The 138,672-nt window shown below is 37.0% G+C and overlaps 4 protein-coding genes and 2 long non-coding RNA genes across 9 annotated transcripts; 5 read left to right on the plus strand and 1 right to left on the minus strand.

Annotated features, from left to right (window-relative positions):
- Positions 1–31,309: 31,309 nt before the first annotated feature.
- On the plus strand, positions 31,310–36,964 carry LOC129263557 (uncharacterized). Its single transcript, XM_064100526.1, has 4 exons — positions 31,310–31,723; positions 33,118–33,884; positions 34,684–34,845; positions 35,257–36,964. Exons 2-4 carry the CDS (start codon positions 33,121–33,123, stop codon positions 35,327–35,329), a joined length of 999 nt encoding a protein of 332 aa, XP_063956596.1. The 5' UTR covers positions 31,310–31,723; positions 33,118–33,120; the 3' UTR covers positions 35,330–36,964.
- A 6,580-nt stretch (positions 36,965–43,544) lies between these two features.
- Positions 43,545–52,804, plus strand: LOC129263909 (uncharacterized). Of its 2 annotated transcripts, none has more exons than XM_054901825.2 (4): positions 43,545–43,686; positions 45,153–45,470; positions 47,403–47,510; positions 49,919–52,804. In XM_054901825.2, the coding sequence occupies exons 2-4, from the start codon at positions 45,156–45,158 to the stop codon at positions 50,324–50,326; spliced, it is 831 nt and encodes a 276-aa protein (XP_054757800.2). In that variant the 5' UTR covers positions 43,545–43,686; positions 45,153–45,155; the 3' UTR covers positions 50,327–52,804. The 2 variants fall into 2 exon arrangements, with proteins under 2 accessions (XP_054757800.2, XP_063956779.1); XM_064100709.1 differs by having other exon boundaries at positions 43,565–43,692; positions 49,919–51,365.
- A 9,883-nt stretch (positions 52,805–62,687) lies between these two features.
- On the plus strand, positions 62,688–79,971 carry LOC129269419 (uncharacterized). 2 transcript variants are annotated; one of them, XM_064100706.1, is made up of 17 exons: positions 62,688–62,994; positions 64,851–64,889; positions 66,557–66,616; positions 67,686–67,727; positions 68,722–68,757; positions 69,477–69,566; positions 70,309–70,368; positions 70,868–70,972; positions 71,276–71,552; positions 71,898–72,174; positions 72,361–72,597; positions 72,829–72,905; positions 73,202–73,309; positions 73,588–73,796; positions 75,028–75,096; positions 76,112–76,207; positions 77,573–79,971. In XM_064100706.1, exons 1-17 carry the CDS (start codon positions 62,798–62,800, stop codon positions 77,820–77,822), a joined length of 2,229 nt encoding a protein of 742 aa, XP_063956776.1. In that variant the 5' UTR covers positions 62,688–62,797; the 3' UTR covers positions 77,823–79,971. The 2 variants fall into 2 exon arrangements, with proteins under 2 accessions (XP_063956776.1, XP_054762892.2); XM_054906917.2 differs by lacking the exon at positions 62,688–62,994 and adding an exon at positions 63,945–64,003.
- Positions 77,152–83,237, minus strand: LOC129269420 (uncharacterized). 2 transcript variants are annotated; one of them, XM_054906918.2, is made up of 5 exons: positions 83,092–83,237; positions 81,166–81,495; positions 79,702–79,941; positions 78,159–78,426; positions 77,152–77,792 (listed from the first exon to the last, which is right to left on the minus strand). In XM_054906918.2, coding segments are annotated over exons 1-5 (912 nt in total). In that variant the 5' UTR covers positions 83,164–83,237; the 3' UTR covers positions 77,152–77,790. The 2 variants fall into 2 exon arrangements, with proteins under 2 accessions (XP_054762893.2, XP_063956777.1); XM_064100707.1 differs by lacking the exon at positions 77,152–77,792 and having other exon boundaries at positions 78,105–78,426.
- A 6,290-nt stretch (positions 83,238–89,527) lies between these two features.
- LOC129262778 (uncharacterized) lies at positions 89,528–93,778 on the plus strand. The gene is made up of 5 exons (XR_010293849.1): positions 89,528–89,679; positions 90,249–90,424; positions 91,103–91,202; positions 91,620–91,734; positions 93,427–93,778. It is a non-coding gene; the product is annotated as an uncharacterized LOC129262778 (long non-coding RNA).
- Positions 93,779–109,892: 16,114 nt separating this feature from the next.
- Positions 109,893–119,904, plus strand: LOC135154497 (uncharacterized). Its single transcript, XR_010293850.1, has 3 exons — positions 109,893–110,111; positions 113,767–113,828; positions 116,242–119,904. It is a non-coding gene; the product is annotated as an uncharacterized LOC135154497 (long non-coding RNA).
- Positions 119,905–138,672: the final 18,768 nt, after the last annotated feature.

Consider the following 138,672-nt stretch of genomic DNA (forward strand, 5'->3'; position numbering starts at 1 on the left):
GACAGTTTAATGGACGTTTGTAATAAAGAACACGATTATATCCAGCAAAAGATTATTGCAAATCGAAGCGGGAGTTCTTTTGACGTTTAGAACTGAAAACGGGACATTCTATTCACCTATTTAATCATGAAAAGTATGGGGTTTTGCTACAGAAATGATGCGAGCGCGAAGCGCGAGCTGAAAATTTTTATATTCCAATCTGAGAAGCGGATAATTTAAGCACGATTTTGAATAAAGACCGAGTTGTGTAGCTCAATCTCAATATACGACTGGTTGCGTAAATATACACTCCCGGTACTAGCAACGGGTTTTAGCAAAGTTTTGGGCTAAAATATCGAATCATCTTCATAAAACACTATAGTAGCTGTCTTAAACTAAAAGGCCATAGAGGTGGCACAATGGGGAATGTGTAAAGAAGAAAAGTGACTGACCTTCTTTTTATTAAAGCATTGAAAAATAAGATCAAAATTAAAGGATTTGTTCTACGCTTTTGTATGATTCTGGGATTTTTTTAATAAATCAAAGATTTCATGACATCTGTCATTCTGTGGGCAACTGCCCCGCCCCAGTCCACTCTGTAAGGGAATGCGATAAGCTTTGTTATCACCATTCAACAATAAAATGTATAACCAGGTGCCGCTGATCATTCTTGACCGGCGCCGATCTAGATTTGGTTGGCAATTTTTTTTTTTTTTTTTTGAATAATATTTTTTTTTCTTCCTCTTTCAAATCAATAAGTTTACAATCACAATTCATATAAATAAAGATTCTTTGTATGTATACAATCAATAAACAATCAAACAAATAAATATATCAATATCAATGAGATTACGAATATTTTTAAAATGATTACAAATGAAATTAAACTGCCAAATTTCTCTTCTATAACAATGTGAAAGCAGAGGGGAAAAACCCGTATCAATCGACAAAATAAAAAAAAACGTACTTTGTAAAAAAATGACTTTTTCCCTGAATAGAATAGAAATAATCTCTTTTGCACATATTAATTGTACAAGAAAATAAAAAAAAAGATAAAATATTATTTTAAAGGTTAATTAGAGGAAGGTTATCCTAAAACGTCCCTACACACTCACCTTACCCCCATACCCCCTCCCCCCTCATCTCTCTCCCCAGACACTCACACAAGCTCACTTCAACTCACCACTACTCACAGCTCCCCCCCCCCCTCTTCCCCGTCACAAAACTCACACATCCATCTACACACGTACACCCACACACAATGCATACTGCTCTGGTACAACTATCTGTATTTGAACAAATAAACAAAACAGAAACAAAATGAAGCAACCAATACATCCATAGTATTAAGAAAGGTATGCATTGATTTGTTCCCATTTCCTTAAGTGCACCCCCAGCTTCCCCTTTTTAAACGCTATTTGATATTCCGTATCTCTATACTCTTTAACCAAATGTGTCACTCTTTAACCAAATGTGGCAATAGGCCCTTCTTCATTATTCTACCGCCGCCTATTTATTGGAACCAGGGGACGCCGATTATTCTTGACCGGCGCCGATTTAGAACAAGTAGTGCTGATTATTTTTACCGACGTCACGTAAGATTCAGGCAGCGGCAATTCATAATTGACTGGCACCGATTTAGAACCAGGAGGCGCAGATTATTCTTGACTTGCGCCACTTTTTAACCAGGTGGTGCTGATTATTCTTGTCCGGCGCCGATTTAAATTTAGGTGGAGCTGATTATTCTTGATCAGCGCCGGTTAAGACTCAGGCAGCGCCGATTTATAACCAGATGGCGCCGTTTATTCTTGTCCGGCGCCGATTTAGATTTAGGTGGAGCTGATTATCCTTGATCGGCGCCGGTTAAGACTCGGGCAGTGCCGATTTATAACCAGATGGCGCTGATTATTCTTGTCCAGCGCCGATTTAGATTTAGGTGGCGCTGATTATCCTTGATCGGCGCCGGTTAAGACTCTGGCAGTGCCGATTTTTCTCGACTGGCGCCGATATATAACCAAATGGCACTGATTATTCTTGTCCAGCGCCGATTTAGATTAAGGTGGCGCTGATTATTCTTGATTGGCGCCAATTATATGCAGGCAGCGCACTGCTGATTATTTTTAACCGGCGAAGTTGTTGGGAAAAGGGTAGTTAAAAGAAAAGATAAGGAAGATGATATGATTGTGCTTTGCTGGGGGATAGTCTTTCCTTACTGTTGCTAATATTATATCAGTGTATAATTTTTTTAAGCGGCGCCTTTTCTTTTCTTTTCTTTTCTTTTCTTTTCTTTCCTTTGTTTTTATTTTTTCAAGCAGCGCCTTTTCTTTCTTTTACTTTTCTTTAATCTTTTTTGAGCGGCGCCTTCGCCGCTCAAATATTAGGGGGGGGGGGGCGCGCGCCACCCCCTGGATCCGCCACTATATATATATATATATATATATATACATAATCAACAAAATTAACGAAGAATAGCCGAAGAATATTGCACTTTTACTACTTTCTTTTAATCTTTCTGAAGATTAAAGAAAAATAGTGGAATATTCTTCGTTTATTTTGTTGATTATTGTTATCTTTGATGGTGAGCATATTTTCTTTCTTCATATATATGTATATATATATATATATACATTGGCGGATAGGGTATTTTTCTTTTCCAAGAAGGGGCTCTGGTCCGTAACTGAACATTCAAGAACTAATTCCACTGGAAGTACATGTAGTCTGTTTGCGTCAGTAAATGTCAATTCGTCTACTTTTCCAATTACTTGTGGCGTTCCGCAGGGTAGCGTATTCCGACCTCATTAAAAAAAAATATATATTTATGTATAATTTCATTTTCCACTTACGATTCATATATTTTGAGATCAAATTATCCAGAACAAATATACCACTCGTACTCGTATAGTTTCTGATGGTTTAAACTCTATCTATCCTTCTATTTTTTTTCGGATTTTCATTTTTTTTTCTAACTAAAAGTTGTGAGAGTTGTGTTCCCCCCTTCCGTTTAACTTTTCAAATAAGGTCATTTATTGAATTGTGTTTGTTTAGATCTATGATTGTGCTTCATGCTTCTATTTATGTTATTTCTAATTTATTTGACTGTGTTTTCTTATGTTTATCGCATTTCGTAAAAAAAATAAATGAAAAAGTAGAATCAACTGTTCTGTTGGTGTATCTTCACTCTGCCGTATCTAAATTGAATCCCAATATTTAAACATGAAATGATAAACGAGTATTTCATCAAAAGATTTGCTTCTCTAAAGCTTAGAGAATTTCCAAAAACGCTGAGACAGTTTTAAACAAAATCGAAAATTGTAATGTCCTTTTACGACAAATCTTGATGGTATTACAAAAAAGAGTGGCGCTATATGGGGATAAGAGTTGGCCATTCCCCTGACTACTAAGTAGCGAACAAACAGAAAGCGATAAGCGAAACAAGTTAGAGAGAAAGAAACAAAAAGAAAGAAAAGCTGAAAAGTCTACCAATTCGTCTTTGTGATGTCTTCGAGAGGTCACCCTTTGTAAAGCAAGATGTTCTTGCGGGATGCAGCAAGAAGTTATTATTTTTGAGCGAATAAATATCGCATGCGCCATAAAGTTACAATAGCCCCCTACCTCTTGTGATTTTTCTTCCATTTTGCAAGAAAGTTAACACGTCAACGTAAAGATAATATTGTCAGAATACATTTTATCTCAATACGTTATTTTGCGCACATAGATATATGCGCTGCTATAAACTTTATGCATCATAGCTCTTACGTCATACACGCTCAGTGAAAATTAAAAGAACATTTGCAAGAAAAGATACAAGAATTGTCAGAATACGGATTTATTGTAACTCTGAAGATACAAGAATATTTCTCTAAAGACAATTTTCAGAATACAGCCCCTGGGTCGTAAAACATTACATTGACCCTGGTATCAAATGAGAAAAGGTAAGGTCATTTAAGTCGTTTTGCCCCCCTTCCCCTAAGAATGCATTGGCGCTGCACGTATTTGCAACTAGCACACACACCCACATACTCTCACACACCCACACACACATCATAATGACAATTAATTCATTTTCATCCATTTATGTATTATGTCTCCAATGTAACAAATATGTTTTAAGCAAAGATTATCATTATCTAACGCATTGAATCAGATATCGATCTTTTTGTTAATTCTTGCAGGAAAAAAATGAATAAAATAGTGTAATAAGATACAAAACAAGACATAATGGTGCTCAAAAGTTAGTGGACCCCACAAAAAAATGAACATGTTGAAAGTGTCAATTTCTGCCATGTTTTACGATACTTAATTTGAAGTCAGGTGGTAAAATATTACATTCATTAAAGTTTTTTTTAAGTTAAATCTCAAGCTTATTTTCATTTTCATCATAATTATACATACACAATTCGTGTAAAAATAGTACAAATCTGATAAATTTTCAATCATCTACAGATGAATTATAAAAAAATATACAAAAGTAGTAACAAAATCTTGTATGGAATTGAGTCGAATCACTAGGCACTGCTAGTAGAGCGTGGGCCCCCTTTCATATACATGTACAATATGATAGAAAAATGAAAAAAAAAAGCATGTTGAGATGATAAAATGATAATAAAAAATAAAAGATGAGTGATGGCGAGAAATAATAAGAACATGACAGAAATACGGGATGATATTTTTAACACAAAAGCAACTTGACACATGCAGATGAAGAATCGAGGGGAGAGAGAGAAGAACAAAAAGGGGTACGGAGACACACACACACACACGGGCGCGATAAACATTGACGTGTTGTATACATTCAACAGCATTAATGACTTCAGTTGCGGTGGCGCTCACTAACTGCACGTGAGCACGCATAGTTTGCTAACCACGGACGCTTTCTACCGCCCTACACACAAATTGAGTTTTTAAAGGACAAGTCCACCTCAGCAAAAAGTTGATTTGAATAATAACAGAAAAATCCAACATGCATAACACCGAAAATGTCATCAAAATCGGTTGTAAAATAAGAAAGTTATGACATTTGTAAGTTTTGCTTAATTTCACAAAACAGTTATATGCACATCCTGGTCGGTATGCAAATGAGGAGACTGATGACATCACTCACTCACTATTTCTTTTGTATTTTATTATATGAAATATGAAATATTCTTATTTTCTCCTCGTTGTCCTGTGAGACAAAGTTTTATTCCTCCCTGATCATGCGGTATTACCGTTGTTATAACATCTTATGGTTCAGTCAAGTTGGTCCTTAATGTCAAATTGTTAAAAATTGAAATATTGTATAATTCAAACAATTAAAAACAAAAGAAATAGTGAGTGATGGACATCATCGTCTCTCTCATTTACATGTCACTGAGTTGTGCATATAACTGTTTGGTGAAAAATAAGCGAAACTTTAAAATGTCATAACTTTCTTATTTTACATCCGATTTTGATGAAATTTTCAGCATTGTGTTTGTTTGATTTTTCTCTGTTAATTCAAATCAACATTTTTCTGAAGTGGACTTGACCTTTAACGGTCAAACGAGGACTCTTCTCGATAAATCGTGATTTCACTATTGATTGGCATTGTTATCTTGTCCGGGGACGTCCGTCGTCCTCGAACGGTGTACCTTTTGGTATTTTATCTCATATTTTAACACCCACCATACAATGTGATAAGCTATTGATAATTTCGTATTGTAGGAAAGAAAACAAAATCACAAATGTGCTTCTCATTTAGTTTTTTTTTTGCCTTGTAAATGCCTGCCCCAAAACACCTCAGTCATTACAAACCCACACCCTTACACACTCACCATGCTCACACGATGACCCTTGGTGAGCAGCCGGCAGGATTTTTTACCCTATGGCCGGAGACCGGAAACTCATTAAGAACGTTTTCTCGCGCGCAATACGTCTTCAACGCACACACTCATTCACTTTTTATCACACCACGATCTTCCTCCAATTTTTATTTAAATGGTAGTATGTTCCTTTTATTGCCTTTTCTAGATTTCGTTGTGTAAGACGCATTACCTAACTGTCTTTTTCTTTGTTTGATTCCACTCAAGAAACTCCTCTATACTTCCCATCTTATTCCTATATACACTCAGCAAAAAAAGTTCTTGGACACTTAGAAAACTTAAAATATTTCATATAGATAGTTGATTAAATGCAAATTATTGTATGTCAACATGACCAGACAATATTCCTCTTCCAGTATGATATGACATTTTCATGTTAACAGTCATGCATAGGCGGTTAAATGCTTTAAACAATAGCAATGTCAGTAAAAGAAAATTGCAAGAAATGGATCAGTCAGTGCATGGCTGGTTACAGGCATTAAACAATAGCAATGTCAGTAAAAGAAAATGGCAATAAAACGATCAGTCATTCTTTCAGTTGTGAAAGTTTATGTGGCAAAAATATCCATTAATTGATAAAAGCAAACTTAAAGTCAAATACCACTCTAAAAGAGAAGAGAAAGTTATCCACCTTGGATGCATCACTATTCCACTGGAATTGTAAGTCAAAGTTAGTCGATGGAAAAAATGTCCAATTTCAGTATCTTGGCATAAGCAAAAGAAAATTCAATATCTCGTTTGTCCACCCTGGCTCTGAATGAGTGCAGCACATCGACGTCGCATGCTTGTCACAAGTCGGCGAATTTGCTCTGGTCTGATTTTGTCCCATTCTTCCAGGAGATAACGCCGGACATCTTGAAGAGTGTCTCCTGGTTGAATTCTTTGATTGACCGATTTTCCTAGCTGATCCAAAAAGTGTTCAATCGGGTTCATGTCTGGTGAACAAGCGGGCCATGGATCCAAGCGCTCAACATTGTGGTCATCCAGAAATCTTTGGACAATGTTCGCTCGATGGGGACAACCCCCTGTTGAAATTGTTGAATGTATGCCTACAGGATGGCCATGATCATTAGCTTTTGAATGGTCCATTTCTTGCAATTTTCTTTTACTGACATTTCTATTGTTTAAAGCATTTAACCGCCCATGCATGACTGTTAACATGAAAATGTCATGTCATACTGGAAGAGGAATATTGTCTGGTCATGTTGACATACAATAATTTGCATTTAATCAACTATCTATATGAAATATTTTAAGTTTTCTATGTGTCCAAGAACTTTTTTTGCCGAGTGTGTGTATATATATATATATATATATATATATATATAAGTATACAGTGCGTGCCACAAAAAACGAAACCGAGATTTATCGATGATTTATCATAACTTAATCACAAATACAATAGACAAATGACCTACCATTGTAAAGCTTAGAATCTCCCCTTTCATCTGAAATTACTTAGATTATTTCTCATTCACGCATGAGTAGGTAAAAACAATTTGAAGAGGGGATACCAAAAAAGTCATTTGGCGGGCTGTATCTTGGTTTCAAAGAGAAAACCACATTTCTAAAAAGTTCAATATCTGCTCTTTAATTTGATACCTCAATTACAGAAAATGGTCAAGGAATAACAAAGTTCTGGTTATTTAAGATAAGGCTTGAATTTCAATAATTTCATACAAAGAAAGAGGTTTTACAGGCTAGCGTTCAAACTCACTTGACACTCCGTTTTGTTGACGATCAGCCATGCATTAAGTCTTTTGTTAACCATGCGATAGCTTCTGTGGGAAACCGGTGAAAACACGTTTATTTAATGAAATTATGGAAATACAAGCATTGTTTCGAGGGAACATAACTTTTTTACTTCTCGACCATCTTTTGTGATTAAGGTATCAAATAAAAGAGCAGATATTGAACTTTTTAGGCATGTGATTTTCTTTTTGAAATTCAGATGCCCCCAGCCAAATGAGTTTTTGGTATCCTTTCTTCAAATTGTTTTTGCTCACTCATGCGTGAATGAGGAATAATCTTAGTAATATCAGATGAAAGAGGAGATTGTAAGCTTTACATTGGTAAGCCATTTGTCTATTGTATTTGTGATTAAGTTATGAAAGATCATCGCATAATCTCGGTTTCGTTTTTTTCTGGGACGCACTGTATATATACATATATGTGTGTGTGTGTTAGGGTACTCCTCGTCTGTCTCACTCTAATTTCGGTTCAATCTCATTGTGTGATTCTGTTTTTTTTTATTCGCCTATTTAAGCAGTATTTTTTGTTTATTTTATTTGTTTATTTTTGTTTATTAAATTATTATTATTATTATTATTTTTTTTTTTTTTGGGGGGGGTTCATGTAAAAAGAAACAATCGTCTCGGTAATTTAAACTTCAAAATGAAAGCAAAGATATCTCTCAGTTAATTGCCACTCTCTTTTATTTTTTAAATCGCATTTAGGTTTTCTCTTATCCACGGCAATAGATTGAGGGGTCCGTTTCATAAACTTGTTGGAAAAACAAAAATTACAATAACAGTTAAAAGCTACAGAAATCCTTCAATCTGATTGGTAGATAGCAGATATGTTATAGAAATTGTTATAATAGCAAGGTTTTAAGAACCAAATCCAAGTGTTGTCATTCGTTCAGTTGTCTTTGATATCATAGTATAAGGGCGCCACCTATCGGACGATTCGAGATTTTAATATCCATTTCAGTTGTCCTGACTATCTCTTAGCCTCAGAATTACAACGGATATTCCGTGCTGAAAATAACATGATTTTAACAGAGAAAGTAATATTAGACAAACAAACAAACAAAAAATCACAAAAATTAGACAAGCATTTAAAAAATTTATGACATTTTAAACCTTTGCATTACAAGGGTGAAAAAGTTCTAGGCATGTCTTCATAATAATAATAATAATAATAGGCATTTATATAGCGCCATCTATCTAGAAATATTCTATTCCGAGGCGCATTGTTATTATTATTACCCCGGCTTTAGCTCCAGCTGCCTTTCAGCGCTCATGCATTCAATAATTAATCCTGCCGGGTATCCATTCACCTCACCTGGGTCGAGTGCAGCACAATGTGGATAAATTTCTTGCTGAAGGAAATTACGCCATGGCTGGGATTCGAACCCACGACCCTCTGTTTCAAAGTCAGAAGACTTATCCACTGGGCCACAACGCTCCACATGAATATATAAATATATAAATGAATATGCAAAGGGAAGCTGATGATGTCAATTCCTCACAAATTGTTTGTATTTTATCATATGAAAGTTTGCCACCCCCCCCCCCCCTTCCTCCAAGGAATCAAGGAAATCTAACGAACCACTGGTTCCATATGTGAAATTGTCATTGCTGCAACTTTTTTTTAATTATTATTATCATTTAATGTTTCATTTTTGGTATCTACACATAATGTGTCGCTTGTTAAAAGGGACACACATTGTACACATATACGTGTATGAAACTATGAAAACCATGGTAAAGGGTATATGTTTGGATCATACCTGGTCCGCTGCTGACATGCCCAGGACACGGTTTAATTTTCGATAACTTCATTTAATAAAAACCACCACAAGATGTCTTTTGGTTACTTTCATCAGGTCTGATTCCTAGGAGATGCTGCCTATGGTAAATAATAAACGAAACACCCCCCCTCCCTTGAAAATCTTGGGGTGCTTCAGCATCCCCAGCATTTCCGCTTCACAGGGCAACATGCAACACAGAAATTTTAGTTTGTAAAGTTATTGCGTTTGGAGAATCTACTAACTTAGATATTAGAAACGTGTATGTTTATGCTGTAATTGTTGCCTTTTTCATGTTTAAAAAGTCCATGAAAAACGATTTAAAAAACATTAGAGAGAGAGAGAGAGAGAGAGAGAGAGAGAGAGAGAGAAAAAGAAAAGTGTCTATCGGTAAGCGTAATTTCTTTCTTCCTGTTTTGGTTCCTATGGGTAGCAACAAGCTCTTACGTAATACATTTCAGATAAGAACAAACTTGGCAAAACGAACTATTCCTGAATTTAATTAACTGGCAACTATGTTGCACCATACTGTATCAATATTAGGAAAGATTGTTTCGTCATTGCCATTTTATATCTTAAGAGTATTTTTAGATAGATCAAATTCATGATCATGTATATTCAAAATTATGTAAATATAAAATGTTACAGAAAAGCGCATATTAGATGAAACATACCACAGGAAAAAAAATATATACATTTGTTGATATTTTTCTGAAGAAACCTTCACATTGAATATATAAATATTAGTTTTACTATTCTTTCTTAGAATTAAATGTCTCAAACGGGCACTCTAGGTGGAGAATAATATGACTTGAACAGGTGAAGTAAAATAAGTCAAACAAAACACACAAAATCTAACAAGGAATAACAAAGGTATTCCCTTTTGTGTTTAATGTTTTGCATTACAATGTATTTCGGTGAAATGATTTTGAGCATGTCTTTATGAATATGCAATGAACAACCTGATGATATGATATCATTACACGTTTGATTTTTCTATTTTATTATATGAATTAATATTATTCGATTTGTGCCCACCAATAATAAAACAAAATAGTGTAAGATAATTATCGCTGCAACATATTCTGTCACAAGGGAGACATATCGTACACACCTGTATGGACTTATATTATTAGACTTATTATTAGTAGTATAAAAAGGAAATACCCGGCAGGAGTAATTCCTTGCATGCACTGAGTGCTGGTGATGGTAGCTCGAGTTAAAACAGGGGTAATAATAGCAGCACTTTGTATCCTGAGGCAAAAAGAGCTTTATAAATCCAGGTATTATTATAATAACAATAGTGGTGGATTCTTTGAAAGCGCTCACATCTGTCAGGCATGACGCTTATGTACAATCATAAATAGGACATAAATGCAAACTGTCTTACACTTTATAATTAAATACAAGCTTTCAAACGCAATGACACGGGGCTAAAAACTGGATGAAATTTTAAACAGATATAACTTAGTTTGATTAACAGAAACATTTCTTTTTTAATCAAATAATAAAAATAAGAGTGATTGATTAATATAACATATAAACTGATGTATGATTTGATTCATCCAGGAAAAATACAAATTACGAAAAGAAATATATCTGATCATCTGAACTTACTGGTTTGAAACGGAAACAGACAAACAGTTTCACGTCCGATCCGGGACGCTTCTTCAGCTCGCCTGAACTGTGGACAAAGAACCTAGATGGTTTGAGAGGGGAGTCCACGAAGCAGTCTACGTCAACGCGGAGAACCCCTCCCTCAACAAAGGAGGGGGATAACGACACAACCTCTCTCGGACTGTTCTCCCTTTCAAACCAGTAAGTCCAGATGATCAGATTTATTTCTATTCGTAATTAATATAACATATATATACATCTATATGATCTAGGCCGATTCAATTTATTGATTAGACTGACTTAAATGAATAAATGAGTAGTGCACGAGCACTACTCACAAACATAATATTTACATAGACTTGGACGAAAATTTGGGGCGCCCTCTCGGATGAAACACGCAATAAACCCACAAAATACATTTTTTCATTTTTAACAGAGCTCTAAAAAAGAATTAAAAAAATATAACACTAACCATGATCACACTCAGGGGCGGAAAGCTCTCCCAAATGGTAGGGGGGACGAGGGGCAGGAAAATTTGACAAGCAAAAAAAAAAAGGGTTTTCACCCCAAATTTAAGATCATTTCGACGAAAATAAATTTGACAAGCAAAAAAAAAAAAAAAAGGTTATCATCCCAAAAGTAAGGTCATTTCGTCCTAAAACACATGTTTTATTTCGATTTTGAATGATGTATTTCTTACCATCATAAAAGACCACAAATAGTAAGGGGGACATTTGATATTGTGTCCCCCCTACTTTTTTGAGTAGGGGGGACACGTCCCCCCTGACCCCCCTGGGATTTCCGCCCATGATCACACTACTTCAGGATCTTCCATTCACCGTGACCGTTATTCAACCCCATTATCTCCCTTATTTTTTTCTTTTTTTCCCCCATCTGTCAACTTGTTTATCTTTTTTGTTTTTGTTTTGTTATGTCATATTGTTGTATATGTTTGGGTTTTGTTTTCTTGTCATGTCTTGTTTCTGTAACGTTCTGATATGCTCCGTCTCTGTAATCGTTGTTTCGTGGTGTCCCGTTTGGTTTGAGTTATGCTAGCTCGTTGTTGTTTTCCTTTTGTTTGTTTCGTTTCGTCTTTTTATCCCCTTATATCATTTAGCCTCATTTTGGTTTCTCTGTTATTTTGGATAGACTAAACGATTCATAATTTTATGTAGCTTCATTTTACATGAAGTTACATATAAATCATTTGTATATTATATAGACCTTAAATTTTCGGTATTCATATTTTATGTCACTCATGTTATACATTATACATAATTATGTTTGTTATGTTTGTATTTTTGTTGTAGGGCCTCCAATGACAACAGTATGCCAATTACTCATGAAGCCACCCGACTAAAAAGGCTTATGAATAAATAAATAAATGAATAAATAGATAAATAAATAGGTAAAATAAATGAATAGAATAAATAAATCAGTAAATGAACAAATAAAACATGTATAAGGTTTTATTTGAGGGAACCTTCAATAATAAACAAGACAGGCTTTCTCAAAGGTTCCAATTCTTTTCCTATTATATTGGTAGAAAATAAGAGGAGATAACGCCATCATGTCTGCCCAATTCACAAGTTATTCAGAATGCTATTCATAGAAGTTTTTAAATGAGAAAGAAATGCAAATTTTGATGTGGCCTTCAGATAAAAACGATAAGTACCCATTAACCTATAACGGCAATCACGTAAATTTTATTTATTTATTTATTGGTTTGAATACGTTTATTGCTATATATATCTGTGCATTTAACAACAGGAAATTAATAATCACCATTTGTTGTCATTTGATACGTGGAGTCCGATGAAAGTCGACGCAATTGCAATTAAAATGAAATGAAACAAAATCCCTTATGAGATAGGTATTACCATTTTTTGTTATATATAGGTTTATAGAAAATACAGTGGTAATTGATATGTCCAGCAGCAAAAACCAGTATATTTCTATATTTCCTTTACCTAATATCGATATTATTTAATAGGTGAAAACTGAAAGCGGAAATATAGATCAAAATGCCACGTGGTTGTCAAGTAGCTTAGGGGTGTTGTTTTTCAGATGAATCTCAAGTTCTATGAAAAAATAGTCTAGATCTGGATGTTGGTAGTTATTTGCTCGGAAACCATACACCCACCCATTGCACATAGCATACAAAAAATACAAACCAATTCAGTACTAGCCCCTCAACTCCGACCTCTTTTCCTAGAACGAGAAGGTGAAAAGTCGGAGAACCTGTAAAGTATGTTGGCATGTGTGCATACTATTTGCAATGAGTGAGTGTATGGTTTTCGGAACAAATAACTATACCAACGTCAAGATCTAGTAATACCCCTTTCATAAACCCAATTATGCGGCTAATAGCAGCATAATTTGGTCGTAAAATCGGAGGAGGACCAGAGTTATCCGCATTATTTTGATGCTGCAATTATCCGCATAATAGCGGCATCGGGACCGGATTTTGACTTTATGAACGCATTTCCAAAGTAATGCGGATAATTGCCCTGGTGCGGTCACAAGGTCACCCTTTTCCAACACAACCGCATCGGAGGGGGTGTGTGCGGTTGCCATGACGATTATCCGCCTTTTTGAGGACGGGCGCTCGTAAAAATAGTGCGGATTATTTTCGGAGTTTGCGAACGCAATTTTTATTGAATTATCCGCATTACTCTTAGGCGGCTAATTGGAGGATGGGTTTATGAAAGCGGTAAGACAGGCGCGTAAATATTCATCTCTGAATGGTACGCTCCTTAAGACCGAAGATAATAATAACAACAACAACAGGGGGCAGACGTCCCGGATTTGAAGTGACAGTCTCGTATTCCGCCACTCTGTCCCGCATACCGTTTGAACCTTCCCGAGACACCGTTTTACCCCGTATTTCACGATTTCGAATAGATTTTTTGAGAATATTCAAGCATTAAATATTTTTTCCTTAATATGCACAATAGCAAATGGGAAAGGGCAAAATATGATATATTTCTTAGTAGTATGTAACAATCTACCACAAAAAAATGCTCGCTCGCTTCGATCGCTCGAGTTTTTTTCAGTTTTTAAATAATTACTGTACCCTCTACGCAACGTCAAGCCCTAAGAAAATGTTTAACTAGTTACACAACTGGAGGCTGTTTCATGACAGGACTTGTCGGACATTTTATTTAACAAATCCCTTTTTATCCGACCGTTACCATAGTAACAGTGCCTCTCAGTCAATAAAAAGCAAGGAAAGTAGTCAGATCTGACAATTTGTCGGACAAAAATATTGATGAAACGCTTCCCTGGTCGACCTGTTTACAGACATCCTACACTGCAAAAAACTCCGGTGTTGATTTAACATCAGCCTGTAATCTATTATGTCCACACCAGAGAAGTGTTAAACAACACCAGTTTCGTTTTATACAACACCAATTAGTATAAAAACAGCATCGGTTGATTCCAAACTGGTGTTGTTTCAATACTTCTCTGGTGTGGACATATAAATATTCCGGGCTGGTGTTAAATCAACACCGGAGTTTTCGCAGTGTACAGTCACAGCAAAGGACCGAAACAAACCGACCGATAGAATCTCATAGGAAAATACGTAACAGCTTTGATCGGTCTGGGGTAGACTTCTGCGTTATGACTGTGTTTGAGGCGTTTTCGTTATGGGAGAGTTTTCGCAACACTACACTGTAAAAACTGTGGTGTTAATAGAGGACCACACCCTCTGGTGTTAAGATTACACCCTAGAGATTGAATATAACACCAAAGAGTGTACATGTAACAACCAAAGGTGTTGCAATAACACATATAGGTGCTAAACTAAAACTGTCAATTAAACACCGGTGTAAAATCACTGGTGTGGTCCTCTATGTACACCGGTTAACACCGCAGTTTTTGCTGTGTACGCAAATGCTTTCTGGAACGTTGAGAATCTATTGCAAAAAGCCCTTAATGACAAAGAAGCCTTTGTCGAAAACAGCAGCGTCGACTTGGAGTCTGGACACATTTTCATTTTTTTTTTCGTCAGTTCAGAATTCTACAACGATCAGCTGTGCCACTTCATCAATTGTCGACAAATAACTCTACGCGGCTCTTCACTGGTATTTTCAATAAAGTCATGTTGCCGAATCCGTTCCCGTTGCAATAGCGAAAACTCGCTATTGTCCCATTTTCCTTCGTGCACATTGGAAAATCCTCTCCTGAACATAAAATTAAAAATAGCTCATGAGTAATATGTATACTTGTAAAGTGCATTAATCATATCACTAGTTTTGGTTTTGACAGAATCTAGTATTACCACTATAGGGACTTTTAAAGAAATAATGATTACGATGATTATGATTATTGATAAATTAATAAAAGCAATGCGACGAATATTCTTTCCATATACGGTGATTTAAAGGAGTTGTAATTGTTTTTTTTTAAATAATGTTGGAGAAGAAAAGACTGGAAAACTCAAAGAAAACAAAGTGACTGGGTTGATTTATCAGGAAAGAGGTTGCCGTTACAGTAGCCTTGTGACATAATACAATGAATACAAATCACGATTGAAGGACAAGTCCACCCCAACAAAAGTTGATTTGAATAAAACAAGATAAATCCAACGAGCATAACACTGAAAATATCATCAAAATTGGCTGTAAAATAAGAAAATTAAGACAATTTAAAATTTTGCTTATATTCACAAATTAGATTCACAGTTATATGCGCATCCTCGTGGATATGCAAATGAGGAGACTGATGACGTCATCCGCTCACTATTTATTTTGTATTCTATTATATGAAATAGGGAATATTCTATTATTCTTCTCATTGTCGAGTGAAACAACGATTAATTCCTCCCTGAACATGTGGAATGAGCATTGATTAATACTATATGATTCAGTCAAGTTGGTCCTTATTGTCAAATCTATAAAAAAAATGGAATATTGTGTAATTCAAAGAATAAAAAAAAGTAAGAGTGAGTGAGGGACATCATTGACTGTCTCATTTGAGTCGTACATATCACTGCTTTGTGAAAAATAAGCAAAAGTTTAAAATGTCATAACTTTCTTATTTTACATCCGATTTTGATGAAATTTCCAACGTTTTGCAAGTTTGATTTTTGTTTACTTATTCGAATCAACATTTTTCTGTGGTGGACTAGACCTTTAAGACAGAAATATCAATCTTTATGTAGAAAGACAAAAAAGTATAAATCTCTAATTGCAAAGTGGCTAATGCGGTCCCTATATACACTCCCGTCAGAGTGAGATGATGGAATGAGATTTCAATTTTTCAAGAGTGATTTGTTTTCCTTTTTTTTTAAGTGAAAGTGTGCAGCTTTTTTATAATTTCACACCAAAAAACGCTAACATTCTCTTTTGAAAGATTGGGCTGTGGGCGGTCTATCGACCCCTTTCCACATCACATAAATCCAGGTATTTGAAATATAATTATGTTTGGTTTTTCTTGTTTCATTTTGAACATTTTCATCGTATTTTCTTCAATTTGTCCACTTTGACTTTTTACTCGCCAAATATATTCATAATCAGTAGCTTGTTTCACGTTGACTGTGTTTTGGCGATGGTTTTCTTCTTCACTCCTTTGAGAGTTCGAATATATTGCATGTCCCGTATAACTTATGCCTCTCAAAACATATACCCCTTACGCCTCTTTATGTGTTTTTTATCTTGCATTATTTATACTGCCCTGATGTATAAAAAATAAGGCTATTGACGAATTTTTAGCACGTGTGAAACCAAACTAAAATCACGAACGCTAATCGCAATCATGAATTCAAATTCTACTCCGGGGGTGAATTCCGGTTAAGTTTCACTGAAATAGTACGGTACGAATTTTCCGTGTGAAAGGTCCGATGATTCTAAAAACGAACTGCAATCATCATTACGATGATTCACGTGTGAAAAGACACTTTGTCTCTCGGCTTGCATTGGCTAAGTCTACAGGCATGACTGGCATTTGGTCTACTTAAAAAGGAGATATAATACAAACGGGCTAAACCCATTTTGTCTATAAACTATAATAATAATCATTATAATAAAAACAACAACAATAACAATTATATAAAAATAAGTTTTATTCACCGAGGGTAGCCACTCTCAATTGTAAGATGTTCTTCCAGCGGGCCCTGCATAACATAACATGTGATTATTATCACCCTTCTCCATTCCCGTACGTCGAGCGTCTGACAAGAAGCCAGGGAGAAGGTCCCATTATTAAAGTCTGACTCGGCCAGGGATCGAACCCACGACCGTTCATGATGCGGGCGCTCTACCACTGAGCCATCATGCCTGGTTTCAAATTGGTTCAATTGTTATTGTAACTCTTGTTTGAATGCTCCCCAGGGAGTGGAAAAAGTGCATACATTGTGTGCGGGCATGCCAAGGTCCTCTGACGGGGTAATAATCATTACAATTTAAAGCACCAGGAACTTTACGGATAAGCGCTATATGCATGGAAATGTAACTATTGTGATCATTATTGTTATTATTAATTGATTGATTACTTTTACATTACGTGTCAAGTATGATATAATAGGTACAATGTTAACATAATGCATCAATATAAAATCTCTATGAATATGGTGCAGTAAAAATTGTCGCGGCCTGAAGTCTAAACTATGGAAGTAGAGCAGTTTTCTTCGAGGTCACCGGTCCCAACACGCCCAGTTGATACAATTATCATTTAATCTATTTTGTTAAAGGGCGATTTGTCCCATAAATACTTCAGCAATGAAAGAAATCGTTCTAGACTATAAAAGTGGATATTAGACAAATGCGTGTAGCCTAACTTGACGTAAGACAAAATGTTACATGGGCTTAAATGGCAATTATACAAAATGATCAGTATACCAACGGGTGGTGTTGGGATTAGCACATAATGGGATAAGACCCACAAAATTACAAGCAGTGAGTGTAGACCAATTGACACTTTACCTAGATTCAAGATTTACGCGTCGTGTGGTCCAGTGGTTTGAGCATTGGACTCATAATCGCAAGGTTGTGAGTTCGAATCCCCACTCTGCCATGGTCTCCACTTTGATAAAAAGACCCAAGAGTAATATCTCTCGTCTATATTAAGGTCAGCCACTATGACTGACTAACCTAGACGTAAAATGTTTCCTAGGTAATTGGTTATATACCAGCGTGGCATTTACCAGCAAAATGCTGTCCTGCCAAGTTCTTACTGGAGTTACCATGAAGAGAGGATAATTTTATTAGTCAATTCATGCGTACAAAGAAATTGAGTATACACAAAGATGAAAAATACAAAATATTATAACAATATTGAGAACTATAAATAAAAAAAAATTATTTATATCTTCCTGCAATTACTTGAATACCCCTAAAATTTATAAGGCATGTGGATGATTATAAAGGTCGGTATGCTGCTACTACACACCGCCTCCGATTTTAGTATATAAAGAGCTCACTTGCAAAAGGGGTTAGGTCCATTTTTCATCAAATTTGATTTTTTTTTTGTCTCAATGTATACATTATTAGTAGCTCCATAAGATGATACCAAAGAAAATTTGAAATTCCAATTGAAAAGTGATCTAAAATGGCAAAGAAAAATCACTTTTTTCAAAAGGGGTTAGGTCCATTTCAGTCTGGTTGCAAAAGGGGTTAGGTCCAGACAGATTTTTTTTTGGAAAATAATATATTGAAAAAAATATGAAGACAGGTAGATTTCTTTTATACCCAATTTCATGTTCTCATGATAGGATATCATGAAAATTTTGTTTCGCATAAGAATATTGCAATATGGAAGAATTTAAAAAATGATTTTCTTGGAGTGGACCTAACCCCTTTTGCAAACAAACTCTTCTGAAGTGCTCATTTGTCAAAAGGGGTTAGGGCCATAAATTCTATTGTTTTCTGTCTCAAAACCTCTAAATTTTTAGTCGCTCTGATGAAAACAAAGAAAAATTGAAATTCACATGAAAACGTGAATAAAAGTAGCAAAGAAAAATCATTTTTTTAATAAAAATAGATTGGATTCCTTTCAGTTTGCTTGCAAAAGGGGTTAGGTCCACAATGATAATTTTAAAAGAATACATAGAAAAAAATGTAAGACAGGTTGATTTCTTTTATACCCAATTTTATGTTCACATGATAGGTTAGTACGTCATGACAATTAAGTTTCTCATAAGAATATTTCAATAAGTGAGTCTCGGAATGGGCCAAAGTGGACCTAACCACTTTTGCAACTAAACTCTTGATATGCGGAATATATTCATCATTCGATTTCGAAAACAACATAAGAAGATATAGTATACATAATATAATATTTGTACAATGGTGAATGTAAGTTAGAAAGAAAGACAGAGAGAAACAGAGGAAGGGAAATAATAAGAAGAACATGAAGAAAAAGAAGAAGATAAAAAAGGAGTTATTGCATTTCCTATCTACCTTCTATATCATCCCTATCCAAGCTCACGCCTCTTTGTATCACATGAACATTGAAAGTGGCACCTAAGAGCGGAAACCGCAGAAAGGTTCATATTACGAACAACCTCTGAAATAGATATTAAAGTTACAAACTACTTCTTACTGAAAAATAAAACGAAACACACACACAAACTCCCACACATAAACTCCCCCAAAAAAGTTTGGAAATCTGATTTTGATCGATAATCCCTCCTTGGTTTGAGGAAAATTAATGTGTGATTGATATTAATGAATAGATCATTTAATTTTCTTTAAAATGATACCCTACATGATATGATTATGGTTCACATGGAGGTGCAGTGCCTTGAAATGTGGGGCAAGGTCAAAATTCAAATGTTGCTATACACATTATTGAAAGCCACTGTCCTTTTTTCATTGTAAAGAGTGAGTTTCTCAGCGGTTTCTTTTGTTTTCATGCACCTTTTCATCACCATTAACACGGAATCAAACACACTTCTGCACAAGCGAACACATAACAAACAAACAAACATGCATGGGTATTTAAAACCACAACTCAAACCATGTTATCTCACAGAACCATCTCTACATAAAACACACACAAAAAAGAAGATTCAAGGGCTTGATTTCAATGGATTTTCATCTCTATTGACACAGGCAAAAGAATCATGTTCTTTATTGACCCTCGATGACTGTTTCTGCTCGTTTTGCAGCTTTTCAATTCAGACCTCTTCCAACACTTTTGAATCCTGCTCTTTTCGTGATGGCATGACCATAACAAGCATGGTATAAATGAATTAATAAATAAAATTAAATAATGAATAATAATAACAAATATGCATTGTCTAACATTGGGAGTTGGGAAAAATTAATGGCAAAACTCAGATTTCCAAACTTTTTTGAGGGGTTTATATATCAGAAATGATGATTCAATCGATATGCTAATAATTGCAAGATTCGCTCCTCTTTGCCAGGCGTTTGAATTGTTGTTTTAGCTTATTCTTTCAGATACAATATTGTGCGATGTGCCTAGTTTTTTTTAGTTTTTTTTATTCACCTTAACTATATTTCATTATGTTGTAATATATCTCACCTTACTTTGTAACTATATTGAAATTCGAAATGAAATGATCAAGCAATCAATAAATCGAACTAAGTCTTGGGACTGTTGCTAATACATCAATTGATTAGAAATTCTAGTAATTGAAATTATACTGCAAAGGTTGAATTATATGATTATCGCAAATTTGCCGCCAAAACGAGATCCCGCCCAGAGAGCATGATGCTATAAAGCCTATTATGTCGTCATCGAGTCAAGTATGACATCACAATGCACAGGTATTATAGTTGCCAGACAGGACATATACTGTACTTGCGGTTGATTTTTGTGTTCATAACAAACCTGCGCGAGCGGAACTTCCCTCTTGTCTATCAGGTTTTGTAAATCTTTTTAATTTTCCAAAATACTTTTACTTTTCCCCATGCGGGCCTCACATCCTTGTCGTTATAAGGAACTTACCTGGTTAAATAAAAGTTATTTTCATAGGTGATATGTTGCAATAATTTATATTTATGAATGAAAGTTTTCTTTGCCAAAAACGGTACAGCCATTTTTTCAATAATCAATAACAAAATAATAAATTTTGGCAGTTCTTAAACGTATTAACATGTAATGCCATTTTATCCCCTCCCTTCCTCTCTTTATTTTATTTTTTTCATTTTACACCCCCTTGTATGTCTTTCTCCTTCATTAAAATTACTCTTCTGCTCCTCCCCATTATCATCTGGGTCTCTCCTTCACACACTCACCCTCCCACACACACACCCTCCCACACCCATATATCCTCTCCCCTCTCCGTCTCTCTACCTTACCTTATCTCTCGTTCTATCTTCTGTTATATCTTTCCCCTTTCCTCTCTTTCTCCCGCCTCATCGTCTCCTCCTCTTTCTTGGTGTCTCTCCTTCCTCTCCTTCACCCACATTCACACGCGCACACCCTCACACGTGTACCCACACACACAATCCTCTCTTTACATAGCCTCTCTCCCTCCACTTATTTTCTTTCTAATCCCGTCAATATAGCTTTCTCCTAATGCTCTTCACTCTCCCTTCCTTTCCACATCCCTATCCCTCTCCCATCGTCTGCTTGTCAGCCCCCCTCTCTCTATCTCACACACACACACACACACACACACACACACCCTCTCAACGTACCTTATGTACCTACGACTCGCTTGCTGTTTATTCTCTTCTATTTTATCTCATCCCCACATCTTGCCCACTCTCCCCCAACCTCTTTCTCTGCTTTATAAACACACCCACCATAACCCACACACACACTATTTATCGCATCTCCCTTGATATATTGTGTTCTATCTCACTACTTCTATCTCTTTCTCCTTCATCCTCTTTACACTGCCTCCTTCTTTTCACACTCATTCTACGTGTCTCTCTTTCCCAAATACACACACACACACACACACACCCTCATCACTCTCCCACAGCCTCTCTATCTTGCACACACATATGCACACACATACACACATATCCCCTCACTCTCACTCTCACCCCCCTCTCTCTCTCACACACACTCCACACACCCATACACACCATCACTATACCCTTAGCAGGACCTCCAAATGTAAACAGTTTCTGCTTTCTAAAATATATATCTCGCTTAGTCACTGTGCGCTTCCACTGGTTAGCCTATAAAGGGAAAGATTCGCATTTCTTCCTGTCCCTAATCAAACATGCGGAAATAGTTTGCGGTCAGATCCACCAGAAAGTTATTGTAAAAATATGTTTTAGTTTGATATAAATCCAGGATATTGATCTTAGAGATATTTCTTAATTTCGATTATTCTGGGAATGTTTACAATGACATAAAGTAGCCAGGGCCGACTTTAGATCAATGAATAAACCTGGGAATTTTACTTTTTACGTTTACAAAAAAAATAATATTTTGCGTATCGTTTAATGAAAAGGGAAACTGTACCCGCAGAAAATTTAACGATCATTGTTACTGTATTACTAATTTATTATTCATTAATATGAAGAATTTATATTCCTATGTGTCATTTATTAGTTTGTAAATATCTGTCGTGTTAATTTTGTAAACCAACTACCTAGCTAGGCAAGGCGGGGGTACTTTGGAATCAAACTTCTGTTGTTTTCAAACGAGGATGTTCAACTTTGGGTGAAACATCCCCATTCTTTGCATGAGACGTACAGTGCCCCTTCTCAAACAAAGGTTTTGATGGCATTTTTCTCTTGGAAGACTAAGCTCATCTCATTGAAATACTAATAGTGTGAAAATATGCGCACGCACACGCTTACACATGGGCAAAATCATACGCAGTATACATTGGCCCGTATTCTGAAGTCGGGTTTAACTTAAACTCAGGTTTAAAGTTGTGGTTTAAGTATGGGCAGCCAATTGTTACATAATCACTAACAGTAGAGATATCATGCTTTTAGCTCATTCGGCTCTCAAATCATTCATAATTGTGTAGGAAGTATAAATAGATGATTGTCTTCACCATCGATGAATCAGGAAAGAGCACAGTAAACATAAGAAACATACAATTTAATAAAAATTTTGATCCTTTTGGCTTCCCATACTTAAACCACAACTTTAAACCTGAGTTTAAGTTAAACCCGACTTCAGAATACGGATCTTAGTCTTTAGTTATTCATATACATAATTCACTCATCATTTATCGTTTCTGTTCCCACTCAAATACATTTCCATCTAATGTTTTTTTATTATTATTTTGTATGTATATAAAATATACTTTAGCTCAGGGCCTTGGGAACGATTTTTTGGCTGGGGGTGCTGAAACAAATTTGACAAGCAAAAAAAAAGGGGAAAATTGTTTTCCTCTACAACATGAAGGTCGTTTTGGTCCCAGGAAATTGAACGAACCCCCCCCCCCCACACACACACAAAAAAAAATTGACACACCTACCAGAATTCCAGGGGTTGCTGCATATGGAAAATGATACACGCAGCACCCCCTCCCCTGTGAAAGTATTTGGGATGCTTCAGCACCCCCGCTTCCCAGGGCCATGTTTGAGCTTTTAAAAGGGCTCTCCACCCCCAAGTTTTAATACAAATAGAACAATAAAAAAAAAGATGTCAAATAAGTAGACATTTAATGAAATTTTACGCAAGTGAGATGATGCCACTCATTCATATTTTTGGTGTATTTTATTGTATGAATTTTAATGCTGTAGATTTGACAATATTTTATTTGGAAAGCAGTCAGCTAATTGCTGGAGGTTAAAACAGTTGCCATTCATAACATGATAAACATTATTATGAGGAGCTCTAGATCGTTGATAAACAGGATAAAAGGTAAACAGATGTCGATATCGAATCCATCCATTGTACAGTCTAGAAAAGATTGGTCAAAAATTTACCCAATATTGGGTAGCAGGGGAACAAGCATATTTGCTGTGTTAGTTCCCCCCCCCCATATTGGGCGAAATGCAAGTTTAAAGGGTAAATTTAAACGCAACATTGCGTAAAATTTACGAAGTACTTGGTATCATTTTACCAAGCAAGCATGCATGTTCCCATTTTACCCAATAGTGGGTACATTGTTTTTAGACTGTATACATACCTGGGTGCATATTTAAGTGAAATTTTTAGCGATAACCTTTTGTTTATTCTTTTTTTCTTCTCGTCAACGTCTTGTTGTGGTGGCTGACTTTCCCTTAACCAAAACCATTTTTAAAACATGAATTATATTTAGCAGTTGATATACCACGTTTATACCGGCAGATATCACTGAACGTCGGGAGCACAGATTATTTCAAACTGGTTTATTCTAAAAAATTGACAGTCAGAGAGTCCCTCTTTTACATTTGCTGGTTATTGTTCATTATATACTGATATATGTATATGCTGTTTATGATACTCTTAATCCTTTTTTTGGTATCTGCTATTTCTATAACTGTTTAGTGAAGTGAAACTATCAAGCTTCCAGTGATATTTTGCATTACCTCATTTGGGCGCTGTATTCGGAAGTCCTGTTGTGTAATATTGATTGTTTTTATTTGGGGTATAAATATTTAGATGATTAACGAAATACAATAGTAATAATACTTGACATTTAATTATTCATGTGACAGAGTTTAGTCATCATAATGCATGGGTAAAGGGAATTATATATATTTACTCAGGTATTTATATATATATATATACATGTATATAGATATATATATATATATATATATATATATATATATATATATATTATATATATATATATATATATATATATATATATATATATATATATATATATATATATATATAATAATTTCCTTTGACGTGTGTAGGTGGGTTTTGAACAATGACAAGCCGCCACGCCTCAGCTGGATCAAAGCTATTGCTTAGATACAGTACACGTATGGGAGAAAGTATACATGTGCAATAGCTTTGACAACTCTTTTATTTAATAAAAAGAGCATCCCTTTACATTAAGAATTCAAGATTGATGATAACATATTGTTGTTTAATTGACATATGAATTGACATTACATTCCTATAATGTTTTTTTTTATGTCATCAACAGTTTAGTGCTGACAATCTAGTGATCTGTATGGGATCTGAAGGATACATTAAAAATATCATCAAACGCCTTCTTCTGTAAAAATAATGACAAGATATTATAAACCACAAAAACCAAATTATGCACTAGAAGTTACAGATATATACAAATATGCATATTCAGGAAAATTACATTGTCAAAACACATGGTCATATTGTCATGTCGTATGTTTAATTAAATAGGGTGTAAGATATAATTGCGACGCAAATGTACTGGAAAATAACGTAATATAAAATATCTATTTACAAGAGAATTTTAAAATAGGAAAAAAAAAACACTCCCTCCTCAAAAAACAACAACAGTAACTCTGTCCTCTTTTTAAATGATCAAGTAGACATATTTCTAGTATTCTGAAAATAAGAAAGTATATGGATTCATACAAATATGTGTATTCATGACAAGGGGAGGGGCTTTTTCCAAAACCGTGCATAAAACGTAAAAAATTACCATATGATTGTGATTTGTTGTATGGTCACCCTCCCCCCCCCACTTTTGGCACAGCCCCCCCCCCACTTTGAAAACCGTTCCGCGGCCCCTGCATGAATATGAAATGGACCTTTTCTACCATTGAAGACTTTGATAAGGTGTAAGCTATAACTATTATAATTATAAGAAAGAATGCCATGATAATTGCAAATGGTAAACGGAGGAAATAAAACAATTAAACAAATGGCATAACAGGGAATAAATATCCCTGAGTTGACAGGTGGAATAACGACTTTTTTTCAAATGGAATTATATTACTGACTCAAAATTCATGCAACTGTGAGTTGTTTCCGGCGACTGACTTCCAAGAAACACGAATACATAACCAAAACTAAGATAAAACAATCAATACTCACAATGATATATCACAATGAAGAAAAAAACTAATTAAAAAAATTTATAATTTTTTAAAGTATTTTGGGAATGCCTAATAATCTAACAAATTATTAAAAAAAACCACGGTATTCTTGTTTTATTATCTTTATTTATTTGATTTTTTTTTTTTGGGGGGGCTTATCATTATAGAATAGTGTTCTTTATCTTCCTATTGTCCCTCAAATGTACCGATTTATGTAAAAATCAATGATGAATCACATTTGTTAAGTTTAGTTTCCATTTTTATGCGAAAGTTTATACAAAATGTTGGTTTTGTGTATAACTATACAGTATACACACTGAAAATGTTGGGCAACATACTGTCCACTGTGTTGGGTAGTGTACATATATGTTGGTAAAATATATATATACATATTTTGGGCAATTATTATCCAATTGAGCAAATTCATTAACCAATTATTAGTTTTTATTACCCAATTTGGACATAATTTAAGCAATTGTTGTATGGACAGTCTGTTGCCACGATTGGTTAAAAGTTGGTCATTTTTGCCCAACTAATTTTAAGAGAGTATCATAATATATCAATATATTAATACATTTGTGAGTTAATAATATCCTGACGAAGACGAGAGAGCGTCGAAAATTTAGTTCACAAAAGCATTTATTGCTCTAAAGTATTTATTGCTAAAAATACATTAATTGTCACTGTTGTTTTTCTATTCGAGCCATAATGTGAAGCTGTAAAATTTCTTTAAATATTATTATACATATCGATTTCTTCATATACTATGTTTTGCCCCCAAAACGTAGTAAAACAGATTATGCCGTCGGATAATAATAATAAATATAATATAGGATATTTATATTGCGCACATATCCAACTTGTTAGGTGCTCAAGGCGCTCCTATATTACCCGGCTAAGCTAGGCGTTCACAGGGCACACAGCTTTTTGAGGAATAACTTCCTACCAGTACCCATTTACCTCACCTGGGTTGAGTGCTGCACATTGTGGATCAGTTTCTTGCTGAAGGAAATTACGCCATGGCTGGGATTCGAACCCACGACCCTCTGTTTCAAAGTCCGGAGATTAATCCACTGGGCCACAACGCTCCACTCTCTCTCCGGATAAAGAAATAGTGTGTAATATTAAAGCTTCAACCGTGTCAACGTTTCAAGATGTTGCGGCTCTTGGGCCCCGTCTTACAAAGAGTTACGATTGATCCAATCAATCTTAATTCTATGGAAATCCATCAGTATCATAATTTTTTCTACAGGAAATTTGCAAAATGTCCTTTGTAAACATAGGAAAACACACCAAATTGTCAAGAAATCAATGAATTTATGGATATACATTCATATCTAGAATTTTTTTTGAATAAACATGCATTTTATATGTTGACTTGGCTGGCTTTCCATACTTGCGATTGATCGGATCAATCGCAACTCTTTGTAATGGTTGTTGCGGGTGGCATTGTTGTTAATTCTATGTTTATATTTAGCAAAATGATTTCCATGTGAAAATGTGTGATCTGGTTAAACAACTTGTATTTCAAAGGGATGGCGATTCCAAGATTTATGATACAAGCAGTGGCATAATAAGTCTCTCAAAACTTGAAGGGGCCAGACACGGCGTAAGGGGCAAACATGTCGAGCGAAGCGAGCGAGCCCCAAAAATGATATATATATATTTTTTTTAAATTAGAAAAATCTAGTTTTGTGATAGATTTTGACATGATATCAAAAATATAATATTTCAGGCTTTTTACTTTCCTTCCCCCCCCCCCCTCTCTCTCTCTACTTCTTGGTATTGAGTGTTTGGAGCCCATGGTCACCGAAATCCCCACACCCCCATCTCTACGCCACTGTTTGGAAGCCAAAGTCAGATGCATTTTCTGATATTAACATTATAGGATAGCTCAACACAATGGTGTGGCATGTGTCCTTAACTTCTTAGTTCGTGTTTGGTGATCTGAGGGAGGCCCTATTCCAGAAAGACTTGTGATCAAACGCAACATGACTTTCAACCAATAAAATGCAAGTACAAGGTACTTACAATAGACTTTTATAGATGTGTTTAAATGCAAGGTTTTTATCCACCGTTCGACTTCATCTTCTATCAGTGGCGTTAGATGGGGGGCTCTTGCCCCCCCCCCCCAAAAAAAAAAAAAAAAAAAAAAAAATCACGACCACGGAAAAAAAGGAGAAAGTAAAAAGAAAAAAGAAAGAAGGGTGAAATATGCTAGTTTTCTTAATATTGTGTCTAAATCTATCCCAAAATTTGAATTTTGTGATAAAAATGTCAACATTTTGGCTTGCTCGCTCGATTCGCTCTCTCGGCAATTTTTTGAAATTTTACCCGATATGCCATATCTAGCCCCCCTCAAAATATTTGGTTCATTCCGCCACTGCACTAAGTGCATGGTCTCTATATCTTAAGATCGTCTGACACATTCATTGCTAAACTAATGGTCGTTGCATGAAACTTGTATAATTGATTGCAAGCCAATTTTAGGTCTTAATATCAATCTGAATTCTTTTCATTAATCAAAGGTCAACTCCACCCCAGAAAAAAATGTTTATCTAGATAAAAAGAAATAAATCAAACGAGCATAACACTGAAAATGTCATCAAACTCGGATCTAAAATAACAAAAATATGACATTTTAAAGTTTCGCTTATTTTTCACAAAACAGTTATATGCACATCTCTCTGATATGCAAATGAGAGAGTCGATGATGTCCCCCACTCACTATTTCTTTTGTTTCTTATTGTTTCAACTATACAGTACTTCCATTTTTACAAATTTGACAATCAGAACCCTCTTCTTTGAACCACAAAACGTAAAAATTATGATAATTACACATATTCAGGAAAGAATAAAACTTAGTTTCACATGACAATGAGGAGAAAATTAGAAAATTTCATATTCTATGGAATGAAATACAAAAGAAATAGTGAATTGATGATGTCACCAGTCTCCTCATTTGCATATCGAACAGGATGTGCATATTACTGTTTTGTGAATTAAGCGAAACTTTAAAATGTCATAACTTTCTTATTTTACATCCGAATTTGATGAAATTTTCAGTGTTATGCTTCTTTGATTTTTCTCTTTTTATTCAAACCAACTTTTTGGGGGTGGATTTGTACTTTGAGTACTAAATTTAGTTTAATTGCCGGTCTGCTTCTTGCAAATAATTTCCTTTAATTAAAAGTGATTATCACTTGTAAATTTGCCACTGAAATTTTCAATTGATTGCAAATAATTATTTTCTTGACCCCCTCATAGTCTGCTATATCTTTTTGGTCTAATTACATTTTGGCACAACTATCACTTGGGTTAATAGGCCTGCCCACTGGGTCTACTTGTTAATTGGTCTAATACCAAGGGCTCTGATGCATACAAGTTACCATTGTGGTAGGTTTGCGATTAAATGGTAACTTGCATGGAATCCTTGATTCTGATTGGTTGTTGATCATCGTTACAATGGTAGCTAGGCTACCATTGGATGGCAAAGTTATCCAACGGGGCCCAGATGGTATAATTTCCACATCGTCTGCTTATTCTTTGCACATTTTTTTTTAATAAATGTTTTGTTTTCATAAACAGATCATCTAATTATAGAGACTGAGTGGTGTAAGACAAGCCGATGTCACACAATTTTGGTATGGTTTAACTGGAAATCATTCAAAATGGAAAATGGGTTAAAAAGCAATTAGACTGAAAAATTTGCAGATTATACCTCAGTCACATTTCTCCTATACGGCGGCCGTACGGCGAGTCAAAAACAGCCGTTTTATTCAATGGCATTTTTATTGAAACCACCTATATGTAGCTGGTACAAAAAAAATGTTACCACGGCTGTTTTCGAATCGCCATACGGCCGCTGTAGGGCAAATGTGACTGAAGTATAAGTAGCCGATGGGATATGATACTTAACACTAAGTAGTCAAAGTGGATTATGTTGATAGAGACCTATTATTGGCAAGTGTTCCCATTCAAGCGCCAATAGGTCAACGCAAAACTTGAAATCAACCAATCCCTGCCAGAAAGTCCACAGCATCACACAGTGTGATCGGTGTGTTCACATAGTGAACTATGTGAAAACACTATTCACATTGTTCAAATGCTCAAATTCAACAGTGTGGAGATTTGTTCACACTGTGGACACCTCGACAGTGTGACCGTTTACATGTTTACATCGTGTTCACGTGTTCAACTAAGTGAATATGTGATTCACACTGTTGAAATTCTCAGATTTAACAGTGTGAAGGTGATTCGAAATTGCGTTCCACACTGTGAACACACTGTGATATACATTGTGGGACACTGTGTTCATTCGAGTAGGGATGGTCCAGTCATTTTCTTACTGTTATGAGGAGATCACAGTGTGTCCGCATGGTCGACTGTGTAAATATGTGATTCATACTGTTGATACTGTTGAAATGCTCAAATGTAACAGTGTGAAAGTGATTTCACATTGTGTTCCACACTGCGATGGTCTGAACCATTTTCTTATTGCTTCGTGGAGAATTCTGCTTTATTGATTGATAAAATGTGAAAATGTTTATTTTTTTATCTAAATTTTTGCATTGTTAGAGGGCATATTTATGAAACTGGGAATGGATCAATATAATTCAAGATTTCAAGCAGGATTTGGAATGTCAAAATCGGTTCCATGACATTAGCTCCGGCGACAATCGCCTTGATGGAAAATCTACACGTTGGGTCAAACATAAAACATAGTATCCAAAAGTAAATAAAGTCCAGTCCTTTATTTACACAATTCTGAACCAAACCTCTATTACAATCCTAACTCTAACCCGATGCCCTCTGAGATATTATGCCTAGAGCAAATGTCGCAGGAGCAAATGTCGTGTCATCATTTCATCAACCAATAAAATAGTAAGTTCTCATTTCTTTATTAGAATACATAGGTGTTTTTTTTTAAGTAAGCACAATAGCATTCAATCATGCTAATCAAAACACAAGGCCAATACCGCAGGGGTGGGGGTACAGGTTGAAATGAACAAAAAACATGAAGTATAGAGGTGGAGGAAAAACAGAGAATCGGTGTAAGAAAAAAAAAAGAGGTTTGGTTATGTGAATTCATAGTATCCCTATTTTTTTTCAATAAAAAAAAAATGTCACCCACCCCTTTTAATCAGAATGCCATGTCTCGACACTTATAGAAACACTTATTAATATTTTAAGATCATGTTCTCATAAAGTCTATTTTTGGGATTTCTTAAAAGAGTGTTAGGGAATGATTTTGTTTTTAACCTTTTTTCTTTTTATTTGAGAATTAAAACTACCATACCTACGCCGGAATCATATCGAGTAGTGTTTTAAAATAATAGCAAACTCTTTGGGATGCCCAACAGTAATGCAGTAGGGTACTGGAGTGCTTTGTTTTACGGAAGTACTGCACATTGCGCGCTCGCTTGCAAGTTAAGGCCAATCTGCGAATACGGATGCGCCGGGACTTTCCCTGCATCCCCACTCGCCTCCAAATTTAGCCTCTGAGTGCAATGAAAATACTTTCCTGCAAATTTGGCATGGAATTATTGAAACCCAATAGTTTTTATTTATTCGTTGCTAAGGCTTTAAATGAAGGAATCCTGTTTAATTTCACTCAAGTAAAGAAACGCTCGAACATATAAGGATCGAGTGCATGGAAGAGTGGTCATTACAAGTCGGGCACTAGAGGACCACTGTTCAGATGTGAATAGCTCTAAGCAAATAAACTAATCACCTGCCTCTAGAAGAAATCAATTGTACACTTTGAATAAACCGTGTCTTCAAGCTGTTCTCGAGATAATTTTTACCTGGATAGAAGAGAAGCTTCTTGTGAGAATAACCGTGCAATAATCAGCGTGTTCATCGAACGTTCATCAGCTTGGAGATTTAAAAAGGTAATTTCTAGTACTGGTAATTTTTTCTTTTTTCACTAGTTTTGATCATTTCTTATTTCAATATAAGCTTCTAATACAATTCTCTTTTTTTTTATTTCCATTTAAACATATTATAGTGCACTAAAAATCAGATGCAAATTAGCAGATTGACATTTTAAATGGAAGCAGAATAAAAAAAAGCACATAAAAATACCTAATGCTCTCTCGCAGTTTATTTTCTGTGTGTCTTACTACTTGTTTAAAAAACAATTTTTTTAGAATTTTTTTTTTTCATTTTCTAATGATCCGTAAGATTTCATTCGATAAACCTTTTTGTAAGACGTTCATTTTTTAGTTATTAAAGGATATTATGTTTTTTGCATTCTCATTAATCAAATATGATTTTGTTGTTTTGGGCATTTCAACTTCTTCTGATTAAGACGTAAAGTTGGGGAGGGAGACTATTGTCTTTTTAAAAGTGGCAAGCACACACACACACACACACACACACACACACACACACACCTACACATCCATGCAACTATTGGCGTACCTCCATGACGTCATACTATTCAGGTGAGAGATGACAGAATATTTCACCCGCACGAACAATACGTTTACTGCTTGGATTAGCGCCAGTGCATGCAGCCCCAAAGGGGTCATTACGTCCAAATAATATACCCATTTCCAGCCTTACAAAAGTCAAGCACAGAACGAGGACATCATTTACCACGAACTTAGGGGGCACCTGTCCCTCATCCCCCCCCCCACCCCACCCCCACCTCACCTCACCTCAGACCACACCCGCTTCCGGATGTATTCCAGTATCTTTTTAAGTGCTCGATATCGTGCCATTCGAACGCGATCAACGTCATGCATATTTACGTAATATCATCAGGATTGTTTTTATGGTATCTATCTTTGGTGAAAGCTAAGAGGAATTTCCCGATCTTATTTCTAAATTGATACCATTTCTGAAGTATTAGTGTATTATTTTTGGATTGTATTACTCAGATTGGCAATGCATAGATTGGATGACAGCAGCAGACCTGTGAACATTACTAGTGTTCAATAAACATGTGGTGCTTAAAGACTTGGAGTGAAACTAGGAATAGTCCAAGCTAATGTTTCCTTTTCCTGTAAATAACTACACATATGTCTTAATTCCAATAAAATGTATTGTGTAAACCACGCAAAGACGTTATGCCATCGGTGAAGCACTTTCATTTATTTTGATAGTTTTGTTTATAATTTCATTTATTTCGCATTACCCTTAACAGTCATCTAAAATTCGAGGGGGGGGGGGCTTATTCCACCCACCTAAATTATTTTACAGTACAACTGCTATTGGGGAGATATCAAACCCCCGTAACAATTTTATGCTTATTTTTTTTCACTGTCCATGTTCATTTTAGAAAATGGATCCAAGAATTCTTCTCGTATTCACACTCGCCACTATGACGTCACACTGCCTAGCTTTTAACGTAAGGAGACAACACTCGGACGATGCCAGATCCCTTGCCGTCGAGTCGGCATTACCAGGCGATAGAACTGGTGCAATCAGTACGAAACACTCAAACGACATGCCATTACTTGCAACGACAAAAGAAATCGAAGAAGTTCTTTTTGCCAGCGGGGACGATGAGGGAAAAGTGAGCTCTTCAGAAAATGACCTGTTTGAGGAAATAGAGGAAACCGACTTCTTGACATCAAAACCTAAATCAAAGGATATTCCCAAAATAGTTGCGGGCACCGGAAACGCTTCCCCAGATACTTCCTCCAAAACGTACCTAAACATAGATACACCTCTCGAAGCCCCAACCGCAGAGGGCGCTGTAAAAGAATTACCCACCGGTGGCAGCGGGGAGGACGATGTGGAGGAATCAGCAAGTGGCTTTGGCTTCACAGTCACTTCGAATGGAGAGGAGGATGCGGCAATGAGAAACAAGAGGAATATCCAAGACGCGGTAGACGACATGCATGCCTGCAGGTACCCTACAGAGAGAGAACTAACGACCATGCTCCAGGACCAGGTTGGTCACTATGTGCCAAGGTCTCAGAGTGGTATCTCACATCAGTATCAGAACACATGCAATAGTTCGCTATTCGATGTTACTCAGGAGAAGCGAGAGCAGAGAGCACTATGCCCTTACAAGATGGTTACGAATGTAGACAACCAAAGGTAAGTCTACACAATATAAATCATTGTAAGCCCATCCCTCATGTCAATAATACCCTTTCGAAAAATTTGATGGCTCGAAACTTTTGTAGACATGTGAGAATAGCCTATTTTAAAACAGGTTAGCATTCTAGAAATTTGGAACTCCAATGTTGAAATGAGCTAGGAAATATTAGACGCTTAAATGATAATTAACATGTCAGGGAGGCTGCACAAATATTTAAGCTATGACAAATATCCAAAAGTCGTATCATTGCAGATTTAAAATATTATATATTATATAGGTAGGGCCTATACGCTGTTGTTAATTATTGTTATAGGACTTTCAGCCGTGATGATGCTCATTAGAAGCCTCTAAAGACTATGCCAGCAAAGTTTCAAACATATTTTATTTTGTCGAACAGTCATATGTTTCTGGAAGTTAAGCGAACTACATTACCCAATCAGTTGTATGACAGGTTTTAATGAAATTCCATTGTCAGTTTAATTGTTTGCTACCTACAATCTCACCGCTGCCACCATAAATTGGACGATTTTGGAAGGTGTTCATGAAATGACTTGTCGGACATTTTATCCGTCAAGTCTAGTGTCATCCGACAATTACCATAGTAACGGCGCTTCTCAGCCAATCAAAATAAAGGAGACCTAGCAGATCTGACAACTTATCGGACAAAACTTGATCAGACGCTCTGCTGAATAGGCAGCCGAAATTACATTTAGCCAATTTATGTATTGTCATTGTTATCATCGAGCAGCATCTTTCATTCATTCTTGGTGTACCTGACATCATTTTACCCCACAGATTCCCCAGGGAGATTTCCTACGCAAGTTGTGCCTGCAACAAATGCGTCAACAGTATTAATACAGATTTCCTGCCAAGGAGCCGAGCTAAGTGTCTGCCAGTTACTCGCCAGACAGAAGTACTTAGACGTGGCCAGTGTGATGTCAGTACCGGTGTTTACAGGTAAGATAACGATCAGTATATTATTCCATCCACAAAGTATCGAGAAGTTCCGTTTAATAATAATAATAATAATAATAATAACAATAATAGTAATAATAGTAATAATAGTAATAATAATACTAATAATAATAATGACTTAGGGATATCATTTTATACAAATCAGTGGGCCTATAGAAATAAAAATGGGATTATATGCTATCCAACTTAAAAAACAGATGATGGCTTTTAGAAGGAACGTATTTCTCTATACATTCTTTTATTTATTTTTTAATGGGAGGAGGCTCGAATTGACTTTCCACTAAGCATCATTCTATTCGGAAGAGAGAAAGAGATCTAAATATTCATTTCTACCTCATGAATGTAATTTCTACATTTTTGTTTTCTTCTTGACGCCCCCCCCCCCCCTAACAGGTTTCACAAAGAACTAATTCAAGTGCCGGTCGCTTGTGTATGTACGAGAACGCGAAGCGCCACGTTTGGTTGACCTGACGGGGTCAAAATCTTCTCCAAAGTGCTGTTTGTATTTCTATTTATTTATTTAGCATGCTCGTTGTTCCCTCTCCCTCTGTTTTAAAGAAAATTAGGTATCTTGAATTACTTTCCCCTCTCTTTTCTTTAATTTTCCTCCCCTTCTACCATCCGTTGTCTGTGTTATAGTCTTGTAAAATCGCTTTATAGATATTAAAAAAATATATATATTGACTTAAGGAAATGTACTAAACTATTGTTGAAAAAAAAATGTTTTCACTTTGATGCCTGTACCTCAGTGTAAAATGACCATAAAAAGGACCTCAGTTTTCAATGCATTCATCGTATGTGGTGAGGAAGTAACATATTAAGTTATTTATCTATTTATATATATGGTGTGTGAATATTTACTTTGGCATGTTTGTATTACATTAGCTTAAGAAGCATACCTCATTCTGTGATATATGTTTTTCTTTTAAATGAATGAAATTAAAGGAATGGCATGGGAAATAATGGAATGGACGTGAATTCAAATTACTATGATAATTGGTTTTTAAGTTTCAGAAAGCAAGGAATATACATTACTCACCTACATGATATTTAACGTTATACATTAATCATGATAATGATGAGTTTATAGTAATTCAATTGTTTTCGAAAAAAAACTCTTGGCCTATAATTTTGTATTTATTGAAATGGAAATATGTTAATAACTTTCTTTACAAAGATTTATGAATCGTTAATGTCTAAATGTGTTTCAATTCAATTTTTACCTAAAGTTAACGTATATTGTATTGTCATGTTTAAGGTATATCTATTTGTACAATGGTATATTTATTCTATTGATTGCATATCTATTCTTCTTGACTATAGTTTCGTGTTATTGTGTATTTATGTATCATTTCTGTGAAATGGAATATTTCGTTACCTACTATGGGGCATTTCGTTCCTACTATGAAACGACGCGTTAAAACTGAATGATTATTGTTAATCATTGATTCTATAAGCACTTATAGTGCCTTTAAATGTCTGGAGCTGAGGAAGACCTTTATTCAGGTTGAAAAATAACCCCTTGTTAGAATGTATGTAACTTAACTTTTTCATTGGATTTTTACTGATGGCAAAAAGGTTTAATTATATACTAGGATAAGCATCAAACCTGGAAATTATTGCATGAATTGCCTTGCAATTAAAATATGATAATATTGTGGTCTGGATTTTTGGAGTGACTGAAATGGGGTTATTGTTCTATCTGAGTGAAGTGCTCCCTCGCTTTCTAGATTTGTGTGTATCTCTATTTTATTACATGTACTTCCTATGGAAAACAGTTGCCTATTGTTTCACTAATGATGTTTATGCATTTTTATGTCACTTATATATTGCATTTTTAAGCATTGTCTATATTTTTTTATCAATTAAGGTATAAAGCATTATGTTATTGTTGTTTCTCTGACTATTTTTTTATAGCTTCGTTGATATTACGAATCGCTTTAAATTCCTCAAATCAACAACATTAACAAAATGTTAATTATTATATGCTTTTGTAACTGTATTTGACTTCGTCTTAAGTATTGCTATGTTTACTGCTCGAATGATGTCCTATTTATTCTACGAAAAACCTTGATATTTAATAAACTTAGATTATCTTCTTACTCCACCATGCTACAACCGTGTCTATTTGTTCACAAATGTTGATTTTATGTCAATCAATCAAAGTAATTGAGAATTTTCAGTAGATCATATTATGAGAAGTAAAAAATATAGAGAGTTCCAGCTTATTTTCATTACAGAATAAAGTCTGATTACTATATCGGTAGGTAGTGGTGTAGGGGGGGGGGGTCTTGGATGATTCTCGTCTTTCAATATGAGGGACCTCGGTTCAATTCCAAGCCATTGCATGTTTTCATTCAGCAAGAAATTAATCCGCATTGTGCTGCTCTCAACCCAGGTGAGGTGAATGGGTTCCTGGTAGGAATTTATTCCTTGAACATCCCCTCTGCTGAAGCCAGGATAATAAAATTTTCGCCCATTTGGGCTTCGTCAGGAAATTATTAAAGGGGAATCCAGCCTTGGCTATAAAATGTTGTGTTGGGAAGGATAAAAATAAATTAAATAGAATGGTGAAAGTTTGAAAGAAATCGGACAAGCAATAAGAAAGTTATAGCTGCTTTAAAATTGAGATCACTAATACTATGTAGATTTCAAATTGGCAACTGAGTAAGTAAATTATGACAAGGGGCAAGGACAACTTTCCTTAGGCCATGTACTTTATTATCAGGGATTTGTGGTTTTCTCCAAAGTACCCATTCCCCTGGGGCAGTGATCTAAATATAACCCAGGTAGTATATTGTTTTATGTCCTCATGCATGAAAGAAAAATATAATTTGAAATAAAACTTTTGGGGAAAATTACATTTTAGCCATAGTATGTATTGGAGTACATGGAAGAGTAGTCCTTGCCTTACATCACTATGACTGCCCATACACGGCCAATTTGAAGTCTCCATGGGTATAGTGATTACCAATATTTACAAATTTTGAAAATTCATAACTTTCTTGTTGTTTGTCCAATATTGTTCAAACTTTCACCGATCAACTTGTCTGATTTTTCTTTTCCTTATAAAATCAAGTTTTTATTTGGGTTGGATTCCCCTTTAATGTATTAAGTCAACAAGCATCAGAGTAACGCAATGCGCAAAACGCAAATCGTAAAAGGCAACGCGCTAACAGGTAAAGCGCGAAGCGCAGCATTTCAAAAGGAGGAGAAAGAGCGAGAGAGTGAAAAAGATAGAGGGGGATGGAGAAACAAAGAAAAAGCAAGGGAGACAAAGAGAAGAGAGAAAAAATGAAAACGAGAAAGGAAGAGAGAGTGGGGCAGAAATAGACGACAACGTACTATAGGGAGAAAGAAGTAAAATAGAAAACAAAGTAAAACGAAAAGAGAATAAAGGACAAGAGAAAGAAGGAACGAGAGAAAAAAAAAGAAAAACGGGGGAGAAAAGCGAGAGAGAGAGAGAAGGAGAGAATAGAAGAAAATCAAACTAGGGAAAGGGTTGGAAAGACACATTCATCCCCTCAAGTTGGAGAGAGCCGAGAGAGTGGATGAGGCGTTCCTCCTTCTCTTTCCTAGGCACATTAAAACGAAATCAGTCTGAAGAACACGTTCCTTGACAAGGCCGATGTAGTGGTCCGGTTGGGTAAAATGATGAACGAAAATTTGATCAAATTTTGTCTTTCTACGGTTGTTTTATTTATTTGATACTACCACAACCGACGCAGGACCTTATTCTTTTTTTAGTAAATTTTTTTTGCTCAAGAATAAACTCAGAAATCCCTGTCGACCAACATTCCCCATGCAGATGGCATCCAAGCCTGTAAGAAAGCTCTTGAAAAACGTAAATCGAAATATCCCCCTACTTGAACCAGGGGCGGATCCAGGATTTTTCGAAGGGGGGGGCACATTTTCCCGAGGAAAACTTTGACAAGCCAAAAGAAAGAAAGAAAAAAGGTCTTTACTTTCGAAGGGGGGGGGGGCACACTTCTGTTTTAACGGCATTTTTACATTTCAAATTTTAATTGTGCCTCTCAAAAGGGGAAGCACTGACCGGCTCCCCCCCCCCCTCCCTCCCTGATTCCGCCAGGGCATGTAGGCATCCTACTTTATTGCCACAATATTCTGTATTCACAGGTATGTCTTTTTCATTTTATAATTTTAATCTGATTAATTAGTTATTTCTTTATTCATTCATCTCTAATGAGATTATGGAACACTTCAACTTGATGATAATTCATTGATGTGCATTAATTTGTGAATATAAGCGAAACTTGGATGTTGTTATTCTCTTTGTATTTTACAGACCGCATCTATAAGTCTTAAAAAAGATGGAAGCTAAAGTTAAGAATGGTTTCCTGCGACATCTTTTCAGTTGACCCTCATCTCATTATGTCACATACTCGCACCTCAAGAGCGTTTGGTACACGCAGGTCCATGGTACACGTAGACTTTGCATCACAATATATCATTTCTTTCTATGGAGTTTACTGCATCAAGTCTCCCTTTCGCAATAGATGGCAGGAACCTGAACAATACTCAACCAAATCATCAGCCCAAATCCGGAAATCAATAACTGCTTTCACGGCTCCAAGTTCAACTAGAGCGGAAGTATATACAGATGAGGGGGAGGCTTGGGACCATACACCCCCCCCCCTCAACCAAAATAATCACGCCCACCTAGTAGAAAAAAGTGAGAAAAAAAGAAAATGACAGGATAAGGGGTAAAATTTGCTAGTTAAAACAGAATGTTTTTTCTCGCTAACTTAGCTGTTTACACGCTTCATTGTTTTTGGGGGTGTTTTTTTTTCCCCGATGCGCTTTATCTGGTCCCTACTTATTATTTTTTTTTAGGGGGTGCTTATTGCGCTACTAATTGCTATTCATTCATAATCCATATTTTTTTATCAGCAAACCTTATATGTCTAATTCATGCATGTACAGTGGCTTATTGAGGGAAGCTGTAATCTCCATTTGACGCGTGAAAGTTATATGTTTTATGAAAGAATAGCGCATTGGGGAAGAAACTAGAATCGTTGTATAGGTCTTTCCCCAGAGATACTAAGGCCCGTATTCTGAAGTCAGGTTTAACTTAAACTCAGGTTTAAAGTTGTGGTTTAAGTATGGGAAGCCAATTGTTACATAAATCACCAATGGTAGAGATATCATATTTCAGCTCATTATTTGGCTCTCAAATCATTCATAATTGTCTAGGAAGTATAATAGATTTTTGTCTTCACCATCAATGAATCAGGAAAGAGCACAGTAAACGTAAGAAACGTACAACTTAAAATTTTTTTTTGATACTTTTGGCTTCCTATACTTAAACCACAACTTTAAACCTGAGTTTAAGTTAAACCTGACTTCAGAATATGGGCCTATGAATAGAGTACCGAAGTGTGACGTCATCAATTTACCAATTTTGCATTTCAGCATTTTGGATACCAATTTTTGTTAGAGCATAATGAAATACCTCCACGAAAAAAATTTGGTGCGAATCAATCCATTAGCCTCATTGAAGTCAATGTATTATTGGCCTGGTTCTATATGTAAGCTGTTAGGAACCAGGTCAGTTATACATTGATTTAAAGGACAAGTCCATCCCAACAAAAAGTTGCTTTGAATAAAAAGAGGAAAATTCAACAAGCATAACATTGAAAATTTCATCAAAACCGGATGTAAAATAAGAAAGTTATGACATTTTAAAGTTTTGCCTAATTTCACAAAAAAGTTATATGCACATCCTGGTTGGTATGGAAATGAGGAAACTGATGACGTCATCCACTCACTATTTCTTTTTGCATTTTATTATATGAAATATGAAATATTCTATTTTTTTCATTATCAAGTGAAACAAGTAATAAAAATTTCTCCCTGAACATGTGGAATTATAATTGTGTAATACTATTTGCTTTAGTCAAGTTGGTCCTTATTGTCAAATCTGTAAAAAATGAAATATTGTATAATTCAAACACTAAGCGAAAAACAAAAGAAAAAGTGAGTGAGGGACATCATTGACTGCCTCATTTGCATGTTACTGAGTTGTGCAAATCACTGTTTTGTGAAAAATAAGCAAAATTTTAAATGTCATAACTTTTTTATTTTACATCCGATTTCAATGGAATTTTCACAGCTTCATTTTTCTCTATTTATTCAAATCAACATTTTTCTGGGACGAACTTTGACCTTTAATAATGGGGCTAATTACGTATTCATGAGGTCATATATCTCATGCCCACTGAAATTTTGGTAGTGGAGGTATATCATCATATTATGCTCTATCAAAATATGGTATAACAAAAGTTTTTTTGTGACTTCGGTACTCTATGTCCCATATCGGCATGGGTTGGGGGAGGATTTGATTTTGATTTGAATTTATTTTTCTTCTATATAACAATATAATATAACATAGATGTAACAAACATATATTGACAATAAATCAGGTATAAATCATTTAGCATAAAATTAATAGCAGAAGATGGATTGTCATAGTAAGCAAAAAAATGCTTGAAAAATATGACAAAGCGAAACATATTTTTACCATATAATCATATTATGAGCAGAATGGACAATAACAAATTATTAAAGTATCAATTAAGTATAATATAAAAAAGAGAAGAACAAAATCTAACAAGCCAAAACTTGCTATAATATATATAATCAAGTAAAAAAAAATAATAATAATAATGATAATGACAAATGAAGATGATGAAGATGATGATGATGATGATGATGATGATGATGATGATGATGATGATAGTGGTGACGGTGGTGGTGGTGGTGGAAATAATGTTAATGATGATGGAAACGGAATATTAGAACATGATTATGACACAAGAAAGTTTATTTTACATATTCCGATAGTAACATGACCTTAACTTTAGCTTTGAATGAGTGTAGGGAGCAAGAGGATTTAATTGAGTCTGGGAGAGGATTCCAAAGGTCAGGACCATGATGTCTTACGGATCTCTGGGCAATACGTAGTTTTGGATTGACTAAATGTAAATTAGAGGAATTACGGGTGGGGTAATCATGAATGGTTTTATTCAAAGTAAAATTTTTTAAATGAATTTGGTAGCATCCCATTTAAATACTTGAAAATGAACAATAAACTTTGTAGTGTATTAATGTCAAATACTGTCAGAGTTTTTAATTGGTAAAATAAAGGTTTGGAGTGAGATAAATATTGTGAACCGGTACAAATGCGAAGCGCTTTCTTTTGCAATAAGTGAATATAATTTATTTTTGTTTTGTTTGTTGTGGCCCATACTAAATTGCTATACGTTATATATGGTAAAATCAATGAAATATATAGCAACGCAAGTGTTTTGCAAGGAATACATTTCTTTAATTTATATAGTATACCAACATTCCTAGAAATAGAAGTTATTATATGGCGTATATGTTCGTTCCAATTTAAATTTTCGTCAATGACGACACCCAAAAACTTCGTTTGATGCTTTCTTTCAAGAGGAACATTATCTATAAATATGTTGTAATGTACGTCATTTATATGAGATTGTATGTGTTTAAAATACATGAAATCAGTTTTGTTGATATTGAGAGACAATTTGTTACATTTAAACCATAAAGATAATTATAGTAACTCATTATTTAGGGTGTTAATGTTATAATGTGAGTAAAATATGTTAGTATCATCTGCAAATAATATAAACGATAGAAGAGAAGTTGTATTAGTTAAGTTATTGATATATAATAAAAAAAGTAATGGGCCTAATATCGATCCTTGTGGGACACCGCATCGGATTGGTAGAAAAGTTGAAGAAACATCATTAAATACAACATATTGTTTTCTATTGGTTAAATAGCTTTGAAACCAGGAAAGACCAACACCAAGAATTCCATAAGAGTAAAGTTTTTGAATTAAAATTTGGTGGTCAATCGTATCAAAGGCCTTTGATAGATCCATAAATACCCCGGTACGCTGTGGGTTGTAGGTTGTAGTGCAATGGGGGATCATCATTATATCCATCATTGGCTATTACATTAATTGATCCATCTTGTTTGCCTTTACATGAGCAAGCAGAAATTATGCGGCGTTTTTTTATCGTCTTGATACAACACAATACACACCCACCCTCACACAAAATAATGTCTTCAATATTGGGCGGTGTGCACTAGCGTACCTACGGGGGGGGGGGGGGGGGGGGGCAGAGGGGGCAGTCTGCCCCCCTCCTGACGAGCCACAACCCATGCAAAGGACGTATCCCTGCCCCCCCCCCCCTGACGAGCTTGAAGACCTTTATTGCCCCCCCTGACGAGCTTGAAGACCCTTTTTTTTTTTTTTTTTATTTGCTTGTCAAATTTTTTTCTGGTACGAAATCCTTCATTTGTGATTGAAGACCTTTTTTATTTTTTTTTTGGCGGACGGTTTTGTGAAAAATCCCAGGTACGCCACTGGCGGTGTGTGTATGAGGGGCGGGGCGGATTCAGGTCACATGGGGCCATCGGATAGGTCTACTATTTATTCAAGCTTAAACATGATTATTTCATGTAATATTTGACCTTCTATCACTAACTTCAACGTTATGGGGTTTTTTTTTCATTGCGTAGACATGAAATACACTGATCATCGAAATATGTCGTCTAGATTTTTTGTCCTCGATTTTGATGAGTTTATTTACGTGAAGTGTTGACGCCCTCTACGTTTGTTGATTGATGACATCATATCGAGGTCAGCATAGCAGCAGCAGTATATACCGTAGAAGAAGGTTAGGGTTGTGAAATCTGATTAGTCATCGTCCATCTGTCGGTCTCCGTTTACCCCATAGCTGGAAGAAAAAACAAGTATATTGTTTCAAGGTAAAGGTGACGCATTTCCTTTGATAATTTTTTTTGAAAATATATGATTTTATAGAGATTGCGATGCGTGAGAGTGAGACAGAGAGTCGAATTGGGTGAAATGGCAGAATGAGTATTGAGTGGCGGACTGTCGAACAGAGCTGGCCATCGCAGCCGACAGGGCTGGGGTAATTAGCTCAGCTGCTCCGCTGGGTTGCGGAGCTGCTGACCGTACGCGCTAGCTACGCGAACTGAGTCTGAGGCTCGGCTCAGTCAGACACCAGTAAAAAAAATACACGGGGTCGCTGAGCGATATCGCTTCCGTAAGCTTTGAAATCGTCCTCGCAAACTCATTAGAGAGGGCGATCGGGGGAAAAAAATAGCTCCTTAAAAAAACTGGCTCGTACGTCCGCTGTCTTCCCTTGACCTTGTGCAGCGTACATACCGGTACTTAGTCATAGAGGTGGATAACGACCGCGCATGTTGTACTTGTATTGCGCTATGCCTATGACCCTATGTGTAATACAATGCAATCAACGTACTCTAACGTCAGCTCATGTACGGCGCCATATTGGCAGTTCGGGACCTGCGTGCGCTGCTGCTGCTGCTGCGAACCGGCCTTATTAGCTTGAACGCCATTTATCCTTAGACTAATTAGTCCCAAAGTAATTAATCTGTTGGTAAGACTAAGAACCCTGTCCAATTTTTGCAAAAGTTTCGATGAATTACCAGTGGATATTTGTCCGTTATTCGAATATCGATATTCATTTCCATAGTCCTGGAATTGCACTGCTATTTTTATTTTTATCACAATGTCAGTCCGAACTGGGGTCCTTTTTTGTTTACCCTCGTTGTTCGTGTAGGCCCACGTATAGCGATACGTGTAGTGAAATAGACACTGCGTGCGCATGCATTTGTGTAGCTGCATAGGCGAATGCATTTGAGTTGCACATCGCATCGGTCACCGGATATTTCTCGGAGTTGGTTCGTGATTTTTGAATCGTTTTGCTTGAACAATTCTGTGAAAAAATAATGAACCATGAGTGAAAAACTGTCAGCTAGACGAACACATAAGTTCAGGTAGGAATGTGAGGAACAATTTTCCTGTTAATTGGGACTGTACTATAATTAGTATAGATGTAGACTAGACACTTTTAATAGTAAAAGAAATAGTACAGATGGCACATTAAACAAATGGCATTATGGCAATCTTTACTTTTGTTGGTTAAACTTAAAGAAATAGTACGGATGGCAAGTTAAAACACAACAAACAATACTGCAGATTTAACATGTGTAAAATAATGTTTTTAATCTTAAAAATGGCTCTAGCAAATTCAAAAATGGCTCTCGGAAATTGAAAAACGGCTCCCATAAATTTGTGACCAGTTAGAAAAATGGCTCCTGCAAAAAAAAGAAGTATTTTTTTCCCTGTTAAGGACTCCAGTGTGCAATATGTTTGTGATATAAACACAATTTTTTCTTAATAGAATATGGCTGACGAACAGCAGCAACAGCAGGAGACCCCAACGGAACAGGAATCTGCCCCTCCAGTCTCCCCGGAAACCCAACCAGCAGCAGAGCCTGAACCCGAAACCAAAGGGGCCGAGGGTAAACCGCCCCCTCTCCAGGACGAGATGGAGAAGTTTCGAGCCCTGGGAAAGACTGCGTTCGTGGCAGGGTACACAGGAGAATGCGGGAAGGCCCTGGTCCAGGAGCTGGCCAGGACCAAGATCTTCAGTAAGGTCTTCTTGATTGGACGACGGGAGGTTCCTCTCAAAGGGGATGTCTTCAACGATTTCTCAGCAGTAAGTATAGATTTTGAATTTGCAGCCACCCCAAAGTTAGAAATAAGTCGTCCAAACTTAAATTAATATTTTACGGTGCCAGGAATGAGTTGGCCTATAATTCTAATCTAGGCGGAGGCTGCAGCTGTTGTCTATGCTATTGCAGTGTAGTACTGTTTGCGAAACATCAGCAATACTTCTGATGCGGCAAATGCCTGCTGGCATTTTTTCACAACGGAAAGCTTGTCACGAATCCTAGTCGATATAAAAACAAGCACTAACGCAAGACATGAGTTGGTAGCTGCTTCGCAGTGACTGTGCGTAATCTTCAAAATCTGACGTATTGCTGACGTTTTGCGTAACAGTATCACACTCTTGAAGGCAAATACAAAAGCTACGTCTTCTGCCTAGATTATAGGGTAGGGATGAGATAGTAGGCCGATACTTTTTAATGTTATACACCTTGCTGACAAATAAGCACTTAATATGAGTGAGTAAAAAAAAAAATTACACCACAAAACAATACCAATTTCATGAAAAATATTGTCATGAACACATAATTTAAGAGTTACAACTACCGCGATAACATGGCCATGATGGCAAGGTTACAATGTTGTACCTTTTTAATGAAACAGGTCCGTGGAATGCCTCTCTGAAACCCTGGCTGTGGTTTAGCTAATGATGTGATTTTGTCCAAGATACCTATTGTGGACAAAATCGTGGTCTAGTGGTTACGATTCTTGCCTTTCAATCAGAGGGATGTGGGTTCAAATCCCAGCCACGGCATATTTTCCTTTGAACAGCAAGAAATTGATCCACACTGCTGCACTCGACCCAGTTGAGGTGAATGGGTACCGGGCAGGATTAATTCCATGAATGCACCAAGCGGCTTTAGCAGCTGGGGAAGTATGTAGTATAGTGCACCATAAATGCTATATTATTATTATTTCATCACTCATTTTTTGTATCACAATAATTCCTTTTTGTCTCACCTGCATAGCAGAGTGAGACTATAGGCGCCGCTTTTCCGACGGCGGCGGCGGCGTCAACACCAAATCTTAACCTGAGGTTAAGTTTTTGAAATGACAGCATAACTTAGAAAGTATATGGACCTAGTTCATGAAACTTGGCCATAAGGTTAATCAAGTATTACTGAACATCCTGCCTGAGTTTCATGTCACATGACCAAGGTCAAAGGTCATTTAGGGTCAATGAACTTAGACCATGTTGGGGGAATCAACATCAAAATCTTAACCTAAGGTTAAGTTTTTGAAATGTCATCATAACTTAGAAAATATATGGACCTAGTTCATGAAACTTATACATAAGGTTAATCAAGTATCACTGAACATCCTGCATGAGTTTCACGTCACATGACCAAGGTCAAAGGTCATTTAGGGTCAATGAACTTTGGCCGAATTGGGGGTATCTGTTGAATTACCATCATAACTTTGAAAGTTTATGGATCTGATTCATGAAACTTGGACATAATAGTAATCAAGTATTACTGAACATCCTGTGCAAGTTTCAGGTCACATGATCAAGGTCAAAGGTCATTTAGGGTCAATGAACTTTGGCCAAATTGGGGTATTTGTTGAATTACAGCCATAAATTTGAAAGTGTGTTGGTCTAGTTCATAAAACTTGGACATAATAGTAATCAAGTATCACTGAACATCCTGTGCGAGTTTCAGGTCACATGATCAAGGTCAAAGGTCATGTAAGGTCAAAGAACTTTGGCCACGTTGGGGGTATTTGTTGAATTGCCATCATATCTCTATAAGTGTATTGGTCTAGTTCATAAAACGTGGAAATAAGAGTAACCAAGTATCACTGAACATCTTGTGCGAGTTATAGTAGTTTTCAAAATCAGCACTGCTGCTATATTGAATCGCGTGATGCAGGTGAGACGGCCAGAGGCATTCCACTTGTTTATCTTGACCTTTTCTTTCAGGAACAGAAGGTTGTTGACTATGATAACCTAGATGCCTCAGATGATATCTTCAAAGGACCTTCTGTTGGCTATTGTTGTCTAGGAACAACCAGAGGCAAGGCTGGCAAGGTATGTGATAGTGCAACTGTGCTGTACTGGCCGCACAGAAACATTCACGCTAACAGAGCACTATTAACAGTAGGCCAGTCACATCTTGGATTGTGATGTCAAGCTTTGATCATTACTGCTACATTGCCGGTTGTTACAGGGCCTCTGTTAGCACAGTGTGTGGCCAATACTGGTCGAGATATGATTTCGATGTTGGTTAAAGGACAAGTCCACCCCAACAAAAAGTTGATTTGAATAAAAAGAGAAAAATCCAACAAACATAACACTGAAAATTTCATCAAAATCGGATGTAAAATAAGAAAGTTATTACATTTTAAAGTTTTCGCTTAATTTCACAAAACAGTTATATGCACATCCTGGCAGGTATGCAAATGAGGAGACTATGACATCATCCACTCACTATTTCTTTTGTATTTTATTATATGAAATATGAAATATTCTAATTTTCTCCTCATTGTAAAGTGATACAATGATTAATTCCTCCCTGAACATGTGGAATTAGCATTGTTTCATACTATATGGTTCAGTCAAGTTGGTCCTTATTGTAAAATCTATAAAAAATGAAATATTGTATAATTCAAACAATAAAAAACAAAAGAAATAGTGAGTGATGGACATCATCGACTGAGTCACCTAGTTGTGCATATCACTGTTTTGTGAAAAATAAGCGAGACTTTAAAATGCCATAACTTATTTTACATCCGATTTTGATGAAATTTTCAGCACTATTCTAGTTTGATTTTTCTCTATTTATTCAAGTCAGCATTTTCCTGGGGTGGACTTGACCTTTAATCATCACCAGCTAAATATTGCTGATAACATGATTTATCGCCAAGTCTGAAAATTCATTTTGTACGTTCAATATGAGCAGTGATTCCGTGAGAGCTTGAAAGGGGAAATGAGAGTTAGGCCTTCATTGGTGCTTATCCATGAAAAACGGGTAATTGGGTAATAGCTGTGGATACAAATTTCTGAGTTGGTTTGAAGCAATAAAGAGCAGCATTTGTGGTCAGAAAATAGTGTTCAACTTATCAATATTTTGGTCATGTCGTGTTACCTAGAAAATACGTACATTATAGTCTGAAAACCATTACCGAATATTAAATATTTTTGTCAATATCGCATAATTTAGAAATATCGCCAAGCACGAGTACTTCATTAGGGATATTGCTTGGGGAGGCATTCCATTCCCCGGCTGCTATTATTTCAAGCTTTCAGCGTACGATAGCTGGCCTCTGCATTTAAATTTATTTGTTATTGTTTACATGAATTATTTCTATATCTACTTAACTACTATGCAATTGTCACCTTTGTAATTTGATCATTATGTATGTTTGATGTTATATCATTGATATAAATTTGTAATTTTGATTTATTAATTAAAAAAAATTTTATGCAGAAATATCTGCTAAAAAAAATAGTCTGTGAGTTTCACTAACAACTGTTCACATTCATTGTCAACATTTTCATTTTCTGCTTCAGAGAAAGGGTCAAAGAAGGTCCATCACAGTCCAATCCCAGTCTGTTTAAAAATGAGTATTGCTATGTTGGGCAAACCTCTAAGAGTTGCATGTTAGTGGGTCTTAGAAATGGTTGTACAAATAACCTTTTTCTGCAAATGCTCAGATTGTATTTCCAATTCCCAGAGATGGCTTATTTGTTATTGCCTAGAAATGTTGAGAGCGTATACAGAGAGATATTATGCAAATTGTTGGTAGTATCATTAATATTATTGTAACAATAATCTTATAATGATAAAATAATGAAAGTGAAGTCAAACCTGGATTAGCAGCATCATGATTATAGTGAAACCTGTATTTCGTGAACATTAAGGCCCAAATTCAATGTGGTGAAAACCCACTGTTGAGTCCATGGTTTATGCAGATTTCCTGTATAAATTACACTTATTTAACCACGTATATTAAAAAATGTCCAATGCTGATGCGCGCTTTTGTCACAGTACGCCAACTTGACGCCTGTTGCCGTGGTTATCCACGCTATTTTATTCATGAGTCCACTGGTTTGAATTAATGAGTCCACTCTTCAAACAGTGGACTGTGAATAAAATAGCGTATCAACCATGGTAACCGGCGTCAGTTTGTCGCACGGTGACAAAAGCGCGCATCAGCATTGGACATTTTTTATACACGCGCCCGATACGCGGTAAATTAAGCGTAATTTATACAGGAAATCTGCATGAACCATGGATTCAACCATGGGTTTTCAAAACCACCTTTGTGAATTCGTGCCAAAAAGTTTCTCCTATTTAAGGAATATGTCTGTAAAAGTCACATTTCCCCAGTGCCCTTTTTTCTACTAACTTGAGTGGCCTTGATAAACAGGTCTCACTGTAAGGAATAGTATCGATAATGACACTAATAACATAATTTTTATTCTCTGCTACGTAGGAAGGCTTCAAGAAGGTGGATCACGACTACGTGATGAAGATTGGAGAGCTCGCAAAAAAGAACGGCTGTGAACAGTACCACTTAGTATCGTCAATGGGAGCCAATGCTAAAAGCAGTATGCTCTACCCAAAAGTCAAGGTATGGGACTACACTACAATTTTTAACCAAAATTGTGTAACACTGGCATGTGTATTGGTCGCGTGTAATTTTGTTGAACTTCTGGTTAGGCGCAGCAAACTTATTATCGGTTGCGGGTCGCCGCGCCTCGGACGAAATCCCACCGTCCGGGACGATTCGGTTATTCAGCGAGCACCTTTTTCTCCTAGCGCGCCCCGGACGCGGCGCACCGCTATTCATCCCGCCGCGCCCGGGACGACAGATCCAAGAGCTCTGCAATATCAGCCGTAGCCTTATACGAGATTCATCCCGCCGCGGGTGGGACGAAATTACGTCAGAGGCCAGCACTGGCCCTTCGTCCGACCCGCAGGTTGGACGAAATTACGTCACAGCTACCTACCTCGATATATATCGGGCGAAGTTCGTGCAGGCTCCACTCCACTTCACTACCGCTACACTACACTCCACCTACCCGAACTTCGGGACAGTGAACTCGATCGGATATTCCGAGTCACAAAGGTGGGATGGAAATCATGTTTATTGTGAAAATTAAAGAAAAAAAATATAACGAGACAGATAAATAACTTAATATCTTACTCTACACCCGTATTTCACTCCGTGTCCCGGGCCGTGTCCATCCTCCGGTTATCCTCAAAATTTGTGATTTTGGGCCAGTATCAATTTCCTCACACGTACGTACGCCCGGCCCGTGCTATTATTTATTTATTTAATTTTTTTTTGGGGGGATGCCGTAATTAACTTTTGCTATAGTCATGATAGTGGTAGAAAACTGAGTGATAATACGTCAAGTTGATTCTTAAGTTGTTTGTACCTCTCTTCTTTTCCTTCCCCATAATTGCGTTTATTAACTTTCATATCTAATTCATCTTTTCTTTATTCAAATTGACGCCTGTTTTGTGTGTTCTTTTATTTCTAACGTACGTAAAAAGGATACTTTGATTTTGCGAACAATCTTCATGTTCTGTTTTTGAGCAAAGCTAGTGGGAATATCATAAGCAGAGAATATATGCATAATACAATATTATTTTCATAACTTTATAATTCATGATTTAAAAAATATAAAAGAGAGGTTAATGGTAGTGGTGGTAATGACGATGGAGCAGAAATATTCTGAGCTTTAATCCAGGGACACCATTTCATACATTGTTTGGTAGAAAAAAATGCTATTAGGCCTAGGTAATGGGTCGAGACTGTACTGACCAACTAGACTGGTTTTAGACCAATTAAGAATTTATCGTATATGATTATAAAAATCATATGCATTTTTCCTTTTCCCTCTTTCTATCCCCGGTTTCGACCACTCTCCCTCGAAAAGAAAGAAACAATAATTCATTAATACATACATGTATAAAGACAAAGTACTAGTATAGGTCTAGCTAGCTGGCTATGCAATACACACGTTGTGCTTTATATACCAAACCGGCATGCACGCGCAGCTACTGAGCTAGCTATAGTACAGTACGTGTATTATGTAGACTCGGTTACGTTAGACTTGTACCTAATTATGTATTCATATTTTCTATTTTTAGATGATAGGTCGAGCGCGTATAAGTAAATCGAGCAGCACATGCACACACCACATGTACGAACATACACAATACACACGTACACATGCACAGTTTCCTGATGCGATAGCCGCGCCGCGATCTGGTATTATATTACAGTACACGTACAGAAGGCAGATGGAGGGTAGCCGGGGTTTAGGGGAGGGAAGCAGCTAGGCCGCGCTTCCTGGGCTTAGATGGGATATGGGGGGGGGGGGGGGGGGGGGGAGCAGTTGGGATGGGAGATTGGGAGGGTGTTTTATTTGAGTAATACTCATTCAGTTCAATTACGTCGTTATAATTTTTTTTTGGTGGGATGCCGTAATTAACTTTTGCTATAGTCATGATAGTGGTATAAAACTGAGTGATAATACGTCAAGTTGATTCTTAAGTTGTTTGTACCTCAATCTCTTCTTTTCCCCAGAATTGCGTTTATCAACTTTCATATCTAATTCATCTTTTCTTTATTCAAATTGACGCCTGTTTTGTGTGTTCTTTTATTTCTAACGTTAAAAGGATATCTGGATTTTGCGAACAATCTTCATGTTCTGTTTTTGAGCAAAGCTAGTGGGAATATCATCATAAGCAGAGAATATGATTGATATGCAGAATACTATATTATTTTCATAACTTTATAATTCATGATTTAAAAAATATAAACGAGAGGTAATGGTAGTGGTGGTAATGAAGATGGAGCAAAAATATTCTGAGCTCCAGTCCAGGGACACCATTTCATACATTGTTTGGTAGACAAAATGCTATTAGGCCTAGCTAGGTAATGGGTCGAGACTGTATACTGACCAACTAGATTGGTTTTAGACCAATTAAGAATTTATCGTATATGATTATAAAAATCATATGCATTTTCCCTTTTCCCTCTTTCGATCCCCGGTTTCGACATCCCTCCCTCGAAAATAAAGAAACAATAATTCATTAATAAATACATGTATAACAGGGATGGAAGGGTGTTTTACTTCTAATTCTCATTCAGTTCAATTGCGCCTTTATAATTTTTTTGTTATATTTGTATTTTTTTGTCTACAGACTATAAGTATTTACTTTGTTCTAGATGATTTGAATGTTATATTCTGTATTTTTTGGTACAATTTTGTGTATTATGAATAATTACTTTGTGAACAATGTTTTGTTGATGTACTATTACTTGTATGATTCTGAACTGAATGATTTTGATAAATACTATTACAAAACAACACAAATATTTAAAAAATGTATGATAAAAGATTCGCAGATTTGCACGCAAATGTACAATTTATATGACAAGTTCCCTCAATTGCATCAGGTAATCAATGGACTGAAGTAGTCGCTTTAAAGACTGCTGTTTTTTTTTCTTTAACAAACTGCCAGGTCTCGTGATTTTTTTTTTATTCGTGAATGAAAATGAAATACTAAAACTATTGCGTTGTTCCTCATTTAATTTGCCTCAGTCATCCACCCGGTCCCTAGCTCTCTCTTTCCCTCAGTCTCTTTTTACACGTTGGAGTACACCAAGTGGCAATTTCTCTTGAAAACTGCTTCTGGTAAAACCCCAAGCATAAACTACATATATGTAGTTTATGCTTGGTTTTTTTTTTTACCAGAAGCGGTTTTCAAGAGAAATTGCCACTTGGTGTACTCCAACGTTGTCTATCAGAACCTCCCGTTCCTGGTATGGTTTAGATTCTAATCATAATTCGCCCACAATCGGTAGTATTCGGTAATAATTATTTACATCTTGGACTTTGAATACAACACATTTTGATCATTACTGAAATCCATGCAGAATTAAGGCTACATATAATTATGTACAATCATGTATACCCATTTCGTCGGATACCTTCAAATTTTCTTCTAAAATTTCACATCTCTTAGCCAATATTAGATTAACTGTTGGTGAATAAAATGTTCATTTTGTAAAGTCCATTTGCCGTACAAGACAATAGGAGTATGCCAAATGAAAAATAATTTCGTATATGGGGAGCATTTCAGTGTTTAGAGTTTGCGAATGAACTATAAAATGAACTACAAATGGCTTGAACTCGGGCCCAACGATGGATCATTAAGCCAGAGTTCGACGATGATGACTGCACCTCCAAACAGACTCCATTGGACAGTCTAAGGTAGGTTCCCCCTAAAATAATTTTAAAAATCCTACCGCGGCCATGCACGCTGATACTTTTCATGCAAGCTTACAGGGAATTTTTGGCATAAAAAAGGAAAACAAAGTGCATCATTTCCATATATTAAAAACATTTAAAATAAAATCGGAATCATCACGTATAGGTATATTGAGCAGCTCACACGGGCACTTTTTATTATTCGGTCTTATGGCTACATTTCTTTTTTTTGCCCCAGATAACAAATTCCCTATTTGCCATTGCAGGCAAATTAAATTTGAAGAAAAAAGTATTCCCCATTCAAGTGCTGAACTGTTTTGTCTTAGGACTCATGACGTTGCCCCCCCCCCCTCCCTCGCCTATATGTTTTGCTTGTCAGCTTTGTTTTAAGGAAACGAAATTCAGGCAAACCCTTCATTTTTGTTGAACATTTTTTTTTTCATTTGCATGTTAAGTTTTCGGGAGACGAAATGCCCTTATTCAACATTGAGCACCCACTCCTTCAAAATCCTTAAACTACATAATATCTGCGTTGTCCGAATATTTTATAACTTTCTCTTCAGAATCAGTGTAAATATAACAACCCAAATCGATGCAAAATGGATTTCGATAAACCATATAGAGTCTACATTTGGCATGTTTTGACGTCAATTTCGCCACTTCTAATTAGCTTAATTCATATGAGAAAATATATATCGAAGCTTGTGGTCATGCTCCTTGTCATGTTTCTTGTTAGGTCTCCCAAATCTAATGATAGAGCACATATCGGTTAATGATCATTACTTTGATGTTAGCCCTATCCATACCAAATTACTTTTCTGCAAGGAAAGTTTATGAGAATTCTAATAATGGCACTAGGGGTAGGATAAACTGCTCACATCTTACATGTATAGTGAGTGAAATTATTTGCATTTTAAGACCCCCGGAATACTTGATTTCAAACGTCAATATCAATTTTCATTTGCCCCTCAAGCTTTTACTTGTCATATTTGAATTTCTCATGAAATTCCCTTTCAGAAAACAAAGAACTTAAAGGACAAGTCTAACCCAACCAAAAGTTGAATTAAAAAAATCAAACAATAAGCATAACACTGAAAATTTCATCAAATCGGGAGCAAAATAAGTTATGACATTTCAAAGCTACACTTATCTTCACAAAAGGTTATATGCCGTTATATGCACATCCTGGTCGGCGTGCAAATGAGACTGATGACGTCATCCACTATATATTTTGTATTTTATTAAATGAAATATGAAATATTATTTCCTCATTAAGTGAACAATTATTCCTCCCTGAATATGTGGAATTAGCATTGTTTCATTTGGCTCAGTCAAGTTGATCCTTATCAAATTTTGTTAAAAGAAATTTGAAAACAGAATTCCATGACTTTCCATGACTAAATTGCTGCTTTCCATGGCTTCCAGTGACGTCCCGGGAGTTATGTAGAATTTGAGATGTCACAACACTGGGAGAAAATGGGAATCACGAACACCAATATTATAATAGCAGAGTATGATCACAGACATGACAGAGAAATGAGAGTTGCGAGACACGACAAACTGGAAAGCTGCCATAGCCAAGAGGGCATGACTTTTCACAATTTTCCAAATTCCCCGACATTTTCCATGACCATAAATTTTTCCAGGATTTTCCATGACTATGGGAACCCTGAAAAAGAAACATTGTATTATATTCGAACAATAAATAACAAAAGAATTAGAGAGTTGGGGAGCTCATCGAATGTCTCATTTGCATGTCACCGAGTTGTGCATATCGCATAAAAATAAGTGAAAATTTGAAATGTCTTAACTTATTTTACATTCGATCTTGATGAAATTTTTATGCTAGTTTGACTTTTCTCTTATTCAAATCAACATTTACCTGGGGTGGACTTCACCTTTAATGGATTTATTCAATTTTTACACTGAGCATCTTGTAAGTCATTAATGATTCTGTGATTTTTTTTCTATATACGACTGGAAGATGAAATAAAAACTAGCGCCTTGAAACTTCTCCAAGTTTAATACTCGCGATACAATCCAAAAGAGACGCACGTAATGTTTACCGCTTTCACCATCCCAATAACACTCGTTTCATCCTGACCGGAGGGGGGGGGGGGTACACTGAGTGCACATAAGGTTATACTTTCAACTCTCTATTACGGGGTCCACTAGTCATAAGGACCGCTAGTCAAAGGGACCACTAAGTTGCAAACGTTCGTTAGTCATAAAAGGGAAAGGGGGTCACGAGTCGGCACCAAAAGTCACAATATCATCGACCGCAATTGGCAATAGCCATCAATCGTGAAAAAAGACCTGCCAGTAATAATCAACAAAGAGAGCTGCTATTAATACGGGGGGGGGGGGGGGGGGGGGTCTGCTTGTCGTATCGCTATTCATAATATAAGGGTACGTAGGCCTATATTATGACCTTATAAGAAGAGGGTCGCTATGGGCGGATCCAATTTTTCCAATAGGGAGGTAAAGTATGCCTATATCTTCACAGTGATGCGAGCGGATATATTTTATTTTCCCCATTTGAAAACTGGACACTAATTCCTTTTTGTGAACAGGATGGGTATCTGATCGATCAAACAATATTGCAATGAAGCATGAAATTATTCGTTTTTTCATATTTAATGTCTTGACAGAACCGGACATTCTGAACATGCTGAACGGCATGCATCTAATTAATACGAGCGCGAAGCGGGAGCTCATTCTCTAAGATTTAGACCCCGAAACAGGAAATTCTATGCACATTATTTTGCAATGATAAAAAGGCCCTTGTTGTGCAGGTGCGAAGTAAATGATCAAGCCGATTTTTGTATTTTCTGTGATATGACAAACTGAGATTTTTAAGTAAACAACATACTATAACACCCCCCCCAAAAAAAAAAATAATATGCTGATTTGAAAGTTGCAATATCAAGAGCAATTAATTCTTCTAATTATTCTTCGCGCTCATTATTAAAGGTCGAGTCCACCCCAGAAAAAAAATTGATTTGAATAAATAGAGAGAAAAAATCAAACTACCACAATGCTATAAAAATGTCATCAAAATCGGATGTAAAATTGGAAAGTTGACATTCTAAAGTTTTGCCTATTTTTCACAAAACAGTTATGCACAACTCAGTAACTTGCAAATGGCAAATGAGACAGTATGATGTCCCTCACTATTTCTTTTGTATATTATTGTTTGAATCATACAATATTTCATATTTTACAGATTTGACAATAAGGGCCAACCTTACTGAACCATATAATGCTAATTCCACATGTTCAGGGAGGAATTAAATTTTGTTTCACTCGATGAGAAAATTAGAATATTTCATATAATAAATAGTGGATGATATCATCGTTCTCCTCATTTGCATACCGACTGGGATGTGCATAATTATAACTGTTTTGAGAAAAGAAAAAAACTTTAAAATGTCATACCTTTTTTTATTTTACATCCTATTTTGATGAAATTTTCAGTGTTATATCCTCAATGGATTTTTCTCCTTTTATTCTAATCAATTTTTCATTGGGGTGGACTTGTCCTTATTCTCTTCACGATTACAAAAGAATATCAGTTTTTATGTGGGAGAATAAGAATTTGCAGCTCGCGCCTTGCATTAATAGGTAAGATACATTTAAAAAAAACAGTATGGATTAGAATTGGAATATTCACATTTTCAGGTTTAAATACATGAAAATTTTATCAAAAATTTTAACTCAAGCTTCGACTTTGCATTATCAAATTAGACTTAAAGATATCTTGTTGGGGGAAATGTGGATGAATATATTTTCCGTTACCCCCCCCCCCCCCCTCTCAGAATATGACTTGTGACCCTCCTCTGCTTTTGTGACCATCTGCTATTTTTTATGATTAGCGACTTTTCTGCTATTATGACAAGCGACCCTGACGAGCAACCGTCATGAGTATAGCCTCTTCTCATTATAAATAACGACCCTCTTCAACTACTGACGACCCTTCTGAATATTGAACCCTACGCTTTTCCACATAATTGGACTGACCATGCTAGCAACCCTCTTTGGTTATGAATAGCGATCCTCTTTCTCTATTATGACTAGGCCTATATATATTTACAATCCTTTGCTACTTTATAGCGACCCTCAGCTTAATACATGTCTTACATAATATTAAATGACTCGCGTATAGCGACCATCTTATGACTGGCGACCCTCCAATCTTATGTGGGGGGTGGTCTGTGTTATATCCAGCCAATAATTTAAGGTCGGTCGTAATATTAGGCCTATTTATGATGAATCACAATAAAATATGATCATGATGAGGAGGGGCGATGATCGTGATTATCGCACGCTCAAAGCTTTTTGTAGATCTTGCCCTTAATGCCATATGTCTGCTGCCGGGGAGGGGGGGGGGGGTCTGCTCCCCTTTGAAATTGAAGTCTCATTATGTATCTGACACCCCGGTCATCGGATACCTTACCTTATCAAGGCAAATCTGATCCTTCGTCTGGCCTCATGCCGCAGTCACATTCCCCCTATGGCGCCGTAATGCGAGTCGACAACAGCATGCAGGTTTATTTATTTTTATTCAAACCATGATAGCTAGAATCTGGTTCAAAATGTTAAAACGACTGTTTTTAGACTCGCCTTACGGCCGCCGTAAGGGAAATGTTACTGCGGGATTAGTTAAGCCTATGTTCGATCGTCGGGTCAATAGTTGAGGCCAAAGATCCATCGTAGGGTCTGAGTGCAGACCGATGATCCATTGTAGGGTCTTAGTGAAGACCAATGATGAAATCGTGCATAATAACAAAAATGCATGCAACACTGAAAATGGTATGAAATGAAAACTCACAAAAATCGAAAATAAAGTAAAATCAATACGAGCAAGAAACAGGTTAAGGTAAGTAAATACTAATGGAATAATAGAACAGATAAAAATGTTCAGACTTTTTCAGACCAATGATGCCTCCATCTATTATTATATGGGTTGTCCTTAAAGGTTCCATCAAAATGACAACTACATGTAACCATCATTGACGTATAGGAAGTATAGGAGTGACAATGGACAAGACAGTCTACCCCAACAAAAACATCGATTTGAATAAAAAGAGAAAAATCCAACAAGCATAACACTGAAAATTTCATAAAAATCAATAAGAAAGTCATGACATTTATAAGTTTGCTTGATTTGCACAAAACCGTTATATCCACATCCTGATCGGTATGCAAATTGAGGAGACTGATGACATCAATATTTCTTTTATATTTTATTATATGAAATATGAAATGTTTAATTTTCTCCTCATTATCAAGTGAAACAACAATGAATTCCTCCCTGAACATTGATAATACTGTATGGTTCAGTCAATATTTTTTATCCCTATTTGTAAAAAAAAAATGAAATAGTGTATTATTTAAACAATATAACACCGTCTCATTCGCATGACTCACTGAGTTGTGCATATATTTTGTGATAAATAAGCGAAAGTTTAAAATGACAACTTTCTTATTTTACATCCGTTTTTAAAATGCAGATGGCTGATGTTCATGCAACATTCCTGATTTAATAAACGATCAATTCAAACTCAAAATCAATTTTCTTCACATGCAGTAAAAGAGGCAAAAGTGTCCAAATGTATAAAGTGCACATACTGAAACATATTGGTCCTATTAATGATAAATGAACACACAGAATTAATGCAGTGGATGTGAGAAAACAAGGGCCAAAGACCAGTCTATATAGGCTGATCCCGTATTTTCTACAAAAAACAAAGAGTGGTAGGAAATTGAGTATAAAGAGCAATCATGGAGATACAATCGGTACGTATTTGAAAACAATACAGAGAAAACCAAAAAGACAGAAAAGTCATTTGTAGGCCTAATCCACATAGATTCGTTACAATAACCTTAAGCATGACTAAAATCTAAATGATGTACAGACTGTTTCGTATGAACAGACTTTATTCGATCCGTCCCAACTGGTTTGAATATTTAAAATGGGACCCTCCAAAGCGGGTGAGGGCCAGTCAGATCAGGATGGGGGTGTGTTAGCATGGACAGGAACCCCCCCCCCCCCCACCAAAAAATGGCGGGCTCACAATGAGGGCCAGTCAGATCAGGATGGGGATGTCGCAAACGTGACATGCAAACTGTAGAATTGGGAAGCAAGATCCATTCCTCTCTACCAAAAGTAAAGCCACATTTATTCTTACTCTCTTCGCATTCCTCTTGCTTGACCCTTAAATTACCAGAATGAACAAATTTCAAGTCCCCTTAACGTCGGCTGTAAGGAGGGTTTTTTTCTTGGGGGTGGTGGTATAGGCCTACAGGGTCAACATACAAAATTGTATATTCATTCCAATATCAACAATTCACAATAAAAAAACCTCAACGAATCATGATCTCACAATAAAGACAAAATTAAATAAATTCTGAGACATAATTTAGGAGCGAAAGTAATCCAACAATCCAAATTAGCGCTTTATAAAACCAAAGCGAACCCATGTAGAAGGGTTTACTGACGGTTGGTCGAATATCACTTGGTCTAATCCAGTAGCGTACCTAGGATTTTCCACAGGGGGGGGGGCAAAATCGTCCGCCAAAAAATTTTAAGAGGAAAAAAAAAGTCTTCAACCACAAATAAAGATTTCGTACCAGGAAAAAAATAGACAAGCAAAAATATAAAAAAAATAAAAAATAAATCAAAAAAATATATGAAAGGTCCTCAACAGGATATAAAGGACATTTCGCACCAGAAAAAAAATTAAACTTCAGAGGGGCCATTGGCGGCTGGTAAGGGTTGGATGGCATGTATACATTCCTTGCATGGGTTGTGACTCGTCAGGGGGGGGGGGCAGTCTGCCCCCCCCCCCCCATAGGTACGCTAGTGGTCTAATCATCAGATGGGCTAGCAACATTCGGGCTACACCTACTTGTTGATATACAAGTGAGGATTAGACCAACTGCACATTAGAACAACTGCAATATAGACAAATAAATAATGGACCAAGTGAGGATTAGAACAACTAGTATTAGACCAACCGACTATTTAGACAAACTGGTATTAGACCAAATGCAATTAGACCAAATGACAATTAAATACATGAGACGAAATGGCAATTAGACCAAATGAAAAAAAGACCAAGTGACAACATTTGCCCAAATGGGCATTAGACCAAGTGGTCATTAGACTGACTATTAGACCAAGTGTTCATTAGATCAATTGGCTATTGTGGTCATTAGACCAATTGAATATTAGACCAAGTGGAAATTAGACCAAACGGTCATAATACCATATATGACAATTAGACCAAGTGAACGTTAGTTGAAGTGGAAATTAGACCAAGTGGTGTTAGACCAACTGAAAATGAGACTAAATGGCTTTCAGCCAAATGCTCATTAGATGAATTTGATTAGCCCAAGTGGAAATTAGACGAATTGGTTATTAGACCAAGTGAGAATTAGACGAATTGGATATTACTTCAGAGGAACTGGTTGTAGACGAAATGGGTTTAGACTAGATCTATGTAAAGTTGGGCGAACTGATAAGTAGACCATGTGGTATTATACCATCCGATAGTTTTTTCGTGGTCGTCGAAGTCGAAAACTTGAGTCTGAATTTGTAAAGGGGCGAACTGCTCGGCCGAGCATGCAGTACGTACATGTATGTACAGACAGCTGTGTTGAAGTTTCCTCGCTTCCACAATTCAAAATGACAGCGCGCACCGTGCTATCAGGCAGGTTTCAAGACGTACACATGTATTTCAAGTGGAAAATATCGGGCGATTCTAACCTCAATTTCAAAGGTAAAGCGACGTTATCGTATTTTAATTTGATAGTCTGCGGATTTTTGTAGGTCAGGGTGTTGTTCGATCAATATTAGAGATCGAACAATAATTTTTCTGATACCATCTTTTCCACACGGGCAGTGGCGAGACTGAGCGTGGTATGGCATTGCTTTCATGTGAGCTCAAATCAGACGAGGGACCGGCCAGCGCCAGCGCCAGCAGCTGCAGCTCGCGAGTATCATCCCAACCGCGGCGGGCCGTCAATCGCCCCAACCGCGGCGGGACGCGATATTAATTTTTTTCCTCGTCAACTTTTGAACAGGAAAAAAACCGGATCGTCCCTCCCGCAACACGTCGACCCGCCGCGTCGGGACGCCAAAAATAATAAGTTTGCGATCCCTTAAGGGAAACCAAAACCAAAACTTAAGAAGAGAAGCAATCTTATTGGAAAGAGTAAAACAAGAGGAACAATTTAAAGCAAGTTTCATCAAAATTGGTTATGAAATAGGCGAGTTATGGGCATTCAATAAGTCCCCTTTATTTTACATTATATCACATCTTGTTTTCCTGACCTGGCTTATTATAATCACTCGGGTCGCGTTCGCGTTCGAAATCACTCGGGTCGCGTTCGAAATCACTCGGGTTTTGGATTTTTTTGCGATTTTTTTTTTTATTTGGATGCGATTTTTTTTCTAACGGTGTCTTCAATGGGACAAACACGCTGGGAAAATAAAATGAAATTGAAATTCTAGTTTCGTTTTAAGCCGGCAAGTGCCTCAAATAAAATGCACTCGCCTACTGCTTAAAGGGATCGTTTAACTTTGTGAGCAACCGATTTAAAAAAATCTCAAACTAAGATGAAATATGTTTATGAGTTTATGTATTTGTGTCTAAAAACACTGGAAATCGTCTTTATTTGTGATGAAAAGTTGTAAGTTGGTGATAAATATGATTATATTGTCAAACGTCTACTAGACGAGTTTTCAAATTCGTAATTCAAAATTAAAATTGTGTGCCTCCCTCCGCGTTGAGATCGTACCTATTTCTCAAGAGAAATGTCAATCAACTTCATCGGGTTTTCAATAGCGCGCGCTCGCTGTTTGGCTTGCTTGGTGGCTAGCGTATACTGTCAAGACGTGGCCGCGGCCGTCCGGCGCCGTAGGCCGGGGCGGGCCCGGGCGCATATGCATGGTAAAATCGTAAACATTACATTTTGCGCAACGGAACCCACGTATCACCTCTCACTGCTTCTGCGATCTGCATTACTTACATTGTCATTTTACTGCCTTAATTGCCGGTTCAAACGGTAGTCGAAGTATGGACCAGGAGGTGAAAGTTCGTTTGAAAAGAGGAAAAACAGACTCCGAAAAAAAGGCGATTAGGAGAGAGCGCAACAAAAGATACGGTCAGAAAACGTTTCAGGTTCCAGTTGAACTCACGAAGGAGCTGAGGAGAATCGGCGAAGTGGAAGGGTTGTCATCCGACAGGGATGTTCTATCCCATCTCGTATCTATGTAAGTAACGTTTGATTGTTGGGTCAAATTCATGAGAGTGAAATGAATCTAAATATTAGATCTAACGTTAGAATACCAAGATGTTGGGTGTCCGGACACAGGCATGATAGGTTGTGTCCGGACGATCGATTTTATAAGCGAAGTTACGTCAATTTTTAATTTTAGTAGGATGGGCATAATGGGGGGGGGGGGGGGGGGGTGTCGGGGGTCCGGACATTTTATATTTTTGAAGCCTTCTTTTTTTGTTTTTGGATTACACTAAAATACGAATTCAATAGGTGTCATGGTTGGAATCATCTTCTATTTTGTTCTCTATAAAAGTATAATATTTCCTGACATTTTGTACTAAAAATTGACAAGACTTCCCTTGATTCCCTTGAAATTTTAATAAAAATCATTTCGAAAAATTTTCATTCAAGTTGAATGAAAATTTTTCGAAATGATTTTCTAAAATTGAGCGTCCGGACACACAACTGGGCCTATATGCTATACAAAATGTTAGGAAATATTAGAGAGAACAAAATACAAGATGATGATTATAACTATTAAATTCATATTTTTAGTGTAATCTGAGACAATAAAGAAGGCTTCAAAAATAAAGTTTCCGGACACCCGACCCCCATCCAAATATATTCAAGACAAAATTAATCCAAAGTCACGGTTCGCATGGTTAGTTATGGAAGTAACGTTAGGATCTACAGTCCATACCGATTATCGATACTCTTATTTTAGTTTAGTTTAGGCCAGGCACACAGTCAAAACCCAGTGCAGTTGTGACAGTCATGACAGTGACCAGTGTTTACACAAGTTGGTGTTTTATTTAGGCCTTTTTTTGCCTACTGCAAAACTGCAGGTCTGACCGGGCCATGGCTTTATTTTAAGAATTAGTGTTTCACCCAACCTACCTCCGGCAAAGTTTGTGCAGGCTCCAGTTCACTACTGCTACACTACGCTCCACCTACCCAAACTTCGAGACCGTGAACTCGATCTGATATTCCGGGTGACAAAGGTGGGAATTTATTGGGGGAAAATATAAAATTCATGCAACATCACAATCTTTAAAAACAAGTAAAACTAATATTCTTACGTTACACAAAGTTTTCTTTCTTTTCCATGCTCTATCAGTCCCAAAATTGGTGATTTAGAACCAACTTGAAGTTCCTCACACATATACTGTACCATACTTGACATTTTGTGTAGAAGATTTTGTAAGGCTGATGAAACATTTTATTCAGAAGTGGACATTTCTGAATTACATTTTTACAAGGTAGCCCCCCCCCCCCCTGACAGTCACAACTTATCCCCGATGAGCCACAATTGTTCGCCCCCCTTTGAACTTGAAGACTTTTTTTTGCGTGTCAATTTTCATCCTTTATCTGTAACGAAATCCTTTATTTGTGGTTGAAGACCTTTTTTTTTTTTTTTTTGGCTTGTCCAATTTTTTTCTGGTTGTGGTTGCAGACCTTTTTTTTTTGCTTGTCAATTTTTTTGACGGGCAAATTTGTCCCCACTTTGGAAAATCCTAGGTACGCCGCTGTTTGGTCGTGTGTGTTGTGTTTTGAATTGTGCATAAAAAAAAAGAAGTGACGTTTTATTTTCTAGAATGGTACGTGCAGAAGCTGCCCTAAGTTTCCACAGTACCCACTGGTGCACATACATGTAGACATGTAATTCACAAAATGTTCACAATTGCTACATATTATTATAGTGTGCACATGAATATTTATTTGAAATCTCAGTTGAAATGGAAAACCTTCGAAATACCTTGTTTTAATACTTAGTAAACTTTCTCTTCAACTATCACAGTTATTGTGCCCAATAGATCTGTATTTGAAATCATTTATTACACATTCCAGGTACAAGGTACAAGAAGAGCAGTCCCGAAATTCAGAAGAGTGAGTAAAAAATGTTTTTAGAATTTTTGTTGTTGAAATATTTCACAAGTTATAGGAACATTCTCTCTTGTTCTTCATTTTCATAATCATTATTATCATCTTTCTGTTCTCTTTCAACTTCTGCTTCTTCCTCTTTTTCTTGATTTTTTAGCTTATCTGGCCCAAAGGACCAGATGAGTTTATGCTGAGGCATGGCATTCGTTGTCTGTTGTTGTCCGTTCACATTTTCAAAATGCTTCTTCGTCATTTCAAGTCTGATTTAAATTCTGCTTGCTTATATTTTAGCACTAGGTGGAGGATTCAAAACTTGTACACGGAATTTTGAAACTCCTTAAATACCGTATGCTAATTTATGCTCAGTTTTCAAAATTCGCAATCAACGTTTCTTCTTTATCTGTTGACCGATTTTTTTTTTTTTTTGCTTCCATCTGTTAGAATCTTCATGAGGTTTACTGAACTTCTACACAGAATTTAGAAATTTGGACTAAAAACTTGTGCTAATTTATGTGAAATAAATGTTTGCACATTTTTCAAAATTCATATGTTCTTAGTTTATTGACTGATTTTGATTTTTTTTTCTTCCATCTGGGAGAGCTGCATGAGGTTCACCAAACTTAGATACAAAGTAATGAAATGTTGACCAGAAAATAATTTATGCTAATTTATGCAATATTTATTCATAATCACATAAAGAAATACTTTTATTTGTTGATCTTTTTTCACTATCCGGTAGAGCTACTTTAGTGTCACCAGACTTCGACACTAAATTTTGACTAGAAATTTAAGCTAATTTATGCAAAATATATTCATTAAAAAATGCTTTTTTCCTTCATTTGTTGATCAATGTCTGTTTTGTTTTCTTGGTACATGTGTGATAGCTCTAGGTTGGGGAAAAACCCTCTACACAGAATTTAGGAACTCATCAGATAACTATGAATCTATGCATGTTTTTAAAATTACACAAAAATGCTTATTCATTTGTTGGCTGAATTTGATCATTTTTTTTTTTTTTTTATTATTATTTTTATTCATTTTTATGTTCAATGACAGATGAAGGGCAAGTGTACTCCTTCCTATGATATTTTCTTGCTACTTTTCCTTCATGTTACTGGGGAGAGGGACATGTAGCTTCATATACATGTACATTACATGTATGTGATTACCTTTGACCTTCCCATCCCTTGTTCCAATGATATTGGAAAATGGCACTTTTTTGGAAAATCATGGATTCACCCTGTTGATGATTATTTGGTTTGGCCTAAAAGATGCTTTAAGACATGTGCAATGTAATCCTTTCTGCTCAACATTCCTGCTTACATGTAGGTGTGTGTAATGTAAATTTTTGTACATAAGTACAGTCATGAGTACAGTTGTGCTCAAAAGTAAATAAATCCCACCGGAAAATGCACTCCTTCATGCTGAGTGTTGAAATTAGACAATGCTACAATTTTCAGAGAAACAAACTTGATTAAATGTAATATTTCATCGCCTGACTTCACAATTAAATATCTTGAACAAGAACTTGAACACTTAAAATGTACAGTATTCATTTTCTGGTTGGGTTCATTAACTTTTGAGCACCATGGTATGTTAACATCAACTTCAATCCATCTATTTGTCCGCATTCTCTAAATTGTGTTTCGTAATACTGTTTGTTTTTTATGCAGAAATCTTGATGTTTCAACTCCTCGTCATAAAGAAGTCGGCACTCCATTGTCCGCAAAGAGGTTAGATGAAATGTTGTCAAATGATTTACACACACCCCCTTTCCTTTCCTAGTGTGTACATGTACATGTAGATGATTACAATATAACTGTAATCCCATGGTTCCAGGGATATATTTTTTTTTCTTGGGGGGGGGGGGGGGGGGGTAGTGAAATTGTTAATTTCAATCTGCACCTCTGTTACATTAGTCACAATATCTGATGTGTAGATTGAGGAACATTGCTTTTTTTAACTTTGATTGGTCCACCCATTCTGAATTAGGTTTAGTTTCTTTATTAATGTTTCTGGAAGTACAGTATGGTCTTACTAAACTGTGGTCAAAGTTGGAGGAAATCTGCAATTTTGTGGTGAGAAGTATGTACAGAGTACAGCTGTGGATTACTGTGTACATGCAGTGGGAGTATAATAATGATAATTAGACTTAAATCGCGTCAAATCCACTCTGTACAGTGCTCAAGGCGCTTTTTAGGAAATTATAAAAGAAATTAAGAAGAATTTAACAGAATTGTTTTGAGGTAATGTTTGAAAGTTTCAGAGGTCAAGCACTGGAGTATGAAATATGTTACTAACAGGGGCCGCGGAACCGGGGGGCTGGGGGGGGGGGGGCTTCAGCCCCCCCCCCCACTTTTTTGCAAAACCGTGTACAAAAACGTAAAAATGACCATATGATTGTGATTTTTAGCATGGTCAGCCCCCCCCCCCACTTTGAAAACCGTTCCGCGGCCCCTGACTAAGTTCCATGTGAAATTACTTTGATGCGTATACCAATGAATTTAAGTGATATCAGAGATTACAATGCCAATAGCAGTTATACATGTAGAACCAAGCTACTGTAGTTGCTTGTGAAGGAGGTATATAATTAGGAAAACGAGCTTGTCATGGCCAAAAAGACAATTTTGTTCACTATGAGCCTTCTAGTCTTAATTAGTGTGAAAAGGGAAATCAATTTACTAATATTAAAGTGAAGTATTTAAATTTCTTCATTCTTTCTCTTGTGAATAGATCTTTACCAACATTGACAATTACATGATAGCTTTTATTCCCCCCCCCCCCCCCGATTTTTCCCAATAGCATTCCATTTTTCAACTCCCCACTGGTGCCCAGAATGGAAAAGTAAGTATTAGCTATTTAAAATTATTCATTATTAAACTTTCTGCACGGGTTCAATTTTTTGCTTTTGAAAATCACAGTTTTAAAGGAGGCTAGGAAACAGGCTCTTTATGCTTGGGATGTGTTGCCTAGATTAATAGATTTTCTACTCATGTATTCCTGCCATTTGTAGCCTGTCATTCAATATTTATTGTGTTCAGACAGAAGAAATTTACCACCAAATAATTGTTTCATAGAGCTGCATGAGATAATTTGAAATGTCATTATGCCTTCTTTGTTTTTTTAAGGGGGGGATGCAAACAAACACTCGTTTGCTACTCTGCCAATAATAAAATTGCCTGAAATATTGGAATGAGTGTGGGCTTGGCCATGGTCACGCAGGCAATAGTCTGTTGCTTCTTTCATATTTGTAAAGCAAAGACAAGTCCAAACATGGTGGTAGCAAGACATGCATACATGTATATCTGCACAGTTATGCATATTGACATTTCATTATCTACCTGGAGGCTGTTTATTAAATAATAATATAATAAGAACAATTTTATATACCGCAAAATTGCCTCTAAGCGGTTAAGAGAAAGGAAAATGAAGTATAAAGGAAATGGAAATAGAAATACTTTGCACAACAAAATGTATCAAAACTAATATTACAATTTACAACTTTCTCACCAGATCATGAATAAAGAAATACCATCAAATGGGCCAATAAACATATGATATGATCAATTTAAGATTGATTTAATTTAATCTAACATTCCAAATGGAATAAAGGAAAGAGATATGTTAAAACGCAAAGAACAACAGGTGGTCCTTTCTTACGTGCTTAACCATCGTTTATGGTGTATACCATTTACCAAGAGAAAGGATCACCAGTCGTTCTTATCTTACAAACAGCTTTATGAAACACCCACCTTATCATATTTGCTATTTTGCATGCATGTCAGCCTTTTGCCTTACTAAAGTTGTTACCCCCCTCCTTGTCTCTTTATTTCCCCAGGAGAACACAACGCATTCCAGATTCACAGTCAGACAGGTGAATTATGAAAAAGAAATTATATTGTGTGCTTGGATCTATGTGCTAAACTTAAGGGCAAAGTAAAAAAATCAAACTTCCATAATACTGCAAATTTTCATCTAAACATGCTGTAAAGTAAAAAAAATATGAAATTTTGAAGTTCCCCCTTATATGAAAAAAGCACTGTCATATGCACCTCATAGGTAATATGCAAAGAAGAGAGTTGATTAATTCATGCATGCACCATATTTTATTCAATTGAATGATGTGTATAATATGTTATTTTCTGTCAATTTCTAATTGCGGTGCTCTTATTTGTATAATGTACATGCAACAAAGCCAATTGCATTATGATGAGGAAAAAATGAATATTTTCACATGATAAATTACAATAGAAATAGTGAATGGGGGACATCACTGACAAGGTTTTCCATTTACTGTTTTGAGAAAGTAAGCAAAACACTGGAATGTCATACCTTTCTTATTTTGCATCATAATTGGATTAAATTTAATCTGACAATAACTGGAATTTTTTGTTGGTTCCTGCATCGAAGCAAAAACAATGGTCATACGGATCTATTTGTGCACTCAAATTGACTGTTTTCATGCATTTTTCTCCATACAGTTCCTGATCAGTGCCTCACCAAAGAAAGTATAGGTATTTAATATGAATCCTCTTATGTCAATTTGGATGTACCCCTTTACATAATGTCCCCATCTTTGGTCTCCTGTTCTAGGTCTGGAACATCAATATCCGGGATAGAAGAAATGAGTGTGAGCGACATGGAGCCAATAGCAGAGTTGGAAAGTCCACAAAATCAAGATAGGTACTGCGTGATTACTATCAACATTTGTTTATTCAAATCCCCCTTTCATCCATGTTTACATACCGAATTGACCCTAGTTATAGTACCAAATTTGTTTATGTATTATTGTTTACAAATTATTTATTATGCCGAAAGGCATTATTTTTCTGTCCGTCCATTTGTTTTTCATTTTTTCCATTGTCAAGAACATTTAAAGGATCAACTTGTACCGGTACTTGGATTATGAATGCTCATTGGGATGATAATGATCTGCCATTATGATAACTCATTAAAATTTGGATCATAATCTGATAAGATTTATTGCTATCAAGCTGTAAGGTAAAAGGTCACAGATTATTATTCACCCCAAGATGTTTTGTTCTCATGATACAATAGTGATTAACTTCAGGTCGGATATGCATATAGACATGTTGATAATCTGACGAAATCTTGTGTTCCTAAACTGTAAAGGGTAATATTACAAATATCATTTTTGTTTGGAAAATGACTTGCAATAGCTAGAGGCAGTTAAAAGACCGACTTCAAAATTTTCTCATGACGTATAATGGAATTGACCAAAAGGTTATATTTAATCGGTATTTGAAAAGTGTAGAAGTAGAATCTGTAATATATTTCTGGCCAGGCAGAACAAAGGCACGCACATTGACTAAGTACAGTTCAGAATCTATCATTCTTTTTTACGACATGTTGCAGAATAAATGTGTAATATAGATTTTTTTTTGTGACTAACTTTTCCGACTAGACCTAAGGTTCTCGATGAAATGACAGATCAAGAGAGTATGCAGAACCACGAACAATCTGAGTAAGTCCCAATTGTTTTTAAGGCTTTTTTCAATTTGCATATTCAATAATGGGCTGCAACATACATTAGCACTTATGAAGCAGTTGGCAGCATTTGGACAAGTTTGTCATTCATAGCAGATATATATAGGTGATCTCCCTTGTTTAGAGATAGTAATGGTCTAAAACTGTAAAAAGCAAACAAGGTGTGGGGATGTCATGTTGGAACAAATACTAGATGGGTCAAAGTTAAGTTAAAAAGAGAGAAGAGGAAAGGGGAAAGATAACAAAGAGGGGAATTGACACTTTGAAAAATACTTCACATTTGCTCGCTACCTTGTGTTGGAGATAGTTCCTATCTTCATCAGTGGGGTAATATTGCAGCGTACATGTATATGTCTCTCTGTGTGCCTTATCAGCCAGATTTTCTGTCATAGGTCATTAGATGGAGAATAAATTACATAAATATAATTTTCATTTACATAATTGTGCCTCCCTTTCACCCTTTGTATCCTCCATAGAAATTATTTTGAAGCCATAGAAGAGGGGGATTTCATTTACCCACTTGATACAGAATCGGATGAGGAAGATGTAGAGCTCTGGCATCCAACTTACTATCAAGAGAGGTATGTTGTAAATTTATACTTCCTTTTAAAAAATGGAAAGAAAATATGTACATTGATGTGCTTGACTCTGTTTCACAAGGAAATGACATGAAAATTTGGTCTACTTATACACTGTTTTTCTTTTCATTACGTTGCCCATTTATTTATTGGCTGTATAAACTATTGTTGATGTTGTGCGATACTCTAAAATTACTGTTTTTTGTATATTATACCAGTAATTGTAAGAAAGGAACAAGCATAGAAATGATTGATGTTTGCATATTTTCTTAATTTTGCAGTTTATTGTTGTTTTCTCTTATGCAGAGCCATTGCCAAGACCCTGCCACGCATGGATGTGGAGGAGGAGGTTTTTGGCATTGAGAGCGAAGCGGAGGAGGAGGAGGAGCGCGAAACAAGAAGTGTGTCCGGCCTCCACAAAACCCTGATGACCGGAGAGGAGGCAGAGAAGTCAAGGTTGTTTATAGCTTCAGAGGGAGCACTAAAGGTGCTTGCAAAAGAGGCCAGGAAAATGTGCAAAGTGTGCGAGGAACCTAATCAGGTGACCGTTAATCCATCGGGCACATCAGGGCACATTGAGTGGGTAAGTATAGTATAAAGGTTTGCCCTTCACATTTCCTTCTCCCCTTCTTGTGGTTTTATTTTTCAGTAGTCAAAATAAATTAACAGAAATAGGTACATGATCCATGAAAGTTTATTTGCTGATTTTCATGTACGCTACAACCTCATTGCTCCCAGAATGATAAGAAACAACTTTGTTAAAGAAGGTGATTTCCTCTTCCCTCTTTTTTGTGTTCTTTAGAACTAAAAATGTGAAATTTATTTGGTCTCTGGGACACTTTTTACAGAAGTTCTACTCTGTATGACTATGTGAGTGTACAGTTTTTTTTATTTTTTTAAAGGGATTATTTGGACTTTCCTTCCACAGACTTGCAGCAATGGTCACAATGATAGATTTTGCATCCAGGAGACTATCAACAGAACCCATGTAGGTGACGTAAAGTTAGCCACCTCCATATTTGTGTCGGGCAACAATTACCTAAAGGTCCGGCACATGTTGGAGGTGATGGGCCTGCACCCTATCTCCAGCAGGCTTTTTCACTCGATGCAGAGCCATTACGTTTGCCCAGAGGTAGAGGATAGCTTCAACAAGTATTTAACTGAAAAGGCCAATGAACTCAAGGAGAAAGATGTTGTTGTGTGTGGTGAGTAAACATTTATTTGAATATTATTGAGTATTAAGTTTGTTGTGAAGAGGAAGAAACTGTACACTTGGAAGGAAAATCAAAGTTGTATTATTTTTCCCTTTCTCTTTTTACAGCTGAGATCTCAGCAATACAATTTTCTGCAGTCATCTTCATTGAAAACTTTTTATTTTCTCTTTTATGTAGGTGATGCAAGGAACGACTCGCCAGGATTTAGTGCGCAGTACTGCACATACACATTATTGGATGAGGAGAGTAAGGACATTGTCCATGTCGAATTCATGGACAAGCGAGAGGCAGGGGACAAGAGTCCAAATATGGAGCCTCTTGCTCTTGAGCGTGCTTTGGAGGCTGTAAAGGCGAAAGGTGTCAGCCTCTCGGAGCTTGTGACGGACGCTCACAGCACAATTGCTGGAATGATCAGTAAGCATATTTTTCACTCATAGCAGGTTGACTGTACAGTTTAAAATTGTAATGAATTATTATAACAATGATTACTATTACTGCTAACGACAATGCTGATCTGTAAAAAAAGAGGAAACCATAACTTTTTTAGCAGTAAAATTATCAAAGTAGTCCTTACAATTTTGCATATTTTTTATCCCCAAGACATAATACAAAAATAAACGTTTTCTAAACCCCATTTTTTTACAGAGAGGGATTACCCAGAACTGAGGCACAGTTGGGACATATGGCATGGTGCAAAAAATCTTGGCAAGAAGTTAACCAAGGTATGTTTCTCACATGTTTCATGAAGAGTTATTTCCTAGCAGTGAATAAGAATTAATTATGAATGAAATTGCTGTCATTTCTTTGTAATGAGATGTTCAAAAAGAGGAGAGAAGGAATAAAATGGAGATGATATTTACGAATGAAAAGAAGCAAACAAAGTTCATTAGTAAGTGACTGTTTATGATAACGAAGGTTTTGATGATGAAGAAGCAAACAAAGGGGAGATAGGAAGATAGGAGGGAGAAAGCGTATTTTGAGAAACTTTCTTTTTAATTTCAATTGCTTTTTAATCTAGGCCGCAAGTACAGCAAAGACAAAACCACTCAGGTATTGGGTGAAACGCCTTGTGAATCACTTCTGGCATTGTGCTGAGACATGCGAGGGCAAGGTAGACCTTTTTTACGTAAGTAACCTAGCTATGTTTTTTTAATTCTTTTTAACTGTATTCATTCTTACATTTGTATATTGCTTAAGTTTTGATTTCACATTTATTGTGTGATTCAAATGCTGCTGACCTGTTGAAAATTTGTTATGTGCTACTAGTATTTCCAATTATTTGATGCCCCCCCCCCAAGCAGATACATACATGTCCAATTAACAAAATCTAACACAGTAAAATGAAAGTCTTTTCATTTTGATCTACTTTGAATGAATGATGATTTTTGGTGCATTTTTTTTCAGAGCAAGTGGAGAGGAATAGTGCATCATGTTTGTAACAAGCATGAGTGGCTGTTAACTGAAGGCCTCGGGGGAGAGCCACGATGTGAGCATGGCGATATCGAAGAAAGGGAGGAGTGGCTCCTGCCCGGTTCACCACCCCACAAGGCTCTTGTCCGATTAGTGATGGACAAGAAGTTCTTGAATACTCTGGTGAAATTTGTGAACTTCAGGTAACTTAAGTTTTTGCGTGTTGTCAAAGTTGTTTTTACTTTTAGAAGTGATGCAAATGAGGTCATGAGGATGAGTAATTTTGCAACTGAATGAAAAATTAAATACCAGTTATGACACTTTTAGTGTTCATAGGTACAGTAAAAGGTAAACCGTATCTTGGTCACTTCTTAACCCCTTTTGTGATTATGTGGGAGAATTTTTGGTATTAAAATTTATTTGAAGCTTTGCTCTAGGTTCACAACAAAAAGGTAAATAGCGAGGGGGTTTGAACCATTAGCTTATGCCTGAGTCAGCATGTGTACTATTAAAGGGCTAATAAACATGCCCTTGGCTGAATAAAAAAATTGGAAATGTAAGGGAGAGTTAGCCTCATGATTGTGTAGTAAAAATACACAATAAAACGTCATTTTGTAAAGAAATTGAAAAATTGTATTGATTTTACATTCAATATGTCAGAAAAATCAAAATTTGTGCATGCTATACACATACAACAGGGCAAAACCATTTCAGAGGAAATCAACTTCAAAGCTTACTATAATTTTCACATTAAGTTCCCCAGCCGTAAAACATATTCATTGCTCGAAAAATACATGGTTGGAAAGACCAAGACAATTACTTGACAGTAGTAGCCTTATTTTTTACACAAAAAGCAAGGATCAGAGAAAATATCGCAATAGAGCTACGTGCTTGTAATTACGGTTTGAGTGGTTAAGATTTCCCCCGTACAAAACGCCATAGGGAATTCAACAACCCCGACCGCGATTTTCAATGCGTGCGGTCAGTCAATACGTCTTATCGCTCTGTTACGGTGCATGTTTCCAATGGGATTTTCGCATTTTAAAAAAATGTATGGCATCACCGTGAAAATCCTCCCATATCTCAGAAAATAAAATAAATTGCTGCCTAGAAATTTAGTTATGAATAGAGTAGTTCTTTTATTTTCTGCAAAAATCTCAAAATCGATTTTTTTTTTTTTTTTTTTTTTTGGACCAAAATTGACTGATACGACGGTTCAGATGACCGCCGATGATATTAGGTAACATATGGAGCAGATGCTGGCATATGAAGTCTTAAAATAACTTGATCATAAAAAAAAATATGTTTATACACCACATTTTTTGTCAGAGTGAACTACCCTTTCAATGAAATCATGTGAAAGTGAGAATAAGATTAAATAGAGAACTGAGAGTCAAGATTGCTTCAATTTTCTCTGTTTGTTTTGCACTACAGACATACAGGAGAGCTAGAGGTACTACATAACCATATTCTGATGTATTGTTCGAAGAGATATTCATTTGGGTAAGAAATTGTTACTTCCTTGCGATTTCTATGACACACATGTTTTTAAATAATTTAATCAAAAATTTGATTTATATACCTCTGCCAGAGGCATTAAGTTTGTGGGTTTTTTGTTTTCCATTCTGTTTTCATACATCCCGGGATAGCCTTAAAGCTGTTGAAAGGGGTTACTATTCAAGGTTCAAGGAGACATCAATTTCAAACTTGGCATATTTTCAATGGTCTTATTAGCTTTGGGGTCTCAACTACCACTTGGTTGATCTCATTCCTACTGATTGGAGGAACTTTGATTTTGTTTTCATGCCTAAATTGTGTACGTTAGAGACCTATTTTCCTGTTTCTTACTCTTTGGTCTGTTTGAATATGTTACAGTTGTATGTTCAACCTGCTCTTGTGTTTTTAATTTTGCATCAATTATGTTCACACTTTGTACATATGATTCTTTGGTAATGCCACATGACCCCATGAGAATGATGGGGTCAAAGATCATCTAGGGGTCAGATGATATGAGGTCATGTCCATCCTTTTTTTTGTGTGTGCAACTTGTTCTCATTTTTTTTATGTCTGCAACAATCTTCAGGATGATAAGGTCATCTAGGGGTCAAAAGATCATATTGTGTTTGTAATTATTCGCAAAACTTGTCCGTGAACCACCTTTTTTTAGATGTTGGGTTCATTTTCGTAACTGTCATTTGAGATCATGAAGGCATATTGAAGGTGTAGTGGTCAGGTTTAAGCTCAGGATTCAAGGTGATAGGTCCTGTTGTAATATTTCATTGTGTGCATTTGAATACTTAAGAAATGTATATGAACTCCAATTCATTTCTTTTTTTTTTTTGGGGGGGGGGGTCCATCTCAGAGATGGAGAAATCTCTCTCATAACAAGATTAAAATACAGAAATTCAATAACATTTTTGTTAACTTGATACTCTATCAATGAAAACAAAAGATGAATGAAAATGAAAAAGATGACATTATTAATATTAGCTTAACAATTTTTTGTTCGTCTGTTCAGTTATGCAGCATACAGGGCCCGCAATCTTCTCGCTATGATAGATTATCAAGAGCACAAGGACAGACCACTAGCAGTAAAGGAGAATGGAGATCCAAAGTAAGTTCATGCAATAGATAATCCATTTGACACGCTGTCAATCACTTCTCATTTCCGCACAACAGTTAATCTTTTATTAAAGAACAAGTCCACCCCAACCATTAGCTGATTTGAATAAAAAGAGAAAAATCCAACAAGCACGACAATGAAAATTTCAACAAAATCGGATGTAAAATAAAGTTATGACATTTTAAATTTTCGCTTCATTTCACAAAACAGTTATATGTACAACCTGGTCAGTATGACTGATGATGTTATCCACTCACTATTTCTTTTGTATTTCATTATATGAAATATGCAATATTCTAATTTTCTCATTGTCAACTGAAACAAAGATTAATTCCTCGCAGAAAATGTGAAATTAGCATTGTTTCAATACTATATGGTTCAGTCAAGTTGAACCTTATTGTCAAATTTGTAAAAAATTAAATATTGTATAATTCAAACAATTAAAAACAATATTAATAGTGAGTGATGGACATCATCGCCTATTTCATTTTCATGGCACTGAGATGTGCATATAACTGTTTTGTGAAAAAATAAGCGAAACTTTAAAATCTCATTATTTTCATATCTTACATCCAATTTTGATTAAATATTTTTCTCTTTTTATTCAAATCATTATTAATCTGGGATGGACTTGACCTTAAAAAATAAAGATAGAAGAACCAAACTACCCCAAAATAACAAAGAAGTTTGATATTCAACATCCACATCCCTTACTACCCCAAAATAACAAAAAATTTTGATATTCAACATCCATATCCCTTGCTTGGCCACTGTTTTTATTACAACCTAAAAAGACCTTGGCATTTTCTTTCATACTCTCATTACGAATCGGCTTTGCAACAATGAAAAGACGGAAAAAAGACCTTGGCATTTTCTTTCATACTCTCATTACGAATCGGCTTTGCAACAATGAAAAGACGGAACAACAATATCTGACAATCCAAAGCATGTTTGTTTTTATTGGAAGGTCATGTAAAAAGCACACTATATAAAATTACGTTCCACAATGTTCTGACTGCACAACACATAGCAAAATTGTTTTCTTTTGAAGACGTGTGAACTTTTCAGATCAGATTTGCAGCGTAAGGGTATAGCATCATATCACTAAACATCAGTATGAAGACAAAAACTTCCTGGTAATGCATGGGTTCACATTACAAAATTTCTTCTACTACTGGCTCATGTGTGTTATATTGTATGTATCATGAATTCTACACATGCATATTGCCATCATTACTGATCATGTGCAAAATTACTCGTACATTTTTTTTTCATCTTACACCCAAGACATTCTTCAACTTAATATTAACAAATATGCTTGTACATTTTGTTTGTTTTTTCTAAATTATCCAAAAGATTGCGAGCTAAATGGTCCAAGCATGCAGGTGACTGGGTGACAACCAAGGTCCGAACTGCTAAGAAGTACACTTATATGCCAGGGATGGTGAGTCGCATCCTAGAACGGAGATGCCGAGATGACCAACCTCTGCATCGGCCAGCAGTAATGCTTCCAAATGACCCAAGGCAGATCCGTAAAAGTCTGGCACCACTTCCAAGGCCACCGATGGAAAACCTCCTTGAGAAAAAAAAGAGCAGGTTTAATTAGAATGAGAACTGTCTGAAAAGGCAACAAAAATGAGGAGGGACAGATTCTTATTGTAGAACTATCATCTGCATTGAAAAAAAATCATAGTTTAAACTTAAAGTTGTAAGGAGATACATGTCAAAGATTGCAAAACTGCTAGTTGTGTGAAGTATTCTGATACATTTCAAGTAGATTTTGAAGAACTGGAGGCCTCAATTTTTAATTTGAGTTTATTTGATGTGAAAATTCTGCATTTTGCCATATGTTACACTTTTTTTGTTAAAGAAGAAATTTCTTCTCTGCTTTGTGTTGATAAGTGTTGACAGTGCTAATTTATATACAATTATTTTAACTTACACAAGAATGCATGATGGAAACCTGTGTAGTGGTCATTGGGATCTGGGTAGCGAGATCTTGTACGGGTCACAACACAGCTCGGAATAACAACCCTATTCCCAGCACCCAGACGTCCATGCTGCCACAAAGTATATGACCGATACACTTGCCACCTGATCCGGTTGTGCTCTGCACCAGGTGCCTGATTGTCATCTTCTAGATTGTGAGCTTCACGGGCACCTCGTCTCTGAAGGTTGACCACAAAAGGGTCTAGAATTGCTGCAAAGTGCTGCATGATTGAGACAAAAAGGCAAAAATTTATTGGATTATCTGTTATTGAAATTTGTGTTGTGATACCTGACGGTACAAAAAGTATGTCAAACCATGCAATACTGTTATGCCACGTGTTTGGCTGTAATATGTACACTCTCACATTCTTCCAGAAATTGAGAAATACATTGATTCAAATGCACAAATATGTATTGTCGAGTTGATTTGCATGCTTATTATCGCACCATGTTGTAAGATGTTTAGATATTAAAGTGGATATTTTATGGCTCCGTTCATCAAAGTTTGTATCGAGGGCATGATGTTTTAGGATGTCTGTCCTGTTTTCTTTTTTGCAATAATTTGATGTATTACATTCAACTTGGATCCTATATGCATAACTTTTGTTTGGTGGATAAACTTGAGCATTATATTGTATGTATATAAAGGTGGCTAACTCAAATTTTGGACGCATCAAGATCATATATCCCAGAGGTCATTATCGACCTAAAAATATTCTCACAATAATTAAGGAGCCTTTTCAAGAACATTTAACTTGAATCATGTGTGCATATAGCAATGTCAATCATCTGATTACTTATGGGGGAAAGAAAGTCAAAGATCGCAGATATCATTCGCCTGAACGCTGCTGGAATGCATTGTATCCCATTAATATCATATTGTCCTCAAAAAAGTGACAAGAAATGTATGTTATCCTATGGCTTTGTGAGCAGAAATGTTCATTAAATCTAACATACTATAGAAAATTTTCCATTATCAGGCATCAATGGTCATTAAAGTTGACAAAAGAGGTGATTTTTCTTAATCGATTCCCTCCCACCTTCCAATAATTGTGCTTTTATTCATATGAAAACAAGCCCTTCACTATTTGAGTATTCATTTGTCATTGCCCTTTCTCAATTTTGTAACATGATAATTCTACGAGTATGCTGAACATAACAAAAGGGAAAATCAGGATGCGGCATCATCAGCCCATTCATTGCAGATTCATGACGTGCATATAAATATTTTACCAAAGCTATGCAAAACTTGAAAATTCAATAACTTGATCATGAATTTGTTATTCATCTAATTTTGGTGAACTTTTTAATGTTATGGTTGTCTATTTTCCCGATACCTATTCAAATCATACTTTATTTCTTGCCTAGAGTCTTTTTGGGCTGATGTGATTATTTCGATAGGAGAATTCATCTGTGGTATTGTTGGGGAAGACGTAAATGTATTGAAAAGGAACATCAATTATGTGTAAATTCATGTAAGAAGAATGTATCCGCACCTCTGTGAGTGAAATACAATTTACTGGCTGGAGCCCACAACACACCATCTCAACATCTCGCCGCATTGGCCTACAATTTGTGCAGACGCACCATCCCGGCAACAAATTTTCAGGTGGTTGTGGTTGGCGCTCTTGTTCAGGGGGTGCTCTCATGAGGTCAAGCAGCATACCGCTATTACGCTCAGCTACACTGAGCATTAACTGCTGAATTTCTTCCAAGGTAAAGTTGAGAATAAGCTCCTTGACAATAAAAGATAGAGAAAAGGAAAATGCTTACAGTTTGATGAACCATTTGTTGTCTCACATAACAACTTGATACAATGGAAGATGTGAATGTGTTCTGAGTACATGTGCTTGTCGCTTTGTTTTAAATGATGTAAGGAAAAGTATGGAATAATAGTCATAACAATATTAGAAATCATAGTAAATTAATAACACTAATTAAAAATGATTATAGCAGTAATGAGGATGAAAACAAAAGAAGCAAAACGAAAAAGGTATTGAGAGAGGACAAGTGAGAGAAAGAGGGGTTGGGTAGAGAAAAAGGGGGCATGTGATGATTATGTTAATTAAACTTAATTTGTATTAACCAAGGGCGGCGGAACCGGGTAGGGGTGCCCCCCCCCCCCCCCCGAAAAAAAAAATCTATGTGGGAAAAATGCCCCTTCGAAAATGAACCAATTATTCATCCTGGCATGGTTACAAAAATTAAAAGCCCTGTTTTTTGGTTGGAATATTTGGCTCGCGTTTTGTACTCGCATCAATTATTGTTTGTAAAGTATTCATTCTGTTCCTGGCTACAATAATGCTCTGAATGTCCTATTTCAGGTTAGAATGTCAGAAATTTTGAGCTCATGTTTTGCACTCGCATCATTCAATTGGTGCGATTCATGAGTCACTGAATGCAGTCCTTAAAAAGTTCTGGTCATGTATATAATACGTTAGATGCGTATCTTTCGCATGATTACGAAAACTGCCCAGAATATTTAGTTTTCATGTCTTGCTACATGAAATGTCCAAAAGCTTGAGCTTGCAACATCTCACCAGAATGCCAGTTTAACAGTAATTAGCGCCATGATTGACCAAAAAAAAAGATAATTACAACTCCATACTTGAATTTTTTGTTCGAAACACTTGCGGAAAAAAATCCCATAAAGACTAAATTGGCCTATCCTATCAATCAGAAATTAAAAAAAAATATGCTTTGCTCAACCTAATTACAACAGAACACCCATTTTCTTCACGCAGATAATCTCATGGTGAAAATCCGTTTCCACCAAAATACAAATTTTTGCATATAAGTTCATTTTTTGGCTTTGACACCCCCCCAAAAAAAAAATAATAAAAAAAATAAAGGACAATACGTTCCGCCGCCCCTCACAGCAATAATCTGTACGTATTTGTACCTTGTGAAATATATTTGATCGAGAGAGTATATATAATTTTTAAAATGCATACACTTACCCGCAGTTCTTGGAGGCGCTCTTCACGACGTTCCACAATATGTGTTTGGACTTGGCGACCGAATATACCTGTCTGTCGAGCAATCGGCCTTCTCCGACGTGTTTGTCCAGAGCTCGATCCTCCGGCTCCAGCATCGCGATTGATCCCCCGACCGCGTCCTCTGGACCTTGCTCCTCGGCCTCTCACTCGATTCAGACCACGTCCGCGACGCGGTCCGCGCCCTCGTCCGCGCCCCCGCTGTACTACCACTGATGACTCAGCGCCAGTATTAGTAGGAGGCCCACTAGCTGCATCCAACCACTCTCCCTCGAGTTGCTGTCCTGGAGACGACTGTCAAAAATAGAGAAATGCACGCTGTGTATTACATGTTCATTTGTCAATAATGAATTCGCCTCAGAATCATGAGACATGATTGATAGATCCTACCATTTTACCAATCGATATCTGGACATGAAATTACTACTAAATTTATGGCCTTATGGCCAGGTTCGACAATTAGGTTTTCCTTACTCGAGTGAGATTTACTGTAATTTCGGCAAAATTGTGGAAAATGTCGATTCCACACATAGAAAGTTCTCCGGGGGGGGGGGGGGGGGGTGGGTGGAGGCTTCAAAACAGTTCAATGCAGAAAGAAAGCCAGGGATCAGCGGCGAAGCAAGTTGCTTTTCATGATAAACATTTGACATACCAAAAGGCGGCTGGCTGCAAAATGATTTTGTTACAGTTTTACACTCTGGGCAAGGTAAAAAGATTTCCATAAAAGAAATTTACATTACCATAGGGCCTATACGTTCAGGGGCATGCCTTTAGAAAATAATTCCCAGGAAGATTATGATTGTTTCATTGTTCTGGTAATTATAGGGGGCATTCCCTCTATAAGCTAACGTTCTGCGAGTGTAAAAAACTATAGACCTATTATCCCCATGCATGAATACGTGGATCGTCGCAATATTGACCCCCCCCCCCCCAGTTCTGACCTAAATTTCAGATTTTTTATACTACACTTGGGAAAATGATACTACAGTGATATAATCATTTTGTTTCATCCAGTCACTTATAAAATTCTTTATTTCCTTCCAACGTCGACCCATTTTCCCCCATTTTCCCGGCACATCAAGTTCCCTTGCATTAGTGCATCCCGTCTCCCGGTATTGCATGCATAGCATCGGGGCATGCATGTAACTGCCACCGTGCACCTCGCCCAGCGACCCGGGTGTGTCTATGCAGGTCATTCGAGGTTTTCCCCGGTCCCATGCACTCCCACTGCACTTTACAGTACAGATCGCGAAACCGTCAAAATCACCCCCCCCCCCCCCCCCGGCTCACGCGATCGATGTCTGTAAGTGCAGTGTGCATGCGTGCAGCGCAATTGCAGTGGGGGAGGGGGGATCTAGAGAGTTGACTATAGTTCGCTGTACTGGTTAGTATTTACATTCAAAGACCCTGTTCTGCAAACAGCCCTGTCGATCTAAAGTTCCTGATGGAAGGACATCATCTTGGCAACACATTTGATTCGTAATGTGGAAATCCCCCACACCCCCGGCCCCTGTCTATAATAGTTTCTAAACGATCAAGCAACGTGAGCAAAAGTCCGAGACAACGAGGATCTTGTGGGATCTTGCATGGACATTTGTTGCTAGCTGGGTAGCTGGTCATATATCTGCATGATCTGACTGAAATTTGTCGGTCCATGCAAAAACAAGTTGAGATGCTGGGGAGGGGGGGGGGGTGGACATAAATCATCATCATATAGTAATTGCATACAATAATTTGAGTAGTGAAAAACTACCCAAAGTATTATGGTAGGTATGCATGGGATGGTATGTTGCATCGAGTCCTGACCATCCCATCCTTTCCTTTTTTATTTAGCAACAAGACAGCATAACCATCTAAAAATTCTAATATAAAATAAAAATGCAGACTCACCGACTGGTCTCCGGGTTGGTAGTAATGTGGTAGATATGGATTTATTCCCTCATCACTTGAAGATGAATCCATAATTCAGCACCAGATGAAATGAATGATAGCCAGAATAGAATACAGGGCATATGAGGACAAGGGATGTCTGTATGTCGAGAGGGTATATAGTATGGCTCCCCCAATCATGATGCCCCCAATGTACATCCCATGAACTCAGGGTTCATGTGCATGCAGGGTATGCAAATTACTTTTTATTACGTAAGACTCTTCCTGTCGCTCCTGATCCTGAATCCCAACGCACTTCGATTTTTCTCTCACAACATTACGTAGATCGGACAGCAAGAGTGGTAGGCATTTGGAGCTTCAAACAAGCACAAGCTTTTTGATATTTGGAAGTCGGTTACATGGTGTCCTTTATAATATAGACCTTAAAAAGAACTTTCTTTTTATGTTTGAAACAATTCATGTCTCTATTGAAAACAATCATAATTACTGCCTGTTCAGAATCCTCCCCCTGCAACATTCACCTGTAAACTTCCCAAATACAACCAACATAGGGAGATCGAGTTTATTTATTCTCGATATATGAAATAAATGTATGAATAATTGTGCATAAAAAATACATAAATAACAATTACATTCTGAGACTTTCTTGTGATTCCGTTTATTCCCAGCAATTTTTTCCATTCCCTTTGTTAGTCTGCAAATTTTCTCATACGCCACAAAGTAAACGAATCATAGAAACAATTGAAAGAAAAAGGAAAGGGGGAAGCATGAAAACATGAAAACAGCGGCAAATTTGATGAATTAATCAGAATATTTAAAAAAAATCATTCGAAGTGACCAATACGAATCATAGAAACAATTGAAAGAAAAAGGAAAGGGGGAAGCAGAAAAGCGCATAGATGAAAACAGTGGCAAATTTGATGAATTAATCAGAATATTAAAAAAAAAATTCATTCGAAGTGACGAATATTCTCGGATGAAAGTGCAATCCAGGGCCCCGTTTTACGGATTGATCCGGTCAATGTCGAGGAATTCCATCTCTGTCATAATTTTACTCACAAAAACGTGTGAACAGTGAGACCACACTTTCAGGAAAATTGTGAATGTTTTATGTTTATACATTATCTAGATAATATGAGGAACTAAAATGCTTTTAGATGATTACGTTGCTAGCTTTCCATAATTGTGGTTGATTTGCTCAATCATAACTCTTTGTCCCCCCACCCCCGGGGGGGGGGGGGTAATTACTTACGAAATAAGGCATACGGGGATGTGCGGCAGGAATGGCCACTTTTTATTTTTTGGAAGGAATCCCTAAACATCGATCGGGTATGGTTATATGTTGGAAAATCCCTAAACATGGCCCCAATTTTTATGGCCTTAAACATGGGTCCATATTCTTCTCCGAATCGGAGCGATAACCTTTTTCTTATTTTTTTCTTATTTTAACAAATCGTTTATAATGGGCACCTTTTAGCCAAAATGACCCGTAAATATAGGTATGGGTTTTGTACCTTCTGCCATACACCCCCGTCCAAACCCAATCTAAGTACCCCCTCCCCCGGGCCCCGTGCTCTTTTTAAGACTCCCTTGGATGTTATACATGAAACGGGCGGGGTCAGAACATATGGTCATATAGAATTTTCGAACAAACCCCCAAAAAAGTTATCTTGTTAGATTTTGTGACAAATGCTTCCCAAATTGCAACGAAATAAAGAAAAGGGTAACGTTGACATATTGTTTTCGTTAGTTCTCATGCTCTTGGTGTTGATGAGTTGGATGATATTTTGGTGTGTTATAGCAAATCGACATTACAATTTGTGAAAAATTATAATGGGGCAAGAAAATTAAAGAAGATAGTTTTCCCTATAACGTCCTCAGTTCAGGGGCCGTGGAACGGTATTGAAAGTGGGGGGGGGGGGCTGACAAGAAAAAATAATCAAACTCAGATGGTCATTTTTACGGTTTTTTCTTTAAACACAGTTTGGGAAAAAAGCTTGGGTCCCCGCCCCCCTCCCTTCCGCGGCCCCTGTAAACGTTCACCGTTTTTATTGACGGGGTGGGTCCAGGGCGGGTTGTTATAACGGCCTCCAACTCTTCATGTCAGTGCATTTGATCCCTCGGTTCGGAGAGATAAAGTGAATTACGAAAGATCGATCTCCACAGTCGCCGATAAAAGAAAATGTAGACTTCACCGGGGAGCGTATGGCGTATGATATTGTTATACTACATGGTTCGTGCGATCGAAACGATTATGATCTTCCACAACCACACAAGACAGAGGCAGACGGAGAGAAAGGGTGTGCAAAACATAGAGTCGAATTTGGCGCCCATTTTGTTTTGTTTTGTTTGGGGGGGGGGCTGAAAGTCATGTTCTTATGCACTGCTCACAAGACATATTTATGGTTCAGATTGTTCTGATCGACAGAGTACTGAATAGGACCTACAGTCAATAAAATTGCAGCAGGCAGTGTAATCCCGATGATCGTTTCCATTTCATACTGGTTATATCTTGAGCAAAGCAAAAAAATATTTTAAAACATAAAATAAATTATAAAAGGGAAAATGATTGGTAATTGCAATTTTATTTGTGTCGATATGCTAATGGCATCAGGAGCGGTGTAACCGGGGGCAGAGGCACTCCACCCCCCTCCCCCCATTCCCCGAAGCAGAAAGTGTATTTTTCTGAATGGAAAATGCCCCCTTTTTTTCTAAATGTAATACCTTTTTAAAGTAAATCATATACATTTTAGGTAAGAAGATAAAACAAGCAATATTGACTAGCGCACGCATTTTATTTAGTAAGGTACTCATCATGTTCATTGTTACAAAAACAAATATTTGATAATATCACAAACTTTTTGCCTGCGTAACGCGCGCTCATCAATTACTGTTTCGTAAGTTATACTTATTCTGTTACTGGTTACAAAAAAGTTCTTTGAACGATGACCATGGACACTTTCCAGATTCAGAACATCAAAAAATTTCAGCTCGCGTTCGCATAGTTCAATCGACGAAATCATGAGTCAATCAGTAGGCCTCGGCCTATTCAACTCGCGTTTTGAGCTCGTGTTAATTCTTTAGTTACATAATCATCTGTTCAGTATTTTTTTACAAGTGTTCGGAATGATTACTTTTCATATCTACATGAAAATGTCAAAAAGTTTGTGTCGCGATTCGCGATCACAATCAATCGTTCAATTTTCCGTTAAATACAAATTTCTTTAGCAAAATGAAATAGATTTACTACATTCAACTTATCATCCTTTATTCACAATAATGAATTGTATTAAAAATATAAATGGTAGCGTTGATGGTATATTACGATTAACCCAGGTAAAAAAACCAGTTGAAACCAGTTGAAATTTTAACTGGTTTCAACTGGAGTCAACTGGTACCAGTTGAAACCAATTGGCACAACTGGTAAACTCCCACCATGCCAGTATATTCCAGTTGAAACCCATTGTCCCAACTGGACATGCTGAAAACATACAAGTTTATTCCAGTTGAAACCAATTAACTATACTGGTATAAATTAGTACACCAGTTAATACCAGTTAAAACCAACATGCATTACTGGTATACCTACCAGTTGATTCCAGTTAAAACCCATAAACCAAACTGGATCAGAGTGTTCCAGTTGGAACCCATAGAAACCCAATAGGTGTATATACCAGTTAATGCCACCTTAAACCCATAAACCATACTGGTATATCATTAAACCAATTGATACCAGTTAGAACCAACATGCATTACTGGTATACCTACCAGTTGATTCCAGTTAAAACCCATAAACCAAACTGGATCAGTTAATACCAGTTAAAACCAATAGGCCTTTCTGGTTTATCTACCAATAGATTCCAGTTTAAAACCCATTAGCCAAACTGGACCATTTGATACCAGTTGGAACCCATAGAAACCCAATAGGTGTATATACCAGTTAATGCCACCTTAAACCCATAAACCATACTGGTATATCATTAAACCAATTGATACCAGTTAGAACCAACATGCATTACTGGTATACCTACCAGTTGATTCCAGTTAAAACCCATAAACCAAACTGGATCAGAGTGTTCCAGTTGGAACCCATAGACCTCCCATAACCCCACTTGAAACCCATTAACCATACTGGAATATCAAACCAATGGATACCAGTTAGAACCAATATAGGCATTACTGGCATATCTACCAGCTGATTCCAGTTAAAAGCCATAAACCATACTGGAGCAGATTATACCAGTTGGAACCCATAGACCTCCCATAACCCACTTGAAACCCATTAACCATACTGGAATTTCAAACCAATTGATACCAGTTAAACCAGCATACATTACTGGTATACTACCAGTTGATTCCAGTTAAAACCCATAAACCAAACTGGAACATATTTTACCAGTTGGAACCCATAGACCTCCCATAACCCACTTGAAACCCATTAACCATACTGGAATATCAAACCAATTGATACCAGTTAAAATCAACATACATTACCAGTTGATTCCAGTTAAAACCCATAAATCAATTAAATTGGGACATATTTTACCAGTTGGAACCCATAGACCTCCCATAACCCACTTGAAACCCATTTACCATACTGGAATATCAAACCAATTGATACCAGTTAGAACCAATAGGCATGATTACCAGTATATATCTACCAGCTGATTTCAGTTAAAACCCATAAACCAAACTGGAACAGATTATACCAGTTGAAACCCATAGGCCACCCATAACCCACTTGAAACCCATTAACCATACTGGAATATCAAACCAAATGATACCAGTTAGAACCAATAGGACTTACCAGTTGATTCTAGTAAGAACCCGTATATACATATATAATATATACATATATATATATGTATATAAGAGGCATAGTGGTAATGCATTGTACTTATTTCCAACAGAGTTTATATATATATATATATATATATATATATATATATATATATATATTATATAAGAACTATGTTTTCATACCTTTGTTGTTTTATTTGTCGCTTAAACTGTAACTGACTTTTGAAATATTTTGTAATTGTTGATATCTGCAGTAATCATTCAAATTTCTTATCCGACAAGTCACTGGCTCAATATAGCTGTAACCCACTTTACATTAATATTTATATTTTTTGTACAAATCATATTACTTCAAAGTCCTCTTATCTTTGTTTTTAATTCCTTTTGAGATAATTCTTTATGATTATCATTCATGAATGTGTTTCCTATAACTATTATTATTGTTACCATCAACAAAGCGTTACTTTTCTTTAAAAAAAGCAAGTATTATTTCATACAATCCACTCTTTAATCTACATGTATTGTTATTCATTCAACATTGGTTAAATATATATTTATGTGAAAATGTTCATTATGTTAAAGGTATATACATTTAGCCTACTCCCAACATTTGTCCGTTCCTGCTTTTGACATTATTCCCCCCCCCCCTCCCTGTATACTTTTCTTTTTGTATCCCCTTTCCAATATTATACATTAGTATACTTTTTTTTGTTGCTTATTTGTTTACTGAAATTTTGCTCTGTACAAATTCATGTAATTCAGCCTTTTACCACAATAAATGCCATGCATTTATCCATCCTATACACAGCTCGATTGAGGATAAGAGGAAAAAAATATCTACATAATAACTAACTTAATTATTCTTTATGTTAATTTTAATATTTCCACCTTGAAAAGTTTCATTAAAGTATGTGGTTCGATATTACCATATAACTTAAATCGAAACATGTTATTCTCAGTGAAATTTTCTAGTTTACATTAAAAAAATTGTTATCCTAGATATTTGTTGCGAGAAAAAAATTTCTTCCTATTTAATCCCTTTTTTCTAATTTAAGTTAAAGAGGACTATTTTACACTATTTTTACAAATCATATAAAAATTAATGTATTTTTCTTTTTTTAACTCACTGATATTTTAAAAATATTTTTGAAGGTGAATAGAATAGCTATTTTTTTCTATTTATAACGCGCATATTTATTGCTAGTTTACAACCTTGCCATGTTAAGCAAGGCTATCTTTATCTTTCAAAGAAAAAGAAAATAAATAAAATAGAAATAAAGAACAAATATTAAGCTAATTCATTCTTAAACTTTCAAAGAAAAAAAAAGCTCCAAAAGCAGAGGCAAAAATCGTCATTTCTTGACTGGTTGCCAACCAAAACCAAACAAGAAGAAATTTTTATGTTAAGAAGTTCGTATATCTATTTTAAAACCTCTTTCTTGCTTTAGACCCCCCCCCCCCCCCCCTTCATTATTCCTGACTCAGCAGATCTTCCTTCAATCACCGGGCGCGGGCGGGCCTGCGCATGCGCACTGAGTGCCACTGATCGCTATCGTCCGTATAATTATGCAAATTAACCAGCGCCGCCAAACGCAAACCGCCAATCTAATTTGAATTTGAAAGAGCCATCTTCGCCGCGCCGATAATTTGCACCGCACTTTTATCGAGTGCTAGTGCGATAAAGAAGGATAAAGAAGGCCGTTTTAATAATAATTCAACCACTGAAATCACACGGACCAGATTTGGACAATGACTTGAAAGCTAAGACATTCGCAGTAGGCTCTACAGGTAAGTTAACAATTTTCTATGATTTTCTTTTCGTAGTTTGTTAAATGGCGCGGCTCGCAGCTAGCTGCGGGGCTAGCTGTAACGTTAGAGTTCGTCAGGACATCCTGTTACTGCCCCTCAGCGCTGCCTGCCGGCCGCGACTAGCCGGGCGTTGATGTGTGGCTGCCATGCCGGTGCAAGTCTGCGCACATACATCATATTGACCTTACGATTTGTGTTAAGATTTAACATGAATTTCTTTTTATTTCACAAAATCTTTCAGTTGATATTGTTCCATATATTGTTATAAGTAAATGAGAGAGATATGTGATCGAATGTGAAACTGATTTTCTTGGTCTTGGAAAAAATCTGAGACTCAGCCAGTTATGATTTTCAATTTCAGATTTAACATTATGATAGTGGCCAGCGCCTCGTGTCTGCGCACCAATCACTTTACACACGATTTGAGGATTTTGATGAGATTTTGAAATGCCGAAAATCGAAATTCATTATTTTTTCCACCATTTTAAGAGTCTGATTTTTTCATGAATAGGCCTAGCTGTTTATCACTTTTTGACTCTGTATTTCAGGAGAGAGGGAGACCCAAAACCACCTGGAGTCATACTGAGCCTCGAGGAGGAGATGAAGTCAGTGAACATGACCTGGGGTACCGGTAGTTTCCAGAAGAAGGCCCAGCTCAGAACCGCCAGGAGTAGAGATCCGAATACTTCGTTGCTGCCCTCCATATGAGGAGGCTGTAAGTTAGGTAATTCAGATGTCAAGTTTTCTTTTGGGGTCTTTGTGTATCTTCTATTATGAGAATTATGGAAAAGAGATGGTGATTTAATGGTTTTAAAGATGTAAAATATGAAATTCTAGCACTTTTTTTAGGCCTAATATGAGTTCGGACACCCTACTTATAATTTTTTTTTGAGGAGCGCGATATTTTGTACATGACCCAAGCCTAGTTTCACCACAGATTAATTGATAGCTACACAGCTGTTGCATTTACAATTTTAATAACAATCTACAACAATTGAGCATTTTATAAAATTGAGTGTGTCTAGGAAAGCAAATTCGGAGGCATAAGGAGAGCCATTTATTGAGCTCCATGGAATTATAAACATGAAGGACTGATCTCTGCGACATCGATTTCAGAAGTATTCCCAAGACCAAGTGAACTTACTCATTTTTTAAATAAATATGATGATGTGCTGTTTATCATTATAGTTGAATCATTGATTCACAATCCCATGTATTTTTCTTAATGTGCAAATGGAATTTTACAACACTCTGTAGTAACCCTTGCCCGCCTTAGGTGTAGACATGTATTGCTATTCACTGTAATATAGACGTATTTTTATTCACTGTTCACTGTACTGATTATTTTTCTCTCCATTGTTTAAAAAAAAATTCTTCAGATACATCGCATCTACCGTACCAGCAAAGAACGTGTGCCAGTACAGGGAAGGAATGTACCTGTCGCACGTGAACTCTTCAGAGGCAGTGAGGACAACAAGATCTGCAAGCAAGTGATCCTTTTTGTAAGAAAATTTCCAATTTGTACATTTCACAATTAATTTTTTTTAAAGCCTTTGTACACATTTAGAGTATCAAGGCTTACAAAATGTAAAAATTGAATGTTTGCCCAAAAATCATTATGGGAAAGGTGGATTTCCGAGGAAAAATCAAATCTATCTTTGTTTACACAGTTGTACGAGCAACCTTATAGGAGGCTTGTCTAGGCTCCGTGATGAAAATACAATGTAAAAATTGATTCACAATCCCATGTATTTTTCTTAAAGTGCAAATGGAATTTTACAACACTCTGTAGTAACCCTTGCCCGCCTAAGGTGTAGACATGTATTGCTATTCACTGTAATATATACGTATTTGTTATTCGCTGTTGTTCACTGTACTGATTATTTTTCTCTCCATTGTTTTTGAAAAAAATTCCTCAGATACATCGCATCTACCAGCAAAGAATGTGTGCCAGTAGAGGAAAGGAATGTACCTGTCGCACGTGAACTCTTCAGAGGCAGTGAGGACTAGATCTGCAAGCAAGTGATCCTTTTTGTAAGAAAATTTCAAATTTGTACATTTTACAATTAATTTTTTTTAAAGCCTTTGTACACATTTAGAGTATCAAGGCTTACAAAATGTAAAAATTTAATGTTTGCCCAAAAATCATTATGGGAAAGGTGGATTTCCGAGGGAAATCTATCTTTGTTTACACAGTTGTACGAGCAACCTTATAGGAGGCTTGTCTAGGCTCCGTGATGAAAATACAATGTAAAAATGATAAAATTATCTTCATGGAGTCCTCTAGGCTAGCCAGTGACATGGGCCCATGCCCATCAATTTTAATTCATGCTTTTGCATAACCAAATGGCGTGAATTTAAAACTGGAAGTATAATTTCAGATTGACCTCCGAAATGAAACGTGCGCAATTAGTCTGAACTAAAATAACATTTCCTGAATTTTTTCTTAAATCTGGAGGCTGAAGTATTTTTTTATCTTTGAAATTAAATTGGTTCTCGTTGTTTTTTACCTCTGACTTACCAGTATGTGTGGGGGTACCGTAGAAGTAGAATTAAAGGGATGGTCCAGGCTGGAAACATATCTCAATAAATAGAGTAAAATTCACATAGCAAAATGCTGAAAACTTGATCAAAATTTGATAACTAATTAAGGTTTTGAATTTTAAAGATTTGCATTATTCCGGTGAAATAGTTCTAGGCATGTCTTTATGAATATTCATTAGGTTGGCTGATGATGTCATATCCCAATTGCCCTTTTGTATTTTATTATATGAGATTAGGTTTATTAAGATATTTTTAACCAAGAACTATTGACAATTGGATTGACAACTGATTAGGTGCATTAGTTATTGACGCAACTTATTTCATTACAATGGAGACGCATCATTTACACGTGTATGAAAAAATCAAACATTTATGATTTCATCTAGTAACATAAAAAAAAGGAAAGTGGAGATGTGACATCAGCCCACCTAATGAATATTCATGACGAAGTGCATACAACTGTTTTCACAAAATATTGATAAACTTTAAAATTCAATAACTTCTTGTTATCCTATTTTGATGAAATTTTCATCATTTTGCTCTGTGAATTTTACTCAAGTATTATTTAGATGTAAATATTTTCGGCCCGGACCATCCCTTTAATCCTCGGATAAAATTTTGTATTTCATTTTTTTTTTTTGCTTTGTCTTGCGTTTTTAAACATGTTCTGGGAACTGCTTTTTGAAAGTTGTCAGCATTAACAAGTTGTCTTTTTCCGACAGTTACCATAGTAACAGTCAGAGGCCAGTGCTTCTCAGCCAATCAAAAGCAATGATTTCACTGAAATAGTCGGCACTGACAATCATGAAATACCCATCAGATGTTAGCAGATAATGTGCAACATAGACTCCTAGATACATATATGCAAACATACATAGTCTAAGTCTTTATTATTAAAATAAATGTATAGGTATAAGGTCGAGGCAATTTCATCTCTGCAATGTCAATTTCAGAAGTATTCCCAAGACCATGTGAACTTACTATACATGTTGTAATAAAAATGATGATGTGCTGTCTATCATTTATAATTGAATCATTGAAATATGGAACTTAGAGAAGTTTCACTATCCCATGTATTTTCTTTATGTGCAGATATAATTTTACACCACTGAAATTTTGTATTACGGTATTCACTGTACTTATTATTTTTCATTCCATTTGTTTTTTTCTTCTAATCTTCAGATATATCGCATCTACCAGCAAAGATCAAGTGCCACTACAGGAAAGGAAGGTACCTGTTTCACGTTTCCTCTTCAGAGCCAGTGAGGGCCCCAAGATCTCAATAAATAATAATTAAAAAAAGACTCCTTTATCATTCCTTTAAAAATAGTACATATTATTTATTGAAGGTAAATGCTTAGATGCATTATATTCAAATTTTGTCTCCAAGCTAGCATGTAAAAATTGGATTGACTACATATTTACTGTGTAAGTTAATGATCTTTGTTGACACATAATACAAGAATTATACACAGCATGTTACAGTTTGTAACATAATTTTCTTTCATTAAATTCCTAGTTTAAATACCATATAGATGTTTTTTGTGACTTTTGTCATTCTCTGATGTTTTTTGGTACAGATTTCAAGAGACTGAGGGATTGATTTACCAGAGCAAGTTTACAGTCCAATCCTGTTATATTGTGCATGTGGAAATTAACAAGGTTTCAATACAATGCTACAAATTTACCTTGATTCATTTCATCAGTCCTATGTGCAAGGATAATTATTTCACTTGTCCTTGCACATTGTTATAACAGGAGTGGACATTCAATGTAAAGATAATTGAAGATAATTTATAATTGAAATAACCGCCTGAGAGGGGGGAGGGGGGGTGTTGGTACCAATATTCTAATGTGTGTGTGCGCAAGGAAAACGAAGGAGTGATTATACGAGAAGAGTAAAAGATCAGGAATGTACATATCCACATGATTCATTTTTGTTTATGCTATACATTGCAGGGTGTTTCTAACTGGTACCACTTGACAATTTATGTTTCCAACTGGTCCTAACTGGTGCTTCCAACTTGTTCTAACTGGCACCAGTTGGGAACTGGTGTTTCCAACTGGTTTTAACTGGCACCAGTTGACAACTCATGTTTCCAACTGGTCCTAACTGGCACCAGTTGACAATTGGTGTTTCCAACTGGTTTTAACTGGCACCAGTTGACACCTCATGTTTCAAAATGGTCCTAACTGGCACCAGTTGACAATTTGTGTTTCCAACTGGTTTTAACTGGCACCAGTTGACAACTCATGTTTCCAACTGGTCCTAACTGGCACCAGTTTACAATTGGTGTTTCCAACTGGTTTTAACTGGCACCAGTTGACAACTCATGTTTCCAACTGGTCCTAACTGGTACCAGTTAGGACCAGTTGTCAACTGGTACCAGTTGCTAACTGGTACCAGTTAGGACCAGTTGCCAACTGGTATTTCCAACTGGTACCAGTTACAATTTGTCAACTGGATTCCAGTTGATTCCAGTATTCCAATTTCCATATTGAATCCAGTTCGCTAACTGGAATCAACTGGTACCAGTACCAGTTGGATGAACTGGTCCTTAACTGGTTTTTTGACCTGGGAAATCATTTAGTTCTAATCGTCAGTAATCATGCCTTGTGCCAGTACGGTCATGCAATCGCGTAACCCTAGATCATTGGAGAAAAAAAAACCCTCAATTCAGTTATTCTTACAAAAATGAAATATATTCTTAAAAATGATTTCCAATAATGAAGAAAAAAGATACTAAAATATTTGGTGTATTATTTCAGCATTCAGATTGCGTGTTCCCGCCAAATCGAATCTCAGCCATACATAGTAGAACACAACACACAATATTTTGTTTCCTTGACCATGTTGACTGGCTGTTATCTCCAAGGCTACGAAGGCATGTAACACCAACAGTATGACTTGCAAAAGGAGAGGGCTTGTGGCCCTCATAAAACATGTTAAAGCCTGAGAAAAAAAAAAGAAATGAGAACAAATACTGAGAAGAAATGAAATATTTTTTCAGAATATCATGTGGAAATAAAAAAAAAATCAGTTAAAAAAGTGAGTTATGAATTTGTTCGTCTGCAAGCTTCCGAATGGTATTGAACGATCTATTTCACACATTACTTCGGATAAGATCTATTAAATTTTAGCCTAAATCCCAGGCAGTGTGACAACCATTCTAAGGTATTTCAGGCAAAAATGTCGACACCTTTTATTTAAAAAAACAAATTTTGTGACAGATTTTTACGAGCACCCCTATCCCGTGCACTGAGGCCAGGAAAGATATTCCTCCGTCCCACCTCCTATATTCGCTTCCTCGGCATATAATTTGGGATCTTATGCGGGTACAGGAGGCTCGCCCCCCACCCCCCCCCCCCCCCCATTGACGGAGCAAAACAAAAAACGGAGGAAAGAAAGAAAAAGATAGGAGGAAAAACAGAAGAGGGGAAAAAGTGGAGAAAGAAGAGAGACTAAAATGAGTTGAGGGGAAGACTTTGGAAATATTTTTTATAACACAATTTTTATGTCACCATACGTCATGTCACCACGCTCACATTGCATGTTCGATGCGATCTTGCTCAATAGACTGATATGGCGATATACATAACATATTTCAGCTCGAACATTGAGCAATCAATTTTTGTTTGTTTGATTTACGTATTGATTTTTTAAAATGCTCTAGAATTGCTTGAGTTTCATCATTTTCAGCTCACGCTGCGCATTATGTGAATAGTCAAGAACCTATTTTCTTCGTGTATAAGACCCTATTCCATAAGTTCTCAATCCCTTTTCAGGTCTGTTGGTCAAAACCTATCAGCTATATAGCGCTACGCGCTCGCATTTTGCTTGATGAGTTATAACAAACTATACTTAAAAGCTCATTTCATGACAATTAATTAAAATTTCGGCTCCCGATCTTCATTCGCATTTAAACATTATGCATCGTATCATAATAAAAGTGCTGAAATTACCAGTTTCAGGACTCAATATGAACAAATTTCACGCTCTCATAATTCTTATTAGATAAATAATAATATAACATTTTCGTGAATTCAGGATAGTAAATATTAAATACTTCTTCTCATAATCAATGTAATATCGTCACGTTTCATCTCGCGCTAAGGAAGAGGAATAGGAAGATAAAAAGTTATGTTCATATGAAACTTTCCCCCAGTACTAGGTCAAGAGAGATATAAGGAATATAATATGCTCGCGCTTCACACTCGCATCAATAATTTCATGAAGTACGATCCATATCCAATTCACAATAATTGCCTGTACAGTGCTGGATCGGAATATCAAATATTTTCAGACCGCGCTTCGCGCTTATATTAATATGGATTTTCATGATAAAAATGTATATTTAGAATCCACATTATTTTAGGTCTAGATCTGAAACACACGCACGCGTGTTTATTGAGGTATGCAGCTTGTTATGCGCTTTGGCGCTTGCATCATTAATATATAGGAAGATACCCAATCACCAATCCTTTTCATAATTTTCAAAACGTGAAAACAATGTCCCGTTTTTAGGTAAAAATCGCCCTTTTCCCGCTCGTATTATTTAGTTAGGGCTATATACTTATCATGTTAAAAATTACCCCAAAAAATGCTTGTCAATTGTTTTAGGTCGGTAGTCGAAAATTTTCAACTCGCGCTTCGCGCTCGATTTATTTCGTTGTTTAAATATGTCTCGTCTTCATTGCTAACTGCATACAGTCGTTAATAGGTCCCTTTTCGATCAGGCAAGAACATATATCAAAAACATTATTTAAAAGGTCAAGTCTACCACAGAAAAATGTATTTCAATTTTTACAGATTTGCAGACACGAAGGACCAACTTGAACAGTGAGCGATGACATCTGTTCCCTCATTTGCATACCGACCGGTATGTGCCTAACTATTTCCTAAAATCAAGCGAAACTTAAAAAATGTCATATCTTTCTTATTTTTCATCGGATTTAGATGAAATTTTCAGTGTTATGCTAGTTGGATTTTTCTTTATTTATTAAAATCACAAATTTTCTTGGGGTAGACTTTTCTTTTTTAAATACGCATCTTGTTCCTAAAGGATCACAAATATGGCACAGAAAGTTCAATTTTCAGAACAAAATACATGAGATTTCCACAAAATGTAGGGCTTATGAGATGACAATATATATATATATATATATGTACATATATATATATATAATATATATGTTTTATATGAATAAAGCTTAGAAGTTACTGTTTTGACTACCCCCTTCAAATAAAAAGAAAAAAATCAACGTTTCGCGTTCGATTTGGGAAATCATGAGTAACATTCTTGTCGAGCCCACCTATTGGCGAAAGCTGGATCCAACCCTACTTGGGATGATCCCCATAATACCGACGGAAAATCAATTATATTACTTGTATATGTAGTCAGGGTGATAAGTATTATAATGAATGACACTACAAAGGAATTGGACTTAAGTCTCAGTAAGGCGATCGAGCAGAAAAGGAGCCTATTTCATGTGACTTGTTTGCATTATCAAATTCAGACTTGTTCTTTATTTCATTTAACATGATGATTAAAAAAAACCCGATAGATCCAGGATTTTCCCAATGAAAATTTGACACGCAAGAGAGGGTGGATACTAACCCGTGTGTGGTAACGATGTTTTTACATTTTACATTTTTAGTGTGCCACTCAAAGTGGTTGGGGCATGGGCCGGCGGCTCGCGAAATTATTTTTCCCACCGAGTTCTGGACCAACATATGAATATTCATGACTTGCGTCTTCGGATTAAGAGTACGCATGCGCGTGGACTTGTGCCGGTCGTAAGCATTCACGTTCAGTTGCTCAGAATGAATTAGCATCGTCAAATTACCGTTACCCTTACATAGTTACAGTACATAGGCCTTACAGGCTTAGATCTATATATATATATATATATATATATATATATATATATATATATATATATATATCCAATTCTTAAACACTTATCAAACTAGCTGCCACTAATGGCAAGACATGTGCTAGGCTAGGGCTCGCTTAGGCTAGCGCATTAACTCAAATCTGGATTCAGGGGACGTGCCCCCCCCCCCGCGAGAAGCCAAATTAATAATTTGTAATGTAAAAATGCAATGAAAAAGACGTATGTCCCCTTTTTTGAACGTGAAGATCTTTTTTTTTTTGGGGGGGGGCTTGTCACATTCTTTCGCGGACGAAATATCCTCCAAAAATTTGCCCCCCTTTTGGAAAATCCTAGGTACGCCAGTACATCAGTGGCGTAGCTACGGGGGGGGGGGCCTGGGGGGCACGTCCCCCCCCCCTGAGATTTGGTGTGCCCCCAGGTGCCCCCCCCCCCCCCCAGAAAAAAAAATTGGCAGAGCAAGAAAAAAGGGGGGAGAAAGAAGAAAAGAAAAAGGAAAAGAAGAATAAAGACAGAAGAAAAAAAAAGAAGGGGAGGAAGGCGAGTGAATGAAATAATGTGAGGGGAAGACTTGAAATAAAAATCTTCATGTTACTATATAAAATTTTTGCTTGCGCTTCGCGCCAGAATTGCCTGTTCGATGAGATTCATATCTTGCTCAATAGGCTGATATGGAGCAAGTTTTGAAGTCAATATACAAAAAATATTTTAGCTCTGTAAAATGTCCGTTTTATGGTCTACATATCAGCATTTTAAGCTCACGCTGCGTGGTCACATTGTTTGATTTGCCAATTAAGTTCATAATGTCTACGTGTATTCCATAATGTTCCATTAAACAAATGTATTCAGAATGCCCAGATTCTAGATCTAAATCTAAAACATGCGCGATAGCCTGCATGTTCTTTATTTAAAATGTACTTAAATTAACCAGTTTCACATCAGAATATCAATAATTGTCTGCTCACGCTTCACGATCGCATTATTAATGATACCCAATTAATATATCCTATTTATGATTACAAAAATGAATAGAGTGTCCTGCTTTTATGTCTAAAAACTCAATTTTCTTCCTCTCGCGCTTCGCGCTCGCATCAATTGTTTAGTTACATACCTATCCCATTTATTAATACAAAAAGTGCTTAGAATGACAATTTTTTAGGTTGGAATGTCAAAAATTGCTCGCGCTTCGCGCTCGCATTATTGAAATATATACCGTCTTTAATTGAAAGCAGTCCTTAACAGGTCCCTTTTCGATAATGCTAGAACAGTTAATACAAATTTCTGCCCCTTGCTTGGCGTTTGCAGTAACCATCTAGTTACATACGAATCTTGTTCAGGATCACACATACCATTGCCCATAATATTTTTTTTTAAATCGCTCGCGCTTCGCGCTCACACTTTTTATAAGGCTTATGAGATTGTTTCATGTTTATGTTGTTTTATAAGAATAAAACTAAGAAGTGACTGATCGGGGAAAATATAGGTGAAGATAATTTCGGGCCCCGTCCCCTATTGGCGAAAGTCCGATCCGCCCTTGTGACACATACACACACACCGGAAAAAATGGCCGGTGCCCCCCCCCCTTATAAAGCAAGGACCCCCCAGTGCCCCCCAGGAAAAAATCCTAGCTACGCCACTGCAGTGCATGGAGCGTATTCTAACGTCAGGCACAAACTAACGTCAGTGATCTTGGTCCCCGTCTTCACCCCAAATTAAGGATTTCTTAGCTGAAAAAAATTTGACAAGCAAAAAAAAAACAAAAGATCTTCTCGTTCAAATGAGGGGACACAAGTCTTTTTTTGTTGCATTTTGGCATGACAAATTATTAATTTGGCTTCTCAAAGGGGGGAGGAGGGGAGGAACACGTCCCCTGGATCAGTTGTAAATCGTCAGGGGGCATATATATATATATATACATATAAATCTAAGCCTATAAGGCCTATGTAACTATGTAAGGGTACCGGTAATTTGACGATGCTAATTCATTCTGAGCAACGTGAATGCTCACGACCGTCAATGGTTGAGGCAAAGTCCACGCGCATGCGTACTCTTAATCCGAAGACGCAAGTCATGAATATTCATATGTTGGTCCAGAACTCGGTGGGAAAAATAATTTCGCGGCCGGCTCCCCCCCCCCCCGGATACACCAGTAATATAGGTCGAAGACACAAGATGCTTTATAGATTAGGTATGATAGGGCCGGCTCACTTAAAAAAAATGGGATTGCATAAAGAAAATCCATGGCCAATTAACATACGGTTTACGAGTCACGCCCCATCACAGGATGGGCAGAATCAAATATAGAAAATAATGGGCCTACTTTGTTGTTTTAGATTTTAACACTTCTTTAAACAATATTGTAGGTTCACATAATCAGCGTACGTTCTAGATAAAAGATAAACATCGTTTTACGGTGAAGAAATTGCAGAAGAGGAGAATTAACATATGGTGAATGAAAGATGTGCTCAGTGGAGAAATGGGGAAAAAAGGATTGATTGTAATTGTCGATAAAAGAACATGCCATTCCTACCCCACCAAAAAACCACGCACACACGCAAAATATACATGTATATTTAGTAGTACCATAAGGTGTGCTTATAGTACCATGTGTTTAGGCTTGCAACTCCGGAACTATATCTCATTCCAAATTATCATTTTATTCCGGAACGAATAATTTTTCGAAAATACTGAAAATATACCATGTTCGATCCTAGTGGTCGATGCCGAAATGTGTCTTTCGGGAAGTTTTGTCTGAGCATTTCATCTGTCGCAGAAACGACCTGAACTGATCGGCCTATGCCGGGGCGCGAAATTATTTTTCCCACCGAGTTCTGGACCAACATATGAATATTCATGACTTGCGTCTTCGGATTAAGAGTACGCATGCGCGTGGACTTCACCTCGACCATGCAGTGCCGGTCGTAAGCATTCACGTTCAGTTGCTCAGAATGAATTAGCATCGTCAAATTACCGGTACCCTTACATAGTTACACAGGCCTTACAGGCTTTATAGATATATATATATATATATATATATATATATATATAGATAATATATATATCCAATTCTTAAATACTTATCAAACTAGCTGTCATTAATGGCAAGACATGTGCTAGGCTAGGGCTCGCTTAGGCTAGCGCATTAACTTTACCTCAAATCTGGACCTGTCTAATGCCTAGTACTAATCAGTGTTGTAGTGCCTTGATGCTCGGCCTTGGCCTTAAGGCGCCTTAAGGCCTACTTTTTCAAAGCCTTGGCCTTGAGGATTTTGAGCCTTGAAATTTCAAGGCATTTACAAGGCATTTTCAAGGCCTTTTCAAGGCATTTTGTATTTTGTACTTTCATTTGTTTTAAATAAGTAATTATAAATGTTTCAATTGTTTTTTATATATTTAATGACACTAATGGTCAATACGACCAGTCACCAGTAACATTAGCAGCAGCAGTAGTAAGTGTACTAACAGTGTCATCAATTTTAATTGTCACCATTATCAAGAATTTTCAAACAAAGAATACATCAGTTATGAAAAATAGCATTATGTATTGGTAATGTGTTGTAATCATGACTAATGATGATAATGGCAGTAAATAATAATGATCATGATCAACATGATAGTGCTTTGATGACAATAATAAATTTGACATCTGACTGCAATTTTGACAACAATTTTCATACTTTAAACATAGCTAACTCTAAAGGACGATATAACAAGGTTGATTTCTATTCCATTAGGATTTTCCTTGTATTATTTTCTTTGGCCAACAAGAATGTTTTAAGTCTTAATGATATTCTGAAAAGATTTGGTAAACTTGAACACAGTCTTCAATTTTGTCATATCCAAATGGATTATGTCAATGGCATGATGAGCCAGAAACTTTGAGGGGCCAAGCATGGCATATAGAGCAAAACTTCTCTCTCTCAAAAAAAGAAGAAAGCGATTGAAGCGAGCGAGTGAACAAAATTTGTCCCCCTCTTTCTATAGGAAAAGCTAATTTTGCGATTGTTTAAAAAATAATATCACATTTACTCCATCTTTTCCTTTCCCTTCCCCCCCCCCCCTTGTCTAAGTTTATTCTTGGTGGTGGAACTTCTTCTTCTCCCTATATATCTTTTCTAAATTGTATATTTGTTTTGGGTCAGATTGACAAAACAAAGGGGGAAAATGTTTACTTCTTTTTAATCATATATCGTTCAACAGTGAATTTCATTTCTCTACAGTTTCAAGGAAATAAACAACGTATGTGTTTTTGTGTCAATATGGTTTCAAGAAATAATAATAAACAAAATAATAATTGAATAATTAATGATTATTAATATTATCAATAAGTATTAATAATTAATGATTGATTAACTGTTTAAAGAAATAATTAAGATTTACCCTCTCCCAACTAAGGGTATCGGGGGGGGGGGGTGCGCCCTGTTTATTTTATATCTTTTTGAATATAACTTTATTTTGTTAGTATTCTTTATTCTGTTTTTTTAAAGGTAAAATAAGTGTAGAAGATACAAGAAATGAGAATTGAAATTTAAAAGTGGTTGTAATCAGAAAAAAATATGACAAGCAAAAAAAAAAAGATCTTCACGTTCAAAAGAGGGGACATAAGTCTTTTTTGTTGCATTTTGACATTACAAATTATTAATTTGGCTTCTCAAAGGGGGGGGGGTAGCGTCCCCTGGATCAGTTGTAAATCGTCAGGGGGCATGCAGTCTGCACCCCCCCCCCTTTGGTTCACTAGTTGTTCCATGATGATACAGCGTAGATCAGAGTCTAGATCTAGAGACTAGACTAGAACTTAGATATTTTTTTTAGATCTAGGACTGGTTCCGTATACGGACTAGACATATTAAACCATGGTAGATAAAATCAAACGTAAAGTTCGGAATTGACCGGTTCGAAGTTAACATGGCATTAGTCGGCTATTACTATTAGTATTAGGCATTATAGACAGGTCCAGATTTGAGGTAAAGTTAATGCGCTAGCCTAAGCTAGCCATAGCCTAGCACATGTCTTGCCATTAATGGCAGCTAGTTTGATAAGTGTTTAAGAATTGGATATGTATATATATATATATAGATCTAAGCCTATAAGGCATATGTAACTATGTAAGGGTACCGGTAATTTGACGATGCTAATTCATTCTGAGCAACTGAACGTGAATGCAGTCAGTAGGCAGGTCCCAAAAAAGTGGCTTCTTTCATCCAAGTGATATTCATGACTTGAGAAGTTTTGCATATTTAATGAGCTTGATGCGGACCAAAACACCTCTTTTGATTCTGTCATTGCTGCTCTAATTGTGCATCGAATTTCATGATTCTGGTATCATTGTAAAGAAGAAGAATCATTCTTTCAGGTCATGTGTTTGAATTTATTCAAAGATTTTGTAATATAGGTTAAAATTGTGATCTAAAATATGCTACAAAATAATTATTTTCACCTGACAAAAGCTGCTATTTTCACACTTTATTTTTGTTTGAGCCCAAATGATTTTTATATCATTATAAAGCTGAATATGTATGCTTTAAAATGGTATAGGTTTCAAAATAAGAATTAGTTTAATCGGGTCAAGATCACACTTTTCATTGTCCAAGTACATAAAGCAGCTTGAAAACAAGAATACTGCACTCTGATTGGTCAAAGGGACCACACACTGGCAAATTCCAACGGTTCCACTGCCTGGGCTCATGGGAAGGTCACACTTCCCATGTGGTAATCTCCTCAAACTACCCGCGCCTGTTGTTCTGTGAACCTTATCCAGCCAATCAGAACTCTGGATTTCATGCAAGTACAAAATTTCAGAAATCTCGTCTTGTACCTTGGTGGGAAAAGTGTGATCTTGACCCGATTAAAAGGTGGCGCATATCAAGAGTGGCATTGTGAGAAAGCACAGAAGTTCAGCTTTATGGTGATATATATATCATTGAGGCCACTGGCGTAAATCCCGGGGGGGATGGGGGGGATATATCCCCCCCACTTTTCGAGGAGGGGGGGATGGCCTGTACAAACATCCCCCCCACTTTTTACGAAAGAAATGAAGGAAAAAATCACAAGAGATAATTGTTTTATTGGTGAAAATTCTTCCAAAAATACCGCTTAACAAATAAAATAATATTATTGAATCATAAAATGCAAATAAAGAGCCAGTTCACCATTTCCAAACGAAATACTTATGTCCTTATTATAACATTGAAGAGAAACCCCCGTTTCTTCGAATTCATCAATGTTGGGGTCTTTGGGAAGGGATTAAGATGAAATGTCAATTTTTTTTTAATGTGATCTCTAATAAAACCATTAAACAATCATGGGGTAAAAAAGATAATAATATTGGAGGGGTATTTGCCATATGGATTTACAGTGGCGTAAATATACGGGGGACATGGGGGGGGCACATCCCCCCCCCCCCCCATCGGCTGACCAAAAAAATAAAAACGGGGAAAGGGGGAAAAGGAGAAAAGAGGGAGAAAGGAAGAGAAACGTAGTGGGAAAGAAGAAAATATTATTCATTATAATGTTATATTATATTATAATTATGTTAAGTTACATTACATAAGAAACATTTTTATCATAACTTTATGAAACATAATTTGCCCAGGGCCTACGTCTTCATTGTTCCTGGTGCTCGCATTGTCTGTTTAACGAGATATATAATCCTTTTGTACTAAAACATCCCGCTTTCAAGTCAATATAAACCAAATATATTTCCTAGCACTTGAGTTATCATTGTTTTATGTAGTGATATATGCTTCTTTTTCATGACTCAAAAGTGATTGCCCCATGTTAAGGTCTTCGTATATATGAAACATTTCCTGTCCGTGATGACATTCGCATTAGTGGATTGGTGAGATATGTCTGCTCTTCATGAATTCCTAAAATCAGTCCTTAAAATGTCCCTTCTTCTGATCTGAATATCAAAAATTTTCAGCTCGCGCTTTGCGCTCGCATCATTTAGTTAATGAAAAACGTATGGTCCTAGTTAATTCCTACAAAGAAACCTTAGAATGCCCCACTTCAGGTCTGAATTATCTAAGTTTTCAGCTCGCGCTTCGCGCTCGCATTGTAAAAACGAGACAGGTACATATCATGATTAGACAAATTTGATTATAATGTCCCTGCGCTCGCATTATTTGATCAGTGAGATACATATCCGTTTAATGACATTGTCCTTAATATGTCTCTATTAGGTCACTCACTCAGTCATTCAAAAATTTTGCTGGTGCCCCCCCCCCCCCATGCCGTGACCCATGGTACGCCACTGTGGACATATCAATGACAATTCCTTGCATATCTAAAAACATGATTGCAAAAAAATGCCAAAATATTTCAGTCATCCCCCCCACCCATCAACACGGATTTACGCCAGTGATTGAGGCTCAAAATAAAAAGTTTTGCACAATTTGCAAAAGAAAACGGAGGAAGAAAATTCAGTTTTGAGGCACATTTTCAGGCCAGAAGTTCACTTATTTCTCAAACTATTGTATACAAAATAAATGACCAATGTGAAAGAATAACATTTACTCTATCTGATGGTGCAATGATATTTCATTTAACTAGAGGTTAAAACAGGTAAATTATTAGAGAAAGAAAATCTCACGAATCACGAGATTTTGCAAGGAGGAGGATTCAGCCACGAGATGATTTGGATGAATCTGGGCCCGTATTCCATAAACGAGATAAGCATGCTTAAGTCAAAAATCTAAGCATTTTGTCTTAGTTTTCTGTCTAAGACAACATTCTTAGCCAAAACGCGTATTCCATAAAGAATTGGCTAAGAATTTTGTCTAAGAATTTGGCTAAGAATTTTTGCGCGACTAAGACAGATTTAGGATGAATGGCTAAGTAACTTTTCTTAAATATGCAGAGTCTGTATTTCATAAATTCTACATGGCTAAGAATTTTGCCCTAACTTTAAGACAGTTGTGAGTTGTCTTAATTGCTTTAAGACAACGTTAAAATCCAACAAATCATGGCCAATTTTTTTTTAGAATTTATACCTATATTGAATTTCGAGCTACTTCCTCAGTTTTTAACCAATTTTCATGAAATTTGGAACACATATTGGTCTTAAGGTAAGGAGGTGTAAGAATTTTTTTTTAGCTTTTTCAGAAATTGTGTTGCCATGGTAACAGTATATTATGGCCAAAATTTAAAATTTAAATTACTTCATCGGTTTTCTACCAATTCTCATGAAAGTTGGCTCACACATTGGATTTGAGGAAAAGATGTGCAAGACACAATTTTGCATGTGTCGGAAATTGTGTTGCCATGGTAACAGTATATTATGGCAAAAATTATGTATAAATCTTGCTATTCCAACTACTTCCTCAGTTTTTAACCAATTCTCATGAAATGTGGCACAAACATTAGTCTTGATGTGAAGATGTGCAAAACATATTTTATGCCTATATACAAAAATTGCGTTGCCATGGTAACAACATATTAAATAACGAAAATTAGGTGAAAAATTTGTGGTTTTAACAAGTTTACAATATTTCAACCACTTCTCATGATGTTTGCCACTTACATAAGTCTTGAGGTAAAGATGTGCAAGACACATTTTCGCATGTGTCGGAAATTGTGTTGCCATGGTAACGGAATATTAGGGCAAAAATTATGTAAAAATCTTGCAGTTCCAACGACTTCTTCAGTTTTTAATCAATTCTCATGAAATGTGGCACAAACGTTAGTCTTGATGTGAAGATGTGCAAAGTATATTTTATGCCTTTATAAAAAATTGCGTTGCCATGGCAACAAATAAAATAACAAAAACTAGATGAAAATCTTGTAATTTGAATTACTTTATCAGTTTTCAACTGGTCAATTCTCCTAAAATGTTGGCGCACACAATAGTCTTGAGTTGAAGATGTCTAAGATATACTTTTGCCTGTATCAGAATTCGTGTTGCTATGGTAACAACATATTATATAAAGAAATTAGGTGAAAATCTTGTGGTTTGAATCTCTTTATTAGTTTTACCAATTCTTATAAAAGTTGGCTCACACATTGATTTTGAGGTGTAGATCTGCAAGACATATATTTGAAAATTTGTTGCCATGGTAACAGCATATCAGATCAATAAATGTGTAAACAGCATGATGTGTATTGAACTACTTCTTCATTTTATGACATTGGCCTATATGTCCATGAAATGTAGGTTTTGAGCTAAAATAATCTGCAAGACACATTTTCTCATTCATCAAAATATGTGTTTGTATGATAACTACATGTATACGCCAAAAAAGATTAAGACAATGGTCAATGCTAACTTTTGTTTGGCTACATAGAGAACTACATGTAGCTGAGGGCTTAGTTCTAGTTTTTTTTTTTTTTTTTTTGGGGGGGGGGGGGGGCTAGACCTCAAGATTTCGAACTACAGCCCCTAGTTTAGATCTAAGCCTAGATCAAGATTCTTTAGTCCTAGAAATAACCCAATGCTAGATCCCTAGCCTACTTCCTTTCTCAGGCCTAACGTTAGATGAGTAGAACTAGACTAGATCTAGCCTACATTTACTATTTTTAGATCTAGAATCTACATTGAGATAGAGTCTACAAGTCTCTAGATCTACACCTAGTATTACTATGACCCTATGTACACCTAGAATGCTAGATTGGTATAGTTCTAGATCTAGATAGGGTCTAACTTTTAGTCTAAGTGAGTAAGTCATTTAGTCTAGATCTAGGCCTAGGTTAGAGATTTCTAGATCAAACAGTAGACTAGATCAGCCAGTCCTAAAGTTAGGGCTACCGGATAGGCTAGAAATAAAATCTAGAATGAATAGAAGAAAGCACAGGCTAGGCCGCCTAGGCCCTAGATCTAAATTCTTATATAAATCTAGGCCCTAGTCTAGACTGAGCTGTTGCCAGTGTTGGTCTAGTTTTAGGCCTGTTTTCTAGTCCTGGAAACCTAGATCTAAACAAGTCCTCAAAATGTATAAAATAAAAACTCCAAACAAACAGATGGACCTAAAGCAGGAGTAGATCTAGATAGATGTCTAGACTACTACTAGGACTAGATCTAACTTTTAGGCATAGTTGGCAAGCAATGCATAGCGATATATCTAGCACTGTTGACAGGAATAACCGTCGTTTCTGGGGATTTATTTAAAAGTTTCTGACATTTACTGTCATATCACATTGGTGAGACTAGGTCAACGTAACGTTAGACTGTTTAGTGTCGTACTCGTAATACTAAAATAGCGGAACAACTAAAATACAGTCGGAGACTGAAGCTTTTGGTCTAAGTCAGATCTATTCTAGACCTACATGTAGATCTAGATAGATCTATCCCTGTCTTAAGGCTAAGCCAGGCTAAGTCCTGCATGTTTCTAGGCCTAGACCAATACTAATATAGGTCTATCATTAGATCTAGGCCTAGTATGTAGCTTCAGTCTCAGTTGCTCCACTACGGCACTAGAGTCAAAGTTACGTTTTGCTTCAGCCTTCAGGAAAGTAAAAAGTAAAAACAATGTTCAATTCTCCTCCAAACAGACGGATATTAGTTGTAGATCTTGGGCCTAGGCTAGATCTAGGCCTAATGTTAGACCCAAGACTAGTCTCAAAAGTTACAAATGTTTTCCCTTAGACCCTAGGTCTACTTCAACTGAAGTAGAATAAAGATGTCGAGAGGAATCTACCCTATCCCATTTAGATTTTGACAAACAATACATGAAAAGTAATGAATGGGACTGATACATAAAAAACTGTGCAAGTCACTCGGTTTGGGATTGAAATGTTTTGGTAATTAAAAATATATAGATAATCTGAATAAAAAATTCTTACCATATATGGGTGATGAATGCTCTTCTTCTACTACAATAGTTGTAATTAGTTTCAATAAAATCAAACTTGTTAAGAAAAAACAACTTCAATGACATTTTTGCTATTTTGTTGCAGTCACCCCTGCAGCAGTTTAGAAGGTCATAGGATTTGACTTTGAGACTTTGGCTTAGCCATATCGTCTGACTTGAGACAAATGTCTTAAAGTTGATAGAATATCGTTAGGGAAGATTTCTTAGACAAGCAAAATGCTAAGACAAATTGCTAAGACTTAAGCAAAAAGCTTATCTTGTTTATGGAATACGGGCCCTGGCCTTTTTGCTCATTAGCATAGGGACCTGCGGTCTGACTGAATGCTTACGACTGGCACTGGTCGAGGTGAAGTCCACGCGCATGCGTACTCTTAATCCGAAGACGCAAGTCATGAATATTCATATGTTGGTCCAGAACTCGGTGGGAAAAATAATTTCGCTGCCGGGGCCCCATTCGATCCCCATTTGCATTCGGTGAAGGTATTTTTCTATAAAAAAATATATATACTGCGTGAAGATATATAGGCCGATTGAAGATTGTTGATGAGAATATCTCTGTTGGTGAATCTAAAGAAGTTGGAATTAGTGTGGGGAAGGAGAGATCAAGTTTCCATGACATGGGGGGGGGGGGGGTACTGTGCCGCTGGAATGGGTCGCTTTAAAAAAATAAACATCGGGTATGGTTAAATTTATGCTGGAAAATCCCTATAAACATGGCCCCAATTTTTAGATACTGGCCTTTTAAACATGGGTCCATATTCTCCTCCAATGTCTTAGGTGTAAATATGAAACGACCTTACATTTTGGGTGATAACCTTTTTTTTTTTCTTTTCCTCCCCGTCCAAACCAAATCTAAGACACCCCCCCCCCCCCCCGTGCCCATGAACAACTTTCTACAGCATCTCCTTGGTACAACTACCGGTAGTACGTGCACACTGCATGCACTGACAAACGGAAGCTTTCACTGATAAAGGCCTATATTATGCATTCCCCTCGCATACTGTTGGTCCCAGCGCCCATGACTAATTTATACTCGGTTCAATTCACCATATTCTCGAAGAAGCTTGTTTAATTTATAAATTACTCTGCAATATCGTGACCCGGTAAAAAGAGAGTTGTCACCACTCATAGTGCATGTTGAGATGAAGAAAACTAAAAGAACAAAAGGTAAGTTTCAGTTTATACTGTGCTCGACAGTTGCCTCGAGTCGTCTTTTCTATTTTTTTTTTGCCCTTTGATTTCCGTACTACTGCCAGTACTGGTACGTGGGTGTAGCAGCGTTACTTATCATAATAAAAAGAGTGATTCGTACATGTGCCTTACAGATCAAACATGCAGATACATATATACCAGGATGTGCGGGAAACTCGCACGTTCGACATTTATGATGCCTCGTTCGCATCACAAAACATGTCGTGGAGAGCACTCCGATCCCCAGCCCGAGGAGCTGGGTAGCTAGAGCCGTACGTACGTCTAGGTATGTTCAACGTTCGCAAAACAAGGCTGGCCCACGAATCCTTTACAGACCGCTTCGAGAGCGAATACATCGGATGCACGTGCATGCATCGCATAAAAAAACACCCCACAAGCTCCGCCCACACTCGCGACAGTGCGAATGTCAACGTGATAACTCCACCTACTTTATCGCTTACATCACAAGGTGGCGCTGTGTAATTTCGATTTAAACTGAATATAGATCGTGACTCAACGGTCAAAAAGTGAAATTTTCTTTCCAAACATCGCCCCAGAATTTCGTCGTTTAAAAACCCTTCCCGAATATATTATGATCCCAAACTTTCACATAGGTATTTTTAAACTGTAAGTCAAATGTTCATACCATTTTCATAGAGCAATATGGTTTTTTTTTAAATTGGTCACAAAGTGAAATAATCCCTTTAACATAACAAACAAGCAAATCAGCCATGTGGCTCAACTATCCTATAATACATCAAGACTTCTACTGTTTTCATACGAGGACTCCGAGTCGGAACTTGCCATATCTGCCACATCGATTTTACATCGCCATTCCCATGTGCGGACATGCATGCCTGCATGCAATGGCCCCAAGGCGGGACCCGGCCACGGTCGGACACGGCGTGCATCGGTAGCATGGAGCAAGGTAACGTGAGTCGAGCCGAGTTAGATCCCACGTTACAGTGCCAGTCAGTCCGCAGCTCGTCCGAAAGTATTTAATTCAGCGGTATGCATAGCCAGCCATCCGTGGTTTGATGCATATATACGTAATTAGACCAAAAGCTTCGGTCTCTGTAATGTTCGTTGTTCCGCTGAACTCCGTTAGCTCCCCTCACCAATACAGAGACCGAAGTTCTAGCTCGTTCTGCACAGGGACTCAATGGCCATATGTATTAAGTTCCAATAAAACGGGGAAGTGAAGTTGCGCGACAGCCGAAGCAATTAGTTACTGTTGTTTCCCCTTTTAAGTTTATTTTCCCTTTTTTGGTGCATTTTAGGACAAAACGGAATAATAATCTTTATTTGATACAGTTCTTTTCATATATTTTTATGAAATAAAGACAAAAATCGATGAGCACCGTCTGGGGGATTTTGCATTGTTAACCCCGTAATGATGGTTGCACCATAGCGAGCCGTCTGAGTACGAGGAGAAATAAAAATGTTAAAAAACTCGAAACATTATTGTCCATTTCTCATAAAATTTGTCTTATTTTATAGATAAAATTTCATGTTTTAAGTAACTGGAGACCTAAAAAAATCCCTACCTAAATTCTCGAAACATTGAATTGTGCTCGCGTGCCAAACGTATACGTTGAGCTGAACGGGGATCAGTCTTTCTCTCTGTCTCTCCTTCCTTTCCGAAATCAAAACGGCCCCTCGATCGGACATAGTTATTTAGACGCAAGACAAATAATGCTCTGACAACCAAACTAACTTTTCATCAGCATCAGTAAAAATATGTGAATGGGCTTTTAAAAACTAATACTAAAACTGATCTAAAATTGATCTTAGATCGATTTTAAAATTGATTTTGGAAATCAATTTTAAATTAATTTTAAAATCGTAATTGTACCTGTTCTAATTAACCGATTTTAAAATCGGCTCCCGATTTTACCACAATTGGCGATCACCTGCCAATCTTCGATCATGCCCCTTGAAGGAAAAATCGGATATAAAATATCGGAGTAGATCTAGTAAAACCACGGATGGCTGGCTATGCATACCGCTGGATTAAATACGTTCGGACGAGCTGCGGACTGACTGGCACTGTAACGTGGGATCTAACTTGGCTCGACTCACGTTACCTTGCTCCATGCTACCGATACACGCCGTGTCCGACCGTGGCCGGGTCCCGCCTTGGGGCCATTGCATGCAGGCATGCATGTCCGCACATGGGAATGGCGATGTAAAATCGATGTGGCAGATATGGCAAGTTCCGACTCGGAGTCCTCGTATGAAAACAGTAGAAGTCTGGATGTATTCTAGGATATAGTTGAGCCACATGGCTGATTTGCTTGTTTGTTATGTTAAGCAGTAGGCGAGTGCATTTTATTTGAGGCACTTGCCGGCTTAAAACGAAACTAGAATTTCAATTTCATTTTATTTTCCCAGCGTGTTTGTCCCATTGAAGACACCGTTAGAAAAAAAATCGCATCCAAATAAAAAAAATCGCCGAAAATCCAAAACCCGAGTGATTTCGAACGCGACCCGAGTGATTTCGAACGCGAACGCGACCCGAGGGATTATAATAAGCCCCTGACCTTGACATATGTGGTGTAAATATATTTTCCCATGACATGTATTATGCTCAGAATTAGGCAATATGCAATTTGAAAGATAATGGGGAAAATCTGAAAAAATGCGTACAAAACAAATGGAAAGTTGTCCACAAAATCAGTCATTTTGAAGCATGTTTGCCAACTTGAGGATCCCCATAGAAAGTACAACAAGACCTTTACAACGTCCATACCTTGCTTATTTCACAACCGATTTTGATGAAAGTTGTTTTAAATTGTTCCTCTTGTTTTACTCTTTCCAATAAGATTGCTTCACTTCTTGGGTTTTGGTTTCCTTAAAGTGGTCATGCAGCATTGGGTAAAATTTGGGCAATGTCTGGTTGCCATTGATTTGAAGGAACTTGAAACACATCTTCCCAAGTTTGTTGGAGTGCTTCATGAATCATTGTGATTTCAAAAATATGCTCTGAGCCAATGAGATGCAGGAATTTCAGCAGCTTGTAACGGTGGAGGACAAACCTCTTGATAAAGATCTTTGTGAAACACTTCTTCCTTTTAAAGTTCCTTGGAGTGTTGCATACTATCATTGTGATTTAAATAAAATGCTCTGAGCCAATGAGATGCAGGGATTTCAGCAGCTTATAACAGTGGAGGACAATCCACTTGATAGAGATCTTTGTGAAACTCTCATCTCGAGTGCTTCCTGGCAGTGTGCGACAGTGCCATTCATTAGTGTAATTTAAAAAAATTGTCTCAGCCAAGCATATACAGGGAGTTTAGTAGCTTATAACAGATGTTGATGACAATCACTTTTAATAAGTCTTCATAAAATAATTTTTTGGAGTGTTCAACAAAATATTTTATTTCAGAAATTTGCCTTGCCTCCAATCAGATACAAAGAATTCAGTAGCTTATGACAATTGTTGATAACAATCACTTTTAAAAAGTCTTCATGAAAGACTCTTGGGAGTGTCCAACAAAATATTTGAATTTCATAAATTTGCTTACCTCCAATCAGATACAAGGATTTCAGGAGCTTATAACAGTTTTTGATGACAATCGCTTTCTAAATGTCTTTGTGAAACCCTCCCCCATTGTTGCATTCCTTACAGGGTCAGACGGAGGAAGAGACTGCCGATCTTGGATTTGACAAGTTCGCCATCTACAGACCAGGGTAATTACACATGTTTTTCTCATTTTATCGTTTTGAGCCCCGTAACATGAAGGTTAGCGGTTAATCGCTGTAAAATGAAATGGCCTGTCAAGACCATCGTTGTGTGCACATTTTGCTCAGTAGACCAACATACATGTACCTCACCACCAGTAATTGTACGCAAAAGTCGTGGCAAGTCTCTCACTCACATTTCGAGGTCAATATGCCTACCGCTTTTCCAAATATATCGCGTTCGGGGACGGCTGTATTCAGATCCGATCACGACGTTATCGTTCGACTTCTCAGTCAGACATGGCTTTGCCGTAATTTTGATATGGACTGAAGTTAGCAACCAAAAGACTTGCCTTGCCTGCAGCAGCTCACCCGTTACGGCATAAAACCAAGCGTGGGTTCAAATCCCAGTCATGGCATGGTTTCTTTAAGCAATATATTGATCCACAATGTGCCGCTCTCAACCCAGCTAAATGTGCACATGGCAGGAATTTATTCCTTGAAATGTGTGTGCGCTGTCAGTGCGGCCCCCAAGCTAAAGCCAGGGTAATATTATCCAAGTCCTTTTGAGCGCATAGAGATGACAGATGTTAATGTTTTATGCGCTTTGCAAGAACTGTTCATTATTACTATTTTTCTTATTATTATAATTAGAAGTAGTAGTATTAAAAATTGAAATTAAAGGCATATGCTAACGTTGTAGACATGTAATTTAAAAAAATATCAAAGGAGAGATGAAATATGTACATGAATGCCTTTCTGTCAACCTAAAAACTCTAAAACAAAAAAAAAATCGAAAGAAATCCTTTCGATATATGTTATAATTGATGGTTTTGTGTAATTTCTATCGTGCCGATAATAAAAGAACAAATAAGTGTATGGATGAAATTAAGATGGTATTTCCGGTCACTTTATATTTCACTTTTTTGAAGCACTTAATAATGATTTTCGGACGCGATTTTTTTCTGGGCTTCATTTTTGTAACATATCACAGGTGCAGGTGACAAGTGGGACCTCGCAGCTCAAATTTTTTAAAAGTCAAATCAATGTTATCAAATACCTTTAACATTGGTTCATAGATTTCCTAAGAAATTAGTGTTTGTTGTAGCTACATTCCATTATCTTTAAAGGGAAAGTTCACCAACAAAAAGTTTATACTAAAAATAGCAGAAAAAATATAAAAAAGGTTTGAAGGTTTGAGGAAAATCCATCAAGGATTGAAATGTTGTTAGAATTTAAAGTTTTTGATTTGTGACATCATATGTGAGCAGCTTCCCATGTATCCCAAATTTAAGAAATCAGTTAAATGTCATTTCCTAAAAAAAATGAAAATGGGTTTTATTGTACCTTCATTATATCAACAGACAAATTATTTCACACCCGTTCCTAAAAAGAAGAAATTATTTAGTTATCATGAGCCATTGAAAATTTGAATTATGCATTTCATATTTAGGGACAGTGATTTTCCGCGATCGCGGAAAACGGACGGAATTCACGGAAAGGGCCTTTTGAAACGGAAAGTGGCATTTCAAACGGAAAATCACGGAAAGCGTATTTTCCCTCAAAATACACAGAATAGCAACAGAAATTACTCCAATGTCACAACAAAATGAGAATATTAAATGGCCACAAAACCCCAGAAAACACGATCTCACTTCGCTACTATCATGACAATTTCACACATCGTGACTGCACTCGACATCAGCTAGCACACTCCATTATACCCCGTACCCGGCCGGCCGGGTTGGGCTTCACATGCACACATATCGTTCAACTACACGGTCGTGTGTTGCTGCCCTCTACGTTTGAAGATGTACAGCACGATATCGTGCCGTTGACTGGACTGATGATAACGATGTCCAAAAAAACCCAAAATTATCGATGAAATATCATTTCACTGTGAAATAATGCTAATAATGTGAAAGGTGAGGATGTATGCATGCTAAATGGGTTTGTAAAAATATTTTATGCACCCGCATAGATCCGATTAGAACGGATTCTATTGTGTTGTTGGTACAGTAGCAGATACAAATTTTGACCAGTGCGAGTGTAGTACCTGTTGTGATTTTGCTTTTCAATGTGTAAACGGAATTGTCACTTTTCCGTGTGTACAAAGTCTATGGGGAAACGGAATTTCCGTTTTCTGACATGCTGAAACGGAATTTGAGATTTTCTGAAACGGAAAAGGCAATTTTTAAAAACGGAAAATCACTGTCCCTACATATTATATGACGTCACAAATCAAAAAATTGAAATTCAAATAACTTTCTAAATATGTGATGGATTTTCCTTAACCTTCACCAATATTTTTCATTATTTTTCCTAGTACTGTTTCAATAAACTTTTTGTCAGGGTGAACTTGCCCTTTAAAGAAGTTTGCCATGAAAATCAGTATATCTCATTTCCTCTCTTTAACCTACAGAATGCTAATGTGCGATCGAGAAGAATACCGCTTTGGAGAAAGTATCGCACGATTCGTTGGCGCACCATTCGAGTACTTTTCCCCAGGAAAAATCACCAACACAACTCTCTCGGTCGGTCAAGCGATGATCGCAAGAACCGTCAAGCCAGCTGATACGGCTAAGGTTATTGTTGAAGGGAAGGAAATCTACCGGGCTTCGAAAGAAGTCACTGGCTAAGAATTTACATTTTATTCAATACCGAAGTGATGATGTCACAAAAACATTGCTGCGTTCCATCAGTTGTGATACCATATCTCGGTGGAGGATGACAGATATCCACAAACCAATTCAGTGGAAATCGGTCCATTTAGGCGCAAGACCTGGCTGTAACCTGGGGCCCGCCTTACAAAGAGTTACGTTTGATCTCATCGACCTCTGTTATATGGAAATCCATCAATGTCATGATTTTCTACATAAAATTTTCAAAATGTCCTTTGTAAAATAAAGAGAAGCCCATTGAATTTAAAAAAAAAACGTGAAAGTATAAATATACATCATATTTAGACAATTTTGAACAAATATGCATTTTAGATGTTGACGTTGCTGGCTTTCCATAGTTGTGGTTGATCCGATTCGCAATTCTTTCTAAGACGGGAACCAGGCTCCAGGGATGTGGTCAAGGCCAGTACTTCCAAATCACAAGGTCTCTGGAGACTTTGTACACATACATGTAACTCAGCCTGAGGCCAAGACCAAGGCCGGCAAAATGTGGCCTTGAGGCCGGCCTTGAGTACCGGACCATTCTGATAAATAGCTACTTTACTAGCCCTATTGCAATTGAGTACAGTACACTGATTTAATTTATGGCGTGTTGCAAGAAATTTGCGATCAATTGCAAGTCTATTTTCGGTCCCTAAATCAATCATATCTCGTGCAATTAATTGTAACTTTCTCTTCAAGGGGGAGTGAACTGTGTGTTGTCTCTCATTGACTGTGTGTTATAAATACATAGTCTTAAAATATACGTTTTCAGATATCTACTAATACTACAGAGAATAAATTGACCTATAATTGTATTTGTATAGGGAAGCTATAATGTTTTGAGAGGAAAAGTAATTGTTTTGCTACTTGGTAACATAATTATTGTGGTATAAATGTATTGAGTAGTTCATTATCATGTTATCATTCAAGTGGGTCTATATTACTAGACTACACTAGCAGTATGGGTCAGGAACCTGGCCAGGTATGAGTAGTTGAGGACTCGAGATGGCACTATTGGTTCGTGCCTGTTTTAATTTCTGGTTTCATGATCGATATTCTGCTTCTTGAAAAAAGGAGTGTAATCTGATTTGCTACATTTAAAATTGATCTATCAATTGTATAATTGCAACAGAATATTTGCAATTGATTGCAAATATTTTCTGCCCCCCCCCCCTTAGGCTAATAGGAAACATGGGCCTTAGAGCAGAAGATTATCCTTTGTTCATGGAGGTGACATCTATTGTTGCATCCCCCCCCCCCAAAAAAAAAAGGGAATCCTCTGTGCTAAAGCCCATGATAGGTAATCATTTGGCCATACCTGAGGCCAACATGGACCAATTCACATCAAATTTGGTGTCTGGAGAGATGTTACTTCATGTTGTACAAAACAGTAAAGATTAAGCTAAAATCTTACCTCCATAACTCGTTTTATCAACGATTTTCTGTTACTTGTTATTTTGTTTGCCCCCCCCCCCCCTTTCACTTGTGCGGCTTGAGCATCTCTTACAAAATGGATATCGCGCCTAACAAATTGCATATATTATTATCATTATTGTACCAGCATACGGTCATGGACGTGCTGAAATGTGCAAAAGCAAATTTATGACATCATGCTTTGGTACTCTCTTGAGGAAACATTGATCATCATCATTCCAATATTTATAGGGTGGTATACTGGTGGCCATGGTTTAATTACATGGGGGTTAACCATAACACGACTGTTATGGAGTGCCATTTGTCTGACCTATATGAATGCAATTAGGACTGTATTTTGCAGTCTGGCCTAAATGATTGCAATTACTTGTATGATTGTATTTATCAGTCTGACGTACCTAGTAGAGGATAGCAATTATGATTGTATTTAGCAGTCTGATGTACCTATGTGATGGCAATTATGATTGTATTTAGCAGTCTGATGTACCTATATGATGGCAATTATGATTGTATTTAGCAGTCTGACGTACCTAGTAGAGGATAGCAATTATGATTGTATTTAGCAGTCTGATGTACCTAGAGGATAGCCAATTATGATTGTATTTAGCAGTCTGATGTACCTCGAGGATAGCCAATTATGATTGTATTTAGCAGTCTGATGTACCTAGAGGATAGCAATTATGATTGTATTTAGAAGTCATGTACCTGGATGATAGCAATTATGATTGTATTTAGCAGTCTGACGTACCTAGAGGATAGCCAATTATGATTGTATTTAGCAGTCTGATGTACCTCGAGGATAGCCAATTATGATTGTATTTAGCAGTCTGATGTACCTAGAGGATAGCAATTATGATTGTATTTATCAGTCTAACGTACCTAGTAGATGATAGCAATTATGATTGTATTTAGCAGTCTGATGTGCCTATATGATGGCAATTATGATTGTATTTAGCAGTCTGACGTACCTAGAGGATAGCCAATTATGATTGTATTTAGCAGTCTGATGTACCTAGAGGATAGCCAATTATGATTGTATTTAGCAGTCTGACGTACCTAGAGGATAGCCAGTTATGATTGTATTTAGCAGTCTGACGTACCTAGAGGATAGCCAATTATGATTGTATTTAGCAGTCTGATGTACCTCGAGGATAGCAATTATGATTGTATTTAGCAGTCTGACGTACCTAGAGGATAGCAATTATGATTGTATTTAGCAGTCTGATGTACCTAGAGGATAGCCAATTATGATTGTATTTAGCAGTCTGACCTAAAGGAATGCAATTATTGTATTTAGCATTCTGACCCAAATGATTGCAATTTTGATTGTATTTAGCACTCTGACCTAAATGATTCCAATTATGATTGTATTTAGCAGTCTGACCTAAAAGAATGCAGTTATGATTGTATTTAGCAGTATGATTGCACTTAGCAGTGTTTTCCTAAATGAATTCAATTATGAATGTATTTACATGTAGCAGTCGACCTAAAGGAATTCAATTATTGTGTTAAGCTTTCTGACGTAAATGATTGCAATTTTGATTGTATTTAGCAGTCTCATCTAAATATTGTAGTTATGTTTGTATTTAGTAGTTTTGATGGTATTGTAATTGTGATGTGTGTTGCTGTACTGTAGTGGTTTAACCCTAAAAAGACTGGGGGGGGCTGATTCAGCCCCCCCTCGACATTTTTCGCGATAAATCTGTAACGCGAAAAGCTGGCGGTGCGCCGTTCCATGACTTTTTTTTTCTAAGTCTTGCGCAACTTTTGAGACCAAATTTGCGACGCCCGGGTACGTGGTTCCGAAATTACGCAACATTTTGTAAGTGCATATCGACCCGAAATTGCTCAAAAACGTGAATTTGTGTACAAATCCAATGCAAATTGTGTTTTTAGCCAAACTTCATAAATGTATCATTATTTTCAATTTTACTAATCAAACTTAATTAATTTCATCTTGTTTATGGTCAGAATAAAGTAGCGGACGATTTCCATTGAAAAAACAATAAAAAACAAAAAGTCGAAAAACAAGGAAATACATAAGAAATTAAAAAAACAATAAAATACATAAGAAAAGAATTGTGATATTTATTTTTTTTTTAAGTACATTTTGATCAGAATCCTTCAAAGAGTCTGTGAATAAAAAATGAGCACTTTAGAGGCCTTACTTAGTTAATTAGAGCAAATCTTTGATTTTACGCATAAATTAGCATAATTAATGAATTATGAGATTTTTCGGAAAAATTGATCCTACAGTCTTGGAGATTATGCCATGGGTAATGCACGTGCAAATTTTCGTCGCGATCGCGTGGTCGACGGCCGAGATCATAGGGGGGGGGGGGCTGAATCAGCCCCCCCCCCCCCCCCAGTCTTCTTAGGCATCAAAATAGCCCAGTTTATTTAGGGTTAAATCAGGGACTAAGTTTAAATTGGAGGCTACACTTTACTTTAGCCCTGGGGAGATATTTTACTTTATATTATATTCAACTACATTGTCAGCTTGAATTAAATTGATTTCATAATTCGATCTTGTAGACCTGACTAAATTAGACTATAATCACCGTTAATTTGATCCAGATATAACTGAAATATATTTTTAATCTTGTTTCTCTTGATGATTGTGTGATCCATTTGAGTTAATTACTGCAACAATGATGGAAGCTTTCTGTTATTTTACGCCTAGCTTGTCGGCGTGAGAGCATCGGAGCCTTATCACCGAGTTTGACTATTACATTGAATCCTCTCGGACAAAACAAAATTTATGGCAAAGCAAAATATCTCCAGTCGGGAGACTTAGAATTAGATCTGGCAAAACATCCTAAGCTAAAGTCCGGCCAGACCATAATTTGAATCAAACTGGAATATTGCAGAATGCAGTTTTTCTGATTTTTTTAAAATTAATTTCACAACTGAAATTCGGAGCGATGAAAATACTTAAAGAAATCTTAATATTTTGCTAGATAAAGGCAAAGGGACATGCCCTAAGAATTTCAGGAAATTGTCATGTTTTTGCGAAGTAACTGTCATGGCAATTTTGAGGTGGGTGGTATCTACTATACGTCTATTTTTATGGGACACTGTGTTTATAAGAATAATTATGTAGTTGATTTGTATTTATTTCTGTATTTGGTTTTACTTGTAATATATATGTATGTTCCTTTGTGTACTTATACATCTCTATTGAAGCCATGTGAATTATTGTATCTATTTGTCAATTCAATGCAGTTTGAATTCTGTTTATTTTTTTTCTTCAAAATCTCTTTGATAAATGTGAACTAAACCATTTGAAATTGCCAAATTCTTTACAAACAATCCATAGTTATTTTACAATAATAATAATAATCAAAGATTTGTATAGCGCACATATCTGTCAATGACACTCAAGGCGCACAATCAACTACTTATATAAAATAGAAATAAAATTAATAAATACACAAAAATTGAACAAACTGACAATGACATACATGTGGACAGTAATGAAGTTCTCGAACACTAAGTAAGGACAAATGAATATATATATATATATAAAGAAATAGACTTTATCAAACAATAGTAAACCCCAAAAAATATTAATTTAAAAACTTGTTTCTACACAGATGTTGATTGCTGCATACAATTACCCTACACTGCTATTGATATATTGGTATTCTTATATTTTGTTAGACAGTGGTGTAATTTCCATTCCAAAGAAAGATGATTACTGTTAAATTTTTATATGATTATAAAACTGCCGTGAAATCCAAAATAATGACGGGTAATGATGGAGGTACTTCATTTAAATAAAGTTCCTGCGGGTGATTATTGCAGCTAATTTATTTTATTTTATTTTTTTCTTGGGGTGGTTTTCATGAAATAAATAGTCAAGTGATTTTCAGAGACGATTGTTGAAATTTTTGAATCCTGGAATCTGATTGGCTTAAAGCAAACTAGTCAAGAGAAAATCACTGACTATTCATTCCGTGAAAGGGTCCCCCAGTGATGTCTATTTCATTAATCATGTAAACGTTATGTTATTTAATATGCAAGTGATCATTAAATTATATATTGTTAGATTATATTCTATTCTTTCTGATTGAATATCTCTTTGTAATGCTTTCACTAACCATAACTTGCCCGGGTTTGGGGAGGTTGTTTGGGGGAGGGAGGGGTGGGTGACTGTACAGGCTGTCTCCATCTCTGAAATGGGGGAGGGAGGGGTGGGTGATTGTACAGGCCGTCTCCATCTCTGAAATGGGGGAGGGAGGGGTGGGTGATTGTACTGGCCGTCTCCATCTCTGAAATGGGGGAGGGAGGGGTGGGTGATTGTACAGGCCGTCTCCATCTCTGAAATGGGGGAGGGAGGGGTGGGTGATTGTACAGGCCGTCTCCATCTCTGAAATGGGGGAGGGAGGGGTGGGTGATTGTACAGGCCGTCTCCATCTCTGAAATGGGGGAGGGAGGGGTGGGTGATTGTACAGGCCGTCTCCATCTCTGAAATGGGGGAGGGAGGGGTGGGTGATTGTACAGGCCGTCTCCATCTCTGAAATGGGGGAGGGAGGGGTGGGTGATTGTACAGGCCGTCTCCATCTCTGAAATGGGGGAGGGAGGGGTGGGTGATTGTACTGGCCGTCTCCATCTCTGAAATGGGGGAGGGAGGGGTGGGTGATTGTACAGGCCGTCTCCATCTCTGAAATGGGGGAGGGAGGGGTGGGTGATTGTACAGGCCGTCTCCATCTCTGAAATGGGGGAGGGAGGGGTGGGTGATTGTACAGGCCGTCTCCATCTCTGAAATGGGGGAGGGAGGGGTGGGTGATTGTACTGGCCGTCTCCATCTCTGAAATGGGGAGGGAGGGGTGGGTGATTGTACAGGCTGTCTCCATCTCTGAAATGGGGGAGGGAGGGGTGGGTGATTGTACAGGCCGTCTCCATCTCTGAAATGGGGGAGGGAGGGGTGGGTGATTGTACTGGCCGTCTCCATCTCTGAAATGGGGGGGGGGGGGGGAGTAGGCTATTTTCCCATCCCTCGGATTTTCGCCAGTAGTAAAATAATACAAACTGCCATATATTCACTCTAATATATCCCATTTCATATTGTTCTTTTGCATGGCCCTTTGAAAACAGTCTATGAGCTGAATAAAGCTTTTATCAACACAAGATCTCTCGCCAAAGTTAGGGGGAACCAGGGGGTGGGAAATTTGACAAGCAATAAGGTTATCACCCCAGGTCATCTCGTCCAAAATGCATGTTTTATTTCGATTTTGAATGATGTATCTCCATCACAAAAGACCAAAAATAGTAGGGGGGACATTTGATAGTGTCCCCCTACTATTTTGGGTCCCCCTGGGATTTCCGCCCATTTATCAACAACAAATAAATGAATCAAATCGAAGAAGATTTAACGATATTAGAATTCGGATTAAACAAAACAAAAAACGTTCATACATTTTCAAACTTTTGGGACTTGGGAAATTCTCCCCCACCCTCTCTCTCTCCCTGCCTTTCTATTTCTCTTTCTTCCTCTCTGTCACCCTGTATCTCCCTATCTGCGCTTCTCTTTCGTTTGTTTTGTGTGTGTTTATATCTACCCCTCCCTCTCATTCTCATCACCTGTTTGCTGTTATTCGTTTCCCTCCAACTTTCTTCTTTCGCATGACGCACCCCCAGATATTAGAATAACACTTTCAAATAATTACATAAAGAAACTAAAAGTCAATTTTTTTTATATTTCGTTTCATTTTTACATCATTCTCGGTATCAGAAGAAAAGAAATTAATGAGTCTATATCGATCGTCTATGGAAGTAGAATTTCAAATCAGCCAAATGAGACAACTAAATTATGTTATTGTAAATTTTATTTTGTTTTGTTAAACGGGTCCTATAAATAGGGGGTAGATGTTAATGCTCAAATCGTTTTCCAAATAACTTAAAGATAACATGTAATACTCTTTCTTCCGTCTGAAGAGTTAAACCGATCTTGGCTACATGAAATTAATAGTCGAAAACCAATTGTTAAAGGAGAATGAAACCTTTAGAACAAGATAGCTTGTTTGATAAGAGAAAAATCAAAGAAACAGATCAACGAAAGTTTGAGAGGAATTGGACAAAAAATGAGAAAGTTATGGGCATTTGAATATTGCGAGCACTAATGCTATGGAGATCCTCACATTGGCAATGCGAAAAAGATGTGTGATGTCACTTGTGAACAACTCTCCCCATTACATTAAAATGTATTTCACTGAAATTGCCTCTTTTATCACATCTATCAGTAGATCATATATATTCTTTATATATGAGCGCATGTAATACAGATTTTTTTTAAAATACATTATGGATAAAGAGTTTGTATCACCAAAAGAAAAAGCAAAACGAGACATTTTGGGGGTATTTTATAGTCCATCAAAGGGAAAGTTGTTCACATGTGACATCACAGATCCTTGTCGCATTGCCAATGTGAGGATCTCCATAGCATTATAGTGATTGCAATATTCAAATGCTCATAACTTTCTCATTGTTTGTCCCATTTCTCTCAAACTTTCGTTGATCTGTTTCTTTTATACCCCTTTCATAAACCCAATAAAACCCAATTATGCCGCTAATAGCAGCATAATTTGGTCGTAAAATCAGAGGAGGGCAAGAGTTATCCGCATTATTCTGATGCTGCTATTATCCGCATAATAGCGGCATCGGGACAAGATTTTGAGTTTATGAACGTATTTCCAAATAATGCGGATAATTGCCATGCATGGTGCGGTCACAAGGTCACCCTTTTCCAACACAACCGCATCGGAGGGGGCGTGTCCAGTTGTCATGACGATTATCCGCCTTTTTCAGGACGGGCGCTCGTAAAAATAATGCGGATAATTTTCGGAGTTTGTGAACGCAATTTTTATTGAATTATCCGCATTACTCTTAGGCGGCTAATTGGAGGATAGGTTTTATTGGGTTTATGAAAGGGGTATTATTTTTCCGTTTTGACACAAGCCTACTTATTCCAAAGGTTTCATTCCCCTGAAGACTCATTCGATTTTAGAATATCAAACGGCGCTTGAATAGAGAGTAAATTAAGAGGGGGAGGGGGGGGGGGAGAATGATACTCGGTTGTCTTTAGGCAACCGTGGGAATTTCCCGGAGAATTCCATCTTCTTGCTTTTCGAAACGCTTTTCACCCCAGCACTCGAGCATGTTTTCGCTGCTGCCAGGATTGAAGTATTCCGGAGTGCATTGTCCACAGTTGAACATCCTGCATATGGCGGCTTCATGTGCCCCGGTTTCACATACGTTACTCTGGCACTCATCTTCACAGTCCTGCTCGGCGTGACCATCCGGACAGGTATCTATTATGGGGAGTAGAAATAGAAACAATGGCATCATTCGGACTCAATTCGCTCAGAGTTTATCTCTTTACTCAAGGAATCTCTGAAAGACTACCCAGATGTGCTCAGCAAACCACTGACGGATCTGGGAGCCGGGGGGGGGGGGCGCAAAACCGGCCCATGCCCCCCTTGAGAAGCACAATTATAATGTGTAATGTAAAATGCCGTTAAAGCAGAAGTGTGCCCCCCAACCCCTTTGAAAGTGAAGATCTTTTTTTTTTTGCTTGTCAATTTTTTTCGTGGACGAAATATCCTAATTTTTTGGTTAAAAACTTTTTTTTGGTCAAATTAATTGCTTAATTAATTTTTTGTCAATATAATTGAATAGATAAATAAATAATAACTTATTCTAACATAAATGGGATTATTTTAATGCAATGCTTTGTTCCATAATATCTCATTAATAAATCGAGGAAAACATCTTCATGATGTTCAGTAAAAACAAATATAAACAGTTCTCTATTGCCATCTTACCCAAATTATTAGACATTCAGACTTGAAAATAGAACATTCTAGCTATTAGATAAGTAATGCCAGCGTAAATCGTGAGTTGAAATCATTTATACAGTGCGTATCAAAATAAAGTTTACACTTTGAAAAAGACCTGGGAAATAAAAAATATACAACATGTGGGTAATTTTTTCACATATAATCTTAGGTTTGGGTCTCATTTATCAAATGAAAGTAAATGTTTTGACAGAATGTTACACTTGAGTGAGCACTGTCCATTTTTGTAAAGGTCGCAGAAATCTGTTTGCGCAGAAATGCTCGTTTTCACGCTGTGTCAAGGGAAAGGGCAAAATCAAACTTACCCTGCAAAACATTTATTATACATTTCCCTTGCACTTTTAGTCAATTGAAATAAAACGGATACATTCAAGCATGTTGTAACAATTTTGCCACCAAAATTGAAATTTCAACACTTAGTATGCACAACCTTTACCATTTTCGTGCCAGCTTGATCTGAGGACATAATTGAATCTGAACAAAAGTTTATATCAGACATCTCCAGCATTATCATTTAAAGTGGGTTTACATTTCATTTTTCATTTAATTCCTGTTTCTCCACACTTTTCCCAAGCTTGACAATGATTAACAAAATAAAAATCAAGCCTATAAGCCATTTCATGTAAATCACAGCTCAGTGTAAGGCAAATATCTTCACGATAGTCTCAGTGTGCGTGTAGGGGAGTGGGGTGGGGCGCAATGCACTCTTCGAAGTGTTTTGGGCAAGGAAACAAGTTAAAAAAGGTAAAAGATATCTTCAAATCAATTTTACTAGCTAAATTCCACATGTTCTTCATGATTAAGGTCTACTTTTATTCACATAACTATTTCAGAGGTCTGCGCAAATCATTTTTCACTAACATTTCAAAAGTAAGTGGTGCTCACTCAAGCGGAAATATTTTTCGACACTTATATCGTCATTTGTTTAAATGGATCTGTACCAATGTTAAAATGTGGAAAAATCTTCAGAATATCACACAGGGGCCGCAGAACGGTTTTAAAAGTGTGGGGGGAGGGGGGTTAAGCCAAAAGTGGGGGAGGGGGGCTGAGCCAAAAGTGTGGGGGGGCTGACCATGCTAAAAATCACAATCATATGGTAATTTTTACGTTTTTGGAAAAAAGTGGGGGGCCGAAGCACCCCCCCCCCCAGCCCCGCCCGGTTCCGCGGCCCCTGTCACAAATGTATAAATTTGCAGGATTTTTTCTAAGTGTAAACTTTTTTTGATACGCACTGTATATTGATATTGACCAAAGAAAATAACAATTAAAGGACTGCTCGTATAAAATCCATGGGCAGAATACGTATTTCACTCGTTAAATTGCCAATTCGTCTATACTGTCAACTTGTCCACTTACCACATGGTCTAATTACCTTTAGTTTAATGCCATTCCATCCATCAACATTTCGTCCAACAACCATTTGGTCCAATGTCCAATAACCATTTGGTCCAATCATCACTTCGTCTAATCACCATTTCGTCTATGACCATTTAGTCTCATAACCAATTGGTCTTAATATCCATTTCATTTCCATTCATTTTGCACAATTAACACTTAGTCTGATAAGACCAAATGGTATTTGGACTAAATGGATATTGGACCAACTGGTTATTAGAAGAAATGGTGAGTGGACGAATTGGCAATTATACGATGTGGATAGTGGACAAACTGATTGTAGACCAAACTATTGTAGACGAGTTGGCAATAAGACGTATTATTGGCATTAGACGAATTGGTAAAACACATTTTACTCAACAAAATAGGCCTGTAAATAAAAAGTGCGAACACAGTAAAAAAAATATATCCCGCTGTTTAAACCCGTCACTCTAACAAAAAGTTGTTTAAACTTTTACACAATTGTTTCCATTTTTTTAAATCCTTTAAACTTTTTCGACATCTTGTCAAGAAAGATTAAACAACTTGTTTCAAACTTTAAACAATTGCTGTTAGAGTGACAGGCTTAAACAACCTGCTTGAATTTTTAAACAGCGTTTTTACAATGAAGCGACAATTCATCTTACCACAATCGATCACCTCTCCATTAAAATACCATTCGACACGGTTTGTACCCAAGTTCATCTTACACTCGGCATGAATATTAAACCGGCAAATTTCCAATCTGCACGGATCAAAGCAGTCTTCCAATGCTGCAAAATAATACATACGGTAAGCTTTATTTTTGTTGTTGTTGTTGATTATTATTATTATTAAAATCATTGATATTTTTTGTTTATGTTCTTATGATATTTATTCAATAAAACACATGAAAAAAAGAGACTTAATTATTCAAATCACACAAAAATGCATACGGTAAGTCATATATAGATTTATGTCCGAAACATTTGGGAATTCGATGGAAAAAAACTAAAACAAACAAACAAACAGACGTTACTCTGATTTTACCAACGTACAGTATTGTACATATGTTGGAGTACTGAAAGCCGGGCTTTATAATTTTGAGCATCCCTTTGAACTATGGCTAATTTTAAAAACATCTATGCATGGGGATACAATATCACGAGAATCAAGGATTAGACATACATGTACATGTCTGAGGGTCCAAGGTAATCGAAGTAGTCAACCTTTGTTACAAAACTGATACAAAATTCAATATAGAAATGCAATTTTACAGAACATTGTTTTCAGAAAGAACTTGGCGTTTGCTGTCTTATCAAAATAAACCCACCACCCATGCAAAAAAAAAGAAGAAAAAAAAAGCGTGAAACAGATTTGTAATATTCATATCGTCAGTCATGTAGGAAGATGTTTGAGGGAGGGTGGATGTGTGTGTGGGGGGTGTATGTGAGTCAAACTTACCGACATCTTCCTCAGAAACGATCCTACTCATCGCCACACCCACGATAGCGACGAGAACGAAAAAGGAAATGATGGTTTTCGAAATCATGATGATGTGAGTCTAAAAGATTATTAAAAGAAAATGATATATATATATATATATAAATATGGCATAAATATCAAACATACAAGCATTTAGAAAAAAGGGAATTACTTGTCAATTATTTCAAAAGTAAAATAGAACGCTTCTGTGTGTCAGTCAGGAGCCCAGCGCGATTTTGAGCGTTAGTTACTCATTTCCTACTTTTTTTTAAAAAGTTTGAGCTTAATTGCGTGCACGTCTTTTAAACTTTTTAGCATAAACGTATAATGTAAGGAAAGAAAGATCATGTTTCATATGTCAATTTCACAACATGAAGTAAGATTTGCACAGCAATTTCCGTTACGTAAACCAGACATTCCATCTAAATCCAATATTTGGTAACCTTTATTTTTAAAGTATATATAAAAAGTACAGTGACGCTCTGTAATATCATACCACAATCGTGAGAAAAGAATGTGTTTACCATTGAATGCAAAGTTTATTGAAAACTGCTCTAAATTTATTAAGATTCCTCATTTAAATCATTTCTAGATATACCGTGTTTTTGTTTTCGATTTTTTTTGTATATTACAAACATCGAACTTTTATATTCCTTGATTTTTATTTGGGGAAAACTTCTATAAATGGTAAATGGTGGTGATTTTTTTAACCTGGTTGCTAAGCATGAATGTTTAGAAGCAAGCAACCAGAGGACCGACGTCATAAAGTCCTCTCCGATGGGCCTGGTAATGAGGATTAATGCCTTGCCAAAGGGCACTAGCGCATCAAGTGCATGCGCGTATCCAGGGGGTGCTTTCACCGCCCCCCCCCCCCCCGGGTAGGTGAAAAAGGGGGCGCGTAAAAAGAGGAAGAAAAGAGAGGGAAAGACAAGGGGAGAAAAAAGGAGGGAAAGAAGAAAAACAGGGGGAAAAGAAAGAGAGAAGGGGGAAACAAAAATAAGGAAGGGGAGCCGAATTGATGTTCAACTTGGGTGAGGGGAGGGGGCGCCGAATCGATGTCTGACCTAGGGGGGGGGGGCGCCAAATTGAAGTTCGATATAGGGGGCGCCCAATTCATGTTCAACCTAGGGGGCGCCCGCACCACGTCATTGTGAAGTTTATGTTGCTTGTGCGGTGTTCCCACAAAGTTTATTCTGCACGCAGTAGCGGTCCATGCTGCGTCGAAACGGTTCCCGCTACGTTCCGAATTATCTAGCAGAGTACGCGACTTGTTGTACCTCGTCAAAGAAAAATTGCCATGACGCAGTGGGAACTGCTACAGCGTACTGTAGCAAGAACTCCCGCAAGATCTATTATTGACGTGGCATAGTCTGCATGATCTCTGGAGACCCATTTTCCGATACGTGGACTTTGAACATGTCCAAAGTCCACGTAGCGAGGTCGCCGTTTTAACATTTATTGACGCACTGCAGTAAGATCGACCTACTAACAACTCTATCGACGTAGCATATATAAACGAAGCGGACACGGAAAGAACGTGGCAACAACTCTGTCCATGTCTACTGTAACATACTACGCGACCACCACACACGCCCAATTGTCGCTACGTCCAAGCAGACGAATGTACAGGTCCATAATCTGCTGGATGTAGTCAGGAACGTAGCGGGAACCGTTTTGACGCAGGATGGGCAGCTTCTGCACGCAAAATAGACCTAGTGGTAACTTCACAAGGACGTGGCGCGGACGTAGCATGCACTTGACAATTTCACAATTGTTTTAGAAAATCAAATGAAGTTGGTGATGACGCTTCATAGGTTTTCTTCGGAATTTCAGCAACGTATCAGGAACATCACCTGGATGTATTAGATCTAATACATCCAGGTGATGTTCCTGATACGTTGCTGAAATTCCGAAGAAGACAACTGAATACGCGTGGCGGCCGCGCAGAAGACAGAGTTGTTGCTACGTCTTTCTGTTCAAAGTGCAAGTCTCTGGAGATCATGCAGACTATTATGTCAATAACATAGGAGCCCCGAATTGATGTTCTACCTAGGGACGCCGAGTTTATGTCCGACCTAGGGGGGGGGGGGGGCGCCGAATCACTGACCTAGGGGGCGCCGAATTCAAATTCGACATATGGGGGGGGGGCGAATTAAAATTCGACATAAGGACGCCGAATTGATCTTCAACCTAGGATGGCGCCGAATTGATGTTTGACATAGCGGCGCTAAATTGAAGTTCGATACAGGGGCGCCGAATTTATTTTCGACCTAGGGGCACTGCATTGATGTCCGACCTAGAGGGCACCGAATCGATGTTCGACATAGGTGCACCGAATTGATATTCAACCTAAGGGGGGGGGAACCGAATTTATGTTTTACCGTCTTTCCGTTCAAAGTGCAAGTCTCGGATAATATGTCTCCCGAGATCATGCACACCAGATAAAGTTTCCGCTACGTTCTTGAAGTTCAGAAGCAAACCAACGTGGCACCAGCTTCGTTTATGCCCCATTACACCGGAGGAAGTTTCCGCTACGTCCTTGAAATTCCGAAAAAAATGCCACGGACGTAGCGATAACTTCCTTGTTTTCGAAAAATATGAAATCGTCCCGTGCATGCTACGTCCTTGATACGTTCATTGCGCGTTAGTGGTGTTCTTTCCGTGTCCGCTACGTCTATGTTACGTCGATGGAGCTTTTAGTACGCGATAAGTAGGTCCTTAGTGCGTCAGTACTACGCACTGCTCAGACGGCGCTCCCGCTACGTGGACTTTGGACATGTTCAAAGTCCACGTAGCGGAAAATTTGTCTCCGGAGATCATGCAGACTATGCCACGTCAATAACAGTTCTCGCTACGCTTTCAGCTAGTACGCTGCAGCAGTTCCCACTGCGTCATGGCCATTTTTCTTTGACGTATCGAGAACTGCATGGACGTAGCGTTGGTGTAATGGGGGTACGCTCTCGGTATACGCTGTAGCAGTTCCCACTGCGTCATGGTAATTTTCGTTGACGTAGCGAGAACTGCATGGAAGTAGCGTTGGTATAGAGGGGGTTAAGAGAAGAGGCTTACCTATGGATTCTGAATCTCAATCTGACTGGATTCTCGAGATCTCGTAAGTAGAATGCTCTAACCTGGATAATAATAAAACTGCTCTTGTTCCGATGAAAGTTTTCCAGCGGAATGATTTCATACACTCTTGATGCCTAGATTTATAAACAATCGCTCCTATATTTTTTATGGAGGAGGTCGCATAAGATTCAATCAAAAGCAATACATTGAATTTTTAGTAGGCCTATTTCAACCTTGAAAGTACCAATAAAACGAGATTGATATAGTTTAAGGCAAGGTCATAATCAGATGAGTTTTTTGTGGACCGTATGTTTGCTTCCCTGATTATACTGAAATAGTTTGCCTTGAAACCTTTTGCAAAACCAAAGTTTTGCCGGGTATTTTGGCTCATAGTGCGACCGCCTCATGAACGGGATGCAGTGGGTTAGCGCAGCTACTATATCAATATACTCTTCTGCGCTTAACATTTGGTCTAAAAATAATTACCCTGGCTGTAGTAGCCGAGCCACCATTCAGGCGCTCAAGCATTCGAGGAATTTCTTCCTACCGGGTAACCATGCACCTCACCTGGATTGAGTGCAGCACAATGTGGGTAAATTCTTGCTGAAGGAAAACACGCCATGGTTAGGAATCGAACCCACGTCCCTCATATTGAAAGACGAGAGTCGTAACCTCAAGGCCACGTAGGACGCCCCCGCAAATTGTGCATTTCTGATAGGGAAATTTAGAAATTAGATACGCAATTTTTCGTAGATTTTCTCCATATTTTCAACCCCCAAACCCAGCAAACAAATAAACAACCCCCCCCCCTTAAAAATAATGTGTGTGTGTTTTCAACAATTCAGGGGCAACTATAGCCCTACCCCCTCCCCCTCGCTGCATACGGTCATAGAATAACGCGGCATTTTTCACCCATTTAGTTCGGTGGCGTTGAGAAGACGATGATTGAGCTGGGTCAGGAGGAGAGGACGACAAAGAAGAGGAAGAAGAAGGAGAAGAAAAAGAAGAGGAAGAAGAAGGAAGAAAAAAAAAAAAGAGGAAGAAGTAGGAAGAAGAAGAAGAAGAAGAGGAAGAAGAAGAAGGAGAAGGATGAGGAGTAGCGGAAGGAGGAGGATGGATTAAGCGAAGGAGGAGGCAGGAGGAGGAGAATTAAGAAGGATGGAGGAGCAGGATGAAATAGGAGGATGAAGGAAGAGACGGAAGAGGATGGGGAGGTCGGAGGAGGAAGGGGATCCGGGGGGGGGCACTTCAATTGACGAGTGGATACCATGCGCGACCATGGGGTCTCGAAAAGCACCCTAAACACGTATTTTCCGTGAATTGACCCCTAAACAAGTACAGCGATATTTTTATTGTTATGTCACGGACGTCGGTCGTCGGTTTTACCTTTACCTACATCATTGGGTTTAGTACAGCCCCACGTACCTCCCACATCTCGCGCAAATCGTCTACTCTAAACACGTAGTATTGACTCTTGGGGCAAACAGTACAGCCTTTATAAAACATGTTTTTACACCCTCGCAAATTTGACCCTAAACACGTAGTTTTCCTAACGAAATAGATACCCTTTTTTCATTATTTTAGTGTTTTTGATACCCTTATTACGTTACGTACGTAGCGTGCCCTATTTTGAAAAAACACACACAATTTTTACGTGTTTTTTGGTCGCGCATGGTATCCACTCGTCAAGGTAAGTTGCCCCCCCCCTCGGGAGGGGGATGGAGGAGGAGAAGGGGGATGGAGGAGGATGGAGGAGGAGGGGGGAGGAATCGATGAGTAGAATCAGAGAGCAAGAGTAGAAGATAGGAGTACGAGGAGGATATGAACAAGAAACAATATTAAGTATATTTTCCATCGGACACGACATTGAATCTTATTTCTTCATTGAAACCTGTCGGGTGTAATATTTTTCTACAGCACACCTCCCTCTACATAAAACACACTTTCCATCCTTTTAATGAGATATTCACTCGGCATATACCTTTCCGACCCCCTTCCCTATTATATTATTTTTCTTTACGTATTATACACCTTTTTTTTATATTTTTAATGATTTGACCATGGAGGTAGAATTTGACCAAGGCAAGGTCAAATTATTATTTTCCATACACATGCGGTTGGTGGGCCGTATGTTTCCGAAATATTTAAATGAATATATATTTTCCCGTGCACGTACTGAAAATAGTTCGCCTTGAAACTTTCTACAGGACGTAAGTTTTCGTAAATTATTTTGATAATCTTTCTATACCATGTATACTCGACCAATTCACCAATACATGAAAAAATAATGGAAAAAACAATCGTCTAGACTGCGTGTTTACTATTGTTTACTCTCCTAACATGTTTTTATAGTGAGATATGATAAATTATGATCTGGTATAGAATGATACATTTTTATGCAAACGTATAGAGGCAAAATTCTTTATTGAAAATCAATATAAAACATAAATCAAGTTGAGTTTTTAAATGGGTAACAATAATGGAAATGTGCTGAAGAAGAAGAAGAAAAAGAAGAAGAAGGAGAAGAAGAAGAAGAAAGGGGCGGGGATGAGGAGAATGGAATAGGAGTAGGAGGATAAGGAAGAGGATGGAGGAGGAAGATTTAGGAGGATGGAGGGGGTGGAGGGGGATGTAAGAGGAGGAGGATGGATGATGGATGTTGACTTGTTATGATTTTATTTATTTGATTTAAGTGAAATAAATTAAATGTAATGAAAGCAAGAGGAGGATGAACAAGTATATTTTCCATCTTACATGACATTGGGGATTTCAAGTTCAGTGTTGACATATTGAATTGAATTGAATTTCCACAATCAAAATAAAAGTGTACAAAGTAAGCATACTATAATGCAGTGGAGGGGATAACAAAAGTAAAATTACTTATCTAGGTTATCCCCTTTGTCAGAAGCTTATTCAAACTCCCCTTTACTAGCCAGTGGAAGAGCCTACTTGGTTGAGTAACTCCTTAATTTGTTTATGAATAGACCAAACCTGACTGCTAGAGTAGGCAACCCCTCACTGTGTTTGATAGCTATTGTGTGTGTGCACTGCATAGGGCAATGCAAGCAAATGTTCAGCAGACTGCAGATAAGCAAGCATAGGGTGCAGCAGCACCTTTCAGCAGCTCCTTGGCTGGGAAAGCCAGCACTTTGGTGCCACGCCTTTGATATTTGGAGTGGCATGTAAGCCAACAGTGGTTGGTTCACTGGTTGGAATTCAAGGTCCAGACTGTAAGTTGATGTTTTATTTTACCATATAATTATGGAAGGCTTTGATAACATTTAGAAACTGTTATGTTAATTTGTATTACAATTGAACATGACGAAGGATAATTATGCTATTTAAAGACTAAGATATAAGACATACATGTAAAGATATCGGATATTATATTTATGTCATACACTTTATGATACATTTTATGCCTTAGACACGTCATGAAATGATTGTTTTAGGAAGTGACTTAACTGTCCAATATTTTTAACTTGAAAGCTATTTTGTCATTTATCAAGACAATTAGTCTATTTACTACAAATGTTAAACACTTGTCAACTAAGGAGAGTGGAGATTTTTATATGACGCTTTGTTAGGATTAATGTTTCACTTGTTCAGAGTTAGGACACTGCTATTAGGTACTCGAAAGCAAGTATAGAAAGTTCAGTGACCTGCTTGAATGTACTCTGCATTTACTTTATTATAAGCCATTTGAATAACAGAAATGATATGGACTGTAGGCTGTTAATCCTTGCGTATTCTCTTCCAGACGGCCGTTTTTCTCCATGGTTTATCCACGTCTTTTGACGTTCCGTGTCTCCATGTATCGCCAAAGTTCTCCTCGTTTAGCTACGTCCTACGTCTTGTGACGTTCACGGCCTCTTCGACGTCTTACGACGTTCTACGATTGCTACGTTATCCACGGGAAAGTCCCGAGATCTAGGTTATCCGGTTTCTTCTAGTTTGGCAAGTTCATCGCATTCGCGAGTTCATCCTCATATCGTCTTCCGTTCGGCACTGCTCATCCATTTGCGTCTGACACCGGGTGATGAGTGAAGACTTGAGAAACTGAACTTTCCCCATAATATAAAGTCGGTATATGTATAGTATATACATTGTTTTCATAAACACACACAGAGTTTATGCTCTTTCCTTTGAATAGGAATAGCAGGTCACAATACTTAGTTTATTTACATTATACTAATTTGAATTGAGACAGATTGTTCCAAAACTTATTGATACTGGTTTATTGAACTTTATGTTTTGACAGCTTGTGAGCCTCGATAATGGCAATATTGATATATATAATAAATTAATTTTGATTGAAAGGTACAATTTTATCTTATAGTTTAATTCTTGGGTGGTCAAACAACCTGTTTAGACTAATAAGTCAAGTTCACATCAAACACAATGTGACACCCTTATAAAACAACAAGTACACTATTAGTGTGGTGTTAAGTCATTTTTTTTTTACACAAGATGAAGATGGTCCTGAAAAGTCACTCAATAGTTTTTGAGATGTCAATAATGTGATCTGGATCAGTTTTACAAACTCAGAATAGATTTTGAAGCTAGGGTAATCAATCCAAATTCCAACACTAACACAAACACCAATGCCAACACCGGACTTGAAGTCACCCACCCATTGATTCTTATTTCTGCATTGAAACCTGTAGGGTGTAATATTTTTCTACACAACATCCCTCTACAGTGCGTCCCAAAAAAAACTATACACTTTTGAAATGGCTGCCAAATAAAAAATATAAAATTTTGGGGAAAAAGACTTACATATATGGAAAGCCAATAAAGTCAACTTTCAAATGACACCAAAAAATTGGAAAACTGTTCATGCTTGAGCGAGCACTGCCCACTGAAACAAAGGGTATGAAAATTAGGGTGGGCTGGAATTAGCCTTCCAATTTATGACAGTTTTTAAGAGGCAAATCCTTTCGGACTTGCAAAGTTAAGGGCGTTGTGATAAATTAATGATCAACCGTGACCAGTTTTGGTTACTTATGCAAATTTTATAAATTATTAAATTGAACTTTAATGCATGAGTGAACACAAATTACACTTTTGGGGCTGCATTTCAACTTTATCATGTGGATCTCAGCAGTGTGTTCATGATGGGAGTCGGGAGAATAGGGGATGAGATAGGACTTAAGTGGGAGAAGTAGGTTGATGGAATAAGGGTCAACAGAACATTCAGCCCCCACCCCCTCTCTCTTTCCCGCCCTCCCCTCCTGTTGAGAGACTGATGGCTATTGTCATGTACGCGTGAAGTCCAGAGCGGAATGTTGATTTAATGATTAATTCTGAATTGGGGCATCAACTTTTTCCTTTCAATCATTTCATCAACAATTTATCAGTAAATCAACTCTTTCAATGTGCAACGTGATCAATCAAACATTCAGTTTTTTTTTCAATAAATTATTTCATTAATCATCATAATCATTAAATTTCTTGGTAATAATTCAATAAAAAAAGTGACCATCAGCCATCGGTCACTTGGCAGCTTAGTTTTGAATAGGCTACAATCCAGGAAGTGAGACAGAGAGGGGGGCTGGGAAATGGAGGTGGAGAGGGGAGGGTACATAATTATGACTTTTAATTTGTAAAAGGACAAAAAGAAGAGGAATGCCCTTTTAACCAAGTCTTGGCATATCTCGCCCTCTTGCTTGTAACAGGTACCATCACATTACTCTGACTCTCACGAACACACTTCTGAGGTCCACAAGATGAATATGCTACACTAAAATTTCAATTCCTGTTCACTCATGCATTAAATTTCAATTTAGTAACTCGTGAAATTTGCCTAAGAAACCAAAGCTTATCTCACTCATTAATTTAGCTTAGCAAGTTCGCAAGGACTAACCACTCAAAAAAACTGTAAGGCTAATTCCTGCCCAGCCTAGCCGAGCTTAGTGTCCGAGGAGGAGAGAAGCGGGGGGGGGGGGTTGAGATGGAGGGAGGGGTTGCTAAATGTTCTGTTGACCTTTATCCCATCAACGTACTTCACCCACCTAAGTCATATTACCCCCTCTTCTCCTGACTTTCATAAACACATTGTTGAGATCCACATGATAAAGACAAAATGCTGCACTAAAAATTGAAATTCACGATCACTCATGCATTAAATTTCAATGTAATAAATTCAATTTAATAACGCATTAAATTTTCAAAAACAACAAACTGATCACAACTGATCTTTAATTCACCAAATAACCCTCAACTTTGCAAGTACCAAACAAAAAACCTGAAAGAAATTGGAAGGCTAATTCCGGCCCACCCTAATTTTCATACCCTTTGTTTCAGTGGGCAGTGCTCGCTCAAGCATGAATAGTTTTCCAACTTTTTGGTGTCACTTGAAATTTGACTTTATTGGCTTTCCATATCTATGAGTTATTTCCCCCAAAGTGCTATATTTTTTATTTGGCAGCCATTTCAAAAGTGTATAGTTTTTTTTGGGACGCACTGTACATAAAATACACTTTCCATCCTTTTAAATGAGATATTAACTCGGCATATAACTTTCCGATCCCCCTTCCCTGTCATATCATTTTTCTTTACGTATTAATTATGTGTCCAACCAACATTGGGCATTTCCTTTGGACAATTTTATTCATCCTGTGTGATGAAAATTTTGCCCATTCTAAAGTAATTGCTGCTCATTTTTTTTTTTACCTTACTGGACAATATGCTTCCTGCATTGGGTAAGATACTGCTCAAAATTGGTTGGACACATAATTACCTTCGTGATGGATAAAATTTTACCCAATATTTTTTTTTTCATTTTATATACCGGTACTTTTTTTTTCATTTTGAATGATTTTGACCAAGGCAAGGTCGTATTATTTGTTGTCCATACACATGCGGTTGGTGGGCCGTATGTTTCCTGAGTATTTAATGAATATATATTATATTCCCGTACACGTACTGGAAATAGGTTGCCTTGAAACTTTCTACAGGACGTTTTAAAAAAATTGCAGTGGATTATTC

This window comes from Lytechinus pictus, chromosome 6, assembly GCF_037042905.1.
Source record: "Lytechinus pictus isolate F3 Inbred chromosome 6, Lp3.0, whole genome shotgun sequence".
Classification (NCBI taxonomy): domain Eukaryota; kingdom Metazoa; phylum Echinodermata; class Echinoidea; order Temnopleuroida; family Toxopneustidae; genus Lytechinus; species Lytechinus pictus.

Bases quoted from the DNA above. Each gene is read 5' to 3' on its own strand.
- LOC129263557 (XM_064100526.1), top strand. From the start codon at position 33,121: ATGGATCCAAGAATTCTTCTCGTATTCACACTCGCCACTATGACGTCA. The intron at 33,885-34,683 runs GTAAGTCTACAC...TTTACCCCACAG, and splicing joins ACGAATGTAGACAACCAAAG to ATTCCCCAGGGAGATTTCCT. The intron at 34,846-35,256 runs GTAAGATAACGA...CCCCCCTAACAG, and splicing joins GTCAGTACCGGTGTTTACAG to GTTTCACAAAGAACTAATTC.
- LOC129263909 (XM_054901825.2), top strand. From the start codon at position 45,156: ATGGCTGACGAACAGCAGCAACAGCAGGAGACCCCAACGGAACAGGAA. The intron at 45,471-47,402 runs GTAAGTATAGAT...CTTTTCTTTCAG, and splicing joins TCTTCAACGATTTCTCAGCA to GAACAGAAGGTTGTTGACTA. The intron at 47,511-49,918 runs GTATGTGATAGT...TCTGCTACGTAG, and splicing joins CCAGAGGCAAGGCTGGCAAG to GAAGGCTTCAAGAAGGTGGA.
- LOC129269419 (XM_064100706.1), top strand. From the start codon at position 62,798: ATGGACCAGGAGGTGAAAGTTCGTTTGAAAAGAGGAAAAACAGACTCC. The intron at 71,553-71,897 runs GTAAGTATAGTA...TTCCTTCCACAG, and splicing joins CATCAGGGCACATTGAGTGG to ACTTGCAGCAATGGTCACAA. The intron at 72,598-72,828 runs GTAAGCATATTT...ATTTTTTTACAG, and splicing joins CACAATTGCTGGAATGATCA to AGAGGGATTACCCAGAACTG.
- LOC129269420 (XM_064100707.1), bottom strand. From the start codon at position 83,163: ATGGATTCATCTTCAAGTGATGAGGGAATAAATCCATATCTACCACAT. The intron at 79,942-81,165 runs GTAAGTGTATGC...TTTATTGTCAAG, and splicing joins AGCGCCTCCAAGAACTGCGG to GAGCTTATTCTCAACTTTAC. The intron at 78,427-79,701 runs GTGCGGATACAT...TCAATCATGCAG, and splicing joins ATTGTATTTCACTCACAGAG to CACTTTGCAGCAATTCTAGA.